General features: G+C 46.7%; 4 protein-coding genes across 4 annotated transcripts; 1 reads left to right on the forward strand and 3 right to left on the reverse strand.

Annotated features, from left to right (window-relative positions):
• Nucleotides 1-36,516: 36,516 nt before the first annotated feature.
• Nucleotides 36,517-83,542, reverse strand: LOC131269668 (serine/threonine-protein kinase 32A). The gene is made up of 9 exons (XM_058272151.1): nt 83,488-83,542; nt 76,726-76,781; nt 62,703-62,868; nt 60,808-60,878; nt 60,396-60,484; nt 52,215-52,252; nt 39,879-40,004; nt 38,264-38,445; nt 36,517-37,974 (listed from the first exon to the last, which is right to left on the reverse strand). The coding sequence occupies exons 1-9, from the start codon at nt 83,540-83,542 to the stop codon at nt 37,357-37,359; spliced, it is 1,401 nt and encodes a 466-aa protein (XP_058128134.1). The 3' UTR covers nt 36,517-37,356.
• A 12,140-nt stretch (nt 83,543-95,682) lies between these two features.
• Nucleotides 95,683-99,482, forward strand: LOC131269205 (xaa-Pro aminopeptidase ApepP-like). Its single transcript, XM_058271543.1, has 4 exons — nt 95,683-95,762; nt 97,038-97,173; nt 97,246-97,750; nt 98,200-99,482. Exons 1-4 carry the CDS (start codon nt 95,683-95,685, stop codon nt 99,429-99,431), a joined length of 1,953 nt encoding a protein of 650 aa, XP_058127526.1. The 3' UTR covers nt 99,432-99,482.
• A 236-nt stretch (nt 99,483-99,718) lies between these two features.
• On the reverse strand, nt 99,719-101,413 carry LOC131269081 (BTB/POZ domain-containing protein 6-B-like). The gene is made up of 2 exons (XM_058271398.1): nt 101,256-101,413; nt 99,719-101,144 (listed from the first exon to the last, which is right to left on the reverse strand). Exon 2 carries the CDS (start codon nt 101,135-101,137, stop codon nt 99,992-99,994), a length of 1,146 nt encoding a protein of 381 aa, XP_058127381.1. The 5' UTR covers nt 101,138-101,144; nt 101,256-101,413; the 3' UTR covers nt 99,719-99,991.
• Nucleotides 101,414-103,256: 1,843 nt separating this feature from the next.
• LOC131268883 (cytochrome P450 307a1) lies at nt 103,257-110,276 on the reverse strand. Its single transcript, XM_058271173.1, has 2 exons — nt 109,802-110,276; nt 103,257-104,518 (listed from the first exon to the last, which is right to left on the reverse strand). The coding sequence occupies exons 1-2, from the start codon at nt 110,274-110,276 to the stop codon at nt 103,257-103,259; spliced, it is 1,737 nt and encodes a 578-aa protein (XP_058127156.1).
• Nucleotides 110,277-133,304: the final 23,028 nt, after the last annotated feature.

Below are 133,304 nucleotides of genomic sequence, written 5' to 3' on the forward strand. Positions count from 1 at the left end.
AATAAAACAGTATCAAAAAGGACTCATAACAGAAACATAATGTAATGATAATGATAAATTAAAGAAGAAATACAAGAAGTTAAATACAATCCTGTATATAACCGTCTTACTAGTCACGCAAGGCTGACAGACATATACAATGCCAAACCAAAAAACGGTTGTTGTATCTTACGGGCGTTTTGTTTTGTCTTGGTATTTTGTTTGCGTAATTATAACAGTGTATTTTGTAAGTGTTGGATCAAAAATATTGAGTAAACCTCGAGGGTGGCACATTATTTTACTTCATAACTGTAAATGCAAAAAGAAAGGAAGGAGTAAGAAAGAAACGTTGCACATTTGGGGTGAAACTCCGCCGGACTGGCCGGCCGTCCGCCATTGCCGTAAATGGATTGCAATAGCACAAAAAAAAAAAAAAAAGAATTGCCCACCTTTAGTACCGTTTCGTCCATCCCGACCATCGATCATAATTTGGCAAGCATGCGTTTCAAGAGGCAAGGGAAGGGAATAATGGAGGAGGGAGTCATTCTCAAACGCTTCGGCCTTTGACGAATATGGCCACAATGGAGGCGCCTGGTGTTTTATGCCGGCGTGAAATTTCCCAACTGCAGCGTTTCGTTACGTTTTGATGGCATTTTCTCTCTTTCTTTCTTTCTTTCTTTCTTTCTTTCTCTCTTTCTCTCTTTCTCTCTTTCTCTCTTTCTCTCTCTCGCACAAAGATGCACTCGTTTCCATGCAGCGTTCCTTAACTGTATCTTTTTTCTTTAACTTTTAACAACTTTCTTCATGCATTTTTCCTTGAGCCGTTCATACTGAAGTAAAGAAAACTAAAAAAACATTTCGAATAATTGTCCAACCTTTCAAACGTGAGTTTGATTCCATGATGCCTATCGGGAACGAAGTAAACAGAGCATATAAATCGGTAACTCTATACCAGATTGAAACGATTGGTAATTGGTGGAATGTATAATCACCTTGACGACTGTTGTTAACCAATTAAATGCGTGTAGGTTATTTTTACCGATTGATTGGTACACCAATGAAACCGAGTGAAAAGATATAATTATTTAAATGATTGCATTTTGGGGAATAGAACAAATGTTGTTGCTCGAAAATTACTACCCTTCTCTAGTTCAATTTCGTAAAAAAATGAATCCGCCTGGCAGTCGATACTATATCGATTGGCAACGTTCAACATTTAGCCGATGTTGGCCAACTATACTCGAAAAGTTTGCGTGAGTTTGGCAGATGTTTTATCGCTCCGGATATAGATCGATTACTTTTAACGCTTGGCTGCGTATCGACCGATAGTGGAAAACTTATCCAACAATGTCGTCTCGAATGAACCTAAACACTAGTTCGCCCAATGTTGATCGGATTGGCTTGGAAAAACGAGGAAGGGAACGACACACCACTAGAAGATACGTATAATAATCGAATGTAACCCGTGTTTGTGAAGACGGACAATTACTCCGAGCCCGGCATGGGATAAGTCTTCATCGGTTGTTGTGGGAAACTCCGAACGGAGCAGGGTTTTTCTTGAAACCATCTTCGAGCCAACTATCGCCCTTTTGCCTTATGGCAGAAAATGTCCCATTTTCCTGCGCAAGGACGGAGTGTTTTTCTAGTTTGTCACTTCACAGGGGGAGGGGAGGGGGCGGGGGGGGGGGGGAATCACTAGAGGACAAGTTGGACTTACTTGGGGATCGGTGGCGGGTCGTAAATTGTTTGTCGGGCGCCGTCGACCATCGCCGCCATCGCCGGCGACTATATTTAGCCCTTCGTGTGCCTTCGTTGGAGTGTTTAGCTATAAACCCCGGCACCCCAACCTCCCCCGGGAGGGGGGGGGGGGGGGGGAGGGCAAGCTGTTGCGGGTTTGGTGAAGGTTTCGCCTTCCAGCTCCCGGTCGCAAGTCGTGGCTTGCGTGTCTCGTGGGTCGCGACGTCATATTTCAGCCGCGCTGACACGTCGCCGGTTGGCACATTGTCAAGCGGTGGAGGTGGGGGGGAGGGGGGAGGGCGAAGGGGGTAGGAAGGTTTTGTGGTGTGACAGCGGGCAAACAGCATGTACGGTCCTGTTGACTGCCGGCGACCATCGTCGGCCGTTGCGGCGAAATAAATAAATCAATACATAAATTGTCGACTATTGTATCAAGCTGTCACCTGTGACAGGATTTGAATATAAACTATCAAGCGGGACCGGGACCAGAACCACAGGCAGAACGGACCCTGGGTGTGATTCGGAGGAGGGGGGAGACGTCCTGCTCGTTGGCAGGCTGGTCGTACGGAGCATGCAAGGGGTTAGTAACAGGTGAGATCCTTAGGACTCCCGGAAAAGATATAGCTGGAGTTGCCTCTGACTACGATTTCTGTACCCGAGTGCTGTGGTTTTCAACATTCTGTTCTTCTGGGGCAAGTAGGTCGTTTAAAGTCGTTTCAAAATGACCAAAGAACGTATTCCCACCACCGAAACGAACGTTTGCAAGTATTTTTGGGGAATTTTGGAAACCTCGCTTGACTTCGCGGCGAGGAACTGGGAAGTCCGCGGGTGTCACCGGAATTTTTTTTCTCGACTCGCTCTCGACCTCTGAATGACAATTCCCACTCCATAGGAACCTCCTCCCCCTCCCTCCTGCGCGCCGGGATAGGATATGATGATTACGTGCTATTTGGAGGCCATTTATTGCGGTGCCTTACGCTCGTAACGGAACCGTCACCTCCGAACCTGTCGCCACGCCCCCCCCCCCCCTCCCCCATCTGGAGGTCTTCCTCAACATTTTGGTTTGCCGAGTGAACGGCTCACGTACTTCCCTTCCTTCCCTTCTGTTCCCCGGAGAGCAGGGACCATTTCCCGCCATTTGTCACCGCTTTACGCACAACGGCGTTTTTTTTTTCCCCTCAAACGTCACTGTACCTCCCGGAGAAAACCCCGCTGGCTGTTTTTATCTGATGTGCATGTAGATATATTTTTTTAAATCTATTTCTCCCACCCTTCGTCAAGAGAAAGGGAGAGAGAGAGAGAGATGGAGAGAGCTTCAGGGTCGACGGTTTAATGGGTGATTTTGCTTCCGAACGCTGTTAAAACTGAGGGCCGGAGGGGAGGGGGGGAGGGGTCCGATGGGGGACGGAGGTTGTACGAAATGCATCCATCGCATCACGACTAATGTGCGCTCCTGATGGGGACTGATGTCAATGTGCCCCGTGACGCCGAGATGGAACGATTATGGTGCTACATAAAGCGCAATCTGCTTGGCGCTTTTCCGACCTTCGATCGTATCTTTCCCTCCCCCCCCCCCCCCCTGCGCTGGTTTTGCTTGCTGTTTTGCAATTCTTATCTGCAGTGGAAACATTCAACATGGAATACGTGATTCTTTTTCGACTTACAAAGGCTTTACGAAGAGGTTTTCCACATAGTTTGCGGCTTACCACTGGAACGTTTCGTATATCTGAATATAGGTTTGCAGACTTTGTTTTAAGGTGATGTTAGGCAAAATGAACTTTTTTTCTATTACCAAAAACATTACACAACAGCATAAAAACTCTTAAATTGAACCTTAAACCGATCTAGAGTACTTTTTTTCTCGAATTCAACCATCTGAGGCAAAACAGCTCAACCTAGGTTGCATTATTGCATGGCTTTAATAGCTAAATACATAATTATTTCACGATTGATGTTAAGCTACACGAGCTTTTAAAAAACATGCTTTATTAATTTTGCGTTTTGTTACTATTTGTTCAGCTATCGACTTGAAAATTATACAACAAATAGTTCCTAAAGTGTACTATACGGCAAAAATAATAACTCAGGTCATCTATTTGTATCGTTTATTTGTAAAATGATTATTTAAATCGTCAACTTGTTCTGCACCATTTTCAGAGGGATGCTTCTACCATGGAACCATTTTCGGATCGTACGTTAATTTCGTTACTTTTTCTACAGTACATAAATGGCTTGAGAGCGAAATGTTTCTTCTTCTCTTATGTTTTTATTTATAGCAACTTTGTTTCACGATGAAACAACTGTACATGCTAGCACGTCCGATGGTTTGTAGTATGTTTTGTTTGTTTGTTTAGTTTCCTTTCGTATATATGTATATCCTTTCATACACATATTTATGCAAAAATACATGAATCTTTTGGTATTGATTTGAAAGATTCATATGAATGAATCTCGCCTAAGGATTCACAAGGTACAACATCAAATTAAACACATTGATTTCTGCATTCTATTGCTTCTTATAGTTGTGCATTTTGCCCCATTTTCCCCTGCGTGATATCAGACCTTCAAGCAGTCATAGGCTTTTGTGTTTCTGAATTAGGTTTGTTACTTGCCCGAGTGCCGTTGGCATAAAGAGCCTTTACCCATTTCCAACATTCGATGCAACATTTTCCTTCTCAGCCATACCCGTAAAAGGTTAAAACAGAGGGAGGCGTAGCGATCGGCAGGATGGAAATGATTTCATTTTCAGCTTCCGAATACATTGGCTACGTTTTGCCGAATGCGTAATGGAAAATAACTATTACTTTCCGACCCACGAGCTTTCCGGAGGACTCCAAGCGTTCGCCTGCTCGTAGCCGGGCGGCATCTTTGTTTACCCATTGCCCGGCATCGAACCTCAACGCGCCGGAACTGCATCCATTTTCCAACCTGCCTCGGAAAGGTCGCCAACCCGGAGGAGTGGGTTGAAACGTCATTATGTAAAGTGCAAAGTGCTTATCTCGCAGCAGGGCGTTCCCTGGAGGGGGTCTGGGAGTAGGGGCTTGGCCCGGATTCCCTTCTCCACACACGCACGAACTTCCGCTTCCCTGGCCGCTCCTGCCGTTTGTGATGTTTTACTGTTGTTGTTTGTCGAACCTCCTGAGTCGGGGGGAATGTCTTCTCGGTCGGTTCGTTTCACTCGTGGAGAGAGTGTGGATGAAACGTTTTCAACTCTACCACCCCCCCTCCCCTCCCCCACAAGATCGACTTCATTCATAAGTTATCTAATATTCATCACCCGATGTCGCATGGACGAGTCCGATGTAATCCCGTCAATGCCGGTGTCGTTCGGCAGGTGGCTCGAGTTGCTTAATTTCCGTAGAGCACTTTAGTTTTTTTTGTTTTATGAAGGCCCTCCTTCACCTTCCCAAGGTCCTGCGGGTCGTCTTCAGGTCGGTTGATGCCATGAATAAGTAAGCTCTCCACTCGAAGCCACTCCGCCTCGGGAGTTTAACCCTGCCGGGCCGAGCCAACTGTCATAATCTGTGGGCCCCGGAGCTCCTCAGAGCCATCATTTTTTATTACGATGCATCATCCTGGAACGATGCTGGCTTTATCCCCCTCAGACAATTTACCTTTTTAATCTGCCTAACGAAGAGTCATGCCGATGCGGTCATGGTTACGTAGTATCCGTTTATTGATTTAGTCAATTTGAATAATTCATCTCGACGGGACGGCAACAAAACAGGAAATTGTCATCGTGTGGAATATCGTTGTGCATCGCTGTTCATCCATATCGACAGCGTGTGACCATCGTTAGCGTCATCACGTGGTTTTACCTTTCCAATCCGCGCTATATAGCTACATCGTTTCAAACTTGTTGAACGATCTTATGAAAATATTCTCTTTATTGCACTGCTCTACTACAACACACTTGTTAACTTTAATTGAACAGACATAACGTAGAATACTGACTTCTGCTGTGGGTTTTTAAAATAGCATATTACTGACTTTCGGATTCCAAACTAGTGTTTGTGAGCTATTTTTAGAGAGTTGCAATATGCACTTATCTGGTTAAGCATCAAACGCGCTCTGGATCTCAACCCACACTTGTAACTGTCATAAAAATCCATTTGATTTTCGTTTTATTGCATTTCATAAACAGTTTTATGACCGAATTGATAACTTTCATCTTTTTTGAGTGTTTTGATGCGAACTTATGTTACATATTCATTGCAATAAATATCAAAACTAGAGTAAATCCTCGCCGAAGTGAAGAAGAAGAAGAAATATCAATAGAAGAAACAAGTTGAACTCTTACTTCCCAGTGGGGGTTTTAAAATTAGCATATTACCAACTGTGATTACAACGATTGCAATAGTCACTTATCTAGTTAAATGCGAAACACTTTCCGCATCTCAACCCACCCTCATCACTTTCCTTGAAATCAACTTGGTTTTAGTTTGATTGCGTTTATATTTACGTAAACCCACTCGTTAAGAGTTTATTTTTAGTTTTATTCCTTTTCAGAAACAGTTTTCTGACAAATTTAATTAGTTTTAATTATTTTCTAGTGCGTAAGAGTTGAAATTAATACACATTACAGAGAAACATCGTTAGGAAACTTTTAGTCTTCCAAAGATGGTTGGAAGTTTAGTTCACCGTTTCGTTTGAACTTTAGATGTATTTTGTGGACACAAACATTTATTTTTATTTTCAAATTCAGGAGTTTAAATAACCCTTGCTCTAATTCTTTCAGATTTTAAGTTTTATTTTGTTTAACCTAATGTATTGTTTAATGTATGATAAATCGGTCAAGTCGATTCAGTGGATGAGGCACGGACATGTTCCGCATGTTGGCGCTTTCCCGGTTAGGTTTTTATTATTTGACACGAGTTTAAAGGCGCCCCCGAGCAAGTTGAGCGAACAGAGAGTGCATTTGCGCTCGACAGACACCGTTTCGCCAAGGCATGTGCATTCCATGTTGGTGCAAGAAGGCAACTTCGAAGGTTAGCGAGGTAGCGAGCAAGCAACAAGCCACCTAAGAAGGGAGCATCTTAAACGAGGAAGAAAAATGGCAGTTGTAAGCCATAAAAATGGTAAACAGGGCTGGCTTTCGTAAATAAATGATGATCAGCCCGTGTATCATGATTAAGGTACCAGCCAATGTTGCGGCTTTCGACTTTTCGTGCGGTCGTGCGTGCGTCTGTCCGGTACGGAACGGCTTTTCTTTTTTTTTTCCAACCACCAACGACTTTCACCACAATTCAATCCTTAGCTAGCTAGGCGGTGCGGTTCCGGGTGGGAGGGGTTTTTACTGTGGCATGTTTCCGCCGCCTCGAGTGTTTCGCTTTCGATTTTACGATTTCGATTCCCTTCGTTTCCGTTTATCCAATTTTCCGCTGGCCGACGCCGAGTGGGGTTGTAAAGGAGTTATTTTTCCAACCGGAAAAGTGCGTCCATCGGACATGTTTTGCCGCGTTCGGGCCAAGGCAGGCAAGCGGGCGCAACTTGCAAATGAATCGTAACGGGCTTCCATCAATCACGGGTTGCTTTCCCACCCCCGGTTTTTCCGGCGCTATTTTAACCTGAATTCGTAAATCATTTATCTTTTTTCGTGCTGGTTTATAAAATGGATGGTTTCGTGCACTGTCGGACATCTGTGGAAATTTTTGACATATTTTTCTGCAAGCCTATTAGTTTGATTTGACAGAATAAATTTAACAGCATTTTCCGAGTCCTTCACTTACATAAAGCTTCTTAAGAATCTGACTTGAGATGAAGTTAGAACATATCGTTAGAGCGGTTAAAGAATTAACTATAAACAACCTTCTCGTAGTTGTGATATGCGAACGACGTGTTTATTTTGTCGTTCATGCTTCGTTTCGTCATTTTGCGGTTCAATCGCAGCCTAATTTATGCAACGTCAACCCACCACACGAAAAACTGATTTCTGGAATAATAAATAAACTATAAGCATACGTATTCTATAGAAACTGCATTAGAAACATGATTAGTAGAACAAATGAAAAAAAAATAGAGAATTTCGATCCACAAAACGGCCATCACTTACAGATTTACTTGAACCACATAAGAAACTAGCTTCCACAGAGGACGTAATATAAGGAAAAACATATGATTTTGTGGAAGGTGTAATAACACCGTCTCTACATTCCCACTAGCTTTACATTGACACGCGAACTTGAAACGATAACTGGGGTTCGAGATGTAAACAAAAAGAAACCAGGATGTAAACGAAAAAGAGAACTATTTGATCAAAACACACAACAATCAAACGAAAAACCATCACAAGCTACATCTAAAACATAAACTTCAGATTTTTCTGTACGGCCAGGTTCCGAGAACTAAGTTGACCACTGCTGTGTTGCTTTTTAGCAGCCATTTTGATCTCGTTTTTAGGCACCACAACATCTGTATTTTTTAAGTATATATTTTAGGTATATTTGTTTGGCTAACCTTTTGGTGTTTTTGAGTTTTTAATATAATAATGAACCTCTCCACCATTCCGTTTGTTGGGTGTAAAACAAAAACTGTTGGAGTTGAGTTTTCTGAGCTTTCAGTTTTTTTAATGTTTCAAATAATTTCATTCAAAAAAGCGAGAAAGTAACAGTTTAAAGATAAAATCATATCTATGTGGTTACAAACTACGTCTTAAATTAATAATAACGCGTAGAAAAGCTCGCGTATGGAAAATCACTTCAGCCTATGGAAAATTTAAAAAAATCTACAACTTGAAGGTCAACTTGCAGCGTCGTTTGTTATCTTAAAAATACGAACTTATTTTTATATGTGGCTTCATGAATTAGTTTTATACAATACACTATTTTTTTATTAATTTACAGTTTAGATCTTGAAAAAATAAAAGTTGAAAATGATTTATGAACTCGGTTCAATTCGATCTTTTTGCATCACAACTTATTGAGTGTTAAAAAGAGCGGTTAAAATGACTGCTAAAAAGCATTCGGGCAAGATTTCGAAGCACCTTTTTCTCTTATCTGTTTTGCGACCAGCCCTGGAGCGAATGTTTTGTCTAAAATTAGGATTTGGTTGAATCGACATTCCCTTCGCAATTCCTTCTGTGTTACCGGCGCTTTTTTTCTCTCTCGTTGCCGAAACAGGATATGCCAGGAAAGTAACAAGTTGGCGAGTCAACCGAGTACGGATCATTAATCTTCCACCGGTGGAAAACGCTCACACATGGCCGTCGACAGCTATCGGGCGCATCGTTCCAATCTTCATCGATCAACCCGGATGCTTTGCGCCGGGAGTAGGCAGGTGCTTTTTTCCAGCCCGGGGATGCTTCCCGGGCAGGTCAACCTATCGACAGGACATTCTTAAAGCCCTCTGGCTCGATGGAGCAAACCCCGTACTCCATCAGCGGTTTTGTCGCGGTCGTACGCTCTAGCTTGAGCACTCCCCGGCTGATGGTAATCAATTTCGAGCAAGTTTGATATTTAATCAGCTGGAACCCGGCGCTGCGGGAGAAAGATCAAAGACCTTAAAAGTTGGCGCAAGTACGGTGCGTTTGTGCAAAACAATGGGAAATCAGCGAACGGAGCGGGCGCGGTCCGTCTGCAAGCGGGGAAAAGCGGCCGGGAAACCTGGGGAAGAAAAGGAAATCAATCAATAGCGTGTTTACCAGCGCCGATGTTCGCAAATGTCGTGTCCTTTCGGGGGGAGGGAGGTGCTTTGCTTGGGAGAGGGAGAAAGGGAATAAAGGTGACAGAAACGGGCTCCATGGAATGCTCGCCAGAACTGCCGAGAACGAAAGAGCGGGAGAAAATTGAAAACAAACAATCAATTCTCCGTTTTCCATTACCTGTTTTATGCTGCCTCGGATGTTATTTCGCTTTGTTTTCTTCGGCCAGCGGAAGGTTTTTCTACCATCAGATTTTTTGGGGGAAAACTTTCGTCGCTCCAGAGGTTGGGAAAGCCGAGGGAATATGTGACAGTATGTATCTCGATGTGACGAGAAATTCATTTCCCAAACGATCGATGGTGGCTGGTTTATTGTCATCCCCTCTGTGGGAGGAAGTTTACATCTGTTCTGCTTTCCTGTCAAACTGTAGACTGAAGCGTTTCAGTTTTCAACAAAAAAATCATCTCTACACTTTATTTGGTTAAAGAAATGGTCGCTAGGCGAGCCGTATATTGTTGTATTAAAAGCATTCCGAGTTAGCTGCAATGTCCTTCTCCTTCCCAAATGTTCTGCTCCCCCATTTGTGCACTTAGTGTTTTGCTCTTTCCGGCTTCCTAGTGGATGGTTCCGGTGTACTTTTCATTTTAAATAATGGCTCCTTGCTGATGCTGGCACACGGGAGCTTGTGGATGTTCTTGGAAGGTTGAACCAACCTGGCGGCATCCATGTCCGAGTCCTCTCCTCACCACCGCCCCCGTTTTCCAAGAGAAACGAGCTATGTTTTAATATTTATTTATATGCCCATCTGTCTGACATGCCAACGCCATGGAAGGGTGGAAGGGCTTTTTTCCTGTGAAGATTTGATTGGAACGTGGTGAATGCGCGTACGTGCAACCTGATTCCCGTTTGCTTTACGTCGCACGGGAGCTAATACACGGTCTCTACATTGGGAAGCGACGTCGCGCTACGAAGCGCGACAAAAGTAGCTCAGTTTTTGCAAAACAATCTCGCGGTGGGGCGCAAACTCGGCCTATAAATTTGATTTAATTTTGACATAGTAATGCATAAAATTAGTTTAGTTACGAATTTTAAGCACCGTATGTGAGTTTGTCACTTCTAAATTTGAAATTCATCGAGAAAACCAGCTACGCTCACTGCTTTCTGTTGTCCTTCAGGATTCCGTCAGGGTTGTGTTCGGAGTCCTTTTCTCTTCTCTCGCTTTATCAATGACGTTTGTCAAATTCTTCCCGCTAATGGCCATCTTCTCTTTGCTGATGACTCTTTGCTGTCTTTCTCTTTAATCTTTCCTTGATAATTTCGCGGTTTAGACTACCACACGAGAGACATTACACTCTAAATGGCCATGCTGTTCAAAGGGTGTCTAAAGTTAGAGATCTAGGCGTCATCTTGGACTCGAGACTCTTCTTCCACAAACAACACGAGCAGATGCTCAGCTTGCTCAAGAGCTGACGGATCCACAATGTTTGGAAAAGTTATACTGTAGCCCAGTTTGCTCAATACTAGAGTAAGCGGAGTGTGGAGTCCTAATTAGGTTTCCTGGATCGCTAGGATGCCTCTCGCGCCCTATGAGGTAAGGTGTCAAATTCTGGGTCTTCCTGCGCCCTCCTTACTACAACAAATTCCTCTCTATGTCACAATATGACTTTGATGCATAGCCCTACAAAAGGAAATTGAGCTACAGCGAGATCGCGTATGGCGACAGTTTCGCTATTTCTAGATGCCACTTGTCAATGTAGAGACCACGGCGAGGGCGGCCGCTTCTATAGGCGTGCGTCTGTAGGAATTTATCTACTTTCCCTCAACACTTGAACCACCTTCTGCCAGACCGCAGAGTTGTTCCTTGCAAAATGGAAAACATCTGGGTTCGGAAGTAGAACTAAATTGAATATTCGATTCCTGTACAATCCTGATGGTTTCACCGCAAGGTCAACTAGCAGAGCCAAAGACGCGCCTTTGTTCACGGAAGAAATTTCCTCTGCAGCGGTTGTTTTCGTTATACAGCTTTGGTACATCCTCCCAGGGACATGCACCGGAACATCGGCGGGCATCGATTCGATCTTGCAGCTACGGCTCATCGCCACTCGAATGCACGCTTCATCAATCAAGGTGCGCTCGACAAATTGGGCTGAAGCGCGCGGTGTATTGGTCGGGCGTGATGGATTGTGGCCGCCCTTCCAGGGTCGAGGGGTGGAAACTCAGCGGGGGAGAAGCCAAAGATACCGTCCAACATCATGACTGGAGTCCCGCCAGAGATAAAGAGGGTTGCAAGCCTGGTTGTTCCCAATTCTCTTTTACGCTTCTCATCCTTGTGTATTTTTGTGTGAAGGTAACTCCAAATTCCAGGAGTTCTGGCCTCATCGAGCGTTAAGGAATCGCACAGAAATCGCTGGCGCCAGAAGAACCTATCAATTTTCGTCACTCTTTTGATTGATACTTGAGTCTTTTAATGAGTTTTACGACTCGGTACGACGAAAGGATGGACGTGCATTTTTATTGTTCAAGATGAATCGATGGAAGATTGCAGAGTACTCTTCTGGAGTTGCTGCTTCGTTATTTGGTGAGTAATGAGTTATCGAAAAAAGGGTATTGTGTATTTTTCACAATCGCTCCCGATGGATCTCATTGATTCTTCCAGCTTTTGAAGGGTTTTTGAGATGACTGTGCTTCGCTTAGTTACTCGCAAGGTCCTTCCTTCTTTGCATGAACTCATAACATGTCCATACTGGAACGTGCTACAATTCCCACCTCAATAGTCGTCCTACGAATCGTCTATACCCGTGGTTAACTGATGAGTTATGATTAGAAGCTCCTATGCACACAACATGACTCGTACGCCAACGCTCGTTCGCAGTGGGAGTTTGAAATAGGCTCTGGATATGTGGCTACTCCTATTTCTGTTTCTGGCATCCCATGGGGAACGCTCCTCGACAAATGAATGCAAACTTCCATTACTCTGCCGGACGATGTTTCAGCAAAACAAGGGAAAACAAGTAAAATCCCCACCTACTGCACTGCATCCCGGGCCGAACCCGGAGGGGACGCATACCGAGTGTGTTGCAGTGCCGGAAAATCTACTTCCACTTCCGCAACTCCAACTCGGCAAGATCATTGGCCGCCATTTTCCCGGTAGATAGTTCCTCGAGCTTGTGAGGGAACAACAGATTCAAACCGAACCGACAATGCTACCGGGACGGGGTTTTGTGATGAATATTTCAGCATCTATTCTCTGGCCACTCTCACATCTATCTCCCCTCCTTCCTCCCTCCCTTTTTTCCGGACCGTTCGTTGGTCCTTTTTGCCTTTCACTGCGAGAGCGAAATTGATCAAACTCAAGTTCTGGTTCGGGTTTTTGCTTTGCTGTGCGTGTTGCGGTAGTAACCAAGAATGTTACCGCTAGGTTTACCAAACCGGTCCCCCCTTTTCCGCTCGCCCTTGGCTTCGATTACCTTTCCGAACACTCACACACCCACACACATGCGAGCTCGACCGACCGAGACAAGATTGAATCGCGAGCGATTTGGCACTTTATCGTCTGGACCAGCCAACATTCAGACGACAGAGCAGACGGGTGGTGATACTGGGTTTGGGTTTGGTATTTCCGAGCCCACTCAGGAAACCCGACATTCCTGACCTCGCCACGGCACAGCAACGATTAGCCTCAGTGGAATCCGAACGGCTCGACCGGCGGGAATTTAAATATCCTCTCAATAAAGGTATATTCTGTGCTTCCCAAAAAATTTAGTTGTAACCTGGTGGCATGTTGACTCCGGAAATGGAACACCTACCGTCTGGGGTTTGTAGAAAATGGCATTTTCCAGCGCTGCACAATGGTTAAGCCAGAGGGTTTCTGATCTAAATAAGATATTTTTTATGTTCAACTAATGAAAACACAACTTTACTCTCTTCTCCGTTTCCGTTCTCCGTACACCGTTCCATAACATACAGTATTGCTTTATACGCAAGAACTTAGTTGAAGTGGAAGATTTAAATACCTACAACCTGAAACTCCCACAGTCGCAAGTAATCGCAGCCAAATTTTCTAGTATACCTCCTGAAGATGTTCTATTTATGACCTGATATGTTCTCAAAGAGTTCCAAAACCTGAATATACACAACGAAGCAAATATGTGGAAGAAAATGTGATTTTTTTTCACTTTGCGCAACTTTGAAGGGGGATATCTTTCGTACTTGTGTTTCAAAATGGGTAATATTCTGAAAATTTATTATTCTAACATACTTTTTCCGTATGGAAGAGAGATTTTGGAAAATGGTTTCATGAAATGTCAAACCAAAACACCAGACTCCGAACCTCTGTGCGCTGGTTACGAGGAAACCGACACGGAGGGACCTTTTTGCTGAAAATAGAAACAGCAGTCTTCGGGAAAATCAAAGCGCAAGGGACGTGCGGTAACGGGATGGGCTTGGAAAATGGGAAAATGGATTCTAATTCACCAATTCCCCTCTCGCTTTTTCATCTTCTCTTAAAACAGGCTGCCATCAGCTGGAAAACACGACAAATAGAGGGTAAGAAATAACAAAAAAAAAACCCCGGAGACAAATCGGGTTCGTGGGCATTGGAAATGGTGCGGAAAATGGGAAACCAAAAATGATACCATCTGATTAAAATCTCATCAGCTTACAGGTGAAATAGGGTGGGCTTAAAAATCAGGTTCGCAAAAAAAAAAAAGCTGAAGGAACCAAAACCGACCCCGGTTGAAGTTAGATTGGGATCTGCTTAGTCAGCGAAATTAAAGCCTTTCGAGTGAAATCCGCTCTTTCCGCGGCAACTGCGATTGATTCGAGACGGAAGTAATTCCTACAACAATCGAGGACCCCCCCGCTCCAACTCTCATGTCGCCGAACAAATTTGATTGTTTCAATTAATTCGAAAACGGTTCCAGCGCTCGTGCGACGTCACCGAATGTCGGCCAAAGCCGGGTTGGATTCTTCCGCCTTTCGGCAGGACGCTCCTACTCGCGGTGGTTCGACTTTTCGGATGATTGATTAGACTGAATTCGAGCAGCACGAAGATAAAGCGAAGGCGAGGGGGAGAGGGATTGAAAATTCCCCAGCGCAGCACATTAACACGCTCGATTTCACAGTTCCCGAGGCTCGCGCGAGAGCATTCCGCGAGCTGAGAGTTTGTATGTACGGCGGATAGCTGCGGGCCTTATATGCACAGTGGTTGTTCGTGGGGTGAGAAGCGGACAAAGCGGAAATGAAAATATTTAGAAACTAACCTGGAGACAAAAACGTCTAACAACTCACCTCAACATAGGTTTGAGAAAGGCCGTTTTAATAAGAGCTATTTGAAATACACTTCTAAACAAAATACTAAGTGGTTGTATAATAGGGACTCTTCATAGAAAAGACCAGTCAACTTTCTTCTTGCTGCGTCCAGTCCATTACTTCTAAAAACCCATCATAGGATTAATCGTCAGTGACTATCGTGTGATCGCATGGTTGACAAAGAAAGTTCATTGAATTTGCCAAAGCAAAATCATATCGTATTCATTATATATCACTAACTTAAATTGTTACTGAGTCTACTTAACTACCTGCCTAATGTACACAGCACGCACAGGACCTGTAACAAATGTAAAAAGCGGTGAAAATAACGAGGAAAACAAAGTGTGAACCCATTACGTTTATGTCATGAATGATGTAAATCTCCTTATTATTAATACAAAATAAATCATATACTACTACTACTACTACTACTTCCACGACCTTCTCGACAGTTATTGGAAAATCGTAAATCGAACCTTCACACTTCTCCACCAACATCGCCGCTACCGCAACCACTGTGCGCTCGTGAACGCGCCGAGCTTTAAACTCCTGCCAATAATACACGTCCATCGAAATCGATCGACCGATTTCGGAACACTCCCAGAAATTCGTCGGGCGTTCGAGCCGTTCGCAAGCTCGCAGGGATTAAGATGTTGAACTATGGCCGGGTGATTCGATTAATCACTCAACCTCAGCCTGTCATAAGCAGAGTCAGCGCCGTCAGCGGCGTCGGCAATTGATTCGCGCGCTTCAAAACACCACTGACAGCGCTCTGTCAGCACTCCGACGGGGGTGGGTGGGGGTGGGAAGGGGCGTTTGTGTTGTTTCCGAAATGCACAGTTTTGCCAGTACACTAAATAAACGAAACAGATCGCGGGGCGGCGCGTCTCGAATGGTTGGAAATTCAATAATTCGGAGTGAAAGGATGGAAAAGGAGCGGCAACAATAAAAGAGCGAATGAAAAATAGCTAAAGCTGCCTTCCAGCCGTTTGGGCGCATCCTCGGCGACAATCTGGCCGTGGGGCAATCAAAAGTACATCAATCAACACGCAAAGTGCTGTTGCGTCGGGCAAGGGAGTTAGCGCTAGGGAAAGGCAGCGATTCCCGCTGATGGCCAGGATTAAGCCTACGATCGACAGACGGTTTGCGCCTTTGGTTATGCAATCCGATGCTGCACATCCGAACGACAAAGCCCGGGTGGACTTTTGGTTTGGTTGCGGTTGTCCTTTCTACTACCAGACACAGACACACACAGACACACAGGGGGAGACAAAAAGTGGTGATGGGAAAACTTTCCGCAAGACTATCGACCCGATGCACAAGAGGTTCAGAGTCCGATCTTTTGGTTTGACATTTCATGAAACCAATTTTCAAAATCTCTCTTCCATATGAAAAAAGAATAGTTTAATGAGAAATTTCCACAATATTACTAATTTTAAAGCACAATTGCTAGAGATATCGCCCGTGAAAGTTACGCAGTGAAGTATGAAAAATCAGGTTTTCTTACTAATATTTGCATCATTTTGCATATTTAATTCAGATTATTTATGAAATGTTTTCTCACACTTGTTATACATTGTTGAAAAGGAAATTTTGTTGGCTTTCTTATAAAATTAAAAAAATTAAAAGTTTATCAAAATATACCGTCATTTTTTTTTTAAACAAATGAAAAGCTCTCACAACATTTTTGATTTATAATGTTTCATAAGCCAGTACTTTTTTGGAACTAAACGGAACTCTATGAGACCATATTATTGTCTCGAAAACAACAAAAAACTGTATAGAACTTTTGGATGACCGATCCGCCGCTCTAGCTGAACCACTGTGCAAATGGCCCGAAGCTGGGACAAGAATCAAAAGGGCGACCGACATGATTTGGTCGAAAAGGAAGGAAAACCGATTCGATTTGAAACTGCATTTTCCGCACTACGGTTTATTTGTTCCACCTTCCCTTCCCTCCCTCCTCCCTCCCCCCATTCCTTGTAGCGGAAGTTGAAAGGAACTTGAGTCCGTTTTCTGTCCATTTTCTTCGCTTCTGCTTCTGCTGTCATTCGCTGGCCGTTTGATTTTCGCTTCCGGCTCCCGGAAGGAAGTGGACCCCGGTGGTGGTGGTGGTGGTGGGGGAATTGTTTTATTATTTTTCCGAGCCAGGTAGGTTTGGTGGAAGGGGGGCCGATGTGAAAATCGAATCCAATTCAACCTCCGCTTGACCAAAAATAGCCACTCCGTGAGTTATTTTCCGTCCGTTCGTTTTCTTCGCCTTTCACTCGGAAAGGAGGAAGGTTAGATAGAGGGGGATTGGGAGAGGGGACTATTTTCACCGATGAAATGGTCGCGTCCCATCCTCGCCCTACCCCCGGAGGGGGGGCCGTAACTCGATTGTCCGGATTGAATTACGCTCCGAATGATTGGTTTGCGCGTTTCGGGGCTGTGGTTGTGCTGTCAGTGTGACGTACACAAAACAACCGAGCGATGGGCGCGCGACAGGGCGGGCTGGAAATTCCGGTGGAAAATGGGCTACTTTCCGGTCAGCTGTCGTTGCTCGCTTGTTGCCCCGGTTTCGGAGGGAAAATGCGTGGAATTTCCCAGGCTGTAGCGTTCCAAGGCACCGGAGGGGGTTGCGGTACCAGGGAAGGGTTTTCCCACCTGAAGCGAGGAAACGTGCGGTTTGTCGGTGGAGAGATAATCAAGGATTAAACGTTTTCAGTTTTGCTTGCATCGGTATCCGACACTCCTAACATCAAGTGCGCTTCTACGAGAAGCAAACATACCTCAATTGAAGGCTTTCCGAAACGCTATAAGGTGTAAGGTGATGGTTAACGGAAGTGCATCTTTGAAGTGTGCCATATCGTGAGGGTACTTGACACAACACTTCTCTTAAATTGTTGTTCCAATTGCAATGCACACTATATGAAGTAATGACATGTTTTCGTGAGCGTTCAAATTTCACGACTTTACGTCCAAAACTCGATAGAGAAATCAAGATAACTCAAAAGGAGATCAAGAGCTACTGGTAATTGAGCCATTATTCATCAGTTACACAACTAGAGTTGTGACTTGAGAATCTATTGGAGACTCATTCATACGAATCTTTCACCGAAGATTCATTCAGATGGATGTATGCTTCAAGGGCTCCATTGATCTGATCTTTAAGCTGAATCTTTGGGATTCATTCTTGCATCGCTCATTCACAGATGCATAACACATCTCTTAATCGAAGCAGAGAGGCATTTAGAATTATGAATTTAAAGCTCTATTAATCAATTCGAGTACGAACATGAATTCTTTATTGACAACTAGATCATCCTCATCCGGAATTAGAATGCACTCACAATGAGTGTTGGGTCACGAGCGAAAGAGCTACCTTAACCGCTCTACTAACCCTATTAAAAACGCATGGTGTTAATTTCAAATCAGGCAGCTCCGCAGTGAGCGATTCACTCTTCAAATATCGCCCGAGCGAAAGGAGCCCACAAAAAGAGCTCATGAACACATGAAGCGCACGAAGCGCTGGTACAAATACATTTTCATCATGATGCCAGGCGTCATGAATTCGCTCACTGTGGAGCTACCCCAAGCTCACTGAAAAGCTATACTGAACCCAACAGAAGAAATGCTCAAGTTTTCCTAAATTATTTAATTTGTTCTACCGCAACATACAACAACTCACAAACCAGCTCCGGAGCCCTTCCCGAACCAGCTCCGGAACTGGTTCTGCATAAACGACTCCGGAGCTGGTTTCAAAATGTTAGCGTTAATTTTATACTACCAAAATTTAGTATGGACTCGGCTTCGGAGCCGTAAGCTTGGAGACTGCTCCGGAACCGCTGATGAGCTCTGGAGCGCCCATCACTATTACGGAGTGAATTATCGTACCAAATGAAATGCAGTTTTAATCGGTGTTAATAATAAATTCGAAGCATATTTATTTGCATGTTTAATTAATGGTTTTCATTGAATATGCTGAATACGTAAGACGGTAGAGAACAAACTGGTGGAAAATGTTGGAAATAACTCTTGAACGCACTGCGATGAAATAATGTTTCTCGTCATAGAACATGTAAATTTATCCTGCCGGTTTCGTAACTCCAGTTGCTGTGAAACAATCTAAACTTTCCCGCCCTCCATTGCCTACTTCTTCAGGGCGCTCCCAACTATTTACATTCTCGTTTCAATTGAAAACCCTCTTTGTGCCATAACCTAGCTGTCACGCGTACCGGTATGCACGTGTGCAACGTGAAATGTTCCTTTGGTCGCTCTTGTTGTTTGGCTTCGAAAAGTGTTTCATGCCCCTTTTTAGTTTTTACAATCTAGAACTTACCGAGCATTTTCTTGTGTGACCTTTCCAGGTGAAAATATGTCCACCGAAGTGTTGTATGCTACGGGGCTTGTAGTGCGGCTTTCCTTTCCCTTACCGTTTGCCTCCCCCACTTCAGCTGACCTTTGCTGAAACGGCGACACATTAGGCAAGAAAAAATAAACCGTCTCCATAGAAGGTTACTTATGTAATTTACGTTATTTATTCACGACAAGTTTGAATAATAATATGGCGAAACATTTTACACTCCGGAACGAACGCCGGGTATGTGCCGGGGTTTTCTCAAGTGAAGGGTGAAGCAAAGCGGGAAACCCTTTCGTTCGGTTTTGCCCGTTATGATGAATAAATAAAGTTTACATCCTCGCTTTTCGCTCACGTTGCATCGAACATTGTAAAAGGGTGAACACGATTGAGCAGGGCACGCGCCATCGACCCGAGCCTTGGTATACGAGATCAGCTACACTGGGATGGTAAAAAGGTTGCAAGGAAAATCGCGGTGAAAAGCAGAGTTCACTCTACGTATCGTACGTATCGCTTTTCCTCCTTACGATACCGGAACGGAAAATGAGGATGCAAATGGAAAAAATACGACCAATTAATCCATTCTACGGATGGAATGGATGCGGATTGACCAGAAGCTCCCCTTCCTCCTCCCCCCCGCCCCCCTTCCCCCGTCCAGTAATTGATCGAAGTCGAGCCGTTGGGCACAAAATGAAGAAACATTCCATTTAAATTAGTTCGAAAAGAGGCGAAAGAAAACGGACACTATGTTTGGCCTGTATGGAAAGGGATAGGCGATGGGTGAGAGGAGTTTTGCGGGGGAAAGAGGGGATGCCTACGAGGCTAAGTGTGGATGGAATTGAAAAATACAATTTGGAAAATTAAATTACAGTGCGCTATTAATGCGATTCGTTTTTCCCGAGGTTCGTTTTGGGTAGCGGATTTTTCCGGACCTTTGGCCGGTGAAAGAGGAGGAAGGGGGTGAAAGGGACGGGAAGCACTGGGTGATCAGAACGTTGAATTATTCGCTCGGTCCTCGTCGGTGGTTGGAGGTTTGTACCTAAAATATCTAAATGAATGCAAACGATTGGGAAAGTCAGTGTAGGACCAATTTAAATAGAGGATGCTTGAAGGACCATCAACAACACCACCTCAACAGGTTGGCTGATGGTTGTTATGTTATGTTTCCCCCAGTAATCTCAGGACCTGTTTTTTAAAAGTTCATCAACTTTTGTCTCTTAATTATCTATTATTTCCTTTAGTTGTGTCTCTAGTTGAAAACAAACAAAGAAAGTTTGTTGTGTCCGGTGCAAAGAAAGTTTATTGGCTTCTAGCACCTTTACTACACACGACGTTAATGCAAGTGTCGTAATGGAGGCGCCTGGTACTTCGTATATTTATATGTAAAGAATGTACAAAAAAAAAGGTAAAGATCGCGCTTGGACGGATATGTTATTCTCAATTATTATTACAAAAGAAGGTAGAAGGTAAGAAGAAGATCAGAAGATCCTAAGTGAGTGTGCGTCTTATATAAATCTTTTACATTCCTTAGCGATGGCATAAAGTTGAAAGGCCGATCCTTTCATGAAGAAAATCGGCGTTTTATATAAAACCTGATGTACTAGATTCATCATGAACGTCAAAATCAAAAACCTTACTAGAAGTCTGTCACATTTGGTTTAGTAAAGTACAAACTGATTCAGAGCAATGGAGTGAGTCAATCCATTGTGATGTGTGAATTCGCCAAGTTCATTTCTTCTGGCTCAGTGAGAATGATTGGGATCACTCAGAATTTGTGTTGTGCCTTATGAATCTTTAGGCGAGAGTCATTCATATGAATCTGTCACCTAAGATTCATTAGGATTGATTCATGAATATTTTGGGATTCGAATCCTTAAACGTTGGTGAATCTTTCGAAACGTTAATAAATCTTCATGAAGCTTTCACGGATCTTCGTGAATCTTAATCGGAATAACAAAACTCTACTCAGAATGATTTAGCTCAGTGGGAATGATTCAGAGTGATTTAAATCACTTTCGGGGAACCAAATCATGCTGAGTGTACTATATAATTCTCATTGAGCCATTTGAGTCGGATCTTTCCCACTGAGCTAAATCATTCTGAGTGAATTGAAGAATCGATTCCAACTCACTCACTCTGAGTTTGCTTGCGTTACTGAATTGTTACTGTCATCGCTAATTTGATTGTCTTAAACCACTCGATTAGTTAAATGGCTGTTGGTCATGTTTCGACTGTGGTTTGTAAGCGCAGCTTTCCGAAGTGAACAAAGTGCACTTGTGTCGTATTTTGGATCGCGTTTAATGATAATGTCTACTTGCGAGGAGGGCTTTCCCTTCTACAGGTGCGTCAGGTGTTTATCTTTGCATCGGTGCTTTCAACTTCACCCACAACCACTGCTGGAAAGACAAATGGAGTCAACCAATCCAAGGTTGGCCCACCGACCACTCGCTCGGGTCGGATGCGAAGCTTTTCGTTTGCCGCGAGAGAAACGAATTCAATCAACTCAAACAAACAGTACGGCTTCCAGCGCGGCACCCATAGCAAAAAGGGTAAACAATAAACAGGATCAACAACTGGCGCAAAACGGCACCGACAGCTGTATGTTGTCGTGTCGTAGTTGTCATCGACATCCGTTGTTTGGCCCGGAGTTGGGCGGTGCAGTTTGTCGATAGTTTGGTTGGCTGCATGCCTCATACCCGGTGTAGGTTCCCTTTTCCCTCCCGGTGGGTTCGGTTTTGCGGACCGCAACAACTTGTTGGCGTTTCGCTGATGCCGGTGCTCGTCCTCGCTCCGAGGCGGAGTGCGTGATACCTAAGGCGAGTGTCACTTGTCGAGTGTCGAGGTGATTGCTGAGAGGATGACCCTGGTTCTCCCTCCCCCCCCCCGCCCCCCCCCCCCCCCGGGAACGGTACGTGACAACGATGGATCTCTTCGCACTTCCTGATGACGTTCCGCGGTCCGATATCCACGGCTCGTTCCAAGCCGGTTCGACGGTGGACCAACTTTTAACCATCATCTTAACAAGGCTTGTGCTAAATGGTCCCGTTTTGGTCCTGGCTCCCTCGGCAACCTCGCCTCGACCGAACCAGGAACCCACTTTCTACTGTGTTGGCTAATCAATTACCAAAGTCAATTAGCTCCCTTGAGGATCGGTTCGGGCTTAATCCAGTTGAATCCCACGAATGCAAGCTAGCTTCGGAGTTTTCCACTCTTCGAACGATTTGCCGATTTAAAAGCTGGTCCTTAAAGCAGACAGACTTCGAACTTCGACGAATGAATCCTACAATTCATCCATGGTTAATTGTCGGTCGGTTTTTATTCGCAAACGTTCTTAAACGAACATGGTTTCTAATTCCATTTTACGCATCGGCTTTTTTAGTACAAGCGTTTTTGACATATTTTTTTTCAGTTTTTTAGTTTTTAGAACACTTTCTACAATCTTAGTCTTAGCTTGACCTTTGAAAACCTTCGTTTAATAAATGCTATTAACAACACATTTTATCAAGAAAGATTGTACTAAAGAACTGTGCTAAAACGATTGACCTACGTGTTAAACCTAAGGTATTCGATAACCTAATATAAAGAAAGTATTTTTTATATTTGCTGAAGCTTTTATATAGCATTTTGATTTATTTACTGGACAATATCTTTTCAGAGCTACTATTATTCGGGCACTAACGATTAGATGTTACGATCTAATGTTGTCAGAGAAGTGACTTATTTGCTACGATTTCTGTTTAATTTTCTCCAATTCTGTCGCCATTTTCCCGTTGTTTTCCAACTGGGCCTGGATTGCCAAAGTTTTACTTTCTTTTGCTCCAAATTGTCGAAAAAAGGCGGAGGACACTTTTGACCTCTCCACTAGCGTGATGTGTCAGTGTCAGCTTCGATTTAGAACACCGATTTCATCGTTTCCCTTCTTTCGTTCACAGTCGAATCCAATTTCGTTCTTATCCACAAACGCGTCCCTTCGTTCGTTCCAGCTGAGATTTACACTTTCGTCCAACCGTCACTTTATGACAATTTCCATCTTCTTAGCAAAAGGGAATGAAACAGACGAGAGGAAACTGCCTGACCAGCCTGGGGGAGGTGGATAATGAGTGCCCTCGGGCCGGCCGGATGTTGTCGAGTTGTACCTTGGTTGGTGCCTTCCCAGCGGAAGTAACCTTTCCTTAAACTCAAAAAAAAAAAGAGGGAAGGGCAAATAATAGAAAAAAATAACAGAGAAAGGGAGAGGGACGAATATGCCAAATGAAGGAAAGAAAAACAGAGAGAAAAACCTTAAAAACTTGCTATATAGGCTTGATAAATGGCCAAAGTAATGGCTGTAATTCAATATTTCATTTTTGCGCGATCTCTCCATCATCGGGCCCCGTTCTGGGGGTAGCTTTTTTTACCTTTCGTATTACAGCGTTTGAACCATTCCTTCTTCTTCTTCTTCTTCTTCTCGCACTCTAACATGCCTCTTCCATTTTTCAATCTAATATGTAAGATGGTACGATTAGCCACCGTACGGTTCAAATCAGGTTCCAGAACGGAGCGATTACTGTGGAGGAGGAGCATGCAGGAGGTAGAGGGTGCGACAGAGGGAACGGAAAGGTCCCGGTTTTTCGGATGCCAGAGGGTCGCCGACGTCTGTGCTGGGAAGGGAAAATATGCTAATGCTACTCGAACAGGTATAGGGGAGGCTGGGGACAAGAAGCGAAGGTGGAACCATTTTGGACTTTAAATTTCAATAATTAGTTCAAATTAAATAATTATTAATGGGACTCGTTCTACCTCAGGTTCCCTTACAAAAGTCAGTTTTGACAACAGATTTGACAGATGTTGTGTGGTGTAATTTTTTGGCAAAAGACGAGTTGTTGATCTGTCAAAATTTGAGACACGTTGCTCCAATGACCTGCCTAACTGTTTTTCGGTTCAGCGTGGTGCATATTGCCTCGCCGTACCCTACTGTCCGGATTATCCGGGATCCGGCTTGAACGTTGGCCAGTAGACTAGGGGGCCTAGTTGTGTTAAATTTTTGCTCTACCTGCCCTATCATTTCTAATGATTGTCTTCCGACAATCGAGGCGACAGAGTTGGGAATTCGAAAAATGGAAGAGAGTGGCTTAGAGGAAAGGCAATGAAATGTCTTCTTTGCCATATGTTAAACGCGGTTGCCGACAATATAAAGGATTTTGGGAGGTTTCGGGAGGTTAAGACCAACCGATTTTAAGCCAAAGGTTACTTTCGTATGAAAAACGGAGTATTGTCACATACCGCAACCTTTGACTATAGGTAATACGATAAATACCGACCAGCATCATGTTAATGTTTACCTTAATCGATAAATTGGTTTCATAAGGCTGTTTTATAGATATAATCAAAAGAATCAGGTGCGATGTTCGTATTAAGTAATATAATCAGAATTACTCCCATGGATGGAGTCATATAGAGCGATTTAACAGGTAAATGTTGCACCATCTTGGAATTCCTGATATTCGAAACAATCATTCGTAAAGATTGTTTTACTTTCCTTCGATAAACATATAATCGACCAGTTGCTTCAAAACACGACCACTGGAGTCGTTTTACAACGTTGATACAGAAAGTGGGTCATGAAACGGGGACGAACTAGGAACAGGTAACGGGGTCTGCAAGCTGATGGTGTGTCATTTTTCATTTACTTCCGTGAGCGACAACATCGAAAGCCGTATTCTGTCGAACGTACGATCTTACCTTTTGAGGTGCGCGTTGGAGGCCACGTCCCACAGAGAAACGCTTTTTATGTATAGTTTTGGGTGTGAATGTTCAACAAGCGAAGTGCTGGGGCGGAGTGCTTGCAAGACAGTAATCGTTTTCTACTTAGATGTCACCTGTCTAATACTAATCGTTTCCATCGTGTTTGCTGCGCTGTCATTCTGTGGCGTCTCGGGAAACTTTACCTGGAACCTGGTCTTTCAGGTACTCGGAGTGTGGATAGAAATATTGTAAAGTGATGAACAAGAGGAAACTGTAAACAGTACTGGTTGTCACCGAGCAACTTGCACTTGTTGAAACATTGTCCTTCGCCGGAGTTGACATTATTATTTAGTTCTATTATCTGGTGTTCTGCATCGTAAGAGGCTACTTGATGTGAATGTCGCATATGCGAGTTGTTACGTAAGTATTTTAAGTTTTTCAAGCTTGACTTCCGACAGTCAAGAATGTTCTGGAGCTATTCTGGAGCGAATGCTATCGGTCTGCCTACGGTTCATGGTCCGGTGAAGGTCTCTACACGAGGCCGTTTTTTGTCACAGGGTGTGACCGGTTCTGGTTCGTGTGTCAGAACCACCGCTTCCGACCGGTGAGTTATGGTCCCATGTCAGCTGATTAAATTAATTACTTTCGATTACGAGCTCTCGTTCGCACGCCTCTAGCGCACCTCTGGCCTGGCAGAAGGTGTCCCTCCATATGCCCCGATCGATGCGCCGTAGTGCTCACTCGGGTCGAAACTTTACTGCCCCCTCGCACACACACACACACACTCACAAACACGCACTCATACTTAACAGGGGACGGTTTTATCGGGTTGGAATTCGGTGCAGCCAACTCCGGTCGAAGCTGTTCTAAAGCAACGAGGCCGGGTGAGGGGGTTTGATGTAAGGACTCTCGAACGCAAGTTCAGGCACCCAGCGTACAGTAAGGTAAGTTGAGGTATTATGCCCCCTTTAAGCATTAAAAGCAATCCCAAATTGTCACAAATATAATTCTCAATCATATATTCTCTATAACCAAAACAATAACATTAAAACTCTCAAGTTGTTATCATATCTGAGAATATTATAGAAGACTACATGATGCAACATATACCACGCTTAGTAACTATTTTATTTAAACTTTAAATTTCAGCTATATGAATGTTTTTCATATTGGTTTAAAAATTATGAATCTTATGCTTTTCAATAGTTGTTCAAACACCTTTTGAGATACTTGATGGATATCTGTTTGACTGCAATTTCTCATTTCAATGATGTCATACAAAATTTGTCAATTACCTCGCTTTCTCTGTCAAACTTGGACCCATGAAATGTTGATACAATGTTCATAAACAAAGTTCTATTGGTTTATCTATTTTTAAATTGCATAACTCTAATTTACATGCTTTTACCTCACCTTTGTATCATACCCTCATTCCCCTACTGCAACGAAACTGGGGATTGGTTAAGAGATTTAAGCTGCCCTCATGAAATGCATGCGTTCCGCTTTAATCGAAACCAGAAACTTCAAACGTCCGATACCGGGAAAAACTTTTCTCCGCTGGTTCAACTAATTGAGTGCAAGTGCCGATTACATCTCCGTTGGGTCGAAGAGTGAACGTCACGGACGCGGTTCCTCCAAATGCGTGTTGGAAGGATCTTAATAATAACAAACAGTAACACCAAAACCGTGTTGCTGCTCGCAAAACATTCAACTCTCGTTAGCTCCGGCCATCTTCTGAGGGCGGCTGGGAATAATTTGCATGGCGTGATGATTAAGATGGATAGCGCCGCTTAACTAGCACCACTTGAGTCTTAATGGGCGAGACCACAAATTACTGAAGTAATGCACTGGCAGTGGTGCTGCAACCAGCGCTATAAGCAAACCGCAACCACCCGAGCTGGTCCACTAATTGACTGACTCGGTTTGGCAGAGGGTCCCGTCTTCTTCGGCTCGTGATGAAGTCACCTTTTGTCAGCGGTTGCACTTTCAATTGCTTTCCACCCATTATGTGCAGGCGTTTGGCTCGCCAGTCGTCCGTTTTGGTCGTCCTTAACTCCCGCATGCATTTCCGTGAGGCTCTCAGAGGAGGAGGAGGAAAGGCAACGTCCGGCAGACCGCAGCTTTTCATCGTCGCTCCAGAGCCGGGCAAGTTCTTCTTCTGGCTATAAATGGCACCGGTCTCCGGTGCCCGGACTCACTCCTCACGAGCACTCGTAACCGTAGTCCCAACTCGATGTAAGTCCTTTTTTGATGAAAAGTGAAATTAATTGGCGATTTCGAGACTGACCAAATAGAACCGGTGCTGTACGGTCCTCCTTTTTTCCACATGACATGCTGCATGACTGCTGGCGACGGGCACATTTACCCCTATACAAGCATACTGACCGGTGGTACTCGGGCTCGGGGGGGGCGAGGATGAGGGATTGTTTTTACTTCTTCCCGGGACATACCCTTTTGTAACCCTCTGAAGACTTTGGACCTAAAAAAAAACGACCAGTGCCACTCAAGCGGCTCTCTCCAAAGCTATTCTGCGTGTTTCTGTGCAAGCTGCCGGCTGTAATTGCCCGCCATGTTCATGGTGTCCGGAGTGCCAGCCTTTGAAGCGGCAATAAAAACGAAACAGATGGTCATATCACATCTGCGTTTCGTACGGTCGGGGTTTTGGGGAGCCCCACGCCAGGCAAGTCGCTGGACGGGAGAAAAGGTCAACTGAAGAGAGACAGCCTCACTAGAACCAACTCGAAGGTCCAGTCCAGAAGTATATTTTGATGAATCCTTTTAGATATCCAATGACATGCTATTGGAAACTCCCAACCGCCAAAATCTGGGAGGAGGCAAACTTTAAAATTGAGCAATAACCACGTCTTCAGAAGATGGTGAACACAGGTTGAAGGTTGAATAGTTGCTTCACCTAAGATCGATAGTCATCGACAACTTACGGAAATACAGCCTTACGCTCTAATAGATCCTTTTTTATCATGCTTCAGTTTGTACTTCCAAGGTCGAATGACCGGACTCTAGTGTGGTTTATATTGGCGTGCGTGATTCTTGAGTGAGCTCCTTGTCAAGACCGGACGGACGGGCGGAATCCTGTCGACACGCTGACAATCTGTACTTTATTGCCCTAATCGCTTCCGGCCGCTGCAGAATGCCTTGTCTACGATGAGGTGATGTCTTCCCGCTATTCGAACTCCCTCTACCCCTTGCGTTTCTGCCTTCCATCGTTGGGCAGTAATTAGTGCAACTTTCTCCCCATTCGGTGAGTGACACGGAACACAGATAAACACTCGCACACTCCCACACACACACGGTCGCGGATAAAAGCATCCACTACAGCGTACGCTGTTCACGGGGCGGGTTTGGGATGGGAATTAATGGACCTGCCGCTTGACTACTCCTCGCAATCGGTTATATTGTACCTGGCCTCACCTGGGGACGTTGGGAGTTTGCAAAATTCGCATCCGCATCACGCCATGGGGCAACAGTCAACGCAACGTAATGGATTTACGTGGAGCTGGTTGCTAACGGTGGTTGGTGGAAGCTGCCCTTCCCGCCGCAGGATCGGGTATCCTCTGTCAAAGGGATGAAACATTGTAATGGAGCTCGCCGTTTCGTTTGCACCGCCCGTTTTGCAAAAAAAGAACGGTAAGTGGGACACCTGAGAAAAGGAACAACTGTCTGGCTTTGGGACTCCATTTGAGAGTGCTTAGAATAGCTAGTCATGCATTTCGCTTTTCACATCTTCTTCATGCTTCTTTCCTACGAAGCGTGGGCAAACAATCGGTCACCAAGCGCCGCAACGTTGTTCGAAAACAAGCAAAAAGTAATAAATTTGGATTGTTCATTTAGTTTCAGCAGGTTTTGTTTGATTGAGCATTTTGCAGTTCTTATGACAGTTTTCGAATCAACTCTCCAAGTACTATTACTTCTTTTCAACACTGTATTGTTTTCTTCATCAAATCAATTTAATATTATGAATCCATCGTCGAGCACCTTTCATCAAAATTAAAAATCTTTGATTACATAAGGTTTACGAATCTTGTGGCGTAATTTTCGGGTTATAAATAAATTTTCGGGACCCATTAGAGCAGGCGTTGACATACATAGTAAAGTTACATTAAAAGTAGTGCAAGATAAAATAAAAGAAATTTAATTATTGAACTTTTTAAAACATTTTCATACTTCTTTTTGTTGTATTTTGATCTTTTTTAGGTTAACAAATACATTTTGGTTCGTTGTACCGTTCATTAATTTCCTTAATTGTACTTGACATTAATTCTCTACTCAAATTGTTTGAAAGTGTTTTGGTTTTAATTCCCTGCTCCAATTAGTTTTAGGGTGATTAGTTTAAAGCTAATTTTTCAACCATTTTTGTATTTTTATACTTTTTAATTGTACCACGAGCAGTGAAACTTATGTAACTATGCACCTTTTGACCATAAGTTTTTTTATTTATATAATAATAAAAATGATTATGTGATGCCAGCCGAACTGTCAAACTGCAGTAGACATTTAATCTTCGCTTTTGTTTTCCCCGAATAGTTTGACAGCCGATGGCATTTGTTGGACAAGAAAGTTGATTTGTAAAACGCTGTAAGGCATCTTAGCGGTGAACTATCCGCGATGCAGTGAATGCAGAGAAGGCTCCAGGGAGTCGGATTCTTCGAAATGCCAACCCAGGATCCCAAGCCTTGCCAAAGTAGGGTTGGGCGAAAGTTTTCCCACATTTCATGCCATCGTTCTGGTGAGACGAAGTGGACGAGGTGAGTTCGAGCACCTCGGAGGAAGGCAAGTTTATAAGCTACCGTTCCCAGGCTCAAGGATCAATCAGCTTAGTTTTTCCCCCGTCCGGAAGCCAACCAGTGTGAGGTCTCGGGTGAGTTGACGTCCCTCCCTTTCCCAACCTTTCCAAGTAAATAGATTTGATCTGCAAACCATCGCCATCGGGTGTTCGGTCTCGTTCGGGTGGGTGGTTCTGATTGATTTCTTTCCGATCCCCCCCAAACACGCACACACACACACACTGGGCCAACTTCCTGTCCGCCGACTAGTTGCTGCGTGTGTTACGTTTGATTTCCGATTTAATCAAATGCTGCGTGCGCTAATCTCCGATGATTGGCAATTAAGCTCGCTGCCGGTTTTGCGTTCGTTACTTCGGGCCGGCGCCATTTACATCGTTATCCGTTGTTCTTTTGCGGCCCGCGGGTGCAGCAAATTGATAGGAAAACCACAATCGAATGGCACGTGCAGGTTTGTTTTTGGTTTTTTGACGTTTCGCTTATTAGCCGGCGCCGGTAGGTTTAATGAAATTGTCTTCCACGATCCGTCCACGAGCAAATCAAGCCAACGCACGCCTGTCTCTTGTGTATGCGCTTTTGCTGACAAACAAGGGACAGCTCATTAGCGATTAGCCGCCGGCCATCATCGACATACGATCCGGGCAGCTCGTGGAATGAAAAATAAAATCCCCACCGAAACATTTCCGCCCACACGCCCCAAACAGCAACAGGTGAAAGGCGACGCGTTTCCCAACTTCGCTAATGATTTCACTCCAACCTCGTTCGGGAACTTCCGAAGGGGAAGTGTGGCAAGTCAACATTCGCCCGGAGCATGCTGGGTCATCAATGTTTAGACGAATGTAATTATGTGTTGCTGAGGGAAAATCATTGCCCGAGGTTATTTATTTGATTCCACTTGCTACTGACATGCAACAGAACAAACACGCTGCCATCTTTTGATATAAAGTTAGTTACTTTACTTCATTGGTGTACCAGTTTATGCCTAACCAGCTTGAATCGTGTTGTCGAGTGAGTTTTTCTATTTTAACCCACTTCTGATTGCGAAAACGCATCTTTTATCTCTACCACATTTGTTTTATTGCCATAACACATCAATGTTCATCACCTTAAACAAAGTTTTATCAAGTTTTATCTCTTTGTCGGCTATTTTCTATTCAGCGTTCAATTCTCTCCCTATGTGAAATGGGATTAGTTAGCTTGAATGTAAACTGGGAGTTTATTACTTTCGATAAGGTTTACATAACACTTCGCTAACATTGTAATACGATGGAACCAACAAAGTAAAGGTTAATAATGAACGACGATAAGTGAAAATACAAGAAACACAAAATTAACACGAAAAATGTGAAACAATACATGATAATAGATACAATTTTATTTCAAAGTGCGAATTGATTAATTTCAATGAATGTGGGAGACAATAAAAGATGTGTAAGAGGTAAAAACAGAGGCGTAAGAGACATCAAATGATGTGCTGGATCAAAAGGAGGTGCCTTACGCCAAACAAGAATAATGGCAACCTTCAAAAGAAGGGTAACAGCAAATTTCATTTGTATTCTTCCACAATAAAACGCTAGAAAACAATCAACGCCTGTTCAATATGTCTGACAACTATCGAAAAACATGATACAAAAGCAAAACAATGAATTTTTGAGGGATTAACAAATTAATTTCAACGCAACGATTCCTTGGTGAAGCTGTGAAAAGTCAAAAGTTGCTGAACAAGGTAATAATCAAACAACCCGGGATGTTAAAAGTAAAGGAGAGTTGAGCTAATAAAGCATTTGATGTTGAAGGTCAGAAAGTGTTTGACAGTAGACGATAACTGAAAGCTACAATCTTTTAAATTGACTTTTGGGGACGAAAATTGAAGGAATGTTTGAAAAAATGGAAAACTGCTTTCCTGTTTTCGAGATAAAATTCACCGGAAGCGGCTGTTAGTCGACTGATGGTAAATAAAATCATCCAAACGATCTCACCTTCTGCAGCAGTCATTCCATTCTTTGCTCGCCCGACGAAAACGAACCGGTTCTACGGTTCTGAGGACGTCGTTCCTAACGCCATAGGCGGAATGAACTGCACGGAGTTCATTTTTTATTCGCGCGCTAGCTCTACTACACACGTCTAACAAGTTGTCACTCAACTGTCAACTGTCCAACGAATCCATTCTTTACGGCGCTGTATGTAACTACCGCTAAATTTCCGCCATCATTGATGCTGCGGTGCGGAGTTCGGCATATGGCAGGTTAGAAGTGGTCGCTGCCCTTCCGACGAGCTGCTTCCGGGGGCTTCCGTTCAAGATGAGAATGATGATTAAAAGACGACCCCCCCCACGTCGCACCACGACCCCCTGGTGCGCCGTACGAGCTATTCATCGCGCGTTCAGGTCATTGAGGGTGTCTTACGGTGGGAAGCAGTATTAGACCCCGACAGGTTCAAAGCGCCCAAAGCAGGCATGTATGCTCTACGGCCAGGTGCTGTGCCGAAGCATCAAAGCGCATGCAATGAAGCGCAATGTAAGGAGGCAAGCCATTTGGGGCTGCAACCGGCGTTGTGGGTGATTAAAAACGAACGGACAAAGACAAAACCTCGATAACGAAGGCTTCCACACACCGACAGGGTTCCATCACCCGATGGTGTCGGTGTCCATCGATCGCCCTTTCAACGCGACTCCTCCTTCGGCTCTCAGCGTCAAAGGTCCTTTTTGTATTTCTGCCTATTGCATCCTTCTTTTGCGTCTTAACCTCGATGCATAATTGCATCGGATTGAAGTTTTTGATGAAAAGATCCAAAGACTAACGGTCTGAAGGTATCAAAGGGCTGCAAACAGCAGATGATTAGTGCCTTAGGTAGCTACAACCCATCGGGTGCTCTTTGTAAAAAATAAGCTCAACTTTGCCGAAACCTGAAAAGTGTTACGAACTCAATGCGACCAATTACAACCTCTTAGTAAAGTTATAAAATATATTTTAAAAACTTGCTTGAACCAGAAAATTGATTACACAACAGTAAAACAGTCACGCAACTAATAAACTGTCCTTTAGGTTTAATATGATTTTAAGTAATCAAGTTATATTCACACTTTACGGTTCATAAAGAGGAGAAAAAAGTTGACAGAACAGATTTTACGAAGAAATATTGGAAGAAACATTCTTGAGAAGTGCAAATGACTATGGTAGAATTTAAAACAAACATTTAAATCGATAAGTTTTGATCAGTTAAAACGAAGAAAAGTAATTTTTTAGTTAACAGAAATCTTTTAGAGACAAAAAGTGAGAGAAGCATAAACAATCACCAGATATGAATCAACAGTGCGAGCAGTTTTTGAACTTTTATATGGCTCTTCGAAACCCTTAAAAGTTTTTTCTGTTTCTAAACGAAAAAAAAAACATACATAATAAATGAACTGTACTACTTTTGATGCCTGGAAAAATATCAATGAATTGACAACGTAAACCCTTTTTAGAAGTAATCCAAACCATTAGAACCAAAAAGCTACTAAGACCACGTTTTTGATGTAAAAATGGATGAAATCGCAAATGGATGGCAGTAGTTTTCAAGCAATTTTATTGAAATGAATTATTAAAGACAAAAATGTTGAACGTTAGAAAAGTACAAACATACGCTTAACAATTCAACCACTCGAAAAAGTATTTTTCAAAAGTTTAAAGTAAGTTGATTTGATATAATATCGTAGGCAACTTGTAACTGGTGTAACGAAATGCTTTAGTAACATAAAGTAACGGTTTAGTAACATAATATAACGCGTTAGTAACAAAATGTAGCGCAAGTGTACGTTGCTCCCTTGTTAATCTCTGCTGCTATACTTCCGGAACGTAAACAACAAGGCAGACATTTTTAAATGCACTGGAGTGTGGAACTTTCGCACCGACAATGGCAAACTTTGGCCGCGTTTCACAAAGGCCTTGGCCTGACTATTACTTCTCGCCAATTAGTTCAACCAAATTGAATTAGGTGGTTCGAAAGTGAAGTGTGCATTGGACCCTCTTCGCGGCAGTCTGCATTGGGACCGTAAAGGTCCTTGAGCCGTTCGATGTCAAGGATGCTTCCGGGCTGTGATTAAGAGACTCCCTTCGTTCCTTTCCTTCGGATCCCCCGTGCTTTCCGGTGCGCTCACCGATTCGTGGTATTTCGAAGGGAATGATTGCAAATTTACTTCCGCACAATTAATGTGCGATATTGCAGTGCTGCACTTGCATTCTGCAACCCGCGCGCGCGGTTGTGTTGGTTGCATTTTTGCGTGCTGGGAAAAAAGTCGATCCTTGCATTTTACGCTTTCCCGAGAGGCATCGAGAGAACGGTGTGAGAAAGGGCGAGAGAGATAGAAAGAAGAAGGGAAGAAACAGAAGAAAAGCTACAGGCTGAAGAGCCCTCCGACAAGGATGAGATCGTTGAAAATGTTCGACATCGGCAACTTCAGCCACCACTTCATTAGTATGTCTTCCACCGCACCCTCTCCATCATTCCCCTCCTCCTCTCTCCCCTGCCCCCTCCTTACTCCTCTGAAGAAAGAATTTCAATTTGTCACTCCCGGCCACCCTGTTCCCCGTCGGTTTGGAGAAAGTTCTAGTGCGACGGATGTTGACATCCTTCGGCTTCTATGTTGATTCATCCCCCGAAAAAACTTCACCCGCAAGGACATCCCTGCCTCTGGCCGATTTTTTCCACCAGGAAGCCTTTAAAACTAAATTAAGGCATAAAGAACATGTTGGAGTTGAAGTAAATCAAGTGTTGCAGTGCATCCCATACCTATCTGCAGCAGTGCTCGAACGCAGAACGTCAACTGCGATGGTTATAATTTTAATACTCATCTGTTATTAGTTGCAAAAAGTTATTAAGCCACAACTCTTGAGAATTCCTCCACCGTCTGGAATGTCAGTACGAAATCAGCAGTTGACAATCATCGGTTAGACGTCTCAATAGGTTCATCTACAGTTTTTCGGTATTGAAACCTTCATGTCAAATCTAGCAACTCTCTGATTCGTTTCATTCATACGAGTGTCCAAAATAAAGAAAAGGTACCTAAACTCTTGAAGATAACCTTACAGCGTCGCTTGTTGTGATGGGGTTTTTGGAGGTTCTTGTATAACGAAAGTTTTTGGAAGACACACCTTAGAACCCAACCACGTTTAGTTCGGGCTACTTCTCAATACTAAAAATACCAACAGGTATTAGCCAACCCTGGGAATACTATTTCCAAAACTTGCTCTGTTACCTCGTCGATGTCGAAATGTCGTAGCCAGCTTACGAAGGAAGCAGAGTGGATGAAGTGTCGTGTGGAAAAGGGCTCCATTTTAGGAACACAAAAACAAAACCGATCCGTTTTCCTGAGCCGACCGGGTTCTAGACTAACGACGAGCGGCACCGACCGTAAGCAAAGTAAACAATCCTGCTGTAACTCTTATCACATTTTCACTGCCCTGTCATTCGCTGGCTCTTCTTCTCGGTTTCTCTTTTTCTCTTTGTTTCGCCAGATCTTCTTTTTTAAATCGTTCTTTTACCCTCGCGAATGGGCTCCGAACATCCGTACTTGCTCGTATTCCGCTCCGTAGTCGACTCGACTCCTATCGATGTCGATGTTCAGTCCCCCGAAACGGGGTGATGAACGTCCAACGTCGGTCCAGAAGCAAACTAATCGGAGATATAGAGACGCCAAGCACCCAAATATTGCTCCGACCGGCCTTCGCGGTGTGGCGCCTTCGGGAAGGGGAGGGCTTTTTTAATCATCTCGATCATCGAACCGAGCTCGAACGGAAGGGCAAGGACGAGCGGCGTAGACGTAAGGGTTTGCGCTCGTTTGTTGGTTTTATTACCATTTTCTTCCCGGAAGTCTTGCGGCGGTTCGGTAGTTTCGGTTTCCCGGGTTTGGGTGGAAGTGGGATCTGAGTAAGCGGTCCAGCGGAGATAGGTAAACACCGATAGCCGTCTAGTTTACCCGGGGTTCCGGAACCACCGCCCGATTCGTTACGTAATGGCCGTTTTGCTTCCTCGATATTTCGAGGAACGTCCACTCATTCCCGGCTTAAGCATCGTATTAAATCGGAAAAAAAGGTCGCATGGTTCAGGTTCTTAATCGAAGCCTCATTCGCTCGCAGACGGACAAACAAGCGGGTACCTATACGTGCGAGACGAGGCGCCTGCAGGTCGCGAGCGATCCAGGATGGGTTGGAACGTGGGGGAACCCGAATGGATTAGAATCCCAGCCTTCGACCGAAGTAGTCAACCCTATCCCCTTCTTCCAAGGTTTGCTTGGTTTCGGGGGACTAAAAATATCTGCAACGGTAACGTGAGACCTTTTAAAGCCAACAGCAATCAATGTCTGTACGGTTTAGGTCAAAGTCTGAAAAGGTATTTCATTGGAACTGTCAGACAAAATAAACTCACAGGTCCAGCTGGTTCAAAACGAAGGAACGATGTCCAATCCTGCCGCACGAAAGCAATATCTCGCAGAATGATACTAACTGCAGCGTCTCTATGGAAATTGCAGTATTGAATTCCAGTAAAGCACTCTACACCAACTGACAGTTTACTAGTAAAATAGGCGTATCACGACGATACCTGAAGTATTTTGAAAGAGTAGACAGATGGTTTGTCTATACACTAGTATTCAAGGTTATTTCGGTGAAATTGGCACTAAAAGATATTGAGAACCTACAGAATTCTTCACTTCTACTTATTACGGCTTTCGTGTTGAGTAACAGGTTCCACGTCATCGCTTTTTCCTTCACTCAAACAGTTGATCCCAATACCTTAACAAAGCCTATACGGCACAGTTCGAATGTCAAATATTTCGTGAAGTACTTACCAAAAGCGTATCGAACCCTACCTCCTTCAACCCTTCGGATGTAAATTCTACAATGGGATGTAATAACTACGAACCACCTAGCGCTAGTACGTTGATAAATAAGTGTTGTTTTTATTTCACAGCGTTTCACAGACTAACACACATCGGTCGTCAACCTCTCTCCGGATTAGCCATTAGCCGAAGACCAGACGGTCCAGGTGCAGATGAGTGCTTGGGCACCTGCTGGGCTGTTGCCTCGCCTCACGTAGGATGTATGTGTGCGTGTGTGTGTGTTGTTTACCATCTCAAAATCGGCCAGGATTTCTTCCCGAAGGCCGGAGAATACTGCGACAAAAAAGCAGTGATGTGGTTGGTGTTTGGAGAAGGGGGGAGGGATATATTTAGCTATAGGTTAAGGTTTTCGGGTATCCTCCGCGGTGCCCAATTGACTAGCGATGATGTCGCCCACTGCCAGTTCCCGCCCTAGTCTCTCTCTCTGTTCTTTGGGGTATATATCTAGACAAGGAATGCATGTCGCTAATAGACAAACGTGTGTGTGTGTGTGTGTGTTCGGAGTTGATACAAAACGGTAAGTTACAGTCACAAGCTCTTCACGGTTGCCTCTGCGGGCGTTAACATCGAGCCACGGTCACCTGGCCGCGACATCTTTTGACATCTATGTTGTGTTCTCACAATGGTGTGGTAAGTTCCAAAACCTGCCACACTTCCCGCAGTGTTAGGGAGACTGGCGTGGTCGGCATGGTGCAGGATGGCTAGCTCCGACTCCAGACCGCGTGTATACGATAAATGCTATAGCTTAAACATCGATGTGGTTGGTTGTGCCGTGCAGCAGTCCCTCTCGCGATCGAACTGCTCTCCAGTCAGTCTAGTTCGTCTAATCCGAGGCGTTCGTACGACGGTATCACAGGCCGGGGTAGGGGGTGTGTAGGTGGGAACGCGCACGGCTTCGTCCGGCGGCTCAGGCGATGCGACAGGACTCGGCCCCCGACCTCGGCAGGTGCTGCTAGATGCTGCTCTTCGGCGACGGCGTGCGATCGATGTACTCGATGTCCGGTTGTCCGGAGCGTGCTGGAACTGGCACGGGACCGGACCCACCGCCGCCACCGAGTGGTTCCGCGGATCGGGACGTCGTCGGGCCACTCGTGAGTGCCGTCGCGCTCGACTCCGCCCGCTCACTGATGGGCGTGAGACGGTGGACGGAGCCGGAGCCGGACGATTCCGGGCACGAGACGTGCGAGTTAGCCATCGCCTGGTCGAGCTCCTGCTGCCACTCGGACTCCTTCGCCTCCATCGCCTTCCGCTTGAGCTCCTTGTAGCGATTGTAGACGAGGAACTCCTTCAGCAGCTGGCTGTCGAGCTGGCTGTGCAGCTGGTCGTTGTTCTCCTTGTGGATGGAGCGCTGCTTCGCCAGGCGCTTCTTCTTCTTGTGCAGTGGCTTCGTCTCGACGATCATCTCCTCCAGCTCGAGGCTCGGATCGCAGTTGAGATGGTCTTTCGAAGGCTTGAACGGTGGGTTGGTGCGCTTGGCGAGTACGCGCTCGAAGTCAGTCCCGCGCAGCAGCTTCGTCTGCTGCAGCTCCTTTAGCGTGCTGATCCGCGCACCTGGATGCACGTTTAGCAGCTGTAATATCAAACAAACAGCTCCGAGTTATTCCCCAAGTCCTTCGCACCTACCATTCAAAAGGAACTAATGCAATTAAGCGAATCTACCGTGTGAAACGGACGTCAATATACAGGCTAGACTAGAAGAGAATGAAATATGGAATCGAAATTCTACAAACGTGTCCTTGCATAGTTGTTACAGCCTTCAATGGGCATCGCTTGTGGAAATTTGACACCAACTTCCGCCGTCTAGACATGGCACGGTACGGATGCATTGGAGACGTGTCACCCTGCTCTGGTCACCTTACCTTGGTCAACATGTTGACGAACTGGTCGCCCCAGTGTCGGGGAAAGTGAGGCGGTGTGTTGAGAATGTTCTTCACCTCCGCCAGTGGCGTTGCCGAGTGCACGATGAACGGACGAGCGCCGCAGCGTAGCTCGTAGGCGACGACACCTAGACTCCACCAGTCCACCGGGTAGCTGTAGCCGGCTGTAATGAGTAGAGGTAGCGAGAGGAGAGCTGTAGAAACCGATCTCATCGCTATCTGATAGGCTAACGTTGTCCAACACTGAGCTAGGTCCTTTCCTCGATTTGAAGAACAGCATTGACTATCTGAAGCCGCATCCAAATCCGAACGAAAACTGTACTATACTCCTTATGCTCTGCATGATTCCGGACTGAATCCAGAATGTTCCGATATAATTCACAAACGTAGAATCAAACCTACCAATCGAAACATACATCGTTATCGGTTTGTTTTTGCACTACCTACATTCCTGGAGAATCATGAATCTTGGCTGAATCACTCGGAGTTGATCCGGATTCACCTATTTTGTCCAACACTTTCTTATACGCGAGTGAACCTGCACAAATGTTGATAGCGTAGCGAAGTGTTACATCGACTAAGCTTTTCCTCATCGTATTGGTGGCTCAGCAAAGTCTGCTAGAGTGGATGAGTCATTAAACCCACTTGCTCTGGTAGCTCACTAAAATCTGCTAGCTGCTCTGTTGGTCTACAAAACTCATTAGGAGTTTTTGACCGATAGTTCTATATAGAACCTATTTAGGGATCGTAGGTTGGTGAGCCATCAGCATTTTACCGAGCTAGAACGAGGCAACACTTGACTGAGCTGGATCACTTTACTTCTAAGCTCACTGAGAAGAGCTACTTCATACATCACTAGCTACACCTTTGTACAGCAGAATATCTACGTAAAGTATTTGTAGTAAATTCGTAATTATTTTTGGAGATACATTATTTTTCTCGATGCTAAAAATGTACCATTTGGATTTGGTTGAGAATCTCTGATCTGCTCCGGATGTGTATAAAGAGCGTTTCGCTAACATATCAATTTGCTGACTTGCTGCAGTTGCAGTTTGTCTCGGTGGAAGAAAGAGGCGGAGAGTAGATAATGCAAAAAGGGCTGGGAAAGCAGTAGAAGAAGGAGAAGAGGAAATAGGGAAATAGATTCAGAGATTCGTTCGACCGTTCCGGTGCGGGAGCGGTTCGTGGAGTTCCACTTTAATGATGTGGAATAATTTAATGGTTTATTGGTTCACACACTTCCGTTCGACCTAGCCCTCGACATTGCCCCCCCCCCCCCTCCCCCTTCCTCCTCCTTTCACCCGCCACCTGGCGAACCAGTTTCACCGAACAGACAACTTTTCGTGGGCGTGAGAGGTGCGAGGGAAGTATGCGGCGATGGCGAGAGGGTTGCTGTTGATATTTATAACGATCCTTTATTTTGTACGTATTTCCTCCCGGCCCGTTTGTTTGCGCTTACGTCCGAGGTCCGGGGCTTTTCACCATCGGGGTGAAAAAAGGGTTCTGGTGAGTTGTGTTGAGGGTAGGTTGTGGGAGGGGGGGCTATTATTAATTGCAGAAAATTATGACCACCACCAAGGGCGGGCCGAGTCCTTACCCACTTCCTCTAAGGCACACATAAATACTTCCGGGGCCATGTACGGCTTGGTGCCGGACATGCTGCAGGCGAGCCCGTCCGGGGGCAGGCGGGTGGCGATGTTGAAATCTGTCAGATGCGCGTGCCCTAGCGAGGAGAGAAACGAAAGAAACGAGAGAAAGCTTTGAAACGTTAACTCCACAATAAATAGCTAAAACGAGGTGAAGAGGAAAAAAAGGGAAACAACCTTAGACCTTTGTCCACCGCAACCGGACACAGTGCAAACCGGGTCTACCACAAAGCCGACCGCTAGGAGCCCGGCGTCGTGCAGAGCACATTAATTAGACAACGAAAGCCGTCACCCACTCCATTGCAGCTGTCGAGGCATCCACCCCTAAACACTTGTGTCCTACACTTTTCCCACCGTACACCGGGCCGGGTCTTTTCGGAACCCAAGGAAAATGGGGAAAGGAAATGAACGAAAAAAAACAGCCCGCCTCGTATCCAGCGCAATGCCTTTTACGCCTGATGACACAGAGATAACAATCGGAAGCGATCGATGGACGAAGAATGGGTTTCCGGTTCCGATCGCTCGTCAATTGTCAAAAGCTACATCGCACACCGTAAACACTTCAGCACCGGACACGTCGTCGAACGCGGAAGGGGAAGGAATTGTGTTCGGTTTCATGCTTGGTCTGAGTCCTTCGTTTTTGGAGTGTGTCATTATGCATCTGCCATTACCGTGTGCGATTGAAGTAAGCTGTTGCAATTGCTGCACGACTCCTACCCCAGCCTTATCTTACGTCATTCCGGTCGGGATCAATTTTGCTAATTTGCGTGCTGACTCATCCCCGTCCGTGCTCGATAATCCGCTTCGTGCATTCGAAGGAAAACATTTGGCATCGTGACGAAACGGTGCAAAGTAATCAATGGCGTACGACACTGGACGGGAGGAATACACTGCGTTCCAAAATTATAACTTCACCTAGTTTTTTTCTGTGCAGAGCTTACCCCGAGGATAGGATGTTTTTCAAAAAATATATAACTATTATATTTGTTAGTATTCCATGAATACTTTTCATTAATATTTTTTGGAGAAAAGGGAACAGTGATGTCCCAAAATGATAACCTCACTTAGGGTTTTGATTAACTAATCAACGGAAATAGCATAAAGTCATGATTTAGTAATCAGTGAGTCCTCAATTACGATATATTACTTGGAAAATTCTTGGCTAAACCTCCCCAACTAACATTTCCCAAACATTTTCTAGTGGATTAAGGTCTAAGACATTTTCTTGATAGCTGATCGTGCAAGGTAAGTTTTTGTTCTTTTGCTTACGTGCACGGCAGCATTATATTGCTGAAAAATGAGCTGTTGAGTGTAGTATGAACCACTAAACATAAGTTATTACTTTATAACCAAGACAATACTGTAAGCTAACAACTTCACTTTTCACTTCACTTTATATTCGACTTGTCATTAAAGTGATAAGGATCAATTCGACCTTTTGTTTCGTTCCGTGAGTTGTTTTCCAAGGCCCATGTTCAAATTAAGTGACAAATTAAAGGAAAAGAACTTAGTTACAACTTTTGCCAACTGATGACGTAGCTAGGAACTGGTTTTCTTAGTCAATTTGTATGATCTTTGAAATGGTCTTAATGATATTATGAATTATTTTTCTGAACAACCCAACTTGAAACATGTTTGTATTCTGCTAAGAAATATGTTTTTGTTGGTTATTTTTCCTTGCGATCATTTAGCATATGAATGAAAAAAGTACGTGAGGCTATCATTTTGGGACGCAGTGTGTATGAAAACTCAAATGGCACGTAGAACGGTGGGGAAAGCGACGGACCAACGCAATATGTCCGGGTCCAGACATAGTTGCGCCAATGTAAACCCGCCTCTCGGTCAGCTGTCGTGCTCGGTGGTATTTAAAATTTGTCTGCAGCCCTTCGCCAAGCTCCCACTCTGTCTCGCCACTGTCGGGGTCTTTTTTTTTTCCTCCACGGCCTCCAAGCAGTCATCAGTACGGCGCCAGCTGCCAGCACACAATCTGTGAAATTCCACTGAAATCTATTACCCCCCTCCTCCCACGGTTTCTTCGTCAGTCCACCCGCTTCCGAAACCTGGGAAACATCTGTCAATGTTTCAGTGCACATTGGGCAACCGCTGGGCCAAAAGTGTAAATAAAAACTGACGGATAGAGTCGAAAAAGTTGACAGATCATGTCGCCGAAAAAGTTTACAGACAAAAAATATAATATCAATATAAATTTTTTATTTCATATTCTATTATGAATAAATTAACAAATAATTAAATAAATAAATTGCTGTCCGATATTGCCTATTCCAGGATTCTGTTTTGCTGCCTGGCGGTGAAGTTTGATAGCAACGCGTTAGGCCAGCGGCACTCACCTCAGCGCCCACCGTGCGCCCTCGTTCCCAAAACGCTACCGATGCATGCAAAACGAAACACTTTGAATTCTTTCTGCGGCGTTTATTTCCTAATTTTATGGCTCCCAGCGGAGTTGCACATTACGGTCCGACCGGAACGATACTTTCGTGTTGTGTATGCGAGGGGGCAAGGGGGGGGGGGGGGGGGGGGGGGAACAGGGGCAGGAGTAATAACGAATAGGGGAAACAATTCTCTCGGCGTTTTTAAAGCGAAGCGGTGTGAAGGGCAGCCAAACCAAAAACCGAGAAACAAACGGCGGGCAACCAACGGATTAAGGTGAATCTTTCCTCGTAAAGGAGGGGTGTATCGGAGCCGTATCCTTGATCGGCTGTTTCCACCCATTAGCCTTCGTATCCTTCCGCCATCATCAAATAAACACACACACACATACATGCGTATCCAAATACAACGAAGGCCGTTTTATCGCTTGGTGGCTATCAAAAATTTCCCGCCCGAAAATGGAAATCGCAATCGTGGGCCGCTGTTTTGAGCGAGCCGTTCCCGGAAGTGTGTCCCCCTTATGTATGTATGTCGTCGCTGCGGGACGGCAGGGTTGGGGCCGTGTTGGGGGTATAATAAAAGAAAAATATTTCCTTTATTACTGCCATTTCCCAGCGCGTCCTACTCCCGCGTTCGGCCAATTGAAACCGGAAGTGTGGGTTACGGCAGTGACGCGTACGTGATCGCGCCCTTGACATGAAGGATAATGCCCCCCCCCCCCCCCCCCCCCCCTCCTCCCATGACGGGCAGAACGTGTTTTGATTGCACAAGTCGCGTCCCCCGGGAAAGGATGGAGGTTTCCAGCGCGATCGGAAGAATGCGTCGTCGATGCGCCGAACTGTCAAAACGAGATCCAACGATATAGCGATACGGAACACACACCCACACTCGTAACATAAAAAGCAATTTGTTCTTTCTTCTCTGCTGTGCGTCGCCATGTCCGGAATGGTTGCGAATGGGAATGTATGTTAATGAGGGTTTGGCAAAAAATGACAACCGTGTTTTGCGGACGCTGTTATCAGTTCGTGAGCATCTTGTCGCCAGTTGAGTTTTGACGGAGGTGATTAGACTTTTTAAGAAACGTTGCAATGAAGCGGGGGAGGAACAATGGGGAAAAGGCGGACATTAGTAGATGAATAGTATGATAATTTTAGTTACGTTTCCTTGTAGTAGACAAGATAACTAAGATCGATCAAAATGTCAAAGTAAAAAAAGTGAAAAAAAATGTCCCGTACAAGCTAAAGTTTTGTTTGTTTTTTTGATTGCTTGATATTAATCGTTTCAAGGGTAATAAAATCTTCTACTAAGCGTTCCTGGTCCTTATGAATAAAACATTTAAGAAATGAAACTTTTAACATATAACAAAGCTAATTGAAAACAAACAGAAACTAAACAGATAAGTGTAAAAGAGTTTTATAGTTTTGTTCTTCTCAGTGTGTTTATAGTTATTTTGGCGGACAGGAACTATGGTAGCCATCAAGAGCCAAGAAATTGTTTATCTCTTTGGTTTGAGTCAAGGCCAAGTAGAACACAGAAGTCCATGAAGGATGTTTGCAAACCTCAGAAGCGCCCCAGAATAGACTAAACTAAGCAAAAACAGTTCAGAAGAAGTGTTCTGAACACGAACATAACATAGAACAACACATAATAAACGAGGACTTTTTCAGTTTTAAAACAACTGAAAAGCTACCCAATCAAAAAGTAAAACCATAAATTATCTGTGAAGTTTTTCCACAGCAAAAGATAGTCTTGGACAAAGATATTCTTTTAAAGTAATTGACAGCTTCTTTTGAAATAAAGCAAATAATAACCCTTTCAATAATAAAAATCGAATAATAAATCGGCACAACAACAACTACAGGGTGTTACGTTTTCAACGCGCCGCAAGGTATGCAACTGTCAGCGCAGGCTTTTGGGAATTTTATTTAACGCTGAAAATACCTTTCACTTCCTTCCGCCACGATGCGTTACAAGCAATCTTTTCTTACGTTTCCTTCACAAGAAATAATAATCAAACTTCGTATGGCCACCGGGACGATTTGTTTTTTTTTTGGGGAACGATCCGGAATGTTCCCAAAAAATCATTTCCCGTGGGGAAACAAATTTCAAAAATATTTCTCATTGCCAATCCTGAAGGCACACACATACTTACACACAAACACACGGTGGAAAGTGACGAGAGCCATACCGCTTTGAATGGAAAACCCATCAAAAAGCACCCTTATGCGTGTGTGTTTGTGTGTGTGCGAATATGTTTTTGACGGCTTAGAAGAAATCGTGCTTGAACAAATCACATACTTACGGCTCACACACACATAAACACACATACGATGCAAACGAAAGGGATGCTGCCATCAGTAAGAGATGGCTTTTTTTTCGTTTTTGTTGTGAACAGAAACGAAACCGGACCGACGAGCTGGCGTGAAGGAGCCGTCCAATAATACTGGGTTCGTGTTCGATTGGATCCAATTTTCCAATCAATTGACGTCCGTCGTTTCAAGCTTACACGCACCCTTATTCTTTCTCTCTCTCTCTCTCTCTCTCTCGTCTTCTCTCCGGTTCCGGGGGTTTTGAAGTGACTCCCACCCGAGCGTTGCCGTTTTCCACCAGGCAAGGATTGTGATTTGCGACGATGACTATGAAAACACTTGAGATGGGTCACGCATTATTGCCGGCGAAGCCATTGTGGTACCGGGAGGGAGGAAAAGGGGGGGTTCGGGAGCATCAAGGAAGATTATCATTTTCCGAATTACTGCGGCCGGCGGGGAGGGTGAACCGTGTGTGCGTTCCGGATTTGCGGGCGGATGTCCCGTAAACGACAACAATATGCCCACCGGTGACAGGGTACGTGATTTCATTAAAACATCTTCTTCGGTCCGGGCGAAAGCTGGACATCGTTGCCTTTTTCCTCTCCACCCTCTGAACCTTCCGAGGTTGGTTGTGAAGTCTTTAATTCGGAACTTTTTCCGAAATGGTCGATCGGGTTGAAGAGCCTCTGACAGCCGAATGGGAAACTCGTAAGAAGACGATAATCATCCTAAACAGAGGCGTCGACGTCAATAACGGGAAAACGGTATAAAAATCGAGTGTTTTTTACTAAGATACATACCTGAAAAGGGGTAAAAAATGGGAAAGGTAGATCTATTTACCAATCGGTGCCTTTTTACGTGACTAAAAGTCATTAAACCAATACATTTACGAGGTGGCTACTACTCCTCATTGCAATTGCTTTGTAAAAAGGCAAAAAGGTAACAAAAAAACGCAACAGTGTTATGAACTCATACGAAAAGATAACGAGAAATGTTTTTGAGTAGAGTAATGAAGCAGTTAAAACAAACAAGCGCAAACAACCGGGCGCAAAATGTAACAATATACTATTTCATTATGTATGTTTTGTATTAAAAAGGTCGAAAAAACTACCAACTGCAAGTAAAATATTGGTTACAACGTTACTTCCATTTTTTTAAATTCTTCCAATGAAAAGCGCTCGTTTTTTGCTCTGTAGAGAAGTAAATCAAACGTAAGGAGAAAGCATGGAGAGGGTGGTTTAATTCATTTTGGTACAGGTTTGCATATTTTTAATAAATGTGTTATTTTCATAATTTATTTTTGTTGTTGTTTATTTTTTTAAAGCAATTATGCTTTCGATAATCAACTTTTGAAACTTTTAAGGATAAAATCTCGAACAATTGTGTATTGAAATATGTAATTTTCTGGTGATTTGACATTAAGCTAATTAATAAGTAGTTGAAATATCAAACCATAAGATTCTTCACACAGAACCACTGTGCAGTGGGAGCCTCTCGACGCTAGGAAAACAAAAGGGAAAAGGAGTGGCAAAATGAATTGGATCGGTTTGCTTTTGCCACTTCCCAAGACCATCTGGTCTGGAGTGGGCTTCGGAAGGTGGACATCGAGCGGTGTGCGGGTGGAAAACAATTTCTGATGCCGAGTTGCGGAGTTGCGCAATGAGCTTACCGATAATTTCATTACGGTCGCACTTTAGCCACCCCCCACCTCCTGCCCGGCCGCATCCTCGGTCCTCGGTTCGATTTAACCTCACACCATCGGGACGCCGCACTGATTTTGCCCGCAGCAGAGTTTGTTTGCTCGAGTTTTTCCTTTGCGGAGCCGATTGCAGTGCGGAGAAAAAGGAAAAACGGTAAGTCGACTGTGTGCATTGGTTGCGTTGGCCGCGTGAGCTGCCGGGGTGGAAATGCAGATGCTACGGTGGACGCTGGGCCAGCTGGGAAGAAAAGTGCTTTCCGGAGACGCAAGTGCTGGAAATCGTGGGAGTGCGGTTTCGGACGGGCAGTTACGTCCTTATGGGTTTTATGTAACCAACTCCCGGGTAGGAGTTCTTTTTCCACTGCAATTAGTTTCTGCCTCGATGGTACACCAACGTTCTCTGCCACGTGCCTCCCGAGCGGTTCAAGGCTTACGGGAAAATAATTGCTTTCCTATCGTTCCGTGCAGCGTTGCATCGAATGAAATCCAGCTGCTTTTGTCGTTATTACAACCTTTTGCGCTCGGTGATAGGGACCCCGTGGGGTGAGGGAGGAGGAATAGTGGGAGGGGGGTGGGAGGCATTTGTGTCATCTTACATCCTGCGAAACGATCACTCGCGCCCGCTCGGTTGTAAATCTCGGATGGCAGCGAAGTACCAGGCGCCTCCATCGCGATTTACACATTTTGTACGAATAATAATAATAAATTCCGGAAGAGCATCGGCGTCATTTTATGGCGGACATTCAATCCATCCCAAGGCCCCGCAGGCAGGAGGTGCGATACGTTGCGCGCGGAGATTCATACATCGTTTTTCTACAAAGTACCGGGCGCCTCCATCAAAACCGGTGCACAGTGGCCAGGTTGTAGCAAATAGCGGGATAAAAGCTTCACTATTGCAAACTGTGTTTTATCACGGTTTTTATTTATTTTTTGTTTATTTATCTATGTATTTATTCATTTTTATATTTACTATTACATGCTTGATAATGTTCAAGCTTCATATATAATTTCGACAAGTTCAAGTCAACAAGTTTAACTTTATAATGCTAACTTCTTGTTTGAAGATGAAAAACTGATAAATTGTCATTTTGCTATCATAAACATATTTATTTCTCAAGGATTACTATTAGCTGACTTTTCAAGCCGGAAAAATTAATAAGTCTATCTTTGATGAAGTTTTAATCCACAGGTGATTATCAAATTTCACTTCTTTACCGTCTGACAGTTCCAAATAAATCAAACCGTGGCAAAAGTGAGGTGTAACTGGATGAAAAAATTGTCAATTGTAGGAAAGATTGGAAAATGATTTATACAAGCGGTCATTTTCACGATGGAGACGCCTAGTACCTCGTGAGTTTTCATGAAGATGTAAAATAAACTTCCATTGTGCGATGGTGAGAAGTAGGATGAAATAAGCTGACATTTGACAACGGGTGCGCCAATGTGGGTGAGAATCTCCCGGACATTCAATCGCAGCTGTGAAAGTGTCTGTACATATTTTTTTTATTTTCAACATGAAATCCCTATCGATTCAAATTTCAAAAAATGGGATAGAAAATACACATACTTCGAATACTTTAGATTTGCACACGGTGCTCGAATACACGAAGCAACTTTGTCGCAAAGTCTTCCGTGGCCGTCTTCGGAGCACAACTTTCTGTAGCATTTTACGCGAACTGGGGGGAGTTATGCTCCTCGTCATGCAACATTAACCGCCCTTCTCACCCCGATCTCCATTTTGAGCTGCAATTGCGGTACACCACGATGCATAAAGCCCGAGTGACCTTCCTTTCTTGGCAAGCACTTCGCTTGCGATCGATGGAGAAAAAGACATTGAAGTGGAATTTTGAAGTGGAGACATTGTATTTTATTTTCTATATTATCTTGAAGGTATTCAAGTATGTGGTAGTGCTACATTCAATATATCAGCAATGTAAAACTCGCTTGACTTCGCGAGCCGCAATTTTTCCTTAAACAGAATGACGGTCCATAACGAAGTATTCGTTGGATTTATTAAAATTGGTTCGTATCAATCAATTCTTTTATCTTAAGCAGTCCTTGATACTCCAAATGTTTGTTTTAAGGTAAGTAGAATCATTTCGACTAACTTTGTATCAATTCTGTGTAGTTTTACTACCATGAACAGCTTAGTTTTATGTTTCTTGAGCGAATGTTTCTCGCCTCAAACAAATAACAAAAAACGTTTTTAAATGAAATATGAGCTTTGGATTTAAATTCGTTCCTTTTGAAGTTGTAGTCATCCACCACAAGTTGTCGGTATGATGCGGAAGTCGACGTTGAGTACCGTTTCCTTGTAGAAGTCGATAAAATTGCCGTTGGCTCAATCCTCTTGCTCGTATGAAATTGATCACAAAATCATACGAGAAGCAAACCATTCGATGCATTGTTCCAAGCGGTGGCCCTCTCTGCACTAGCTGTTTAATAGCGTTGGAAAGAACATTTTTCCAATCATTCATGAACGATTCGGAGCGAACACAAAAGTCCACCTTATGCAGGAAACGCTCGAGCGATGGCGTTTGACAAGAATGCAAGGATAAAGGATTAATTTTCCTCGAGCGGTCAACCGAGTTGGGCACGAGGGAGGGAGATGGGAGGGGGCCCTGGTTTTTCTCGTTCATTTCCCTCGCCGTGCCGTGCGGACCGTCGACATCCGCCACTAAACGAGCATCCTGTCGGCGCATCCTCGCTTGGAAGCTGCCTGTTTCGAATGCCCTTTGCAACGATGATGCTGCTGCGATATTGTGGCGCCAGTTGGAACCGGAACTCCGAAACCAAGGTCCGATTAGTGATGGGAACTACGGAATGAATTCACGAGTCACGAGTGGATCTGAATCTGAATTGCTCCGGTTGACCCAGGATTGATTCCGGGTAGTTTCGGTTAAATCCGAACCGCTCCGAATGAATCCGGAATGATCCGAAGTGCTCCGGATGAGTCTGGAATGATCCGAAATGCTCCGAATGAATCCGGATTGATCCAGCATGCTCCAGTTGAATCCGGATTGCATCTATTTCGAAACTTCTTATCAATGAGCGTATTGATTCACTTCATCGAGATGATTTAGTTTGGCTCGAGTCGGGTAAATATGAGGAGGTACGGCCCTTGTTTTGACCACATGATCTATGCAATCGTGATGATTCCTTCAACAAAAGATAGAATTTAATCAGAATTGAGGAATTGACTCTCCATTCCAACGCATTTACTCTGAATTGACTCACTTTATTGAATCGTTTGTCTCATGAATAGTTAAACCGAAGAACAGCACCACTTCCGGAGTTGATCCGGATTCGAAGGCAACCGGAGTTGAATCGACCCAAAATTCGGTGGGAGACCGAATTTCACCCATCACCAGTTTAGCTGCACTCACTCGAATTTCTATCGCCGCAAAAATGTGTTCTACAATCAGCTGTGTGTGTGTGTGTGTGTGTGTGTGTGTGTATGTGCGCGTCTGTAGGGCGGCAGGATCGTCTTCAGCGAGCGTTTCTAGGACGATTGTCGGAAGCAACAATTACTTCACACCCGTCTCGATGTCGCTGCACCGCTGCACTGGCAATAAAATATGCAAAACAATTCGCTCGTCCCTCGGAAAAAGAGGGAAGACGGTGGGGAACAAAGTACATGCGAACGGGGAAAGCTAGTTCCACTCACCCTTTTTGTCCACGTTAGTTTTCCTTTTGAAAACGGAACGGAATTTCAATAAAAACAAATCAAAACTAATGCTCGATGCTGCTCGTTAAAAGCATGCCTTATGCTGTTGGTGTTATTTTGCAACGAAGGCCCCACCGGAAAACCCATTCTGCCGCCGTGGTAGCGAGGAAAAGGGAGCGTGATTTTGATTTTCCCGGACAGCGATTTTCCCAAGTGTTCCGTAAGAAGTATTTTCGATATTAACGATTTAGAAACACTTCACTCCCGTCCCATTCCAGGTCGTGCCTTTTGTGCAGCGCTTTCATTATCGTTCTCGCCTCGCCGTGTTATTGCGTGTTTTCCGCCCATTTTCCGCTGCCCACCCACCGCTGCTTCTCCCACCCGCCATCGCCTGTGATGAGGTCAGCGGCGGACCAAACATCGGTTTTGCGTGAACAAGCGCAATGAAAATCCGTAAATCGGTGGCTCGCTCGTTTCCCGCCTCGCTTTGCCACTGGTTGTTCCCCTTCCCCCTTTCCCCACAACCCTACATTACGACATTGGTAATGTGGCAGTTCGTAGGCAACACGACGAGAAGAAGGATATGCAAATAGGCGTCTTAAATTTGGCGACTTATCAATTCAGCCTCCATGGTTTCTTTTTCGTTACGATTTCGGGCGTAACGCGGGGAAATTGTCATCGTCACTCCAACCGCCGCCCTGCCAAGGCTCTGGATTGCGATGTTTTCCCTCCAACCCCGTCCCAACCATCGCTGGGATTTAATGGCTTTCGGTTTATTGCTCTCCATTGGCCGGCGGTTTTGCGCCCGTTTCCTTTTCTCCTTCGTTTCGTTTCGCGCGTTCGATCTCCACCGTGGTGTATAAATTGGATATTAAAATTCCCCTTTTCCTTCCGCCCCTCCTATTTCTGTCCTGGATACAATTTGCATTATCTGTTATTTCCATCAGTCAACAGTGATTTTGATTTTGATTTCGTTCGCTCCCTCACGAAGGTGTCCGCTCCGCCCGTGTGCCATTCCTGTAGGCACACTTTCACTCGCACACACACACACACCCACAAAGACACACTTTATTTTTCTCTCCGCCGTCAAGAGTCCTTCCTTTCGCGTTATTGATTGTTTTTCGACGGTTTGGGGGGGGCGCAATCGAAGCGCAAAAAAAGGCGAAAGTATCTCCATTAGGGTGATTGAAGGCACGCAGTGCGACATCGAGTCCTTGTGTGAAGGCCACATTTTATCAGACGAAAGAAAAAAAAAAGGATGTTGCTAATGAATTGGCAAAAAAAAAAAACGTAGGGAACCGAAAGAGGGAAAATACATTTTCCTTCCAATGTGAGTGGCTTGTTTGAACCCTCAGATTGATTTGCATGTTCGTGCGAGACGAAAGATAAATTGCTTCAAACCAATATGGTCTGGAGACTAGTTTTTGCCATAACTTTTCGACCGTGGCCGGTTGGCTTCTTGATTTGCCTGATCGTATGCCGTTTGCCTTTATGCTTTTCCTCTTCCATCCACTACACACAGATATCATGCGTACGTGTGACTACATTTGCGTTACAGTGCGTGAATTTGTGAGCGTTCCTTTCCTAACGGTGGTTGGTGAAGAGGGGGGGCGAAATAATATTCCCATCAAAACGCACCCGAATGCGACGGAGAAAGTAAATGCATGGAGTGGAAATGGAAAACAAAAAACAAGCCGCCGCACTCGTCGACGCCTCGAGGGTTTTCGGGGGGGGGGAAAATGATGCGATGGAAGCGATAAAATTATGGAGATGATTGTCAGTTCATATTTTACTGCGAGCGGGATAAAGTCGGCGACGCGAAAAATAGACCAAGAGAGAGAGAGTGAGGAAGAAATAGAAAAAAAACGAGCGAAAAAGATAGAGAAAGAGAGGAACAAATGGGAGAAAAACATCGAATGCATATGTTAATGTAACCGAATCGCAAAGAATAGAAGAGGAAAACACTAAAGCATGGAAACCTAGTCGTGGTAACGCACGAAACACTCGGCTCCGGAAAGGTTACTTGACAAAATTCTTTTCCGTTCCTTCCGAAAATAAACCCGAAAACAGAAAAAAAGGACACACTGTATGGTGGGGCGGAAGGGCAGGGGAGGGGGGAAGGTTTTCCTTTCCCAGACATTAAGACATTTTTCCCTTCCCCGTTGCGCCGTTATTCCTACCCTTTTGGGCCCGGAAAAACCTTGAACTTGTTTCTTCCACTTACCTTCCTCGTCCAGCAGGATGTTGTCCGGTTTGATATCTCTGTATGGAGGGGGGGGAGAAAAGAGGCAAGCGAAAATAATAGAGTATTAATGTTGGGTGGTTTTGCAACCATAACGGCACAAAGCATGTAACAACCTTTGCATCCAATCAAGCATCGGAGATGATACGCTACCAAGGAATTTATTTGATGTGCTCTTGCTTTTCTCTTGTGTCATTCAAATACGTTTTGGTGTGTATGTATGTGTGTCTGTGTCTGTGCTTCCAGGATAAACTCAGACAATATATGCCATCAATAAAATCAATTACGCAAACAAACAGTAACAATGATCGAATTCAATTGCCATCGCTGAAGGACCGACGGAGAACGGTCGGAAAAGTTCCAATCGCTTCCGGTCGGGGTTGACACGGGGCTGGGAAAATGGTGGGCACACCAGCACACTGAACGCTGGACAAAACCACGCACATCACACTGCTTGGGCGATTGAAAACGTTTCCGCTCGGAAAACGGATCGCTCCATCGGTTTGTCAACAGAGCTCTAAGGCTCTAAGGACAAAACGAGAAGGAAACAAGGTGGAAAGGGTGGGGAAGGGGAAGGAAAAGGGACGGAAGAGCCCAACAGGATCGGTAACTTCTTTCATTTACGCCGAGGTACGGCCCAAGGGTGTTTAAAACTCCGACGCTGTGCCTTCTTTTTTCGCGCGATGCGACAGAAAAGTTTTTTAATTGGCAATGTAGCTCTTTTCCCCCTTTTCCTTCAACAGTGGTGTTAGTGGTGGAGAGGAGGGAGGGAGTGGTGGAGGGGTTGGGAAGGTCTTTCTGCATCCTTTCTGTCCCGTTTCTCTGCCTCCTTCTCACACACTGAATAAGCGCCGCCCGATTGCTTTGAGTGTTTTTAAATTTTCCCAGTTTCCCCGGAGGAAAACGGGGGGTGTATATGTGTGTGTGTGTGTGTCTGTGTTAGGCTGCGGGGGATGCAGTGGTGGGAGCCGAATCGTCCGCGGGGGAATCAGGCTCGAAGCATCATAAATTGAGCTGCCATTTTCGGCGACGGGGAAGCGTAAATTTATAATTAATGAAAAATTACGCGTTAATTGGACGGGGTCGGGTCCGTAAGGGGGGAGGAGAGGGGGTGCGAATTGACGTTTGAAGCGTTTTTCCGGGAAGGACATGGGGTGAGGTTCGAGCGAAAAGTGGAGAACGAGAAGCCGGTTCGTGCTGGTTCCGAAACGACAACAATGTTTACACATACTTTTTGTAAAATCGAAACGGAATGTCACAAACGCAGGTCAAATGACAATTTGAATTAAATATGGCGCCCATTAAAATAACGCAAGGGTACGTTATTATCGTCACATTTTTCCAGTTCTCAACAGTACTGATTTTACTTTTCACTGGTAAACAGTTAAAATATACAAAAAGCAGCTCTTGGTTGTCAATAGCTAAAGCCAAATTCTTTCAAGTTATTTTTGTCCTCTAGAGCAGGGATCGGCATACATTTCCTAAAAAAAGGCCAGATATTTAAAAAGAAGCCTAAAGCGCAGGCAATCTTCAATTGTTTACACAACCAGCACAAGATCCGAACACGTGTCTTAGAATCAAAAGAAGGCTAAATACAACATTGAAACAAATAACAAAATAACCAAACTTGAACCGCAACATGTTAGTATAGATCAAGTGTTACCCAACGCAAAAGATAAACATTCGACCACCCACTTACAACAAATAACCATCGCACAGTAGCTTGCTAACCAAAACTAACAACAGTTTCTACAAAAAAAAGTAGTTCAATTTTAAATTGTTTACAGCATATAACAGGAACACCTTGTTAATAAAATTTAATCTTTGTTTTTGGGAAGAAAAAAAACCTGACATTGTGAACAAATCCGATAAAAATTGAGATGTTTGCCGACCCCTGCTCTAAAGGGAAGCAGTCAAAAACAAATAGAAATGATCGCGTTTCGTCATGTGTTGAAAACTCCCTTCCACACACAAACACACACACGTACACAACGCGAGTGAGGATGCATAAATAATCATTATTATTAATGTACGTTTCGGTCCCACCGATATTCCTCGTTCGTCGGGAAACTTTCCGGGGGTGACGGCTTGGTGGGGACGACGTTAACGACGGGGCCGGAAAAGTTTCACCGTCCCGCACCGAGACCGATGATGGATCCGTCAATGGAGGACGTGCGTGAAGTCGCTCGAATTGAATTTATATGTAAATCTTATTAAACCATCCACTTCCAATTTCCAGCTCGGCACACTCTTAAACCCTTTTCCGACGAACCCCATCGACCGCGGGTCGGAACAGCCGGTAACGTGCCCTCGTTCTTGCCAACGAAGGCCCAACTCTAGGCGACGAGTCAAGACCCTCAGTCTGCCAGTCTGACATCGCTTTGGTAAGAGGATATTATCACCCCATAATCAGGTCGTGCCTGCGGGCAGTCTCTCGCACGAGTAGAACCCAAATAATGATGTGAAAGGCGAGGATACATCACGCTGTGACGAAACAATGCTGACGCCGTCGGAACGCAACGCAGGAAGAGACTCATTTTCCCCCGCCAGCAAGTGTGTAGCGTGGAGTCGGGTTTTATGAGTCTTTTGATGAGATCTTTAATGATTCACGACTCACTGACGATAAATGAATCTCAAAAGGGGACATGCACCTATACAGATTAATGGACCTTCTGTGGACCATTAATGTTAAAAGATCCATAAATCATCGACGAAACAACAAAGTGTCTTGTAATAATGAATAGTAATGTTTCAGTCGATTCAATAGGTGTTTAGCAATCTGTCATTTGTTGAAAGATTAAAACTAGAATAAGAATGTGACTGCAAATAAAATTTCTTTAATGTGCCTCCTGGGGATTTTTTTTTGTGTACTTACAAAACAAAGAGCTACATGATTCTCGGGTGATTCGAGATGCGTTGGCAAATCATGCAATCGTCGGTGATTCTTAAACCATGAACTAAGAAAGATTCGTTTGTGTTCGATGAATCTGTTGTGAAGAACTAGAGTGCGGTCTTTTGAATCTTTCCACGAAAGTCTTCAGAGATCAATGATTCGATCCGTGAGCCATAATGAAGCTTAGATGGTTGATCAATCTTTATGAATTTGAAATTATTCATAAAACACTTTTGAGACAATGATTCAGGTTAATTTATTTCGTTGAAGGATTCATTAAGATTCATGAATCAGAGTTACATTACTCCATCTTCTGTATCTCGCCAACTGGTACAATCGGGTTCAAAAGTTCTCTTTTAGACGTCAGCCACCCTCGATATGGTGTATGAAAACTGTTGAACAGTGCCTTTTCTCTCCGATCCAATAATAGTTGGCCCATCACTAGCACTCACCGTCAACATGGGACGGAAGGATGCGGTTAGCGCTGCACGCGAGGAGACTGCAGCCCGAAAGGATTGTCTATATATCCCATTGAAAGCTCCATCAACGGTTGGGTTACGCATCCGGCAGGGATCGGTTTTGGTCCCGGAAGCGTGATGTAGCAACGCTCCGATTCCCCAATTCCTTCCCCAATGCATCGATGCGGTGAGGTTTTGCGTTGCGTATAATGTCGTACCTGTGTGTAAGGGTGTGTGTGTGTGTGTGTGTTTGTATTTGGGAGCCTTTGCTTTCGTCGCGGTGGTTGTTTTATCCTTTTTCCAATTGTGAAATCTCATCCGAAGCTGCAGGATAGCACCGTGTTGTGCGCTCTCCAGACGTCATGCCAGTATCGAATTGAATCAAATTGTGCAAACACGCGAGCTTACAAAGGCGGAGCGCATAGAATTGGAATCCGGCAGGGCGAACTTGCGCGAAATCCAATCATTCTCCCGCGCGTCAAGTGCTCCAGCCTGACGATGGTGACTGACGGCAGGGTCGTACGAAGCCTGCGGGCTGAACAATTGAACCGTATCGCGTCGTATCGCCTTACAGCCGTTGCGAGCGAGGTTAGGTTGGAAAGCCCAACCAGAACTCTGATTCAAACTTCAGCCCGCATCTCAAAAATTGGCCTCTTGGAGCGAATGGAACGCTGGAGCTTTAGAACAGGTTGTAAGCATGAGGGTCGGACGAGTCCCAGAGCTATGTGTGGTTTTTGAGGTTATGAAGGTTCACTGGCCGCTTGGAATATGGACATCACACCAGTGGCAACAGTTGCATTTTAAGCCTCCTTTGAAGTGATAGAATATTGATGAAACATTAGAAACCTGATGAGCTACCACCGTGTTCAATTTACACTTCCAACATGGCGAGTCTGCGACAAGAAGACATGGAAGGACTCAGTTTCAGGGAAGAACTTTCTAAAACCGCTTCCCCGAAATGCTGCACATCCCCGGAAACCACATAATCTGGATCATCATTGATTCACTCCAGCAGCGGTACCTGCTTCTCCCCACTAGCCAGCTTCTCCCACAGCAAACAACATACTGCAAAGTGTTCCCGAACAGCGGTACTCAAGGCTGCCTAACGTCTAACGAGGCTACGTTTAAAGGTGCGTGCGTACTCCCGAGAGTCGGATGGTGCGGCGAAGGACTTCCGCGAGGCCTTCACCTTTCGGTCTCGAAGGAAGGGACGGCACTAAGCGACCAAGAAGTACCCAACGTTGGCAGGTGACGTGGCGCTATTTATGGTATAATTTGTGTCGCCAGCCAGGCCCCCCCCCCCCCCCCCCCCCCCCCGGAATGGTCGTGGTTCGTTCTACCACTTGAAGTGCTTCCCGACTCCTAATCTTCCACTTCAGAACCATTCTGCCTCGCTCTGACAGGACGTCCGTGACGAATGATATTCATTAAAACATCGCAAACCCGAAACCCTCCACCCGGGGAGCGGAAGTGTGCCTCGTTGGTCCTGCAGGGCCCAAACATTCGAGGAGACACAAAGCGGGAAATGGGGGCTGCGGTTGGTGGAATCAATTACGGTGCGTGTCGTACACACGTCGTGCCCGATAGTGTTCGTCCTATCGGTGCCATTATGTCACGGCTGGAAGCCGCACCAGCGAGATGGATTGGTGGCCGATGGCTACACACCGCTGCGAGAGGGTGAGGTGAGCACCTGCGGGCGGGTGGTCAGGGGCAGAAAAAGGCACATCATTAATGGCACCAAAGAAAGCCTCGCAAGGGCCTTGATATCGTAAGCTTTCCTTCCAGGAGCACAAGGAGCAATATGGCGTTTCGCGATAGAGAACGCGTGTGGCGTCAAGGAACTCCTGTTTCACTGTGGAGTCGTAGCACAAGCCACAGAGAACAATCAAAACAGACCATTCTAAACCGTTGTCCAGGTGGAGTTGGCATATTCGTCCTCAGAAACAACTAATCAATGCGTGAAAACGTAGGGAAAAGTGGGGTAAAATGCACTTCAAATTTTAAATACACTAACTAAAAAAAGATGTCTATTAGCTTGAGTAATACATCTTAGGTGTATTTCACGATCCTTTCACATCAACTCTACAGCTGTCAGTCAACATGATTGGTTTGTGTTTTCCTTTATGTGTAAAAGGCGTTTTGAACGTTTTCAAGTTTCACTTAACAGCAACTGTCAAACACTCATTTCACTCATGTGATACCCAACTTTACGTGTCTAAACGCCGTCTAGTAATTTGAGTTGCCCAACTAAAATTGCACTTAAAGTAGCCAAGCTAGACATTTATTTCACAGCAACGAAATTTGACACTTGCTCAACTGACAGCTTGAAACCTATCAAATTGACAGAATAGAGAGTTCTAGTGTTAGAAAAATTTTGCAGAGAAAAGAGGTATTTTTATATAAGACGTGCACATTGCCCCAACTAACTCTACAATGTTTGACATTTAAAGTCAAACACAACATTTCGTTGAACGATTGCAATTGAAATTCCGCATTACAAGTGAATGAGGATCGATGTTGCGAACTACTCCCCCCCCCCCCCCCTTCTGCCCTTCTGTATCACGCACGTTGAGCAGCTGTCAAAACGTTACCCCGGGCATGTAGGGATAACCCCATTCGGCACTTCAAATGCGGCTGGCGTAAACTGTCGCAGCATGCGAACGTAAAAGTTTCCCGAAACGGATATCATCCGCCGGCGCGTGTGGTGTTTAAAGTTGAACGAGTGAGGGTGTGAGTGAAAAGAAGAAAATTGAAAAAGCAAACAACAAGGATGGAAGGAAGGATGTATGTCGACTTTATGCACTCAGCGCATGCACTTGTGAAAGTTTTCATTTAATTAAACCCACAAGCGCGTTAGGTGAAGTAGTACTGTACTTAAACCGCATCACCCGTGTGTGAGTGTGTCGAAACATGTCGAATCGTTACTGTCGTTACATTGGCCGGCACACCATCGCCATTTTGGGGAAGCAATCGATTTGTCATGTCGCTGGTCTACCATTGGCACTCCATTTACCAGTTTTGTTAACCACACTCAGTGGCTTAAGGATTGGCGGTGGCAGTAACGCTGAGGACGAGAAGTAACGCGGTAAGGAGGGAATAATACGTGCCAAATGAAATATTCATAAAGCACGGTAAATATGCAAACGAAAGAGCAGGATTTCATTTAACCACCGATACCAACGCGGGGTGCTGTTGGGTGGGGGGAGGGGGGAAACTCCGGCAAAACCAAACCCCGGTGCCATTTTCTCGGATCATCAGCAGAGGCAGGAAGAAAGCACACCTCCGAAGGGAAGAAAAAAAGAAGACATGCAAACACTCGCACCGGCAGCGAGCATGATTCAATTTGTAATGAAAAATATAATACGTCAACATAGGGTAATGAATACACAGTACCACATAAAAGTCCCCGGACAGCACCGTGTGCAAGTGACTGCCAAGTGGTTTTAGTACACTTTTTTAGCACAATGAGTTTTGATAAAAAAAATTCATAAAATGTATCAAACCAACGGTTTTTACAAGCGTATCAAGGACAAAGCTTTTCACAGAATTAGTTTTAAATATTAGTATAGCTTTTAGTTGCATTTTATACATATTTATGAGGCTAAAACTTTTTAAAACGAATGACAGATGGCATTGCTCCTATCTTTCGGCTAAATTATGTGCTCTTTTCCAGTACTACTAATATCGGTGCTGTAAAATATGATTTGACGGCTCTTTTATCGAAATTTTGACATTTTACAAAGTGTTTCTCTACAAACGCGTATATCACCGAAAGGAAATTATGATAGTTCCCAGTTGATAATCTTTTTCACATCCAAAGATTACTCCTTCTTACTTTTGTAAATAAAACACAAGCCAACAAATCGGTTTGTTTCCTTTAGAGAAACAGACAATTTCAATTACAATACTTCGTGAACGTTGAGTTCATAGAAAGGGGCTTTATCTCTTGCACTTCCTAATTTCAGTTTCTTACTCTTCCATTTTTTTAAAATATGATAATGACTTCAGCATGGTTTTTATTAATTTTCCATATTGATAACACTTATGTGGAATTCATTGACAGTCTCCCCTTTGGCCCACAAAAGCTGCATATTTGAGGTTTGCTTGTGTAAGCCAAAGAAGTGTACGAGGGTGTTTGCGAGCGACTGTACGTCGGAAGCATTACAGTATGGTTTCTGTTCAGGCTGCTGCTCGGCTGGCTGTTCGAGACGGGTTTTGGGGATTAACATTTGGGTGAAAGGAAATGGTGATGCTGGAAGAGAAGCGGGGGATGTGTGTGTGTGTGTATGTGTATGTGTTTATGTGGTTACAAAGCTAGCGACACCGATGCATGGGGCACGTTCAAGATTGTGGAAAAGCAAAGATCCGTGGGTGGATGGTGTTGAGTGGCAATGTGCCACAAAGCGTGAGTCTTTGTCTATGTATGTGTGTGTGTGAAAGTACGCACATGTAAGGCCCGTTTTCACCCGCCGTACATTCGATGGGTTTTACACGGAAAGATCTGTCATCTGCAGAACTTACAAGGCCTTCGAACGCGCACTTACGTGTTTGAATTTTTCATCTTCAACTTCCCCACACCATCAACCTCAATCCTACTCCTCCGACCCCGAGTCACCCTCTGCCGCCTCCCCCGCGGTACTGCTAATCTGTCGATAATCTTCTCTTCTACCAGTAGTTAAATGTTTAAAAAATGCTTAAAAGAAACCTTCAAGGCATCAAAACTATTATAACAACATTAAACCAACGATGAACATCAAGCTAACAGCATTTTCTGTCCGTCTTTTGCGCTTTCCCTTGAGAACCGCTACTTACCGATGCACGACGCGCTGCTTCTGCAGGTAGTCCAACGCGGAACCGAGCTCGCACACCAGCAGCTCGACGCTTGCCTCGGAAAATTCCACCTTCAGTTTTCCGTGCACATTGTGGGAAGCATGTGGAGGAAGGGAAAAAACGGTAGGAGAACGAATAACAGTGGGGCGCCTTTGCGATATTCCGGTAAGATATTCAGATGAGGTAACTCGACACAGTGTGAACGAATCTTTTGATAATTTACAATGACAGCAAAGATATTTGCTCTGTTGATAATTTTAACTAACTCTACTCTAAATAAAACTCTAAACTCTGCTCTAGATAAAACTCTGCCGCGTCCCTCTGGAATGCATCCCAAATGGGTAGTTTCGTGGACCTCACTTAGTGTCAAAACCGAGCCGGAGTAGAAGCTTACCTGATGCTGCAGATGATAGCGCAGATCCCCTCCGGCGAGCAGGTCACAAACCATGAAGAGGTCCTCCTCATCTGCAGAGAAAGAATGCAAAAGGGGCATGAGTCAATGAACAACCGTGTTTGGAGGATGAGTAGCTGCTGTGGACAGGATAACTGTTGCCCCAAAGGCGGGCAGAACGGGAACCGGTTGAGCTTTCATTCTGGTTTCGATCGGGAGGTCAGCAGAAGCGAAACTGCCAGCTTAAACAGGTTTATCTGGATCATGGAACTCATGACTAGGGCTATCAGCTATCCAAGGGCGACGTTATTCGTTTGCGAATCGCGTTCAAACGAGGCGAACGCGATGGCTGTCCAGAAAACAAAATCCAATAAAAATCTCGAAAATCACCCACGTACTCCAAACAGCTTCGCGCACCGCTTCACACTTGTGGCATCGGCTGGAAGGATGGGATTGAATTGGAAAGTAGAGCAACAGCCAAGCGCCACCGGAATCGCGTGGCGAATATTAATCGGCACTGACGGTGATCGGTGTGTTTGAAAAAATAGAAAAAAAAACAGATCCATGAAGCAAAACGTACCGATAAACTTTTCCGACGGCATTTTGCAACCGATCAACGATACAACAGCGTTTGCCACAAATTGTTGCCTCTAAAACACCCTCTGATTGAACTAGCACAGAGTTGTTTTTCTCTTCATTCATCTAGTTTTGACATATCGCATAAACGTTTGTCCCAAATGCAGCCATTTTTAATTTGAAAGCATCCATGTTTACACTTTTAATTACGATTTTTTCTGTTTTGGTCTTTAATTTTGATTCTTTTAAAATATTTAGTATGCCTAGTATAATGCAGAAGTATTTGCATTGTTTGCATTTAGATGTCTTTTGACAGATAAGAAAAATGTTCTTTGAAATCGATAAAAATACAATATTGATTGGTTTTAGAACTTAGGTACAATCCCAATTAACTTTTGATGTTACGAAATCAAAATGAATACATTAATGAATAAATGTGTTAAAGGCAAATATTGATGCCTTGTTGTGAAACGGAAGTGCTTGACAAGTTGACTGCCACATCACCGATTTCGCGGATGACAGCAGCAATCCAAATCAGTCTTTAGCAAAGACTTCCCAGAGGATACACTTTTGCAGTTACTATAGCTTTATATTTTACAAGTGAACTACAATATCAGTGTAAGACGCTGATGTGGTTTGGTACTGTCACCCGCAGAACTGGGTGACGTGGCTGTCAATATGGAAAGGGACAAAATTTGATGTACTATTGAAAACTGGCACCTAACAGACCAAATCGAGTGGCAACCACTGTGGAAATCTGGCCAACGAAGCCAGAGCAGAGAAAGCGAGATGAAGAGAAAGAACGGGAGCGTTATAGAATGGGCCGTAAACATACGTAATCCGTCCCGCGATGACCGTGTGATGGGGATTGGCAAAAAGTTTCCTGTAGTCAGTGGTGATTACGCGATAAAAATAGACCTCTAGCCTGCCCCGTTTTTTGCGGATAGTGGAAGCTGAAGATGGTGAAAATTTCCAATCTAGTCCCGTACCGAGTGTACGTGCTGAAAGTTTGAAGGAAAAACGTCATCCGCTGCCGTTCTAGTGGTAGGCGCCATTTTTAATCTGCTCCGTCAAGTGGCGAAACGGGTTTTTTACGGCCTAAAAGACGTCGAGCTGAGTGCGCTGACATACAAGTGATAATCCCTTTTCCGTTATTTGTTGGTACACTATTGAATGAACTACAACTGTCAAGGGAGAGAATTGACACGGACTCACCCTTTCTCGGCGTGGGTTCGGTTCTCCCTCCATATCGAGTTTTCGACGAACCACCGCCAACACCGAGCTCCTGTACAACTTAGACAATCAGTTTGACTCTCACTCACCTTGAAAGGAAAACCACAGGTTCACCAGAAACGGATGCTCGAGGGAGGCGAGCAGTTCCACCTCCTTCAGCACGCCTCCGAGCGCCCCCCGCCCGATGCAGACGTTCCGACTGACGTACTTCATCGCAAACAGGTTGCCGCTGTCCTTCTTCTGTACGATGCACACCTGAAACATGCGAGCAGAGGTGGGTCGGAATGGTTAACGTCACTATTACGTCGAACATTGGGAACAAAAGAGAACTGGAAGGGGCTGCGCTTCCGCGTCGGTGCTGTCGAGAGGCTTTGTAGAATGTAAACAACATCAAGAAAGGTGCAAAATGGCGAGATTTTTCCTTTTTTTTTGCAAGATTACAAAACAGTGGAAGGTTGTTGTGTCAACATGTTGAATGCTATGTATTTTTAGGATAGTTTTGTAGTGTAATACTGTTTACTAAAATTTCTTTATAAAACTTTTTAAACCAGCGGGTTTAGAAAACCAAGCGAGGACAGGGTTTCTCAAAGTATACATTTCTGCAGTAGCTACAATAATGAGAATAACAACTCTATTTAAAGATTTGAATCACAGTGAACAATCATCACGAAGTCAATCTTTTGTGATTTAAAACGTGTGAAATGATTTATTAGTCGTTTGAAGAATTGAACCCTTAACAGGGATTCGAATCCCAAAAGAGTGAATGAGTGAGTAGAAGAATTGCTAGTCGACATAGAGAATCGAATCCTAAGTAGGGATTCGAATCCCAAATAAGGAATCCCAAGAGTGGGTAAAAGAGTTGCTAGGCGTCGTAGAGAGTCGAGTCCCAAATTGGGATTCGAATCACGAATAGTAACTTTTTTACTCTCTACTCCGGATTCGAATCATTCCTTGGGATCCGTTTAACTTTTTAGGAATTACAATCCCTGTTAAGAATTCCAACCAAAAAGGAGTTACAAAAACTATATGTGAGGATTAAGATAAATCGATTCAAAAGTAAGATTCTACTCACTCGCTCATTCTTACTCAGTTACTCTACGTCATATGCCAGGTGGATGCATAAATTTCGTTCGAATTGTGTGCAAAATGTAGCAACATCGACACGGCGTTGCTTGGGCAAACACACCGAAACCAAATGTGAAATGCAAAAGAAAGCAGAGCAAAGCCTGGTAGCGAAAGAGGAAAACAAGAATTTAAATCGAATGCCAAACCGGGTGCACCCGGCTTCGGAAGTTTCGAAAGCACGGCAGAATCGTCTCGATCATGCACCGCGCGTTTGACATTCAATAAATCCTTTCCGATTGAATAATCACCGGATGGGGGCGCGTCAACTTTCCCTACCAGTCGTCGTCGTGTCGAAGAAAGGAGGGAACAGAATGGAAATGGCAAAAGGGAGAGGAAAACGAATAACGTAAACAGATGCATGTGAAAGGATTTCGCAGCCGAAACCCGTCATGGAAAAGGGCTAAAATTTGAGCAATATAAAAAGAAAAACGGCTCAACCATCGAAATGGAAAGGAATTCAAAGTGAATAAAATGATAGAAAACGAAAAAAGCGAAAATCGTCGAAAATCGGTCACGCGGCAGCCAGATGTGCCGCGAATCTGTAAACCCTCGAAGGAAGGAAGTAGACTGAACGGGAGGGGTATGGGGTACGGAGACATGAGTGATGTATTGCCCGGTGGCACGGTTTCAAGGTAGGTTCCTTCTCCGAGAGGCAAACAAAACCAGCGAAGAAGAAAAGAAAGTGATGAAAATAAAAGGAAAACACACAAAATATGCTTTTATCGTAGCGCGCGCGTTCGCATGAAGAAAGCTAAGCGCTTTTCCGTGTTTTTCCCACCACCATTTTCCCTTGTCGGCCGGGGACCGGGAGTGCCTGTCACGTGCCAGCCGATCGTGACTCAAGCTAGTTCTGAGAGATGTTGTCGGTTGTGTCGGCTTGCCGTTTGAGTGCAACCATTGCTCCAGCTGCTGCAGTGTTTGTGCACCGCCCGTCATTTAAACACGGAGCGTTACACAAGGTGCTGGTGGTTTTTTCCTCCTAGAGGACTTTTCCCAAGAACCACTCGAAGGTCTATGCCTACCTATCCGAGGCAGAGCTTTGTTTGCTAAGGAATAAGCGAACTCCTCCGCAAGTTCTTCTGACAGCTTACATCAGCTGACTTCCTGGAAGTCATCTCCAGAGTGAAGGTGGTCGACCTTACGCATACCTTACGGCTATCCTACGTGTTGCTCTTCGATGGCTGAGGCTGAATAAATAACACCTGCCCCCTCCGAGAAAACGCTTTCGTACCTTCCGGTGCCTCGTCTAAACCAATTACGGTCCCACAATAGGGGACAATCATCGGTATCAGCAGTGTAGAGTCTCGTCCTCTCCACTCGTCCTACCTTCGATGCCTTCGGTCGGTGTTGATAAGTAAATATTTTCCAAAGCGACGTTTGACCTGTCGTAGCCGTAGGTATGCACCTTGCGGGTTGTCTGCAACGTCTTGTAAGACTTTACGCTGCATTCCCGACGCTCTGACACTCACGCTGCGGTTCGTTTTTCGCCCCCCCAACTCCAACCACTCGGTCCCATTAACCTTTGCGCCTCGCAAAAACACTGGAGCTGGTAACCGCAGGATGGCAAACGATCACAACAGCACGCCGGCGTGCGCCTTTAGCTGTCAACAGCAATCCTCTCACCCTCCGTGCGACCCGTCATCGTCGCGTAACGCTTGCGGGAACGTTAATTCCATTAGAACCGGTACTCACTGCCTTTCCAACGACGCCTTCGGCGGACTATTTACTTTCGCCAAACGGCAACGACTAGCGTCTGTCAGTTTCCTTTGAACTAATCAACACTATAGGGAGTAAGTTAGGTCTTGAGGCCCGTGTGCTTTGCTACAGCATAATAAATCAGTTCAACGGATGCTGCCCTAGAGAAGGTTGTACACAAACTTTTAGAAAAATACATTCGTAGGTTTAGATTTGGATTATCCCTCGTGAGTTTAACTAAACAGATTAACGCAAACCATAAATACCCAAAGGTGTTAAAAAAAGTCGACCGATTAAAGTTGTACTTGGCTTGGGAGAGGCATTCGACGCTGACGCAAGCTAACCTATACGATATACTGAAGATTATTTCATAGCTTTCCAAACGAAGTTGGGCGATTGAGCTGAAATCTACGCTCTCAGATAGCTTTAAACCTCCACCAGTATTTTCACAAAGACACAACTCAGACATTCCAACAACGAATTCCACCAAAGTTTTATATAAGCCAAAGAACTATTATTAAGCGCCAGGCTCGTCAGGGATTAGTCTTCTTCTGCAGTAGTCTTCTACTTCAACTAATGTGTACTAATTCTTCCGTTTACTAGAAAAACTATATATGCTTGTAAACCTTTCCTAGATATGAACGACTCAGTTAAGCATCGTCTGGGCAGAATGTTTCCAGAAGTTGTTGTTTGGGGTCAACCTGTCCCCTAAAGGATACGCTATGGAACGCGTGCGAATGCTAGTGTTATGACCGGCGTGCGCTTGATTCCGCTTGGTCCCCAAGGCGCTGCTGCATATGCAAAAGCATGTCGCATGACGATAGCAAAAGTTTGCCTTTGTTCGCATGTGGCATGCGATGCAGCCCTGGAGCAAGCGATCGGCAAACTTCTACCGGAATCGACTTTTGGAAAACTGTGGGCTGGAGATGCAAAACACTTTCATGTCGCACGGTCCGACCGGGGGACAAATAATCCACCGTCGTAAAGTTAGTTCCCGAGGGAAGGGCAGAACCTGCTGATACTCTGAAGTCGATCGATGAAGTGTTCAGGAAAGATGAAGAGGACGGGAGAAATGGCCAAAGGGAAGCGGATGGTACGTGTGCCACGAATCACGAGGCAGCCAACAATTGAGTTAATCAGTTTCCTAACTCGCTACGTTTGCAATGAGAGTCGTGGCAAGTGGCTATCGGATGGTTGAGAGAAGCTCAACCTGGAAGAGACGCTTGGACCATGAAAGAATCCGGGAGTAAAATGACCTGATACCTGGGAGATGGTCCTACAGTGGAGGCACTTGAAGTCATATTCAACTCAATAAGGAAACAAGTTCTTTTTGCTCAATATCTGAACCTGAGGACGGTCGGTATAGCTTTACCATTTCCCTACCTAGTCCACTAAACAGCGTGTAGAAAGCTTGGAGGTCCATCAGGCTGGAATGAAAAGGCGCCTACGGCCAAACCACAGCCGGAACCTCTGCTTTTGACAGCTCAGCCAAGGAAGAAGCTGCTAAAAAGATGGAGCTTGCCCCCGAAAAAGCCTTCCCACCCATAATTGGCATGCAAACTGGCGTGGAGCTGGTAGTGGTCTTCACCCTCCCCTTTTCTCCCGCGTCTCTCAGCCAACCTTTAGTGGTGGCGCCATCTGGCAGGGATTACGGACACCTCGCTGGAAGCATGTGTCAAACGTTGTAACACACGCAGAGCTCCAAGAAAAAACAATCTGTCCAGCCAGCTGGCTTTCCATTTCCGCAGCGCAGAATGCTTTCACCCGAGAATCCCCAAGGACGCACCCCGAAAGTTCGCAAAGACGAGGAACAGAGATATGTCCGAGAGTTTGCGAGTCCGACTTGAGCAACGCTGGAAGCAGCTGAAAAAGGAAAAGAGTGCCGTAGGCTGCCTTATTGCGCAATGAACGGAGGAAGTGTATGAAAGAAAGAAGAAAAAAAACCCCAGAAAGTAGGAAAACGAACCGGGAAAATAGAAATAGGTTAGGGCGTACTAGGCTCATGCGTTCTTTTTACTACCCTTGGTTCCCGCATCTGTTGTTGTAGCTGGAAAATTCAATATCCTTCGTCCCTTTTTCGGTTTGAATCTCGCAATCATTGCGAGCAAACCAAGGGTACCATTAGCTTCTGTTGCCATTTTTGCTTCCCGAGCTTGTTCCCTTTTGCTTGCGAATTACCCACGTCAACCGGAGGCGTGTGAATTTCTTCATCAATCTTTCCAGCACCGGGGAAAAAAAGTATATATACTCCGAATGAAGCAACACACACATACACCAAGACACACACACAGAATCACAGTATGGTGAGATTATGAAACGGCACCTTGCCACCCAGGATGCGATGTTGAATATGACTACCATTGTGCCGTAAAAGAAGCTTGTGACGCCTAAAGTTATACATCATGCCGGCATTCTTTCGTCATCGTTCTTGTCCACTAACCGGTCGGAAGTGCGTCCGGTGGGGGGGCTGGGAGAGTAGGCATCGAGGACGCCAAGTTTATGGCAAAATAAAAGCAAACAACCGGATGTTGTCTCACCGACAAACACGGCGGGCAGACGAGCAGGTTCGGAAGGTTCCCCGCCTGCTTTCAAGTATCTCTGCCTCCGCGATGTTGCGTCTCTTGTCGTTCGCAGTTTCGCAGAATCCTTCTGAACAGCCCTCACCCCTGTCAAGCCAGCCTTCCCCCCGACTTCAGGCACCGTCTACTACGGCGTGGCAGTCACTGAACTTTGTACGAACCGTTTGTTTGTTATTTTTCGGCGCTCCAAAGCTGTTAAACAAATATCAAATCTTGTCGGTGGCTTGTCACTGGGGCGCGGTGGCGCCTCCGCCGCTTTGGAGCTGAAAGAGGAAAATAAACGGTCCCCCCTCCCCGCAACATCGCGACTTAAATCGGAAAGGCGTTATTGGCATAGTTTAGCAGCGGTATTATGATCTCCTTCGCTTGCTGCCTTTCGCAGCTTTCTTTTTGATACACTCACAAGGCCTGTTTTTTTCTATACACCTTTTTCTATACGTCGTTTTTCTGCGTGCAATGAAGGATGAGACACGCTTTAACACGTTGTCTGGCAAGCGTTTTAGCACACTGTTTAATATAATACATTTCTAACATTTATAAAACCGAAGGTATTTGAAGAAAGCCTTTACTATAGTTTTTTTGTTGTACTGTCATTTATTTATGGGGTAAAAACGTTTTAGAGGGAATGACAGCTGACTATCAAAAATGGTTGTCATGGCAGTCAACGTGTTCAGCAACATTAGTATACCATAGCAGCGCTGGTACTAAGGTCGCCTAAAGGTAGGCAACCAGTAAGCACTTTGGAGCAGCTATAATGTCACAATGCTGCTTGGTTAAATTAGCAAACATCTAACAAGCGAACAATTATTGAAGTTTTTGGTGAACACTGTCAATGGCAGCAAAAGGTGCGACATGTTAGCAAATAGCAGGCGATTTCGGGGGATTTAGTGGTTCAACGCTTCCACCCAATCGGCGCCGGTGGCGACTCAGGGGGGGGGGGGGGGGGGGGGGAAGGGCTTTGCTTGTTTACTCTTTTCTCAGGGCTTGGGCAGGGTATGCAAATCGTAAAGAAACAAAAACAACACTAAACTCCACCCATACACCGCTTGTTTTATGTCGCTGTTAACGGCCCTCCGGTCCGGGCTCGTTTCTCTTACAAGCTTGCAGTTCCAGTAGCTTTCGAAGGGCGATAGAACATTGCACGAGAACAACAAAAGCGAATCTTGACAAGATGAAGCTGCACGCCAAGGTTGGTGGTGGATTGTTAAGAACGTGGAGAAAAAACATACAAATAGTAAAAAAAGGGCAGTTAGAACTTAGTGCGGAGGGAACTGTATACGTCGTTAAAGAAACAAAATCCAGCAAGAGCTTGCTGAGAGCCACGGTGAACCGAGGCAATGAGTTACATGATAGTCGGAGTAATACGTTGTGCAGAATTTTAGCACAGTTCATTGGCGTGTTCGTTACCGTCTTAACCAAATTCGCTAAGCTTCGACGCAGACGATAATTGTAGCATTTTTCGGTGTATTACGGGCTTGCTTTCAGTGCACCGTGTTTTTCTACGGTGTCGTATCAGTTTCTATAAGATAGGGAGTTCTTTTTTCTTCCCGAGCTAGCGAAGCCTTTGAACGATCTGTGGGGATTTTGAAAGTATTTTCCTGTACTTTCTACGCCATGTTCCTCCTCAAATTCTCAATGTTCCGCTTTGGTTCCCGCACCAAAATGGCGATCGGTGAACTTTTCAAATTAAAACTACGGCAACGGCATAAATCAAAGGCAACTCTATTACAATATTATAATTTTTGGCGGATGCCGTCGAAAAAGTTGCACCTGGCGTTTGGCAGGATATTAGAAATCATCGCCAGCTGAGCTAGAATAAATAATGGACTGGACGGAAAGTGCTCACACAGCTACTCGCTGGCGATGGTGTGTAACGCGATCCCTGTTTGAGGGGCAACAAAATGAGCCAGTTACACAAACCTCTATGCTGAGTGTTCCGGGCATCTCGGTGGGGAAATAACATTTATGAGGCCTCGACGGTTCCGGACACGAGCCCCGGCTAGCTCCGACAGGGTATGACAGTGTATCGGGGGTGAGGGATGCACAGGAATGGAGCATTGAAGCACAAAGCATCGAGCTGCATACATTAGCATATATCTTTTCCCAGCCATCGGCGAACGAAAGGCAAACGGACTGCGCTCCGCTTCGGTGGTACTGAGTCGATGTTGACCACAAGCGGGGTTGAAGCTGGGTTGGCAGTAGACCCAGGGAAAGGAGTTCAATTTAAGTTGCCGGTTATCTTCGTTTCACTAGCTCAAATCTAGCATGGTGCCCAGAATGGTGCTTTACCATAGGAGAGCGAGCCCTAGGACCAGTGCCATTTCGAGATTCTGCTTACGAGATGCGACACCCAGATGGAATGGGAAGGGGTAGGCATGCAAGGGAGTTCACGAAACCAATTGCTGCTATCACACCTTTGAAAAACCCCTGCATAATGCTGCACGCCACGTTTCCCCCCGGTACAGCATCCGCCTTCGCTCAGTATTTGGGTGTACCGCGCTGTCATTAGAGCGCTTGCAACCGAAGTTCCTGGTCTGCTCCAACCTCTCGCCGGGGAAAACATTTCCATAAATTACCAACGACCGCAACCGATGCGTTGGCTGCAACGGCCGATTCCGTTCCCAGAACTTCCGCACCAAGGGAGGGGAAGAAGTTTCCAAAAAAGCGACACCGACTCAAATATCGACCTCTTTCCGGCTCATATTTGCCTAGAGACGGTGCGGAACGGAACGGCAACGGTACACCAGTGATGTTTTTAACATCCTCAAAAACTGCAGCACATAGACCAACCGTTGTGAAAAGGTAGGCCGAACGGTTCACTCCATCCATGTCGTTACTTTAGAGGGTATGCTAACTTATATGCTATTTCTGCAACAGTATGGAGTTTCTGCTAACTTCTAACAGGCATATCTAACGTCTAAAGCCTTCTGGGAACATCAGAATAGCTCAGTGTTTGGAAAACAAACGAATGGACTTACATCTAAGTCAAACATTCACGCTCTCATTCAAATCCCTTCTCAGTCTCATGAGAACATTATCGCAAAGCTATAGTAAAAACAAAGTTCTTAGAAAGAACATCACTTTGGAAGTCAGCAAACCTGTCGAAGTCAGACGTCTCTAAGCCTAAAACATTAGGCAACGAGAAATAAACCCTCTCGGCTTTCTTTAAAATAGCTCCAAAATGTCGGCCAGACCTCAGTTATCAGGATTACGTTCAGCAGACCTCTCTAAATGGTACTCGAATCGGTTACTTCTTACTCGAACAACCGGCTCACAACATAAACAAACACTGGATATAAAGGACGGGGGTACTTTCGCCTCCGTTGGAGCTGGCGATGTGGTTTATATCTTGATACCGGAAGATGTACCTTGTCTTGCAGTCGCACAAGAAGAAGAACATTTTTGCATTGCTCGGAATTCCGTAACTTTCAAGGCTGCAGCGGTCCAACCGGACGCCTCAATTTCGCTCCTTTACAATCGATTGGAAGGCGCAACACCCTGGGCCACATGGTCGAAACTCCTGAAGTTTCCGGAAAGGGGACCGCTGTCCACGGCGAAAGGCAACTCAAAACACAAATCTGACTAGAGAGCAGGCGAAAGAGGAAAATGCGATCGTAAAAGTGCCAGCTGGTCCTCAGCGCTTGGTGACACGACGAAGTTCTTACCCCCCGGCAGTGGATAGGAACCGCATAGGCAGGCGCGACATCGCAAACATCATTGGGGAGTACCCCGGCCCCGATTGACACTGGTGGGAGCAAAGTTTAATTAAATTCCTGCCCGAGTTGGCCGCGCACTATGTCACAGACTTTGTGTGTGTGTGTTTCAAGCGTTGTTTTGCTCTTCGTCTCGGTTCGGTTTTCGGTCCGATTTCCGCCGGCAATACAGTCAGCGAAAGCGGAAGTCGGTATCCACCGGCACCCTACCATGCCGTGCCACGCTATCCCGGTTTAGAATGGGCCAGAATGTAACGAGAGAAAAGTTCTTTACGCCAAATTTCCTTACAGACTTTGTGTCTATTCCGTGCCGTTTGAAGGACGTCCTGATGACGTATTTTACCTGACGTATTTCAATATTAGCCTCGACTCCGCATGACGAGGCTGTATTTTTGATTAATAGGATTTCAGAGAACAGTTCTACCACGAAAAGAAAGCGTCAAAGCGTACAAATTGAAGGTAGGTTCCAAAATATCAGTCGAAATAACGTCGAAACGGTATCAAACAAGGACATGCAATATTTTTCCGAGCTGAAACACGAGCGGAGGGGGACGTTTCATTGCAAGATTATTCTATGCCCTTAATAATAGGGAACCAGAGCTATTATTCCGCTGAATAATCCCACTAGAGCCTAACCATTCTTCGTAGAGGTTGCTTGTTTGCTCTATCGAGTGCTTTCGGGTTGCGTGTGCGATTACACACAGAGGGAAATGGAATGAACAGGCATAGCCAAACACATTCCGCTGCTGGAAGTTGTGGCAAACATTGAAAGCAATTATCCTGTTTCATTTCTTTACAGAATAGGAGAGAGTGGCTTAATGTCACTGTCAAAGGAGTAGGAACCAAAAGGGCCTTCGAAAATCTTATTTAACCAAAAAAGTTTATAAGCTTGATGTAGTTTTTAATATTGTTCGTATATAACCAGATGTTCTTACTATGAAAACTGAGAATATTGTTAATTAACGTAATAGAAATAATGTATTTCGCATAAGGCATCTTGCCCCACATTACCTTATTTCTGTGGTGCAGTCGCATCCTCAATGTACTGCCTGTTTAGGACTTCCATTCACCTCCATCGACCCCTTTCGGATCGGATTGGGCTTAGGGAATTCGATTAGTTTGTGCATTTATCGTGCACATCGACAGTTTATAAACACACCGTGAGCCTTAACGCGTTAGGCTTCCTCAAGAGATCGCTCGGATGGAAGTTGGCTGACATCAGGGATGTTTTTATTCTGCCCTTAATATCTTCAACACCACCGAAAACAAGGGTCGTGCACGTTACGTTCACTAGCGGCGATTTACGGCCGAAACGATCATTCCGCGGTCAACGCCCAAATACCCGTAACCAGGGAGATAGAGATTAGAGCTGCCTAATGGTAGCGGACCGCAGCGACATCGGCGGGGTGTGTGTGTGTCTGTTTGTGCGCGCGTGCCTATGCGTCTGTAGCAAAAACTTTTGGCCGAGTTCGTGAGTGATTTATGTGCAGCCTGGTCTCGCCGGTATGCTGCGGCATGCCAGGCGAAATCTCTGCCTCCCGAATTCGTAACCCGCAGATGGCGGACGGAGTCAGTCCGCCAAGGGAAGCGGCTAATTTCGACCTGGACCTGGAGGGAAGGGAGGGAAGTCCATGGTAACGAAAGGAAGGAGGTGGGAGGGAAAAACTTTTGGACAGTTCGTGCTTTCCTTTTCGGTGCGCGCGCGGAGAAAGTGAAGCTGGTATGCCGGAAAACTGCGGTTTGTGTGCTCCCGATGGGAAATACCGTTACTACTTCCACCGCGACCGGACGCTGCGAGGAGGAGAGATGAGAGGAGAAGGAGCGAAGAAGTGAGGAAGAGGAAGGAAGAGGGAGGAACATGGTGGGATGGTGTACCGTGCCGGGGGGCCGGACGAAGCGGTTCATTATTGCTTAATAACTTTTCCTGCTAAGGTCATTCGCGCCTCCACCGCGCCACCAGCTAACCTCCCACACCTTCCCCCAGGGAGACATAAATCATGTCGGAAACCGTCGACATCAAATGCCACACTGGCCTGCGAATGCCTACATCGCCGAGCTCAGTCTGTGCTCCAGCGTTGCGGTTTATGCTTACGACGCCATTTTGCGCCATTCGCCATTATTCGAATTCGAAACTTGTAAGCCAAAATCGAACGCTTTTCAAGCGAGGGGAAGAGGCCAGCTGCCACTCTTGCCTCGTTGTCAATCCATATCTGCCACACTGAGCTAAAGGAAGGTGAACCGGACTGTATTCCCTCAGCAATCCAGAAATCCAGTGAAAACCAATGAAAAAGTAAGCAACACAATGAAAAATATGGAGCAGTGGACAGCTGCATTCAGAACTTATCGACGTTCAATACTTTGACAGGACAAGAAATTCAGAACCTGCCAATATAGAAGTAGACTATAGCCTATTAATCAATCTATTTATCAATTGGTTGTAATGAAGTCTTAGTATTTACTTTGTAAACTAGTTTTACCTTAAATCATCTACTCAACTACTAAAGTGTTTAGCCGATTCCTAAGAACTTACAAAGAGTTCAAGTTTTGTTTACTTTTTGTATGGGTCTTCATTGTCTCGGCGCAACCTCAAGTGTCACTTTGAGAGAATGTAGAGTGAACCATTTTAAAAGCTGAAGTTAGAGTGTTGTTGCAGGACTTAGTGTCGGTTTCTGCGGCGCTAAAGCAAACCCGTCGGTGTTGAACTTTGCAGGCGATGATCTCACCTCGAGATCATCCCTCCCACACGTGAACCGTAGGAAAACGATGACACACACGAACCAGGATCGAGTTGTGACTCGAGCAGATAATAGCCAGATGATGTCGTCATCCCCAGGGTTCGGGAGTACCGTGGGTTGGCCATTCGGTTGACTTTACCACGGAACACTTCACACAACTGCATTAGTGACGGTGCATTTTTCGCCGCGAAACATACGAGAGTTGAAGAAAACGTCCAGAAACATCCCCGTACAAACGAGTGATGCTTCCAGTGCAGTGATCAATAAGTTTACCCGACCGTAGGGTAGTTGGCAAACTCCAAACTGTCTGCCTATAAATAGTATCAGACCACGGTTTGCTGCGTGTACTCATTCTGAGAATGACTGAGCAATATCTACTCGTAGGAAGCGACGGTACGGCGGCGGATCTTACACATACCTTGGTGCTTTAAAGTTGACAATAACTGTTGGTGACGTGGTCCTTCTTGCAGAGCCTTGGATCTCTTTCAACATACTAGAACTCAATGTCTGAAGGGAGGCTTAAGAGTGGCGGAAAACCAACATGCGTACAGGATAGCAATTAGGGTTCGAACCACGAAGAGATTGACACGGAATTTCGTTATTTGGAGCTCACACAATAGAAACACACACACACACGCATAAGAAGCGTGCCGTTTGCTGCGGTTGTCAATTTCAATTCACCGTACCTCATTGTGCTGTGTGCGAACACGAACACATCACATGGTGGCTAGGCTGTATTGGATCCCCTCGTTTACTCCCTCCGGTTCCCCGCGGGATCCGTTCGGATGGTTGAAGAAAATGAACCGGAACCAATCTGCACGGTGAAGGGGAAGGTGTCTGCGTGGGTTGAAGGTGGACGGACCACAAAAGAGCAGGTCCTTTTTCTACCATCCGTAAGTTCATAAGGCGGCGGTAACAGCGCACCCGTCAGCGACAAGCCGCATGGTGAGTAGAACAGTTCATTAGTCACAAATGGCACACCACTATGTGTGTGTGTCTGTGTGTGGGTGCACACCGTCAATGGCGGTGTGGGGGGAGAATGCCGACTCCGACGAGTGGGCGACGGGGGACGAGTCGACGTCGACGCGACAGCAAATTGGAATGCCGTAATTCCGTCAGTGTCACTTAGTGAGCTATTATCCCCCGTGCACGGCACGAATAGCAAATGTTTCGGACCCGGGACGGAGGGTGGGAAGTTTCACGGGGAGCTCAGAAGATGGCGCTAACCGGCACCGGCTACGTATCAGTCCCGTTTCCGGAGCATAAAGCATAATGGCGTCAAATGGCACATAAAAGTGGCAATGCGTACCAAGTGGAATCGGAAGCACGATTTACGCGGCGAGAGGAGTCGAGTCGAGTGGAGCGGAACGGAGCGGAACGGAACGGAGCGGAGCGGAACGCGGGGCTCGAAACCACAAGAGCACTCCGTGCGGCGAGCGTTTGATTTCGCTCAAGCGTGAAACCGACCCCGAAAGACAACAGTGTGGTTACCGGCGCACACCCACACGCTCGGGTATGATTTGCACTTTGCTTGTCAAGTGCTATTGTTTCAGCGATGATTAACAAATTCTTTCGCGTACGGTTGCACTCGCCAAACTCGATCGCCATTCATTCGGTCATAACTAAACGACTTATTCCATTTCTTCTCGTAGCGTTACGTAAGCCAGTACGCACTTCTTTGCGAGCAGCTACCAAGCTCGTCCGTGTGTATGTATTTTGACAGTGACTTATACGCTTATTAGATGAGGACATTTAATGTCATCTTCGCCCAGAATTTAACTGTCAAAATAGACTCTGTCAAAAAGCCTGGTCGTGGCAGCCATATTGGAATTCATTTCTGAGTGTCATTGATAGTTTTGTTTACCTATAGAAACACACAACAACGATGCATAAGCAAGTTACCGGTAGTAGTTTAACACTAGAATACATTGTGGTACAAGAAAAAAACCAAAAACGTCAAGAGATAGTCAACAAATGTACTGAAAAGTTCAGTTAGACGTTACTTTATGTACCAATGAACAAATCAAAATAACAGGACATGATAATAAAGCGACAAAGTAAAAATACTTCACGGAAAAAGGGAAGATAGGGCGATGTCAGAAACAACGCTGCTTCTGGAATCGAACATGAAGGCAATCCGGGCAAACGATGAAAACAAAAAATGGCAACCATAACGAAAAGTTGTGTGAAACGTCACATCAGTGAGCCAATTGTTTAACGATAGTGATGGTGAAGTGATGCTTACTTGCACACTAGATACTTTACCTTGCCAAAGCTGCCCTTCCCGATGTTGCGCAGTATTTGAAAGTGATCAAAGTTCACTGAAAAGAAACGTATATTGAATATCAGATGAGTTGAAGGAGAGATATGCTTATCATAAATGAGTCAACGAGGCTATAGAAATGGGATGACTAAAGAGTGTCGATTAAATGAGGTGAGTTTTCCCAAAGCGACCGATATTATTACAACCTTTTGGGCCTCCGACTTCCAGGGGGATGACACTTGATGAGAGTAGAAAGTTTGCAAAGGTTGAAGTAAAATTAACCAGATCAATTGAATTGATCAGAAGTTGGAGCGATTACAGGCGACGCCATCCTGTGGCGTTCAACCGTGTTGCTCTCGCAATAGGCGATACAGGGAGCTCAGGAGACAGGAGATAATCAGCACCGTCCGGGTGGCATGGAAGATAATTATATTTAGCCACTGGTGAGCCACGTTTAACCATGTCATATTTATTTTGGTCAACGTACGCCCCCGGCTTAAAGCTTCGTTTCATAACGCCTGGCGACATCACCATCCAACCAGGGGTACGGTGCTAGATTATTCATAGTGGTAATTAATCCTTATTCTTCTGCCCTAACCAGGCGGTTGGAGCCAGCCGGTACCCTTCGTCTCTCAACTAAGCAACCGTGTTAACCCGTCGAGTGTCACGTTTGAACGTTAATTAACTTTCATTTAGTGTTGGTCCCCGGCACCAACCCCCCTCTTCCGGCTATTGCTTGCTCGCTGTGTGCGGAATAAGATGTACCACTGGCGCTCGCCACTCCCTAGTTCGCCGCAGGGACTGGGGACGCAACCGGGACAGACGCAAGTTTTTAGTGAGTTTCTCAAGGACGCCTGTGGGGAAATAAACAAAAGCATCCAACATCCCCCTAGTTGGAGCGAAGGTGACAGGACCAGGCTAAGGCTACGAAGCGCGTAAATAAAAACGTACCAAATGGAAACCCCTATAGGGGAAAGTGAGGCAATATGCACCAGGGGAGTAAAGTGCTCCGCCATATTTGTAGTGGAATTACGCCATTTCAACATCCATGAAGTACTAGAGTATGTTCATGTCTCATACAAACTACGTTAACCCCTGCACAACAAAACAGGATAATGTAAATTAAGCCTGAAATCATGTAATCGCGTAAGGGATGCATCTTGCCTCACCTTCCCTTACACTCCAACCCGATCTAAAAGCATCTGTTTTTGAACCCACAGACGGGCCAGCCTTTCATGTGCTGTACGATTATGTTTAATTCTCTCCGTGAACAGTTAGCCTTTGCTTTCCGCTGGTGAAATTGCGCTACAGAGACAAACGAGTGATAGATAGAGTTTCGGGACTATCCAAACTGTACTAGTAGCAGTAGTAGTAGTCGTGGTTCATTGCTCGAAAGATAATAATAATTATAGTACATCTACTTATACGAGGGTTGCCTTTTAAGTTTCGGGATTTGGAAAAACTGGTGATGCAATCTGTTAATTAACAATTTTATCGTAAAGCTTGACGTTTTTGAGGTTATCCGTTCTCAGAACGTTTTGACATACGAACGCTATTTGTGTTGTTAAAAAAATGTTTAAAGTTTCAATCGACACGAGTCTTTTTTAAGAGATCTTCGCTTCTTCAGGTATTGAAAAACGTTGAAATCTCAGTTTATTTTTTACGTACGGGAATTAAAAGAAGTCATTTGGTACTAGATCCAGGACTATATGGCGGATGACTCATCAAATCGATGTTTTGAGTACTCAAAAATACAGTTGTTTGAGCCGATGTGTGAGAGCTCGCATTGTCGTGGTGACGGGTGATCCGTCGAAAGCGGTTGAATTTCCTGATTTCTAGGAAGACAACTGGCAAACAAATTGTTGTGTACCACTCAGAATAGACTGTTCTGCGTTGTTCTAGAGGTTTGGTTGCGATATATCCAGTTTTTCCGAAAAAACATGCGACCATTTGCTTGGAAGTGCTTCGTGCGTGAACAACTTTGGTTGGATTCGGCGCATCTTGAAACACCCATACAGTCGATTGCAGTTAAGTTACGGGTTCATTCACGTAAATCCACGACTCATCACCTGTCACGATATTAAAGACGAGTTTTGAAGCACCGCAATCGTATTTTTCGAGCATTTCTTCCGACCAATCGACACGAGTCTTTTTTTGAGAGATTGACAAATTGTGTGGAATCCAACACGAGCAAATTTTTTTGACAGTTAAATGTTCATGCAATATTAAGTATATGCTGGTCCCAGTAATACCTAAGGTTGTCTCTATCTCACAAAAAGTCACATGATGATCTTGCAATATCCGTTCACGCACAGCATCAATTGTTTTCGGAACGACAACTGATTTTGGACGACCTTCACGAAATTCATCTTGGAGTGAACTCCAACCACGATTTAAATCTCCAAACCATCGATAAATACTGATCATTGATGGAGCTTCATCACCAAAAGTTGAATTAAGTTCATTCATGCACTACTGCTGTGTCGATTCACGTCAAAAGTTGCAAAAATTAATCGCACGAAAATGCCCACGACCCAATTCTACAATTTGGCGGACATTGAACCTTTAAACATTTTTTTAACAACACAAATAGCGTTCGTATGTCAAAACGTTCTGAGTACGTATAACCTCAAAAACGCCAAGCTTTAAGATAAAATTTTTAATTAACAGATTGCATCACCAGTTTTTCCAAATCCCGAAACTTAAAAGGCAACCCTCGTAGCTATTAATAATGAGACGTGACGGATTCGAAATCGGCATTTCTTTCCGCGTTGATATAGATAACTTGGTAGTTGAAACTAATTCGGTCATTAACTAATATGGTAAACTATAACACTGGGAAGTATGTGGGAAAGGAATAAAGAGAACTTTGGAAAAAATCCACGGTATTTAAGTAGCCTAATTTAATCTAGCTTATCCTATTATCTAAACTTTAAGGGTTGGTACTTACTCCGGTCCACTAAGTCGCAAGTAAGTCGATCCATTGCTCCTACAAGTATGCAATGTGATGTGCACTACAGGGTTACGAGAGATATGAACGCCGTTTAACATTTTGCAAATTAAAAAAACGAGAACAAATTCAACAGGAACCAACGAGTTGGCGAATCGATATCGTCACATGCAGCATGAACATGTCATATATGCTTTGCCATTGCCTCATCATTGCGGAGCCGTACGTGTCTTGCTCGGCGGAGGGCGGGTTTCGTAAAATAATGACGGCGAACCCATCCGTCACGGACAGCAACAGGTTCGCCTGCAAGCAGGCTTCGAGAGATAGTTCCAACGCTTCACGTTCGATCCGGTTCCCTAATGCTTTCGCGTCATCTGCACCGTCGTCGACAACATCGTCGCTTCGATACCATTTGCTTTAGTGCAGAGCTTGTTAGTTAAACCAACCCCATTCGTTAGCATAAACGATTTGCGGGAGGGTGTTAAACGAGAGGGAGGGATGCTGTCGGAGCAGCCAATACAGCATTCGGTGTCGGTGGGTCGTTCTCTCAAGAAGAAACCTAATCCCGGAAGTCCTCGTTCAGTGTGAGGAAGATCTTTTGGAGTCGGTGGCGGGTAAAGCGAAGGGAGGGAACTAACGATGGAAACGATTTTTCAGCCATCCTGCGAAGAGCAAATACGCACGTTAAACGTCGCGTAAGCTAGACCCGTCAAACCACAAGGGAGCTACAACCAACTGCACGCAAACACGTCGTCGTGGTTGTGGTTACGTGAAATTAGCAACGATTCGCATACCGCAAATCACACCGCGAGGATAAAAGTGAGGTTAGCGTGCCTGGAGGACACGTCACAGCAGCCCTGCCTGGCCCCGTTTACATCCGTGCCCGAGCATGTAAGTGGGCAATTTTAATTTACGTATGCAGCACTCGTGAATGCTCGCTGGGAGTGTGTGGGTTTACGAGCGAGCGACCTCCGCGTCGAAGAATGTCAGCCCCGGCTCGTATGGCGAGCACGTTCACCGGGAATGTTTGCGAAAAGCCAAGGTGGAGATGAGCGTGGAAAAAATATATTGCTAGACCGTCGCCCGGGACCGGGCAGGTGCCAGCAGGCAAGAAGTTGGCCTACTCCTGAGCTAATCAACCGTCACGCGGCGAACAGGGGAGATAGTCCTATAGCCGCAGCCGCCCATGGTGCGCGTAATCCGACTCCCGTGTCCTCCGGTCTTGGGACGACGATGTGGAAATACTAATGCAGAAAGGTTTGGCCACCATTCACCGCCATGTCGTTGGGGGGGAGGGGAGGAGAGGCGTGGTTCCTTCATCGATTTCCGCCCGAGAAGGAACGAGCAGTCTTCCACCTCCGCCACCTCCGGGATGGGATCTGGTGTCCCTTCTACGGCTTCAGCGCAAGATGTAAAAAGACAGTTTGCACCACCCGAGCACACACACTCGCACCCAGATGAAAGGTCCATGGGTTCGATCTGCGAGTGGTATCATATTTTAATAATGTGTTCCGTCGCCCTCACGCCCAAATCTCTTCCCCGGGACACATGAGGATCTGGCGTAGGGGGATATAAAGTGACACTGCTGTCCGAGGTCGAAGGGAGGGACTTGAGAGATTTCGGATTTTAATGAGTTTTATAATCCCGCACGGGTGGGATAGGATCCCGCTCCGATCCGGGATCCGGACTGGTGCGCCATCGTTATATCCCCCCCCAAACTCAGTTCTTCGGTCGCCCGCACGGACTAGCCCTTATGTTTCGGAACATAATCACCAAAACGTACTGCACGCGGGAGAACGTGGGTCTAAGGGAAAATGGCGCTGGCTCTTGGTCGGTCATAGGACATCCCGTGTCCCTCTGGTACATCTAAACAAAACCCGCCCTCCAGTGGGGTTTGTGGTTGGTTCTATTCTAATTCTATAGATGTTTGGGACACAGACAAAGTATTAACTGAAAAGCATTAAAGGTGCGTCTGCTACTCCAATTTAGAACTTTACTCCCTAGTCAACGTTATAGTCAGATTTTAAGTAGTTTTCCTAAACAAACTTTCGGCTCCTCACCGGAAACACAATTTTTTGCAAAAAGAACCTTGTGTTTCACACGACAAAGTAGCAGATATAGGGACGCTTTCTCTCCTTCTCTCTAGTGCTCTCTTCTTTGTCGATTGCAGTATTGTGTCATCTGTTCCTCCAACAGTCGGTTTTAATTACGGATTATGTCATCGCGCTGGTTGTATCAACTTCCAGAGGAATCTTTGTCCGAGTTCCAAAACCCGAACATATCGATTCTCCAAGGTTGACTGCGCTTTAGTACTTCCCAAATCTGCCAAAATTCCGGAAATCGCTTCGAATTCTCCCGGAGCAAATAATTGCCCGCTGGATATTTACAATTCCCCGCTGGATGTTTGCCACGGCCTTCACAGGCCGGTTCCACCATTGAACCATACATTGGAACCTAACGTTTCAGCGTCTATCGTTAGTCTGATTTGTTACCGGTTTGTGCTCTTCCTGCTTCGAGTCTGGCACACGGTCGAAATAGAGCGTGACCTACGGCAGCCCCTGCTTCTGCTACTTAAAATGCCTTCCCTTGTTGAATGGTCCCTTTTGTATGCCTGCGGTTGAGGATTTCGTGATCCCTTTCAAGGACGCTACTTTCCATTCCCCTCATTTTCCCGGGGGGTGGGTAATTAATTGGAAGGCCCTACAGAGGGTGAACAAAATTCCTTCCACGGGTGGAAACTTGAAGAATCTGGTAGTAGGGCACCACTACTCCCAACAGACGTCTGACCCAAACACCAAGGTCATGCAGCAAGGAGAGAAAGAAGGTGGTCAGAAAATGGAAAAACCGGAAGCGAGGGTCATTTTTCACAATAACTATATAGAACGCGCCTTTCGGGTAGACCAAGCGAAACCAGCCGTTTCCAAAAGAAACTCACAAACAGTCGTTGCCTTTAACCCATCCGTGATTGGAACAGTGCGTCAATTTTTCTCCCTAACGTATGTAAGTTTTTCTCTAACTGGGTTTGTCTGTTCAAAATATTGTTTAGAATAAATGTAAATATACAGATTATTGTTTATAAAGCTGCCTGTTGAAAGTTTGGTACTACAAATTTGGAAAAAACAAAAATCACAAAACACAAAAAAATGTAATAAACAAAACAATAGACGTTTAGTAGAGTTTGTCCATAAGGCAATTCAGCCAAGGAAAGCACGCTACTGTGGCGCCTCTAGTGGCGCCAGCAGGAAACTAAAAGTTTAAGTAGTCTTAGTAACTATTAACGACCAAATCATGAAAAATTTCAGACTTTACTTGTTTACTTCTGGACAGACTTTAGTTTCAAAACAAAGTTTATATCCTTGAGTTCACCACTAGAAAGCAGCTTTTTAAACGCGTGAACAAAAATCTACTCGGAAGATCGGTAAAAAGCTATAGTAATAGGCACAAGATATTTTAAGACTCAAATTAATTAATGTTTGTTGTTGTAACAGTGTAATTATTAAAGAAACCAACAACTACTTTTTTTATTTTCACGTTTTCGTCAAAAGCTGATGAATGAAAGACAAACTCAGATGCGTTAGAGACAAAAGCTGTTTCAAAATTTGGCCTTAGCCTTTGAGACAACATCACCTGCTTTCGAAATAAAGTTTGGTGGCAATGGCGATAAAATCGACGCGTAACGCATGTAACACCAGTACGTAACGATACGTAGCGCAAGGGCAAAACACCGGGCCGCGTTCCGTGGAGCACGAAATGCGAAGAGTTGGATATAACTTACACCAAACAAGGATCCCGTCCTTCTCCCCGTCCTACTTACCGTCTTCGTCGGAAAGCAGGCTCGCGTCCTGCCGCGAGGATGAATTGACACCCATTCTCGCCTGCGTTGGGCTTCCGTTGGCGTTTCGCGTCGGCACCGGTGTTGGCCGGTGGCGTCGCCGGTTGACGGTTGCAGCTTGCCCGGTTTGCTCCCCGGGTTGATCGTGATCGGTGGTGATTTAGTTGTTTGCTGAGTAGCGCACTAGCCGTTTGTTCGGTAAGTTTTTCCGCGAGCGCGCTAACGTGCCCGTCGAACCGTATCGACGTCACGCGATCGTTTCGGATGGGCCGCGAAGGTGTAAAATAAAGATTGACACAAAACGCAAACACTCACAGGCACGCTCATTCGGAACAAAACCAGGAAAAAACAACTTTCACCCCAAACAGGGCAGCACACTATCGCTTATCGTTGGAGCTTCAATTTTGTAAATTGTTCTTTTTCGGTTCCACCTTTTGTTTTATCCTCCGGTGGTGTTTTGATTATAATCGCATTACGTTATTTTGTTGAACATTTCGTCCCTCGCACTGGCTGGTTCTCGTGCTTTTATTTTCTCTTTCGTTTTCCTTTTCTTTCCTCTTCACTTGGCGTTGATGTCTGTGTGTAGGTGTGTGACTAACGCTCATTGAAAACCTGCCCGTAGCTGTGTGTTAGTTATTGACTTGGGAGCCGAATTTCGTGAGCTTCTTGTTCTTCGAGCATGCCAAATTGCACCGATGTTTCGCCGAGCTAACCTTCCTCTACGGCCGGTTTACCTTCACAGATTGATGATGCTGCTGCTGCTACTACTGCTCGGCTGTTACTCGCTTAGCACCTTTCCGCTGGTGCTGATCCTTCCGGGGCTCCGGGGCTGCGCACCTTTCAGGCATCAACGCGTCAGAAGCGTTTTATTCAATTTGCATCAATTTGCCTTGCCCACGTCGATTCGCCCGCCATTACCGGCTGCGTAGCCCTCGGCACCACCACCAACGGCGCACCACCGACACCGGCGACACCGGCACCGGAAAGGATTATCGCTTCCAGCATCGAATGGCGGGGAAAACCGAACCGAAGGCCCGCTGCCTCCAGCGGAACGTCTGAGGCACTCATTCTTCTCCGCACACTTATCTCGCTGATTTTAATTTGTTTTCTTTTTCGGAAGCTTTGTTTGTTTAATTGGCAAAGTCTCACATTGGCCCTTCCTTTTGCCGGTTGGTAGTGGTTCGATGCAAACGTTGCTTTCCGCACATTCAGCTCGCTTATTCCTGTTGAGAAGGGAGAAATTGGAGCGAAAATCAAACATGGGCAAGAGAGTTGTAAACTTTTCGACGAAAAATTGTGCAATGTAACCGGCGAATTAAACAAACAACCAAAAGTATTGCATGAAAATGAAACCCGTGGGTAATTGGTCGAAAATAGGGAACAAAACCTACCGACCACGAGGCGCCCCCATTTTTCATCAAGTACCGGGCGCCTCCATTAGAGTGCACTACCAGGCGCCCCCATTTTTCATCAAACACCGGGCGCCTCCATTAGAGTGCAGTACTAGGCGCCTCCATTATCAAGATATATTTTCTTAATTTTTAACTGCAGAAGTCGCGATTTGCAGTGAATTTTCGAAGCTAAAATACAATAAAACTGTAACACGATGTCTTGATGGTTGACTTTTCACGTCATTGCGAGCCGCAATTCGGACGTAAAGCTGACGGGAAACAGGGGTGTATGGGACTTGTGGGAGACCAAACTGGGAGGTAATTAGTTTAACCCCGGCTCAATGAGGCCGAGAGATTTAGTGACGCCGATCATGTTTGCTCGCTCGTAATCATTTACGCGTACGGCGCGTTAAATCAAAGCGCCGAAGGTCCCATTTCGGCATGGAACGTTGGAACGCTGCCGGCGACAGAAACCGGTCCAAGCGATTGATTTATCATCCAGCCATTAAACGAGATCCGGCCCAATTTGCGCCGTGATGTCCAGTGCAGTGTGTGTGTGTGTGCGAGTGTTGGCTAAATGATTTCCCCGTGGCCCCTCTCTCTCTCTCTTTCCTCGGTCTCCTGCGGGAAGATCCCGGCGTCCACGTTGAGCGAGTCAACGAATGCGTGCGATGAGAAACGACGTCCAATAATATGGCAATTTTCTTCACCATTACCCGCCACAAGTCTCTGTTAGCGCTGGCTGCCCGCGCGCATCTTTCATTCTCCTCCCCCTTCCCACGAGGATATTTATCGCAGCGGAAGAGAACCCCCCCCCCCCCATGGCCTCCCCGAGGGACGTATAGCGAAACAATAAAAATCATCACCCATCTTGCAAAAGGCCCGAAGGGAACGTCGCAGCATTTCTCAATCAGCGGATTGCTCCGTCGTGTTTCATCGTGTTGGTGCCCAAACCGTGATGGAGTGGGTGCAAAACCATGGCAGCATTCAGTGTCAACCCGCCGTTTGAGATGTTGGTTGAAATTTCCTCCAGAGAACAAAAGCACACTTCATAAATGAAAATAATTAATTGAAAAATGCAACACCAACCAATAGTTTGCATCTTTGAGCAAAGTTGTACTTTGTTTGCATATATTTTTCAAGCTCTTGATTACCACGTTAACTGCAAAGGGTTTTAGAACACTTTTTAGTACACTCTTACACTCTTGTTTAATAAAATTTCCTAATAGCATTTGTGAAATCAACGGTTTTCGAAGGCCAAGCAAAGACTTAGCTTCCCAATGGACCTTTTTTATTACTTTATATGTAATTACAATAGTTTTTATGTTGTGTTTTCATTCATAAATGGATCAAAAACTTTTTAGAACTAATTGCTACTGTCACCCACTTTTGGGTTGGGACGTGACAGTTGACGTGTTAAACGGAAAATAATTAGAGCTTTTCGTAATTAACACGTTGACTGCCAAACAGCTTTACTACAGTTTTAGTACGTTCAGTTTTGTTAAAAGCTGACTATAAAATTTATCAATCCAACGTGTTTTAAGAGACAAGCGAAAAGTAGACTTCCCAAAGGATATATTTAGGTAATTATTTTGGCCAACACCTATTAAACTCCACTACTTTAAGAGTATAAAGGACTGATGTTGATTGCTGCAGTCACTCGCAAAGTGAGTAACGTGATAATCAACGTCTTAAGAAGCCTATCTATTGTTTGTTCGGCTTTTATTTTCAATGCCTTCGTTTCCTGTACTACGAAGCAACGACAAATTTGTAGTTGAAACTCATTTCAATATCAAGGTTTAAGGTTCAAAAATCGCTCATACTGAACCATTGGTGGTTTGACTCCATCCCCCCCTCCTACTCAAGTGGCTAGTGGGAGGAAATAATCCTTGCCTGCCAACCGAAACGCGACCAGCGACGGTAAATGCGACCGGAATCGATCCACCGATAGCGTAATCGCGATTGAACGATGCTTCCGTTGAGCTCTCGAGCGCCATCTTGTCTCTCATCCTCAGGGCCTCAGGGAGGGAAACTCCCAAGGGGTTTCCCAAATTGGCGGGGACAGCACACAAAACGGGGTCACCGAGTTGCTACAAAACCGACAGCCTCCAAACGTTACGCTCCACCAATACCGAACGGCCTCACGGGCTCCTGTTTCCCCATTCTTGACGTTTTGTTTGTCCCTTCCTCAACTGCCTTCCGTTCCGAATTTGATTCTGTGCCTAAGCCTCCTTGCCTCATTGTTTTGCAACAGTTCAGCTCGTGCTTGTTTTATGTTTTTGTTTTGACATTCCCAAAACCGCTTCGTGTCCTCCGTCGTCTTGCCTGCCGGCCTTCAGTTTGGATCTGTTCTCATCCATTTTGATGAAACGCGCTTCCGTTTCCTTTCGCAATAACTCGCACGCCGGAGTACACACACACACGCGCGCGCGGGCTGGAAAGAAAAGTCAACGTCTAAAGGGAACTCCTCCTCCTCCAATTTGTTTGTTAATAAAAAAAGAAAAGAAAAAGAATATGCTGAAAGTGGGAAACAAACTTCCACCTTCGTGCTGGAACAGGCAAAGAATGTCCGAGTCGCTCGGTGTCCGAGTGCTACGCCACGCAGTGAAAAGAAGTTTCAACTCAAACAACTGATGCCAGGTGGTGTGTGGCTCATTCAGCTCAGTTCATTTCCGAACACGGTGTGCAGGTTGAATGAATATCGTTGTAGAAGAAAAAAAAACAAGCTGGCAAAAGTGGAAGCGCGCACTGCAACACCTTTAAATGATGCGCCCACGAAAGTGGAAGCCGGAAGCCTCTCACCGTTTTGGGGGAGGTGGAGAACACCCGGGACAGGAGGGACGAAAACACGTACAGGGCCAACTGTAGTGGCTGTTAAACGTTCGCCAGTAATGAGCACTTGAGGAACATGCAGCTCTCCGTTCATCCGTTCCGATTTTGTTGTCCTTTCGCTGCTTCGTGCCGTTCTCGCTTTCGCTCGTTTGTGCATAAAAAACTGACACAAAAGAAAAGACACCTTTTAGCTGCGGGGAAAGAGAGGTCACGGGAAAATGCTACTCCAGCTGGACTTCCCAACACTTACTGGGTGATGCAGAAAGTTTCCCAAAAAAAAAAAGAACGAAATCCCACCGTTACGAAGAGTGAAATCGTCGGATTTGAAAGCAAATGTACCACTGTGCACAGTGAAACCACTTAGTTGTCTACGCTTTTATCGTCTCATTCGAGAAACTTAGCGTAATTTCCCATTCAAAGCCATGTGTTTAACTGATTTGAAGATAGCAACATTTACTGTGGCGGGGAGATGCACCACTCCAACGCAATGTCATCCTCGCGGAGACCTCGCTTAAATCTCGTGTATGTGAAAAACATCCTCATTACTTTTGGCAGCCGGTTTCAACCAGGTCCATCTCAAAATGGTGGGAATAGGAACAGACAACGGGTTCCAACCAATAAGATAAGATGATACGTGTTTTATTTTTGGCAACAGGAAAGCGCCAGCTGTCGGGCGATTTATTTTTCCCTTCAAGTACAACTTGGCAGTCAGTAGCTTATTGACAATTGATTGAATGGCTTTTTTTTATTTTTCCATTGAAAGATGTTTGTAGAATTTATAACGTAAAGGACGTTCGACGGAAACAATTTTCCCACAGTGCAGTTCTCCAGTATTGGTTGAGGTTTACTGGAATGGGCCCGATTTAGAGCTTCCCAAGCGTGTTTTATTTCACGCTTTACAACAAAGTACTTGCACCTTGCAGGTGACCTGAAGTAGATCTGTATTGGGTGACCGAAACAAAGCCGATCACTGACCTACCTTCAACAAAAGCCGTCGATCGCTCCCGGTGCTGGTGCTTTGGTTGATAGCGATGCCGATGCGTGTTTGATTGGATGGATTGAGCATTGATAAGTTTCACTCGGCCAACTCGTCCACTACGACAACCGTGCACAACACCAAAAAAAACCCTTCACTGCACTACACAAAACATGCACACCACTGACCACTTGTTGACGTGCCCCAGGAGGAGCTTCCAGCCAGGAGGTCCACCAAACGGCCGTGTCTACGTCTGACCGCAACCGATTGCGATGCGCTACACCACCTTGAAATCTCCGAGCGATGCTCCCGAGTGCCTCTGCCGAACTGCTCGCCGAAGCTTTCCACGGCACACTGATGCGAGGCCATCGCCGGTCGGTGCTTTTTGTACGCGCAGGCTGTGCTTGACCGCTCGCTCGCTCCTTCATCCGACTGACAGCTGCCACACGCCATTGTTAGTGTACACACGCGAGCGCGCGAGTCGGAGCTTCGTGTCGCACTCGGTACGGCGCACAGTGGGGATAGGGTTGGGCCATTACTAAAAAGGGCCAGATGATTAAAAGGAAACCGGAAGCGCGAATGAAGTATCAACTTTCTAAGTAGTAAAGTAGCATAAAAGTGATTAAAGAAAAAATACTATACATTTTATCGTTACACTTTTTTAAATATTTTCATACTTATTTTCGATGAATTTATTTTTTTTTTTCAACATGTACCACTTCGTTTAACAATTTTAATCTTCATTTTTGACAAGAAAACAAACTAAACACTTTTTGTATGAAGCGCTAAAGTTTTCTTACGAGCCCGAAAAAAACAGTTGGCGGACTATGTCAACCCCTGGGGTAGGGTAAGAACCTAGCAGACATTTTTCAATTGTTGATGAATTTGTCGACGAATTGTTTGTTCTTACACTTGATGGCGGAACTGTATTATGTAGCTAAAAGCTTGATACTAGAGAAATCTATGCAGTCTTTGGCTATATTGTGCTGCAGAGTGTTCTCTAGCGTTTTCTGATGCTGAATTAAACGGTTTCTACCTTTAACGGCACTAGGCAACTTTCCAAAATGTCCACTGCTTATCCCATCATGCGTCACTTCGGGTTTTGCTCGGGCGTTTGTAGTATAGTGCGTTTCCAGTGAGTCGCAATCGTCCTTTCGAATCGTTTCACACGACATGGAAGCACGTGGAAGCTGGGAATGTAGGCTACAAAAGACGCATTGGCAGTTGGTTTTGGCTCGCCAATTTGAAGGCTTTTTTGATCCGGCAAGAGTAGCCTATATCATGCTGTCAAACTGACTCCCGGTAAAAACGAAACTACTTAAGCGCGATCATCAAAGGACCCCAAAAACGGGTGATGGACGTGCTGTTTAATTGCATGCCGCACGCGTTTCAAACACCACTCGAGCGGTTCCGCTCTCAAACACGATTCAATCTGTCGTTGCTCACCTATCAAAGGGTACGCATAATTACGCCAACTACAAACCAGCAACACCGACAGCAGCAAAAAAAAACCTTCGTCCCACCGTCGCTGGATTTCGGGCGAAGAAATTGAATCCACTCATTTGTTTGACGTCCTTTCGCAGCGAAACGGGAAAATGATTATCGTCAGCAGCATTTTCCACGTACGCGAAAACACGGCACATGGCACATTGTGTAATTGAAACCGCCACTCATTTGAAAATCAGTGCAACATAAAAAATGAAAAGACGAACCCAACGGTTATTAATTTTTCCCCCGTTCGCCATCGAACACGGGGCTTCACTGGCAAACACACACACGAGAGCTGCTATTGATCACCGGGATGTCACTGGTGTGTAATTTCTTACATAAAAGGATCCGTATGTGGGAGTGTAAGTTTTTATTCCAAAGTACAAACAAAAAAGCACACAGAAAAGTATGCAAAGGTGCAAATGGTAGATGAAAATCTCTGCCAGAAAAACATATAGCCATACATTTCGCATCCGATTTCATCTTTTCCGCTGCGTTACTGAAAACTGCGCGCTTTTTCATGAACTACCAATTATTCATAGGTACTTGCCTTTACGGGGAACAAGTTTGTTTTTTACTGGATTAACGAGAGTAAACATTCCGAGAGCATTCTAAACATTCCGAATGAGGGGAGCAAACATTCCCATCGCAACTAACTTTCCAAGTAATAATTAACAAGTGATTGCAACTAACTTTCCAAGTAATAATTAACAAGTGATTGCAATTAACTTTCCATCTCTGAGGCTTTTTTTCTCTCACACAATGGCAAACATTCACTTCATCGTTAATTTTCAAACGCTTTCTGCACTTTTAAACCGCTTTTATATACGAAAATACCATGGTAACGTAAAATGTTTCATTTATACAAATTTTTATTACCATTCGCTCTTCCCGGTTTGGTTGATTAAATCAAGGCATTCCTCTACTCTTTAACGTTTTGGTTTTGATAGATTCACTAAACCAAATTCGTTTTGTTTAAAACAAGTGTTTTGCAACATTTCTGCTTTTTACAGAATTGTGAAATAAAGCAATTGCAAATCAGGCATTCTTTTATTAATGAAAACTTTGCAATGAAATAACATTAAGGAAAGTTGTAAAGAAATGTAAGTTCAATTCCTTATTAAACATATGTGGTTCACTCTAAAATGAAATTTAATAAATAATGAAATATAAAGTTTAATGGTGAATGTATTGGGGCCTTGGGTTTATTACGAAGTTACAAAATGTTATGTTTTTTAATTCATCGTTTCTCATTTCTTGTTTTTAAGTTTCCTTTTTATGTTTTGGTAAATTCATGCAAAATATTAGCAACCCGTTCAGTTAGTAATGAACAAAGTTTAATACAAAACTATGTCCTCATGGTAGCTTAGTCAATTTAACAATGTTTACTCTAGACTAACCTTCCATAAGGATACTTGTTGCAATCATTTATTCTGGGCTTCAGATAGGTTGTAAAATATGATGACAACCCCTTCTATCATCGACGTCGCTTGTTGCATAAACCTGATCGATTGCGGTTTGTTCTCTTTATGCTTCAACAAACATGCACTTGGTAATTATTAATTCGTCCACGCCACGCGTGATGGGAGTAGGTAAGACTTAACAGCTACCGTGTGTTGGCACTATCGCTTGTAACAGGCACGCGGCATGAAGTTCTCCGTTCACGTTGCTTCTGTCAACTTATTAATACTTCGCACGCTGGACGAAACTTTCCCCCGGGCGGGTCGGAAAAGGCTTCGGTTAGAAGCCCCGAGTTTATACGTTTTATGCAGCGCAACGTATATATTGTGATTTATTTAGAAAAAAGCAATGGTTTGTGCTCGCAAACACGTTCCCGACCCGGCTCTGGCTGGTGCTAATTTTGGAATGGCCCCCGGGAAGCGTACGCTCGTGGTGGATATCACATTTTAATTTCGAACCGAAACACAAAACCGAACAAAAAGTTCCCGGGGCAACGGGAAACGGGGCTTTCTTTCTCTGGTTGGTGGAAACTTGAAACCTTGTATAATTTATCCATTTCATTCCGGTGTGCGGCCGTTTTTCCCCGGAGCTTGGTCTGGCGAATGCATTTGAATGGCTCCACTGGCAGCTTGTACTAGCGCACACGCTCGTGTTTGTGTGTGTGTATTTGCATTCGAACAACATAATTAACTTCATGTAGCGTATGCGGTGCCATAAGAACCGGAGTTCTGGATCGAGTTGGGTGTTTCCACATAAACTCATAATTAACCCGTTTATTACCGGCAAAAAGCGCAAACGGTCAACAGACCGGACAAACACGCGCTGTATGCACCCTCTCTCTCTCTCTCTTTCTTTCTCCCCCTCCCTCTCACGCACCCCCCGCTTCCAGAATGTTGGGAAGAAATCATACAGAGTTATGGAATACTTTGCAACGATTTCGACCCGCAAGCCGGATGAGCTTGATTTGATTGAGCTCGTTGTAAATATGGCGGAGTCGGAAAATTTAATCAACCTTTCCCGTGTACGCCGTGGCTCGGGTGGCTGCAATCAATCGTCGCCCGGAGGATTATTTTTGTTTTCGAAAAAATGATGCTGCAATTGGGAACAGACAAAACAAGAAAACGTAGTAAGAGTTATTACATTGCTATGCGTGACTGGATGGATGGAAAATGCATCGCTCTCCGTCGCCACCCGGCTCGAGAGCCCCACGCTTCCACATTTGCAAGCAAATTCGTCATACTCGACATTACGGTCGCGAATTGCATTGGCAATAATTTATTCGTATCAAATTTATATTGGAGTGGAATATTTGCGTCAAATGTGTGGACACAACACCCTCCGGTTCACGGAACGATCCTACAGGAAAACCGGGTTCGGAAACTGTCCCCAATTTGGTGCTGGTGCAAATTGTAAATCTAATTTTATTTCGCATTTCGTCCATATTTTACGGGGAAGGAAAGGAAAATAGTAAACAATATGATGCGAATTTAAATTTTCGCTTCGATAGCGGTACTACAATTGCATACGTTCGGGCGCATGGAACGAACTTTTCTTTCGCCGAAAACAAGTGGGAGCAGAAATGTTGCCCCCTGGTTTAAAGGTCCCCGAACTCTCTTAAAACTTATTATACTAGTGCATCAGTTTGACATAAAACCGGTCTTTAATTTTGAATATCTCCGGGGGTCAACCTGTACGTTTCAAATATTTTAAATATTTGTTTTATGTGACTATTTAAGCCCCTCTGCAAATATTTTTCTAGTAACATTGGAGTCTACTTTATAGCACATTTTTTAGTACACTCTTTTTTTATGGAATTTGAATATATAATGTATAAAACCAACGGTTTTCTAAGGTTAAGCAAAGACTTAGCTTCCGAAAGAATTAGTTTTTGATTTTACTTTAATTTTTACGTTGCATTTTCATTTACTTATGGGACCAAAACTTGTTATAACTAATGACAGCCATGCCAAATTATAGCCATGGCAGACAACGTGTTTGAAGAGAAAATAAACGGGCTGAAGAAAAGCACATTCGGGAAGAACTCCGAAAGAAGGAAAATAAAATAAATCTATACAAATGATGTAACTAATTAATAAAGGTCACAACGCCATAAATCGATCTAAAATTTTGAAAAGTAGCGCCAATTTCCAGCACTGATTTAAAGCGTAAGTACAAATTTTCTAGGGTACATCATCACATGGAATGGAAGGAACTGACCCAGATTCGGTCAATTCTAAATTAACAGAATAGGACTGTTAGTTATGTACGTGATGATCTTAACAGCATCGAGATCTGGTTATGCTACTAGCAGTTATAAAACTATTTAAAACCAGTGCTAAAATATTGTCCTTTTTACCAGCTCGAAAGAAATACGCTTTTAGCATTTACGTAATATCTACAAAAGTTGATGAAAAACAAAATAACTAACAAATAAATGAAAATTATTGGGATCGTGTACTTGCTTACTTGTCCGTGATTTTTCAACCAAATAGCTTTACTGGCTATAACCCTACATCTACTACCAGCGCGACTGTTCCTTTGCGTAGCTTATTCGTTCGCTTTTTAATAGCTGTTTGACACGTTAGGCGCGCGGGCGAAAAACGGAACCGAATCAGTTCACAAATTTACATTCGCACAAGCATTCCCCGATTATGAATTCCACACGCCTCCCGCACCAGAACCCCAGGTGCGTAGCCGTTGTCGAGAACGGTCAGAGCGGGATTGCAATTAGGTCACAACGTTGGTGTGGTTGCGAATTTTGGACGTACACCAAACGACAAGACAATGGCCGCTATTTGGGTTGTATCTGCTTGTTCAAAGCACATGTTTTGGCGTTCCGAAAAATTAGCCTCGTTCTGGTGCGGGGACCGGTTGGTATTGCAGGACGGTGTGGAGTGTGGCCATGTCAGCGATGTGAACAGAAATGATTATGTACCCTGGAGCTAAAACGAGCGAAAACGAACGGGGGAGAAAAAGGTAAATACTACGATTATCCTGGCTATTGAGATGGATGTGGTGTGTGCGTGTGTGTGGGTTTGCTCGTGTACTTTGACGTGGTGTCCACCGTACGACCTTTCGACCCCCGCTAGGAAGGTGGACCCCTTGCGGTGAACTGTGTACTTCGCCCCAAAGGTACGAAAGGCCGGCTCTGACCCTAACCTATTTTTGGCGCTCCGCAGTCATTTCTGCGCTGGTCCACTATTTTCTCGCCACTCGCCCTAGTGGTTTCGTCCTAGTTGTCCCCGCGGGCTCGTAGTGACCTACTGCTGACCGGTGCCCATTGTTGTTGTGGTGCCGAGGAGAGAGAGAGAGCAGAACCAAAGCGATGGGAACTTAAATCAGAGAAAAAGAAACATTGCCAATCGATACTAACGATCGTGGCCCGACGGAGTGGGGCAGGTGAAAGACCCCTACCGCTGGTCCACAGCCGATCAAGGTTACCGACCAACACACTCCGACACTCCCGGCCGTCCGTAGCGCGATTTTGCGTGTATATTTATCTTTTCGCTTTGAACCGACCAACTCCTTTGGCACGTTCACTCAGCCCGAACTGCTGGTGGTTCCACGTCCCCCCGTCCGCCAGTCGTGCCACTTTTTTGTTTATTGATCGCACGTTCTTCTCTTTCTGCAAAGGGCCCAAAACAATCGCTATTGCGTCGCCTCCATCCCGCGTGTGGTCACTCGTTGAGGAAGAGTGACCGCAACCGATATTACAGCAGGGAGGCGTGCGCGCGCGGGCCCGCAGGTGGCGCGGTGTAGGTGCGAGGGCCGTCACTCACCATTACGTCCGACTTGACGGGCGGTTACGATAAGCGCAGTTGAGATTCAAACGTGGTGCCCGCGCGACACGTACAGCTACGGCGCAGCACTCGTGTAACGGCGCGGACCGGAATCGGAGTAGAGAAAGTGCGTCCAGTGCTGTGTTTTCGTGCTAGGATACGTACCTCCCGTTTGGCAGCCAAGGTGGAACCGCACGATACCGAACGGATCGCCGAACAATCAACCGGCCAGCACGATCAGCACGCCACCATGAAGCACACCAAGCGGTACTTGGTGGGCCTGTCGGCTCTGCTCGTCCTGGTGGTCGGCGGTGGAGTTGCCCTCGGCAGGTGAGCACCGATCCCAGGAATGCGGCATCGTTCCCAAGCAACCTGAAGCTGTCCATCCAGTGTCAACACTATAGTAATCGGCAATTTATAGCGTTGTCCTCAAATATGACTCCTGGAATATCTCTGGAAGACGACGTATCACATCTGTAACAAGCTTTTATCGGAATCTGCAGAATGATTTTGTGAAATTGTGACTTCCCTAGCCTCATGCCCAGCTTCGTAAGGGACTGGGACTATACCACCTTGACGTCCGGGAGATTCCAAAATTTTACTCAACTTGCGAGCTGTTTTTTCGCGGACTAGCGAACAAACCCAATATCTAATGTATTGAGATTAACATTTGAAGCATGCATGGAATTGGCAACATGGCGTGATTGGCTGTTAAACAGTCCGATTTCAACGTCTCCACTGTGGCGACTCCGGACTACAAGAATAGATAATTGTTATAAGAAGAACGTCAACCACGTCCAGGGTTACAAGAAGTTCAAGGCATACACAAAGTTCCTCAAGTGAAGTGTGAGCCAGTTGCTGTCCAAAAAGGCGGGAGATGACTACACGAGAGTAATTTGAAGTTCTTCAATCAATCAATCACCTTCGACAAGCTTTGGGGAATTTTCTTCTGCACAAATATTTTGAAGTTTTGCTGAGTCTCACACTCAGCATGGATGTTGCTGATGGATGGCATCAGTATGAGGTAAATGGTACTTGTTGTAGCACTATCAGATACCAGACAAATAGTACCTTTTTTAAGACCGGGCTGCTGTATCGATCGATAAGATCTTCTCCCTGAACTGCCCGGTCATCCGGCGGTAACGCAAGCAGGCGTGCGATAGGACTGGACGGAGGGCCCACCAATTCGTTCCTGTCAGAAAGGCCAATCACCGCCGATCGGCTGCACTCGTGCATTGTTTTCAGCCGTACTTATCTACTTAAACTGTTGTCAGTTTATTACGGGCGCGTTTTATGGCCCTTGTCTTGTGCGCGGTGCCAGTAAGAAGTGGCCAGCTGGAGCGGCCAATTGATAAGGGAAGTCGAAGGGCCTCTCTTGTACTATGGAGGGAGAGAGAGAGAGCGATGAGATGGTCGATGCTCCACTGGCAGATGTACGATGTCGACTCGGTTGCGGATGCGCTGCTCGGGGAGTTTCAAACGCAACTGCATCAAATGGGATTCAACTGGTCGAGGGATTGAAGGGCATCTTATCTAGCAAGGGAGGATAGGATCGACTGCATGTGCATGGGGTGTGTGGTACTTACCATGGCCTTTTTTTTGCAGGGCGCTTAATACGGATGATGATCTAATGGAAGACATGACGCCGAAGAGCATGGATGTGATCCTAGGCGAGATACGAAGCCTCATGCAGGACTACTCCATCGAGGCCTACATCGTCCCTTCGGTGGATGAACATAACGTACGTATTACACCCACCCACCATAGGTGTTGTGTTAACTGCATCTCCTTTTTCAACGCCACCGTTTTGCAGAGTGAGTACATCTCGCTGCACGACCGCCGCTATCAGTATGTGACGAACTTCACCGGCTCGGCCGGCACGGCCATCATAACGCTGACACAGGCCGCCCTGTGGACGGACTCGCGGTACCACCTGCAGGCGGAGAACCAGATAGACCCGGCCTACTGGACGCTGATGCGCGAGGGTCTCGCCGGCGTGCCGACGCGCGACGAGTGGCTGATGAGCGTTCTGTCGCCGGGCGGTCAGGTCGGCACCGACCCGTTCCTCATCGCGTCGACCGAGTTCGAGCGGCTGGGGGCGGTGCTGGGCCGCAACGGCTACCGGCTCATCACGCTCGAGCGCAACCTGGTGGACATCGTGTGGAACAATCGGCCACCGCAGACGGCGGAGGACCTGCGCCCGATGCCGCTGGAGTACACGGGCCGGCGGGCGTCGGAGAAGCTGGCCGCTCTGCGCGTCGTCCTGCAGGAGGAGGGTGCTAACGTTATCGTCGTCAGTGCGCTGGATGAGATTGCTTGTAAGACCAACACCTAGTGATGAGAATAGCAAACATCACGATGAATTTAAGTTACCTATTTATAATTTAAAACGTGAAAAATGTACTATGAATCGCCACAGAGATTTGAACCCTTCATACAACAAACCCATCTCAGTTTTTATCGGACTTGCTCACGATATCAGGATTGTTAAGTATTATTATGCTTTCTTTTTTTAATAACATCATCATTAACGCACTTTCTCTCCACTTCATTTACTCTTTCAATTAACCTATAATCTTATCTGTCATCCCTGTTTGGGATTTTATTTCTCGCTGAGGATGAAAATCTCTGTGGCGATTAGTAACTCTTTTACTTAATCATTCACACTCTTCGGAATCGAATCAAAAGGATTTAAATCACAAAGAGTTAAAAAACTAGTGGTGTCAGAGAGAATGACCTAGCTTGTTTGATCTCCACATTTTCGCAGGGCTGCTGAACCTGCGTGGCTCGGATATCCGCTACAATCCGGTGTTCTTCGCCTACCTGATTGTGTCGCATGACAAACTGCACCTGTTCACGAACCCCGAGCGCATCAACGAGACGATCCGGGAGCACTTCCGCACGGAGGGGATTATCGGGCCGGACGTGCGCGACTACCGCGACATCCTGGCCGGCATCGACGAGTACGTCCGTGGCGGCAACCGGCTGATCGTGTCGACGGCCTGCAGTCACGCACTGTACGCAGCCATCCCGGCGGACCAGCGGCTGCAGGTGTACAGCGTGTTGGCGAAGATGAAGGCGGTAAAGAACCCAACCGAGGCGACCGGTATGCGGCGGGCGCACGTACGTGATGGGGCGGCCGTCGTGCGCTACCTGCACTGGCTGGAGACGGTCGTGGACGAGGGCAACGTGACCGAGCTGTCCGGGGCGGCCAAGCTGCGCGAGTTCCGCAGCGAGCAGGAGCTGTTCGTCGACCTCAGCTTCACGGCGATCAGCGCGTTCGGCCCGAACGGTGCCATCGTCCACTACAGCCCGAACGAAGAGACGGACCTGGCGATCACGCGCGACGGCATCTACCTGATCGACTCCGGCGGCCAGTACCTGGACGGCACGACGGACGTGACGCGGTCGGTGCACCTCGGCGAACCGACCGCCTTCCAGCGCGAGTGCTTCACGCGCGTCCTCAAGGGCTTCCTCAGCGTCGCGTCGGCCGTCTTTCCGGTGCGGGCGTCCGGCACCACGTTCGACGTGCTCGCCCGCAAGTCGCTCTGGGATGTGGGGCTCGACTACGGTCACGGCACCGGCCATGGGATCGGCTCGTTCCTCGGCGTGCACGAGTATCCGCCCTCGTTCGTCTCGAACAGTGCGTCCCCGAGCAACCAGGGCCTAGTGGAGAACATGTTCTCCTCCAACGAGCCCGGCTACTACGAACCGGGCCAGTTTGGCGTGCGCATCGAAGACATCGTGCAGGTGGTGCCCGCACAGTCCGCGCCGCACAACTTCAACGGCCGCGGCGCACTCACCTTCCACACCAGCACGGTCGTGCCGATCCAGCGGAAGCTCATCGATGTGCAGCTCCTTTCGCCGGCGGAAATTGCACAGCTGAACGCCTACCATAAACGGGTGCTGGAGGAGGTCGGGCCGCTGCTGGAGCAACAAAACGACCCAGCCGCTCACCGGTGGCTGACCGAGCAGACCAAAGAGATTACCGTCAGCTAGAAGCGATGATCTTGTACGATAACAACACTGTGTGAAAAGCGGAAAATCAAACGGAAGGAAAAACAAACTGTTACAAACTGTTTTCTTTTCCACTACCGAAAGCCTTGACGATACGATTTAAAAAAATGAAAGCCATTCTAATGAACCTGAAGCAGTTTTAAGTTAAAGGCCCCCACACAACATAAAACCACGTAAACATTATTTTGCAAACTTTAGAGTGACTCTTTTCCCTACGAATTTAAAACAACATTGAAATCGAAATATTCTTGCTTGTGAGTTAAATTTAACCGTACTAGACTTGTCCGTACATATTTAATAGCTTTTAGTCATTTCATTTATTGGAAATTCAACAAAATTGAGATTAAATACAAATTAGTTGGGCTTTATAATAAAAGAATTAAATAAGCACGCGTGTAAGGCATATCCGACCGCAATATAGGAGACTCCCCTTTGCCACACCTAGAACCTACGCAACCTATCGATCTTCGTTTGCCTTTTCGCGTGCACCTGCAGTCATGTGGAAAATTTCAAATATAACTAGCTGAAACGATATCGCAAGCCTAACTTGGCTGGTCGTAATTGTGGGACTTGTTTTCCTTGCAGAGAAAGTGCGCGAAGGCTATCGAATCACCTCGCGCGGAGTGGAAACGCAGTTTGATGTTGTCGTGATAGGCCGTCGGCTCGTGGAAGGCGAAGAAACAGTTGCTAGTCGACGTTACCATTACGATCTTGTAGCGCCGGGTCGGTAACATTATAACCTCCTCGAAGAACAGATTTACCACGTGCACGACTTCAAGGTGTTTGTTGGTGATTTCGTACGAATCGCTGCAGACTTTCTCGTCCTCTTGATATATCTTCAACTCGACTGTGATCACCCTTGACGACGATTTGATGAACATCCCGATGCCGTACAGCGACACGGGCGTTTTCGAATCGAGCGTGAACTGCAAATCTCCCGGCAGGTAGCCTTCGACTCGGCGCTGACCAAACAAGCGGAGTTCGTGACAGTCGTAGGTTCGCTTTAGGTTATCGATTATGTTGGAGAGTTCTTCCACATCGTCTTCGGGTTTGCCGACCATCGCCCAGGTCTCGAGCGCCATGTGTAGCTGGTCCTCGCTACAGTTGATTTGCTTCAACTTGAGTATCATCGCAAACGTTTGCTTGTCAATCAACTGAAGGTCTACGTGGTTGAAGTAAAACAATGGGTTGCTGCTGATCAGGGCGAGGCCTATTTCGTTGACGCAAGGTAAACCGATGTGCTGGTTTTCGTTTAGAATACGGAGTGTACTTTCCGGCACAAGATGGTCTAGCATGAACACTTGAATCAAATCCGTCAGCTCGGTCAACATGAACTTCTGGGCGCAGTCGAAGAGCTCACGCAGGTTTTCGAATGTGATGCTTATCTCACCGGTATAGATATAGCGCATGATGCTAAGGAAAACATCCGGATCGTCTTCTTTGAGTACCACGTCACGCTTTTGCGACTCGGCAAAGTTGCCGTAGAACATTATGTAGAAATACTCGGACGACATAACTAGCAGCAGCTTGTGGGCGTAGATACGTTTCTCGGACGAACCGACAATGAAGACCACGTCTGCAAGGAACTCGTTGTTTACCATGGCTTGTTTTCGCTTCGATGTGCTGGACTCTGCATCGTAGGACAGCACTCGTTCGATTTTAGGTTTTACATTATTGACCAGCGCCATGGTTAAGCTAGAAAGTATGTAAAACATGTTTAACAAAGCCCTAACGAAACTCCGGCAAACAGCACGACCCACTTTGGCGATCTACTGGAGCAGGATACAAGTCAACTAGATTACTTACCGGATCCGCTACCTTTGGTAAGTACGTATATTTTGTTCTTCGTTTGCCCCTTCGCTCGCAGTGAGGAGTTTCGATTTATTTGCTTGCAGAATAAAGATTGAGAAATCTGCTAATTCGCGATACAGCCTAAAATCGGTCTGCAAACTGGAATCGGTGTCTGGTTGTTGCATTCGTGCGGAGTTTTGACTTTGACAAACGTCAACTGTGCACAAGGTGTATGAAACCAGGCAGAGTGGTATATAAACCATTTTACTACGAGGTAAAGACCAAAATCATACGAAATTAATTTGTTAACAGAAAAAGGGAGGAATTTTAATTAAATAATACGGACGAATCATTGAGCTTTAAAACTACCACCAGATTATCTAATAACGAAGGTGCGTGAAGAAATATTTCAAATGCCAGCCGAGACACGCGCTGGCAGCGTTACGTTACGTTACATGTTCGGTGTATACAGCAATAGCTGCAGTTGGCTATATTGATGATAAAATGCGGCCCCATATCCGGAACGCTTGTTAACTTACGGAACATGCTGAAACTGCTCATCAGTACAATAAATTTGTTTCTTTCAAAGTACATAAAAACATAGAAATTTTGTAAACAAACAAATAACTATAGGTGGTTTTTGCAAACGCGTTTTTCATGCGCCCACCGGAAACGTGACGCGACACGTGATTTTTTAATGATTGCAATTTGCGTTCTAGCGCTTCAAGTAAACCTCACATGAAGCTAAAAGCTTGGCAATTTTTTCTCGAAATTGTCGAAAAGTCTTGCTAGTCGCCGTGGGTGATCGTTTTTGCTCCCAGCAAAGTAAAAATATAATTGCAAATGTGACGCGTCTACATTGTTCGCAAACGAAAATCAATGATATTTTTGAACGAGTTTTGGTTAACGCTTCGTTTAGAACTTGCTTTATGCCGTTTCACAAAAAGAGGGAATGTTTATCTTTATAGAATGTTTATTCGCGTATCATACAATACTTATAGTCTTTAGTACTAACGTTTACACTCGTTATGCAAGTAACACTTTAAATGCGATTTAGTATTTTAATTAATAAATAATCACTTCTCTCATCAGTCCCTGAAAAATCTGATATAGCTATGCTTCTGTCTCTTACGATTCGTTTCCTGTTCGCTTTACGAAAGGGAAGGAGCGGTTGGTTGCAACCAATTTAACCACCGGCTGACCGTAACCAGAATCAGAGATACGATGCGTCTAAAAACCTTACATCCATAAACAAAAAGGGAAGCTAGACACTCTCGCTAAGTGTACCGTTTTGCTTATAATTTGCATTTTGTTTTGTTTCGTTTTTCGTTTTTCCTAGATCTGTCTCACAGGGTATAGATGAAAATCAGTCTTAGCTCTTATTTAATTTATGCTGCCATAAATGCACGCAATTCGCAATCGAGATAAGTGGGTTCTCCGAACTGCATGTCTCAAGTTGCATGCCCGTTTTTTTCTTCTTCTAATGCTATATTAGAAAGATGTTTTGTTTTTGCCACCTAGGCGTAGTCTAATTCCGTAGGAATTCGATTCTTATAAGTGGTACACAATAGAATGCAATTTTATGTGTGTGTTTGTTTGCTTTGTATGTGTGTGTGTGTGTGTTTTTGAAAATGAAAAATAAAAAGGTGCGAATGGATCAACTATGTTTGTGTGCTCATTGAGTTTAGGCAAGTTAGATACGGTACGTTGACGCATGCATTGTATGATATATACTTGGAAGGTTGCACAACTGCACAAGTGTCCTCTACTCGGCCAGTTCGGTTCTACTCTCGCTGATACGCTGATCCTTTGCTGTTTGGCTTTATATACTAGTTAACACCGGCACATTGCATGTTGAACTTCCGGGGCGAAAAACTGATCGAGCGTTGTTCGGCTTCAGTAGGGTAATAATAATTTATCGAGTCCACCGAGGATGGACGGGCCAACGTGGTAGGTTGCTGTATCCGAACGAACTATGTACATGATGTTTCGCATGACTGATCCAGCGCGTGGAGCTCAGCGGGTTTCGCCTGCGGTGCGGTGTGTGAAGGCGAGCGAGTAGGTGTCGGGCGGGACGGCCACGCACGCCGGGTACATCTTGATCTGGGTGGTGTCGTTCGAGTAGACGTTGTACTTCTGCAGGATGTTGGCGATGATGATGAAGCTGAAGCCGCGTACCAGATTCTGCCCGATGCAGGTGCGCTTGCCGATGCTGAACGGCAGGAAGTGCGGAATGTTCTTGCGGACGCGCTCGATCTGCATGGTGCGCTCGTTCTCGCTGCTGATGCGGTTCGTTTTGATGATGCTGCAGAGGTCTTGCCGCGCCGTCGGCGAATCGCCCAGGTCGGTGCGGATCTGCGCCAGCGTCGCCGTCTCGATGAACCGGCTCGGGTTGAAGCGCTTCGGCTCGTCCCAGTACTTCTCGCTGGTGTTCAGCTCGTAGTTGTTGATGAACACCACCGTACCCTTGGTGACGCCGTACCCGGCAATGCAGGTGTCCTCGGTGGCGACGTGCGGGACGATCGGGGACGAGGAGTAGCGCAGCACCTCGAAGATGGTGGCCACCGTGTACGGCATGCTCTCGGTGTCGTACAGCGTGACGTTGCGCTGGCCGCGCTCGGTGATCCGGTCGATTTCGCTCTGGATGTGCTGGCCGACGGCTGGGTTCTTCGCGATGTAGCCGAGTGCCAGCATCACCAGGTTGCCGATGGCCGAGTGGCCCCCGAGGAAGTCCTCCAGCATGTACATGATGGTGTCGCGCGTCACCGACGGGTCCTCTCGCAGGCTCTTCAGCAGTGCGTCGGTGAAGTCCCGCTCCGTGTCCTCGTCGCCCAGCGTCTGCTCGCGCTCGTTCACGATCCGCTCGAGGATGAAGTCGCGGATCTCCGCCGACCAGCGCGTCAGCTTGCTCATGTGCTTGTGGTAGAACGGCGCCAGCCACGGCAGGAAGTCCACCGCGTAGCCCTGGTTGATCTCCCAGAAGATCTCGTCGAAGTTGCGCACCATGTCGACGAACCCCTGGTCGTTGTAGTCGAACCGCACCGAGCACATGTACTGGCTGAACATGTTCGCGCACGCCTGCATGATCAGCGGCTTCACCTTGAAGTCGCTCCCGGGCGACACCACCTCGTCCAGCTGGTCCATGAAGCGGTGCATCTCCATCACGCCCACATCGCTCATCTTCTGGTAGTAGCTCGATGCGTCGCTCGGCGAGCAGTGCTTCCGGGCAAGGTTGCGCCGCTTCTGCTGCAGTGCTGACCAGTCACACAGGGCCAGAGCTGTGGAGGAGATAGTTGAAACGAAACCGATCAGTAAACGGGCCACTCGCGACACAATCCTAAACTGTATATATAGCAGCACGAAGCAGGACTTCAAGTAGGTCAAGTCCAGAACGCGCGTCATTCTACCACGACGCCACTTTGCTATTCACCGCAGCAATCCGCTGCAGTCCTTGACGCCTATCGATTGGCGGAAAGTCAGAACCCTCCTGCTTCTCATCTTCCTTCTCCCATCTTCCAACCTCCCCCCCCCCACCTCTTCGGAGCCGGTCCACGCTAATCCATAGTCGTATCCGCATGCCAAGGATGGGCGTACCGCCCGTTTAACGTTCTCGCAGGCTTACACGAGGTCGCAGCGTAAGCCAAATCATCGATTCCAACATCCAACGTGCCAACGATTCCCTGCCAAACGTACCACAAGGTGTTGTCGGCGGGCACTCATTCCCCGAGCACGCTCTGGCCGCTGAAGGACATTCATTCGTTCGATATGGCAATTTTATCCTTCCTCCGTTCGCGACCGAAAACGCACATCCACACACAGACACACATAGACACACACACAACCCTTTGTACTGTTAAGGTGGGAAGAGACTGGTTTTTGTTTTGGTGCGGTGAAGTTGTGTAACCGCAATGCTTCCGCCTCATAATGACACTGGAAGAGGACGTTTTGCCTGCCGTACAAAAGTGAAGGCAAACACATTGGAGTGGAGTTGTCGACGCTGGTAGCATTTAAATTTTGCACACGGAGCGACCGGACCTGGACACACGGGTAGCATCTACTTAAAGCGTTCGACCACTCGCTGGAGGCTGGGCGTGCTGGTCGGTGTCATGTGTGTAAACTCAGGAGACGTGACTGCTAACCTCTCGTCGGCATGCCTATTTCGTTGAACTCTGAGCGTGCTCTTCTAGAGTCCCACACCTCCTACACTTCTAACTACCATTGCTAAGTCATGACGTTGATTGGCTTTTTTACATCGACATTACTGTTGCACCCCACCCCAGCCGGCCCGTCTCGAGCTGTTCGATTGCGGAAGTCAGGGCTGGTCAACCGGCATACATACGTCAGCCACAGGCTGGCCGAGAGCGAGCTCGAGGTCGACTCTGCGTACAGCACATGGGCGCAACCTTGTCGGAGGTTGCCAGTTTCGCTATCTTCCCACACCACCGATCGATATTCTCGTGCCATTGGCCCTGCGACCGACATATGCTTGATCGGAACTGTACCTTTCTTTCTCTCCTTCCCCACCCCCATCCCTCTCATATGCTCGGTAGACAGTTTTGTCACTCTTCTGCGCGACTAGTCATCCAAAGTCCCCCCTTTGGCAGAGAGGGCTCGACGACCAGTTGCGTCGATTGCTAGCAGAGATGCGAAAAGGTGAACCCCGACGTCCTCCGGCAGCGACAGTGTGAGTCACACCGAGCTACCAAGAGTTGTACGAGTGCGCATTGCTTGTTCGTTGACGAGTTTTTGTCTTCGCACCTCTGAAAGAGGAAGCTCTGCTTGGAAGCGCGACCTGTGTCTATGAATGAGCGCGGTTCCACACCGCAGCCAACTATCAGGCTATAGCAACTACCTCAACCCTTGCTTCCTCGATTGGGCACCACAACGGTTAGCTGAGCACTATAATTTCCGCGGCCGCACACACTGTTGCCGATAGATGCTGACCCACATAAGGCCTATTTTCATTAGCTTTTCCCACTGACGTCTGACCCACTGCTGCCTCCAGGGAGTTCCCTCCTCTTCCACGATCCACGAAAGATTCCTTAGCGCATCACCGGTACCAGCCGGTTTGTTGCGCTTTCGATCGTAAACACATACATGAATATGCAGCGTGGCAGCTTGAATTAGTTCGGAATTAAAAGCTAAACCCCCCCCTCCCCCTCTCTACACACAACCGAAAGACTTGCACCCGGTGCTTGTGCCGATTCTACGCTACGCCTACGAGCAATTAGGCTCGAGCCCCGAGGATCGGGGGTTCGCCGCGGTGAAAGGGAAAGGAAAATTAAATGATTCCGTTCCGATTACGGTATGAATTATTCACCAAGCGCTTCCGGGCGGCGTCCAGCGGAGTCTTCCTAGCGGTCGGCGGCTCTGCTGGTGCGCTCTACATCCGGCCCCGGGCTGCAGATTTGCTGCAAAGAAGAACACCAAAAAACCCGAGATACGCTAGGCAGAACGCCGCTTCGTTCACGAACGTCACGGCAAAGGTTGCTATCAGCAGGTGTTCTGAAGCGAGAGACCTTACACCGCGCTCCCGCTCGGGCTGCAGGGATGTCGAACGAGGCGTGCCTTCCGTATCAGCGCTCATGTTAAACTAGGTGTGAACAACTACGTACCCGTGCACGGGTGTTTTGCCCTTTTTTTACGACGCCCCACGCTCACTCATCCGTACTGACGGTTATGATTGAGGTATGAGATTGCTACCATTTCTTCCACACGAAGTAACATGGCCCTATCGCTCCCTCGTTGTTCTATCTACCTATCGTGGTGCATTAGGCATTAGATGCAACCAAGCCTTAAGCTCCAATTGCCTGGTTTAAGGAATCAAGTCTCTAGATCGACTCCCAAATCATGGAGAAGCATCTCGTCTATCAAGCTGGGGTTCCCCGAACAAGTTTTTGGAGAACCTAACGATGATCCGCCGGCTAACTAACCAACAACCGGTTTACAAAAAAGAGCGACCACAGCCGAGGTGGCGGGTAGATGTTGTTTTGCACTGCACTCAAGAATGCACTTTCCGATGTCGATGTCGTCATAGGTAGGGTTGCCAGAAACTGGGCCCATACAAACAGGCGCATGCACGCACGCCCACATACTCTGGCATGCACATAAGCGCGCGGATATACAAATGCATGAATCGACGATTGCATCGCCTTACCGCCTGATGGGCCTGATGTCTGCTGACCTGGGTAGTTTACCAATGTACCGAGGGGTATTCGTTTTTTTTTTGCGCTTCCACCGCCGTGGTCAATGGACCGGCGACCGGGGCGGATTGCACAAAGCGCCAAGCGGAAGCGGCCACCACCGGTCCGGGTAGGCGGGGGGTTTCGAATTTCTGGAGCAGTGCCTACAGAGCAGTTAATGCCTCGGGTATGTGAAGTACCCCCTTCCGGCCGTGCGCTCGGGGATGGTGTTTGGTCTGCTGGCAGAAGAAACTGTGCGGACAGAAGTCCCGTGTAAGCAGAATGACATGACAACTTGGCAGCCAGGAACCCGACCGACCAAGCACGTGTTTGGCCGTACGTTGCTAGTGCACCGCAACGTCGACCAAAGTGTAGTATTTGCGCGCCAATTTGTTTCATTCCAGAACCTACCGGCGGGACTATGTCGACGAAGGTGCGACGAAGGGATTTCGAAGAGCTTCAGAAGCTGTCCCCAACCCATTGTCGAATGTTTATATAGGGCGGAGGATAGGGACGTGGACGTAGTCTGACGCAAGTCGGTATCAAATAGCGCTATCAGAATTGGGACATCTCCCCACTCCTTAGCCGGTCTCTCGGACTAAAGCTGAGATGTTGGAGGATCCCACCAAAGACGTGCATGTAAACCGAGCCGAGTTTTGGCGTGCAAACAAATTCAGGTTGCTCGTTTTCAATTTCTTCTCTTCTTCTTCTTCTGCTTTTCCCTTTCCGTCTCTTCGTCTTCCGCCCCAGGTTTGGCGAAAGGGATGGATTTTAAAATGGCGGCTCTAATTTTTCAATCAATGTCGTCGACAGTTTCCCCAGTTTGTTTTTCTCGTATGCGTATATTCGGGTCAAAGTTGGAACTCTCCCCCTCCCCTCCTCCTCCTTTTCTCTCTCTCTCTCTCTATCTCTCGCTTTCGCCATCCCTTTCCTCTTTTCCCTCCCACCCCACTCCAAGTGGAAGAAACCTAATCCCCGCACCCGCGGATCCACCATTTTCCCGCTTATCCTCTACAACGGACCCGGATCCTGCTTCCTTCGCCCTCGCATCTGCCCACCCTATCCCCCGGACATGCCACCCCGATTGTACCGTGTTCGCGTATCCCCACCGTTGATCAGCTCCCCTTCAGGGGTGGAGGGCTTTCTCTGTATATCTCGGACGTTCGCTTCGAATTAGGAACCCTGGTGGCCCTGGTTTTTGAATCGCCTCGCGTTCCTCCACCTCGCGGTGTTAAGGCGTAACATCGAGCTGCCAGGTCACCCACCTGTTTCCTCCTCCTCATCCTTCGCCAGCCACAGTTCATGGTGTCTTGTTAGAAGCAAAAAACAACATGCCAACCAGTGAGTTCGCGCGCTTTTTGCGTGCTTCTCGCATGCTACCCCCCCCCCCCGTCCCGCCTCTCCCACTTCCCCACGTGCGCGCAGCATGGCGCCGGCGATGATCACCCGCATTGGCCCCGCAACCCTTAGAGCGGTAGGGACCGCAGAGAGCACATCCAAACGACTATGGGAGACGGAAGTATCGACGATCCGGTATCCCCAGCCAGGGGATAGGGAAGGGGAGCTAGGGTGCCCTGGAAGGAGAGAAGCCCAGCGCAGCAATTGGAGCGGCAACGGGCGGTGGGCGAAAACAAGGGTTCCCACCACCCCCCGTCAACCCCAACCTCCTACTCCACATGGATGGGGAACGTACGGATTTCACTTTCTCTGGCCCAGATTAAGGCCAACCCCTACGGCCACGGCATGTCATGCGCGACGCTGGCTCCGCCGAGGCGCCAGCGCGCTGCACCATCGCACTCGCGTGATCCCCCCCCCCCCCACCGGCCCACCCCACCCTGTCCCCCGCTTTCCCCCGGGGAGCACCACCGACGAACGCAGGCCGTAGAATTCCGCGGTGAAAAAGGAGATGGCGTTTCGCAAAAGTATAAACCGACGAAAAACGACTCCCCGATGGGAAACGACACTCCATTTTCGGTGGCCTGGATTTGGGCCTCCCCCAAAAAAGATCCGAGCAAAATCCTCATTCTGTGCTGCATAGCGAGTTGCGAAGAGCTTTACCCACAGCTTACGCTAGCGGAAGTAACCTCGAAAGGAAGATTTTAGAGTGTGGAACTCGCACTCGAAACCTCCAAAAAAGAATATAAGGATTGGATTCGCACTGAAGAATTGAGAATTTGAGGAAACGAACTCAGAGTTGACCTCGGTGTGGAATTCGCACTAGAAGGAGTTAATGAGGAATCTTAGAAACGAATATCAGGATTGGAGAACCTCAAAAAAGAGTATCAGGAGTTGGAATCGTTCAAAAAGATTGCACATTTGGACGCAACGAACTTGGACTTGACCTAAGTACCATAGGAAAGTGGAAGCGTTTCTACTTACAGTTGTTGCGATCGCCACCGAACAGCTTGTGGAAGCGCAGGAAGTCCGGCCGGCCGCCGAAGTAGCGGCCGTTCTGGTTCAGCACCTCCCGGATCAGGTCGAGATTGTTGACGACCAGGCAGCGGGTGGAGCCGAGCGTGATGCTGTACAGGTCGCCGTACTTCTTCGCCAGCGCGGTGAAGCCCTCGAACGGCACCTCGTACTGGCCGAGGAAGGCGAGGCTGCCGAGGATGGGCCACGGGATCGGGCCCGGCGCCTGCGGGAACGTTACCAGCTCGGTTGTTGTGGCGTTGGTGGTTGATTGTTGCTTCTGCTGGTGCTGCTGCTGCTGCACGACCTGTGCCAGCTTCTGGAGGCGCCCGGGTCGGACTGTTTGCAGGCGCACCTTGCGGTGCCATTCGTACAGGATCTTGAAGTAGCACACCACGGACAGGATGATCGTCAGCACGGCCAGTATCAAACCGGTGTAGGCCATCGTACCGCTCTTCAACTGCACTCACGCACGCTTAGGAATGTCGAGAGGGTGTTGCGAGGCACACTGCTTCCAGGACACTGCTCACACGTCCGTAAGGGTCCTTGGATTATGTTCTTCTGGTGTACACACCCGAGACCACCGAGACAAACACGGTTCTACGCCGCGCGCCACAAACAACGGAACTGACACAAACCTCACCTTATAAAGAATAACAATTCCAACTAACGGGGGCAGGGTGGAGGAAGGAACAAATCGACAAAAGAATAAACTATGAAGGAAAACTTACTGCAAAATAAACGCCCTGGGAAAATTACACCTAAACAACATCAACAATCGAGTATAACAAATAACAAATTGAACTAACTAACCGACGCGAACAGCAAACAGAGGAAAAAAAAAAAACAACAAAAATAACTTTCTTCACGCCTAGTTCGCTTATCGCACACGCGCGCACGTGCAACGGGTCCCTCACAACGCACTTGTTCTTTCCTCTCTCCTCCGGTGAATGCCGACTCCGGTTTTTTGGGAAGGACTCTTTGATCGTACGGATTTTGAGTGCAGGATCGCCAGGAAGCGGTGCTGGTGGTGGAGGTGCAGCAAGGAGCGAGAGCTGTGTTGTGCCCCGGATGTGGACGGGCTTCCGGTGCAGGGCTAAGGGAGCTAATGGTCGATCTACACCTGATGCTCCGGACGCTCTGCCTCTGCTGGAGTTGCTGAGGTTGCACTAGAGCTACTTTTCCTCGCTGGCTTTGTTTTGTGTGTGAGTGTATGGGTGTTTTTTTTATGTTCCTTTAATTGAACTTTTCACCCCCTTTGTTTTCCTTTCTTGCTGGCGGATCTTTTCTATTCTGACTTCCGGTTCTCGTTTCTCGTGCCCGTTTCCTGTCGGACGAAGCGCGCACCTATGCCACCGCGGATGTATGTTATGTCGTGCGTCCGATTTGCCTCCCTAGGGTGCCGATCGACGATTAAGTACGAAAAAAGTTAGACTGATCGAGTGCGGATTATGCGCCAACGTTTATATAGAGTTTCCGTGCGGCGTGCTGGGTCGGTTTCGCTGCCGGAGTGACGGTGGTGGCGATGCTGCCGCATGCTGCCTGTACACCGCCAGCGGGCTGGCAGCACACTCCCGGAGAGAGAGAACGGACGATGCGCGCGCGCTGGCCCTGTAGTGTGAGAGGTACGCGCGCGCGCACGCGCTCGTGCGGGTTGCGCGTGCGCCGACCAAAGATCGCCCTCCGAGATCCGATCCGACGCGAACCGCGGCGTCGAGCCTCGTGGGAGAACGGGCCGGCGCTGTTTTTGGACGTCGCGAGCGAGCCTCCGCCGAGCCCCGTGCGCAGCCTGTTCCGAGCCGCGGCGAAAGAGCCCGCTCTCCTTTCTCCCGCGCGTGACAGAGAGAGAGAGAGAGCTACAAAGAGAGCGGGACAGCGAGTGAGAGCGAATCTGGGAGCGATCGGATCGGATGGTTTCCAGCGCCGCGCCTGCGTGTGTGTGTGTGTGTATGTTTGTGGGGATGCCTGCGAGAGTGCGTGTGGGACAGCAGGAGAGTGCGCGAAAGAGAGCGGCGCACCAAATCAGGACGAAGTGAGAGCGAGAGCGAGGGCGAGCGAAAGGGATGAGCTCTGGAGGATGAGAGCGAGGTCCTAGTAGGCGGGAGCGAGAAAGCGGAGTGCGATCGCGATCGTTCGGCGGGGGTGGCAAAGCAAGAAGAGGATCGATCAGCACAATTAAACGCGCTACTGGAGCCACCGTGAAAGCCTCGGGAAATGGCTCGTTTCCATTTCTCTGCCTCAGGTCCTTTCTTCTTCTCTTTCTCCTTTCGCGAAACGAGCCGCATGGGCTCTGCATGGGAGCACTAAGTAGGCAATGTCAGCGGAAACTTCCGATTTTCCACCTCAGGTGTACACTAGGGCAGGATCTGTTCTACCCGAACTCACTACACACCGCCAGCCTCCACTATTTCTTTCTCTTTCCTTTGACTTCACTGACTCAGGAGTTCAGGAGAGGAAATCCTTTAACCGGAGTATAGCATAAGACATCCTGCGGAAAGATCTCACCAACCTCTCGTTCCTTCTCCCTCTTACAAATGGGTCAGTGGGTAGAACAGAGAGATAAGGCCATACGAGATGAAAAACGTTTGTAACACCTTGTTGCTTGTATTTTCCCACCGATGTGATAACTTGATCTCGTCCATTGAATATTTCCTTCTTCCACATTTGCTCGTCAGGCAATGTTACGGTAAACTCCAATAAGCATTAAAATAGTGACAATCATAAAAGATATCTCTTGCACAGCAACCAACAATCTGTGGGGGACTGAGTGGAAATGGTAGGTGGCGCGACCCACTTCCCTGCCCGGCGAGGTCTATCATCATATCAGTAGGCCCAGTGTAGTATAGATTCCTTCGGAATTCAGCGAAAACAGGGATAGAGCGTACTTCATTCAGGTGGAGGCAGCACGCCCTGCTAATTATAAGAAGAGCAGGAAGAGTGGTAGCAGTGAGGGCTCGGAACGCCGCATATAGGGAACGTTCTGAAGGGTTCGTTCTTGCCGGTTGACCATCGGTGTGGATGGGATAAGCGGTACGAACGCGGTGTTAAAAGAGAAATGAAGGCAAGAATGGTCACGAATAAGAAGGGCATCTTCTCGGACGGGTTAGCACAGAGTGTGGAAATGCGGGGTGGGGGGTAGGATAGCAGGATAAGAGAAAGAATGGTGAGTGTAGGAGAAAGCGAGAAGAAATTGGTGAAGCGACCCCGCAGAATGTAAGAATAGTATAGCTAGGGCACACGATCATGTGAGAAAAATCATTAACAAGAGAAAGAGAGACTTGAGCTGGTATGCGGAAAGGCAGCAGGAGGCAGGGGGTAAGGCGAAAAGAAAGAGATGATGGAAACTACTAAAGAGAAAGAGAGTGCTATGGCAGCAACGTTAAGCAAGTGCAGCTACAGAGAAAGCCAAAAAAGCAAAAGCAGCCAATAAAGTATCTAATGACACTTTTCAAATTCGTCATATAATAATTCTTAGAGGAGAGTTGTGGAGCAGATGGCCGGCCATGCGGGATAATGATCTTCTAAGCTAGAACTACTAATCAGCGAGAATGTTAGCTACCGATAGGTCGTACAACCAGTTCACTTTCAACCGTTTCTCCTTTGCTTCGTCCGCGTACCGAGGCTAGGGTTATAAAAGGTTCTTGTGAAGCCGGTAAGTCTGGATCGTTCTAACCCACATCGTGTAGATTCTGTTACCAAAACGTCACCGAAAGCCCCGAATACCAGAGCAAGAGTCCGTGCGAGGGCCAGGGAAAGGTATTAATGAGGGGTGTTACTAAGTATAGCCTATATAGGCAGAAATCTTTTGGCAGAATGTTCTCCCGGACGTTGCTAACCCGGTTGGCGGTTTAGCACCTAGCTACAACCATTTTTGTAGCCTACCTACGACACCACTAAATGATCTCATTTATCGCCCCATTCTCCGTCTGCCTTCGCGCCTCCGGACAGGCTGCTAGATGAAGGTGGCTTTGCGAAGCCATAACCGAAAATAAAAGTTCTGATGTCATACGCGCACCACAGGTGTTCGCAAACGAAATGGGATGGGAGTCCGACGAGGAGACCGGTCCCGGTCAGTTGAACAAGTTAAGAAGCTGGGCCCCATCCCACGGGAAACCCTCGGACGAGACAGCAGAAACTTGTCCGACAACTTGTTTCCGAACGCCTGACGGCAGGGTACCTTACTCAGATTTGCCGACATTTACCATCCGTCCGGCTATTAGAATCGAGGTTGAAGAAAGAGCGGCCCCAGTGCACATACACACGCACCGAGCGCGCGTGCAGACGTCATTATCTATATGTCCAATGCAATGCGAACGACGTCACGGTGGCAACACTGATACGCGAACAGTGTCGTAGCCTACCGTTCGTTATCCTAGTCCGAACCCGTAGTCCTATGTATGCTATTGCCTATGGCTGTCTGGTCAGCTGGAAGCGTGTCCGCTACTGTACAGCGATCCCTTGCGGTGGTCCATATACGTATAGAAGCTTCATTCGATTGGACGACGAATACGACGACGACGAAGACGGTGGCGAAGACAGGCGAAGCTCATCGATTTCGTTCGCGCGACTCCCAATAACCGCCAATTAAAGGTCGTGGTGCGTTGGCGCACCAGCCGCAGCAGTGATTGAGACGAGATTTAATCAGTCGCCCCGGGTGATTGGACTAGCCGCCCTTCCGTGCACTGGTGGACTGGTGCGATGCATCCGTTTGCCACTTGGTTGTGCCAGTCGGAGTCTTCCTTCTTCCACTTTGCCGGTCCGGGAGTCGAACTCGGACTCCGGTCCGGCGGCAAATTTCCCAATGCCAGAGGTCAGGCTTGCGCACTTCATCGAAAGGCCCCTCCCCGGGCCACGTCAGCTGAACCAGAACGACCATCAGTTCTAATCAAGTGCGTTCCGCGAATGAAACCCGGGCGCTGACCGCACGATGGGTAGATGTACGACAGACGCAGCAGCAGCAGCAGCAGCAGCTGAAACAGCAGAATAAAGACGAAGAAGAACACAAAAAAGTCACGAACTCACGCTCCGCTTCATCCTGCTACCGGTCGCACGTCCGCTTGGCGTTCCCTTTTCACCGACGATCTAGCGCCCACTAGCCGGCTCTAGTACCTGGCGAGCTAGCCTTCCCTTTTGCCTGCCACGCTACGGCTACCCGGAGCTGGCGGTTTCGTCGTGCCGTCCTTTCGTGCAGATTCTGTGGGGTGAATGCCCGCCCACGGCTAGAGGAACGGCTACGAACGAAACTAAGAACGAATCGTAACAACGACGAGCCCCAACCGAGCGGATGCCGCTGAGAATGGTCACACGGACTTTCTCTAGCGTCGTCCCCCGGGCACCTCTATGCGAACAGCGGGATACTGATCATCGTTGCTGGCGTTCGGACGAACCGAAAGAGAACTCGAAATCGTTCTATCCGCTATAGCGAAAGCCTGCGCTGGTAGGAAACGCTATATGGCCGCTTCGGTTCTACAGCGGGCACTCGTGACGGGCCGTGCGAGAGTGCTGGGACACCCAACCTGCCATACTTGTCAAACGTGCCTAGGTGGGCCGCCTACTTTGCTTCCGTCCAAATTTTTGCTTTCTCTTGTATACCGCGAGTCCTCACGATAAAAAAAAAAATTACATCTCGCTAATAGACTAATGTATGCATAGCTTCCAGCTATAGCCAAAAAAGGACAGCATAGAGTGTGGCACTGTAAAATTTTGCTCCTAACGCTGCCCCATTAAGTCATATAACTGGCACGCTGCGGACCCCAAAGAGTACCGTGACGATACGGCGAAGAAAACCCTTTCAGGCAGTATCCGCAATCTGGCTGGACGCTGGAAAACTGGTTTCAATCGTATCGGTCGAGAACGTAACCGAGCCGCCGTGAGGATCGCCCGGCTAATCAGCGTGCTGGGTAAAATAATAGGCACCCTGACGTTGCGAGCCAACAGTGATGCCAATTGGCTAATCCTAGTAACGACTTCGGTCGAAAGGTACTTACAATTCCTCGGAGTCCTCTCGTGCTTAGCATTGGATACCGGCCAGTTTTTTTTTGCAAAATCTTTTATACTTCAGCTATATTTTGAACCTTTTTCAATCAAGACGTTACCCAGCTGCTTTCGCTTGGAAGGATAATTCTGACGCTTTTCCTTTCGCAGTTATTTTGCCAAATTGTTTCGTCACGATTAAGGTATAACTCAAGAATGATGACACCTGCTTATAGTGTTCTATACGCCAACATATGAACGAAAGCAAACGTCATCTGTCATTAGTGTGACCTGATGCTAGGAACTGGAGGTACTCGAAAGCTATGTTCACCAGCGCCGAGAACTGCAGCAGAAGTCTGGAAAAGACCCCCTTCTGGGGGTTGGATCTGTGGCTGTTCTTTCGTGCGGGGTGTGTGTGTGTTGGAGGCACGCAGCAGGAAGGAGGAACAGGAGATTGCTTGATTGGGAGGGTAAGTGAAGATCAGACGACAGCCAAAGGCGAAGTGCGCGACGAAAGAAAATCAAAAGTAAAGGAAAGGCTACCGATCGAAACCTGTTTTTCCAGCTCCTCCCGGGAGGGTGTTCGCGATCGAGGAGAAAATTCGAAACACCCTGCTCTGGCACACTTGCTGGCAGCTGGCGAGATGAGGGGTTGGGGGTGGTTGCCATCGGGGGAGATGTTTGTAACGACGGACCCCCGGGACCCCCGGGACGACGTCCACCGAGAGAGAAAGGACCACGGGCGGTCCCTCAAGTGAGAGCGGTTCTATTCTTCGTCTAAGAATAACACGGTGGAAAAAGAAATCGCAACACCATCCCGGCAAACCCCCGATGGAAGCGTTGGTTCCCCCCGGGGGGAAGATGGTCGATAAATTTATGCGTTGCCATTCTCGTGCGACTCCGCTGGCTCCCGATTTGGCGACTCCTCCACCGAACCGGTCGGAATGGTAGGATTATGTCACCCGGCACGAAGGAGCAGGATCCCGGCGTGGCGGTGGGACGATGGAAAAGTGGTGAAAACGCCTAGTCACATTTTTCGCGATATCAGCGAGATTGGATCGCGGGCTGACGTCAAGGAGCTGAAAAGAATCAGGCAGGCGAAACAGAACCTCACTCGGTGGAAAGGTTGCGCCGAAGGACCAGACGTCATGCTCATCTTCTACCAACTCCGGCTGCCTGCGAGTACTTCCCCGACATCACTTTGCCGCAATTGTCAGCAGTTAAGCCCGCTATCAGCTCTCACTCATAACTCGTTGCTCTGGAGTGGTCAATCAGGAAGTCAAATTTACGTGTCGGTTTGTCCCCGTCGGGACCCCGTGCATCATCGGCATATTCAAGGCGTCGAAGGCGATAGATTCTGGCGCAATAACAGCGATGCGCAATCGTGTTGTTGTGCGCATATCCGAGCGCAACCGGATCCCTGATTGAAACGCTTCCGTATTCCGCACGTTTCAAGGTTGCAAATCTACATTTCTCCCACTTGAGCGTGCACGGGTGACTCGCTGAAGACCTTGGAGGACACTGTGGAGCACTCTATGACCTATCGAGGGTGACATATCATACGCCTCATGGCTGGTGACACTTCCATTGATTGCGCAAGCAAGATGATAAAGCTACAGAGTTACATAAAAATACGTGTTTGATAGACTAAGGAGATAGGCTAAACTAGAACCAAGTACCAAGAAGCGCCGGGCTGATCATCATCAATCGCTGACTTTTAATTCTTCTCCGTAGGTTTAGAGCAAATGCAAATATTTAAAAGACTATGCGCTCTGAAAAACAGGTTTGCAAAAAGCAAACAGTGTTACTTACAACCATAAATTACACTCGGGAATGTTACAACATTAACATAACTGTCAACAACTTGCTAAGCTACCACAGCTCCAACAGCGAGTTAAATCATTCTCTGTCTACGAAGCCTATTCAAATTTGAGCCATTAGCTGCCATTCATGCTAAATTGCTGTAAAATGCGGTGCAAAATGTACATTCAATTGGTAAACTATTCAGCCAGGGGCGGGATCATAGAGTAAGCAAACTACGCAGCTGCTTGGGACCCCGAGCTGTCGAGTGTAGTCTCGTGGAATGTTATTGATGATTTCACATGAAATATACCAAATAAAAACCATTTGAGTCAAATAACATTGAAGTTTTAAAAAGTATTAGATTGAAAAAAAACTTTTTTAGGGTCTCCAACAATTAGCTGCCTGGGACCCCTAGGAGACTTAATCCACCTCTGTACACAGCACTGATTGATAAGGTTTCAGTTTTTGTGTAAGTTCACATTCTTGTTTGTTTTAGTTTGTTTTCCTTTTTTATGTCACTTTATACGTAATTCCAGAAATACTGTGTTAAGGTTCCAATAGCGTTGCGTCCTATTTAAGTCTGGTGAGTGGACGATACAGGAAAAGATGGGCCCTTTTCGTGAGGTTCAGCTACGAATCAACACTCGCCTGAGGTGTAAACCTAGAATATCCCAGAGCTGGTTTGAGGTGATACACTTGATAACACCACAACAGCTGCTGGACCTCGTGGTAACGCAGCTTCTCTTCTGCTGCGTGTAAGTTTGGCCCTTTTTTATACAGCATCACCGCCTCGCTGCCCTACAATTAGAGCTACCGCTGGGCCTCGACGCACCTGATGGGTAGCAGTTCCGAGTCGGTAAATCATTGCGCTACAGCAACGGTAGGTAGCGCTTGCTTCGGTTTTCTACTTTCGCTTTCGATTTCCGCCCTCCTTGTTGACCTGCGACCCAGCGCCATGTCGGTCCTTCGGTTGAGTGGTAAACAGGAGCGCTCGACGGAAGTCAACCATGGTAGGCGTGCAGCGCTCTGAAGAAATGAAGAAAAAAACGGCGGTATGTAACACCTCGCCAGCTACGGTACGACCGTCCCCGTTTGATGTGAAGCGCACATCTAGAGCCCTAATGGGCGCAGCAAGAAGCAAGAGAAAGGGAAACGGAACACCGTCACCGTCACCGTCGACCGGCGGTTGTTAGGCAGGAGCCGAACCCTCGGAGGATCTATGTTTTCGGGCGCACGGGCAGTTTCACGCCGTTTGAGCTGCTGTGCGCAAGTCGACGACGACGTCGCTGTCGTCATCGGTGCAGGGAAGTAGTCCTTCCGTTCGCGAGTGTCCGTTGTCCACCACACGCTATCGTATCCAGTATCGCCGAACGTAGACCTACGTCATCCCGGTCCGGACTACGAGTCCGGTGGTGTCCGGCTAGTTGTAGGCCTATTCTGGACCTGGCAGAAGGGTAAGTGGCACTCGGAACCAACCCCCCCTCCCCCCCCCCCCCCCCCCCCCACTGGCTCCCCAATCCCCGGCTAGGCTTAGGTCAGATTTCCAAAAAAAAAACCCGCATCGAACTGGATAGCTGCGGTTGCTATCAGGGAATTAAACTTCACGTCTAAAACTCGAGGAAGAAAACCTCGAAAGCTATCAGAACTCGACTGCACAATCGGTGCTACTTCAGCTACGTAGGCTGTTTTCCCGGTCGGCTTGCTCTTCTTGCTCCCCTTGATACCCACTAGCTTCGCTCCTTCGGCGCCAACCCGGCAGCGCCCGGTGTCCTGTTTCGCTGGCTTCGCTTTCCAACCCGGGCGCCCCAATGGTGGTCAATTTGGCTGACGCATGCGTAGCACGCACGCACGCGAGGGAAGCCTTCTTCACTTCACCTCCCCCCTCGCCCTCTCCCTCTCCCAAAATCACCGAAGGAGCTGTTCCTCCCTCGTGCCTCCGTTTACAAAAGTAGTTTATCTTTTCAAATTTGTAATGGATCCTCGGGAAAGATGTGTGTATATGTGTATTTACTAAAGAGAATATTCACAAAAGGATGTTGTGACAGTGGAACAGGCGTACATGACAGCTTGGCAGGTTTGCTTGGGAGGCCAAGAGGAAAGGGATACGCGACAGAGGTTGGTAGGTGTAGGGTACGGTGTACGTGTTTCATAGTGTTTCGAAGGGGAGGGGTAGAGAGGGGACCGGGGCTCGTGATGTGATTTGGCCCTGAATGTGCTTAAAGGTTGAAGTAAAGAAGAGACACAAAAAACACACACAAACACACACCTATACACGCATGATCGTTTATCTGAGTGACGTAAGTGGGACGGGGGAAAGCAGGGGGGGGGGAGGGGGGCAGTGGTGGCGGCGGCTGCGGCGGTCTCGGGCGGACATTTCAATTTCCCTTGATCATGACCTTTCCGCAATGGTCAACCAATTGCGATTGTGGCCGCGAAATTGCTCCACACGCGGGCTCCAGTCGCGCGCTCGCGACGCTTTTTCGGGGCGGCGGGCAACCCCCTCCCCATCCCCGCCGGGGGTCTTAATGTAGGACAGCTGCTTCATTGACCATCGTCTGGGCGCATATGTGGGAGTCCCTGGTGCGAAGTTGGAAGTTGCAGAAGTGGCTTTTTTTGGGGGCCAACCGAGCGGCTCTCGCGTGCTTCCGTGAACGCCACCCGTGCGGTACCTGTTTGCGTGCGCGGGGGGAAGGGGGAGGGGGGCTGCAGGTCGGAGAGAGGGGCGCGGTGTGTGCGGTGTTCTGACTTCCTACGTGAATCCCACCTGAGAGGGGAATACCCATGCCATGCACCCTACTACTCGCGGACTGGTGGTGTTCGCTTTAACACACTCTGCCTCATCTGGGCTGGGTGGTGTGTCAGGCGGAGTTGGGCGGACAGTGGCGCGGGCGGGCGCAACTTGCGTCAAACGGCGGAGAATAGTTGAGGCCATAGCCAACCGGAAGGCCGGTGCGCTGAGTCAGGCACTTTGGTGGAAGCAAGAATTCGCCTACGAACGCTGATAAATTTCTGTACGTCCTGCACACATGACAGGAGTCGAATTGCTTCCCGTTCGGCACATTGCGCAACCATTGCGTGGAGTGGCGGTGCTGGAAATCGGAGATGGACACCGCGGTCCACAGTGCCTGGGTCGGGTCCACGTCCCATATCCTGCCTTACGAGGCCCCGACAGTGGATCGAGGCGAGTATCGGGTGGACCCTAGCAACAGGTGCGCTAACCGGCCGGTACAGATATCTTCCGGGGATGTAGACGTTAGAGCGCACACCATTTGACGTCAGCGTTGTTTGGAGGAGTGACACCTTCCTGCTCCGGTTACGGCCGAAAGCAAGTGCCGTGCAGATTCTAGCTATTAGGGGGAAAGACTAAGCGAAGAACGGAGGGCAGCAGGTCCAAGTCCAAGTGCTGATGGACGCGAGGCGATACATCGGATTGCAGTTAAGTGGTGCGTGACGCACGCCGGAGTTTTTTTTTTAGGGTACGATACGCACCGAACTTTTCCACTCAGAAGTTCTACGCAACACGAGCCTCCACCCTCGAGCTGTGGGTAGTAGATTAAGCCGCGGAGTGTAACGAGACGTGACCCCGGAATAACGCTCCCTACGAATAGGATCGAACCAACAATGGGGGAATTATTAGGGTAAGGCAATACGCTCCACTGCGGATGTTCCTGGGCTGATACCCTTTTTTGGTAGAAAATGCATTTCTTTTCGTCAGAATTAAAACCGTATGTGAGAACCGTGACATCATGATAAGGTAACCCCTTTCACACCAGGCATCAGAGGGGCTGTTATCAGAGTTGCGACTGTAGCGATTCTGATGATCCGGCCACATCCTAAGTCCTCGGTAATTATGGAGATGGTCCTTTTTCTCTGTTTTGCGCCCCATAGGCAAATTTTCTGCTGAGGGGTGTGGACTATACCACTGATTTGTAGTTCCTTCAGTCGATGTGCGTGAATCTATCTCCACATTCGCATTCAGCATATCCTTCCGGCTTCTCGACCCCTAACGCGTTTGCGGCGCGGCATCCACGCTTGTTGACCTTTTCCTAGCAGCTGTTTTCGGTGCTCTTCGCCCGACCGGCTCCGGTGGTTTGGATTTTAAGACCACCGCCACCACTACCACCACCACCACCACAGGCCAGCAAAGTCCCAAACTGGTTCGCGGCGAGCCGGCCGCTGGTCGCCGGACGACGCACAAGCTTTCAGGAAGAACTAGAAACTAGTCTCGGGCATACATACTGTGCCCTTGTCGAGCCCACCGCCTTAGACTTCCTCCTGCGCCGGCTCGACGTAGTCCTGCCCGGCTACCACGGTGCGCTCTTTTGCTCCTCTTTTCGTCTTTTCGTTCTTTCCGCCTACGAAGAAACTCAACCGGTCAAGTAGTTGGATCGCACCGGGTGCTAGGACGCTCGGAGCGGGCTAACCTTCGACGGTGTAGCAAGGCTCATGCGGGCGACGAATTCTAGCGTTTGATGAGGATGCCGTCAATTGCCCTCGCTTGTGGATTGTGGTGGCTGCGAGCTCGCCTTAGATGTCATAATCCAATGTTCGCCGGATTACAGGATCTTATCTGCTGCTTCTCCTTCCAAAAACCCTCCGTTATCGGAGAATATATACTGGACAAGACAGGAGTCGGAAGTGAGACAAAACGAAGGCAGGAGATCAAGATATAGGTACACAGTATGGCCTTCCCGCCTGTAACTGCGCCCGTGCGTCGCTCTGTCTGCCAAGAAGTCTGTACCGAGCGACGACGGCAGGAGCAAGGATCTCCAGGGCCCCTCTTTGTAGCCGCTGTAGAGTGAAGCGATCGATGATAAACGAACGGAAGGTGGAGAGCGAAAGAGAGAGAGAGAGAGAAAGCGAGAAAAGATGCCGAGAGCGGAATGGTGTTGGCGAGGTGGCTGAAAGGATTTTGTCGATACCGGTCTGTCCCCAAAAACGTTGAGCCGGAGAACCGGTTCAGCGCAAAATTTATTCTAATACTCATCGGACTTTAACTGCGAAAGCTCCATCGATCAATCTGGTCCGACCTGTTATATAACACCGATTCGGCCAACCGAGACGCTGGCGTGTACCCTTGACAATGACTGTCAAACTGTCGGTTTTTGGTGGGGGTAAAGTCAGGAGTGGGGGAGCAGGTTGAATGGTGGATGTTCGTGAGCGGAGGATATATACTTTTCCTCCCCTCAGCCCACCCTCGCCGCCTTCCTGAGTCGATACAGGGCATCGGAAACATTTGGCCTACGAGAGTGGCGTGGACCCGGTCCAGCGTGAACTGGTTGATGGCGGAAGGTTTCGTGGAAGTGCGGGAAGCTTAGAGTGGGACAAGATTCGCGAAGAAAAAGAAGACGATTCATATTCCGCTTGGGAGCAGAATAACGATGAGGTAAAGGCGGTGTTGGATCATAATGACGAACGAGTGAGAGCGTACAGGTTCTCGCAGCAGGGAAGAAGTCAGCAGGAAGCATACGGGAGCTAGGGTCAGTACAAACGGACACGCTCGCTTGTAAAGTGCTTTCCAGCCACGACTATTTAACAGAGGTCATGCTAGTCTATACCAGATATTACCTTAATTGTCAAAATACCATTGTTTTTGTAGTAACAAGGGTGACAATCTTGACAGCGAAAGTAATTTATTTAGCTCGACTTCTGCCAAAGTACTCCAGGCTTCTATTGAAGTGAATTTGTACAGAGTCTCGAAATTCGTCTCTAAGGGAACCGTTTGGTGGGTCCCTACTATCGCGTTTTTGGTCATTTAAAACTCACTGGTGGAATTCATATCACCCCACATTACCCTACCTATGCAAATGAAATACAAATCGAAACCCACTCGCACCCACGCTGAAGGCCGGGAAAGGAAGAAATATTACGAAAAGTGTTGGTAGAAAGAGACTAGGGCGGGGTAAGAAGTGGTCGAGGGTAGTGGTAGCCGAGGATGGTAGAGGTGGGTTTGAAGACGCACGTGAAGCGTACACGATAGACCGAAATCCCCGAAAAGGACTAAACCGGTTGATCTCCTGTTAAGTGTTGGTTATTCAGATGATGATGACGGTGATAATGATGACATGATTCTTGGACCGGATTGAAACGACTCGGTGATTTCGTACTACTACACATGTTCTGGGGTTTTCAGAGGCCTTGATTGCTGGAATCGCTGGAGCAAAATGAGCGAACGCTGCGGAGGATTAGAGGTTCTCCATATGTGATATGTGATCTAGAGGACATTACGTTGCTCAATAAAGACATGTCCCATGAGGGGAACATGTCCTCGCGTATACTTTCGCGGAATCAGGCCTCAGGTGAGGAACGGTGTACTGTTCATGCCTTTCCCCTGAACCGTCTCTGAGGTGGAACTTTTGCTCAGAACGCACCTCTTTAGAACACTTTCACATTGGCAGTGTAAGAAGACCCACCATAGTCGCTCGGTATCTGGAGAAAGGGAGTCCCAGACTCAGCAGAATCCAAGTGGTCGCCCAACGACATCCTAGCCTCAGCACGTTTGGCCATACCTCAACCGAAGAATCGTGGAATGGCAAAAATATTCTCGCATTACTGTTTTCTTCTTAGTTCGAAACACAGTATCTCCCTCTCTCTCTCACTCTCTCCCTCCCTCTCTCTCTATCATTCTATATTTCGCTTTTCCTCCTGGCTTTTACATTTCTCTTTCTGCTTGGTTGCTAAATACTGTTACTTTGGGAGGAGGCGGCGGTAACGCTGCCTTTCTCTTCCAGAAGGTTCTTACGAATCAAATCCTCCATTATCCGCGTTCGGCGCAATTTACGGACTTTTTCAACTAACGGTACTGCCTATATGGCACGATGGCGTCAAATAATGTAACAGGGGGTTTGTGCTCGAGAAACCTATACGCCGAACGGACGCTAGCGAATAACAACGTGGGGGAAAATGTATTTTAGACAAAAGCGTTTTTGCAAAACATAGTTTAGTGCAAATTATGTGAAAACTCTGCAGCATCATTTTAAGGAAAAAGAACTTTTATTCTGCAAACACGCAGCACGTAACGTTTATACGATATACTAAGCTCGGAGATCACTAGGAACTAGAGTTGGGTGATTCCGATTAGGATTCATGCAACTGACTGACTCTTTGCATTGTTTAGACTCCAGGGGTCGGCATACGTTTCCAGAAAAGGACCAGATGATGAGGAAAAACTGGAAAAGGCGAGCTGGATATATAAGACTTTGCCGAATCGGGGTGGGGATGTGAATCTCCAAAAAGTTATGAATCAAATCCAACAAGTCTCCGCTGAAGGGTTCATAACAGTGAATCTCGGATGAATGGTTCTATACGTGGAAATTTCCTTAGATCACAAACACTGAGTGTCAATGTTTGCGCACAGGTTTATGCAAGAGTGGCCAAGATTACCGGTTCAATCCGTTTCTGGTGATAAACCGCACTCCTACTGTTATCACTCCGCGGTGCAGCTTTCACAGCCCACAACCATCCAACTGGATGCCCCCGGGGATCATTTGTAATGCGTTTTGTAGTGGTTTCGCCGTAGTTCATGCGTTTTATTTTTGCCATCTCGCACGTTCCGTTGCCATCGCATCTCTTCGCGTCCCCAACGTTCGCTTTCATCCTACCCTTCGCTAAAACAAAACAAAAAAATAAATAAATAAAAGCCCACTCCCCGATGCCCGCGAGTCGCGGATGAGGCTCGCTCGCTCGTAATCCAACCACCTCCGGCTTGGCGGTCCACCGGGTAACAAACCGCTCTACGCCTCGCTTCCTGCCACCCTTGTCCTTAAAACGGTACGTTCCTGCGGTGGCGGAATGGTTTGGCCGTTTTATGTCTATTTTTTCTCCTCCTTTTCTATACGAAGCGAAGCGAAAGATGTCTTGACGTTTCTGTTTTTTTTTTTGTTTCATTATTTTCCTCTTCATTCGCTACGTTCCTTCTTTCTTTTCGCGCACTTCGTGAAAGTGGTTTTCTGGAATGCAATGATCCAATTCCCATCCAGCCGCGCGGCGCCCACCGTCGCGGCGAAAATAACTGCCCGAACGTTGAAAACCGTTCTTCCAACATCGCTCCGGGCGATTACCGAGGCACTGCGAAAATCAATCCGTTCCTGAAACGGGCGAGATTTTTACGGCCCGTCCCTTTCGGTCCACGCTGTTCGTGCGCTTTGGCACTCTTTCTTCCGCCCCGCCGGAATCCGCCTGCTCCCTGGTGCGAGTGCGAGCGATGGAGCGATCGGATCGGAGCGGCTGGCAGAAATGCAGATAGCCGGCCCCCCCTCGCCTGCCTGGAAGAAAGCGAGAATGCGCGAGTATTTACTTTGCTTTCCGCCCGGACTCGCCCAAAAACCTTACGTAACTGTAGTGCAATCTCGGTTTCGGCTCGCTTCGTTCCAGTTGGGTACTGGGCGAGGTACTGGAATAAATAAATAAAATGACAAATAAAAGATACCCCGGTCCCGCCCGAAGGGGAGGGAGGATTCCCGGGGCAGGAAATTGCGACCGTTGTAAACGTCGGGTTTTGCACCGTTTTTCAGGTCGTAAAAATTCTTCCGCCCGTTCGGGGTTCCTCCCCCCCCGGAAGCGCGAGCGAAGCGGATGGTGATTCCGCCCGAAACGGTGCGGACGGAGCGACAGCGCACAACAAAAACAACCTCAACGGGAACGCTTGGGACCAAGGACTGAACCGGTACTTTTCCGTGCGAGCCGAGCCGCTTACGCCGGGTTGCGGTGGCGCCGCTTTTTTGATATTGAAAATTGATGGCCTGAATTCGGCATCCGCCCCTGGGCGCTGTGCACTCGGACGCGCGGCCCGGATCGGGAGCTGAGAAAGGCGTGCGAACATGCATGCGCATGCGTGCATACATGCAGCCCCGGCGAAAGGCGTTGGCTGCCAGAAGCAGTGCCGGTCGTCGGAGGAGTTCGCATTGCGTAAGCATTTTCGCTTTAATAAGTTTGACCATCGCTTGATTTTGCAACCCCGCCGCGCCACAAACGGGTCCAGTAGGACTCCCGGGATGGGACGTCCTGACCGCGAACAGGGTCACGGGAGCGCTCCAGATTTGTTTTATTGGTTGGTCCTCGAAAAATGGCGCACCAAATTAGGCACAGTAATTGCCGATGGTTAGCCAACTGCGATGCGATGGTTTATGACCCCGTATATGGAGCACCGCCTCTAGAGGAGCTTCGTTCTTGTTCTGTTCACCAGCGCAGGGAGGTGAGGTGCCGGACGGAGCTGGGAACAGCGCCGCAGCGCCAGAGCCCATACCTCGGCAGTAACGGTCTCGGGCAGTCTGCGGTACTCCAACGTTTTTTCGATCTTATGAGAGGCGTCCCCCGATGAGAGGGCAAAACCTTCCATCTTATCCCGTTACCATCGGAAGCGCGCGTTAGGCAGAATTCGACAGGTCGGTAGCAAAAGGTTGTAGACCTCTGCGTGCGATAGACTTTAGACCATCGCCAACTATCTGCTCACCGGCTGGGTCCGTTCGTCCGCCCATTTCGGCTGGCATTTCGGCCCAAACAGGTTGGAGCGCGCTGGCCAATTAATGGACGGTGACTGGAAGGATTTCTTGCCATTGGAGCTAAATTCTCAATACATCCTGCTTAGACCTAGAGGTCGGTTAATCTATCGCAGGACATGCGGGCACCACGCCAGGAGGCTCTCGCCCGCCAGCGCTCAACATCGTTGGCGATGATGCTGGCACTTTTATCGAAAAACCAGTTCTGGCCGCTTGTGACAACGTTCTCCATTTGCTCCAGCAAACTAATGATAGATGGACCAGATCTCCCCGTGTAAGTTCTGCGCACCGCTGGTGCGAATGCCAAAATTTGCCGGAACAGCTGTGCGCTAAGAACGCGGACCGGCCTACACACTCGCGGATCGTAACCGATAGAATCTCATTAGGTTGTGACAAGTTGAAACAGTCGAACGCAGAAGAAAACCAACAGGAAGCACGCGGTGTCCAGCAGTGGGGGGAGAGCGAAGAAGAACTCGTCGAGACTGTTTGGGGACATCTCGCTGACGTTATATCCATCAATTGAGTGGGTAGATCGAGCTATACCAACGTCGTTCTGCGACCAGAACACGGTTGTCGCAAAAACCATTTCGATTTCGAACTCCAACTCCTAATGCATCGTATTGCGTTGGTTTCTCACTAACGAAACAAAATAAAACAAAACTAAACCGTATCGAGCTAATAGCTGAGGGGATCCGTAGCCGTAGTTTGCAGAAATAAAATATGACTTATGAGGTTTGAGCTATGACATCGGAGAAAAACACAATAAACTTGTAAATCTAAGATAAATATAGAGTGGAGTAGAAAGCAGAAGAAAGAAACGAAAAAAAAAAAACACCAAAACACAAAGCGAAACCTTGAGGATGTTGCAATTTGTGTCGATGGCGAAAGCAACGTTAATGCAACCCTAAAAATCGCCCGTTCCAACCATCCGCGCAAAAAAACAAAAAAAAAAAACGGCGTAGTTTATACATAAAAATATACCTGCCAGCAAAAACAAAAAACCAAAACCGTACACGCTTTCGAAGCTACGGGATTCGTCGGGAAATGAAAGTTGTTTGCTTACGATTCCCCCCTTGGGCGGGTTTGGGCGGCGCCAAACTCGCGAGCAACCGATAGATGCAAGCCAATCGTTTTTGAAGTGTTTTTTTGTTGCTTAGCTGTTTGTTTTTAGCTGTTTTTGTGTTTTGCTTAATGTACGCAAATAGCTTAATGTACGCAATAGCGGCTGGAAAACAGTATCTTCATCGCATTCATTTCAAAATACGAGTGGAGCTGGAATAGCTATCGAATATGAATGGGCAAACATCGAATACAATGCTAGATAGTATTTTTTGTTGCGTAGATACTAGCTCGAGCTTATCCTTCTGTAACGTAACATACTATTAAGATCGGTTGATCCTTCCGTGGTATGAATGGAAGCATCTAAAGTGCCGTTCTGCAATGACGTAAGCCTATTAAAAGCGAAACAAGGTGTTGGTCCAAATGTGTCCCACTCGGCTCCCGAAACTGCATCAACATTCTACGCTTAAGTCCTCGCCCAACTAGCATTTCAGCTAAGCAGCAAAACCCACTTGTGGTACTCGCGCTGGAGTCAAATTTGTGTTTGTTTTGAATGGGAAAGAATTCTATCTATTTTGTTTTGCTCCACGCTTCGGTGCACGAATGCGTCTCTCGGCGTGTGCGATGCGCGCTCATCAAACGCGTACAAGTGTCACACGCACGGAATAGGCCGGGACTTATGATAGAAAGAGAGAAAGAGGGAGAGAGAGGGAGAGAGAGGGAGAGAGAGAAAGAGAAAGAGAAAGAGAAGGTATGAAGCAAAGAAGGAGAAAAAGGATGTGAGTGAGAGAGGGATAGACTGAAACAGAGAAAATTCAATAGAGGTAATAAACACAGCTACCTAAGCACCGCTACAGTGAAGAACAGAGAGCAGTAGAAGAAGAAATTGCAAATCTCGAACGAGCGAGCGAAAGAGAAGCTTCAATGGTGGCGATGCAAGGGGACGGGTGAGCGCCAGCTGCAGGTGGAGCCGCAGGAATGGGAAGAACTGAAGCTTGCGGATCATTTCGAATGGGACCTCGTGCCATTTGCCAGATCGGATCGAGGAGCACGAAATTGGGCCACTTTCTCGGTTTACGCAACCAGCCACGCCTGACGAGCAGCGTACAGTCACCGGAATGCAATGCAAGAAATGTCGGTCCTGTTGAACCTCTGAAAGAGGATCATACTTGAAATCTACTAATTAGGGAAGCTCTACAAGACCCCCTCGGATACAGGTAGAACAGTTCTAAACAACGTTTTGGTATGCTGAGTTCCACAGCCACGTTGAACGAATCGCTTAACCTTTGTCAGCTTTTCTTGTATTTGCTACATCCTGTTTGGAGAGTTTTCCAGACAGTGTGCCTTATTTTATATAAGGAGTTGATTGTCCAAAACCAAATTGCTATCTTTCATGCGTTTGTTACAACCAAGTAGAGTTGACGATACAATACAGGCAAGTCACTTGCACGACCTCTTATTACTCAACTGACGTAGACCTAGGCTACCATCTCTGATTGCCTAGATCGGTCCAGAAAACCAGTCAAGTTGAGTGCCCAATGCTACTGCTATTGCCCGGAATCGCGCTTACACTATGCAGCCCACTCAGTCGAAGTACGATGCATGCACAATTTCACAATATTAGAAATGTTGCACCTTATGCATGGGTGAAAGTGATTCTTCTCCTTACGCGTCATACACGGTGCCAGAGGGAAACGGAGCAATGTTATGGATCCTTTTATTTTTGTTTTCTTTTTTGATCCCTACACTAACTACCTGCTACGAATTAGGTTGTGTTTTTGATTTGTTCTCTTTTTCATCTTGTTTGTTTGTTTGTTTGTTTGTTTGTTTTCGTTGTTTTTGGGAATAGTAGGAACGCTGGTCTCGATTAAGGTCAGCGAGCGCGCAAAACCCCGATGTGGTCTAGTTCGCTTGGAAATATTATGTTACGGTGTTGTTATTTTTTGTTTTGGTTTAGTTATAATTATTTCGCGTTCGTCAGTTTCTCCAGCGATTTGTTTGTCGAATGGCGGACAGCGCCGGCAGATATCTAGATAACCGGGCATGAACCAGGTCGGGCTGGAGTTCACCGCCAGATGAATCACGCGCAAAAGCTCGGCCCTCGGGAGGATGCCGGTGGTGGAAACGCCGAACTGCCGGGGATGTACGCTAACGGTAGTGCAGCCAACCGAACAGCCAGGTCGATGGACAACCCGCTCGCCGCTTACTGCGGTTTGTGAAACCGTTACGCGAAATTCCACCGTGGAAAATTCGCCCGCCTATCAATCTCCGAAACTCGACCATACAACCGCACTGACAGGCGTAACCGCCGCGCGGTGGGTAAAGGCTACGGCAGGGCGAGCAGGCAGGGCGGGAAGCGGTCGAAAGAAATGAGTGACAGTCCTGCGCCGCGGAATCCCGGGTCCGCTCAAGGTCCAAATGCACCGGGTGGAGTGCCGTGGGCTCGGGGCGACACTTTGACAGCTAACAAGACCGAAAGTTTTGCAACTGTAGCATACAGCGAACAGGGTCGATAAAAGCATCCAGATTGGCTAAAGGCAAACCGCAGCGGTCGGTGATACACCGTTAGCTCGGCCATTGGTTCAGTGTCGTGAAAGCTGGGCTGTTGTTTTGTTTTTAAATGTTTGTAGTGGTTGAACTGTGCTCTATGGGGCGCCACATTTGACCCAAATCAATTTCGTGAGAGGTACGCAGCAACGCCGTCGCGAGCCGGAAGCTGTTACTTCCGCCAGATTGTTGTAGATACTTTCTAGAGGGAAGAACAGAGCTGACAGAGATGTACAACAAATATCTTTGGCCTTTTGGTAAGGTTTTCACCTCTTCTGATGAACCACACTCATCGTGTTCGATTGAATGTGGAACTTATAGTATCAGATCGTTCGGCCTGAGAAGGCGCAATCATTTTCATTTATTTTATTCCTTTTCTGATTCAACTCACCAGCGAGATGGGAAGCAAGGCGAAGGGAGTAATCGTGCTCTTCAGCTCAAATCAGGAAAACAATTCAACTGAGATTCGCCTCCCGGTGCGTATAGCTGAAGCAACCTTCGTGCGTATAGTTAAATCCACCTCTAGTAAAAGTGCTGGAGATAGCGAACGAGAGCGAGATAATTGAAGCAGCTGCGAGAACGAGAGAAGAAGTAATTGTAAGAGTGAGGGGCAACAAAGAGAAGTGGACATCCTAGGGAAAGACAGAGAGACAGTAGACGGTTGTTGGCGAAAGGGTACCGGCAACAAAACAGTCCGGATTCGGGCTCGACCGTTGCCCGTATGCTCATTAGTGGCGACCTCAGTCACGTGATTGTTTGTTGGGAAATTTTAAGGAATTCGAATGATTCCGTAACCGTTAGCTGGACCATTGACCCTGGCCTGGGTTTTTGGGGGTGCATCAGAAGTAAACAATCTTCGCTTATGCAAACTGACAACCACGAGCCGGAATCGGAGTCGGAAGCGCCTCCCCGACTGGTATGTTGTTTTGGTTTTTGTTTTTCCTTTGGGTGATGTTCGGCGGGCGTCGGTTTCCGTTAGTTTTTATTACCCGAGGTTTCGACTTTGCGTGTTAGTTTTGTGGGTTTTGTTTTGACTCTGGCTTCAATACAAACTGCAACATGCGCCACCGAGGTACGTCACCATGCGCCACCCTGACACCCCATGCGTTCCCCAACATGACACCAGGAGAGTTTATGTCGGCAACCTAAAACCTCGCACGCATTCAGCTTACGGTGACGTCCGTTCTGCTGGCGCTCAGCCCCACTGCTGAAAGTGAATACTGCGCACCGACTCCGTACAGCGATAGCGTCCGGGCGTCATGTCTTTGCTATCGCAGCGCCCATAAATGGTACCCACGCTGAAGGGATAACGGAGGAGGCTGTGTTTGGGGGAAGGGGATCGTCACACAACCGTGCCACGTGCGGGTCTCTAACATTGAACTTGACTCTCACTTTAGTGGTGCGTCCGTTTTCTATATTACGCATGTGCTCTCAAAGCCAGCATCGGACATGCGTGTTGGGTGTTCGATTGCTTTAACCTGATAGGACGTTTATGGGGATTTACCGATAACTTAGGCTATCACACATCTCACACACACTCCAGATTTGTCGAACTCCTGATGACTTGGAAAGGAACATTAGCGGTAGTCAGCTTTCTCGACCTGACCCGTCAAATCCTCATACAAAAAGAAAACAACGTATGGAAGCTAGTTGAGAACTTGTTTACTTTTTTGTATGGGCTATTGACATAACCTCAATCATTTCCAGAACGCATCGCAAAACCTGGCTACGCATGTCAGTCAGCTTTCGCAGATTTCTGGTACGCACCAAGTACCAAGGTGAAGGGTGCCCCCTATCCCACGAATCATGTCCTCCACCACTCCCCCTCCCTCGTCTATTCGCTGCAGAATGGTTTATGCACAGGGCAGACCAAAGTACCGTAACAAACGCCATGCTCCACCCTGCACGTTCGCCCTCGAGACCTAATCCAGGCTTGAAACAGTCTTAGCCCGCCGCTTTCCCTATCACCTACGCTGAAACCATCCCCCTTCCCCCCCAACGGTTTTGAAGAACAGAACGTGATGGGAAAAACAGGCTGGCAAAAATGTAAAATCACCAACAATCTTCAAAACATAGGACAACGTAACGGAACAGATGAATGGTTTTTTTTAAAACTATCAGAGTACTAGAACTTTATGGAGGAAGAGATGCGAAGGGTGCTCCTGAGGGTTCTGCCAATTCTGACTCGCTAGCGTTTTCTCACTTACTCGATCTTGCTGAAGAGATGATTTGTTTTTTTGTATCTGTTCCCCCCTACCACGTCACTTTTCCCCACCCCCAGAACCGTGATCGGAATCCGCGTGCCTGACTTTGTGCCGTGCTGCAAAGTTTATGTGCGGGGTTTTTGATTGTTATTTTATGTTATGTGATTGTTTTGTTCTTTCTCCTTTGCGTTTGTTGTTTTTTTTTTATTATTTCGTATGTTTTTTTCGTTTTATTGTTATTATTTTGCTACGGTTGTTGCGGCGATTAATAAGCTCGCGCGCGCGCGCGCGCGCCTCGGGAGAAATTGGCGCAACTGACGTTTCGGGGCGGGTGAGCGCAGAAAACCGGCCGCGCAAAGCGAAATTGGAAAGAAACGAAGAAAGGAGAAG

The sequence above is a fragment of the Anopheles coustani genome, chromosome X (assembly GCF_943734705.1).
Source record: "Anopheles coustani chromosome X, idAnoCousDA_361_x.2, whole genome shotgun sequence".
NCBI classification, from domain to species: domain Eukaryota; kingdom Metazoa; phylum Arthropoda; class Insecta; order Diptera; family Culicidae; genus Anopheles; species Anopheles coustani.

Excerpts from the sequence above, each read along its gene's own strand:
- LOC131269668 (XM_058272151.1), bottom strand. The coding sequence starts at position 83,542 with ATGGGTGTCAATTCATCCTCGCGGCAGGACGCGAGCCTGCTTTCCGAC. Across the intron at positions 76,782-83,487 it reads CCTGCTTTCCGACGAAGACG|TGAACTTTGATCACTTTCAA; the intron begins GTAAGTAGGACG and ends GTTTCTTTTCAG. Across the intron at positions 62,869-76,725 it reads GGAAGGGCAGCTTTGGCAAG|GTGTGCATCGTACAGAAGAA; the intron begins GTAAAGTATCTA and ends CGCATGTTTCAG.
- LOC131269205 (XM_058271543.1), top strand. The coding sequence starts at position 95,683 with ATGAAGCACACCAAGCGGTACTTGGTGGGCCTGTCGGCTCTGCTCGTC. Across the intron at positions 95,763-97,037 it reads GGTGGAGTTGCCCTCGGCAG|GGCGCTTAATACGGATGATG; the intron begins GTGAGCACCGAT and ends TTTTTTTTGCAG. Across the intron at positions 97,751-98,199 it reads TGCGCTGGATGAGATTGCTT|GGCTGCTGAACCTGCGTGGC; the intron begins GTAAGACCAACA and ends ACATTTTCGCAG.
- LOC131269081 (XM_058271398.1), bottom strand. The coding sequence starts at position 101,137 with ATGGCGCTGGTCAATAATGTAAAACCTAAAATCGAACGAGTGCTGTCC.
- LOC131268883 (XM_058271173.1), bottom strand. The coding sequence starts at position 110,276 with ATGGCCTACACCGGTTTGATACTGGCCGTGCTGACGATCATCCTGTCC. Across the intron at positions 104,519-109,801 it reads CGGTGGCGATCGCAACAACT|CTCTGGCCCTGTGTGACTGG; the intron begins GTAAGTAGAAAC and ends TCTCCTCCACAG.